Source organism: Phacochoerus africanus, chromosome 14 (assembly GCF_016906955.1).
Source record: "Phacochoerus africanus isolate WHEZ1 chromosome 14, ROS_Pafr_v1, whole genome shotgun sequence".
NCBI lineage: Eukaryota > Metazoa > Chordata > Mammalia > Artiodactyla > Suidae > Phacochoerus > Phacochoerus africanus.
Window position 1 is genome coordinate 60,727,264 of NC_062557.1, and position 104,341 is coordinate 60,831,604.

At 60.6% G+C, this 104,341-nt stretch overlaps 3 protein-coding genes across 12 annotated transcripts; 2 read left to right on the plus strand and 1 right to left on the minus strand.

Annotated features, from left to right (window-relative positions):
* Positions 1-527: 527 nt before the first annotated feature.
* NATD1 (N-acetyltransferase domain containing 1) lies at positions 528-10,715 on the minus strand. Its single transcript, XM_047757992.1, has 3 exons — positions 10,439-10,715; positions 3,988-4,106; positions 528-2,822 (listed from the first exon to the last, which is right to left on the minus strand). Exons 1-3 carry the CDS (start codon positions 10,542-10,544, stop codon positions 2,706-2,708), a joined length of 342 nt encoding a protein of 113 aa, XP_047613948.1. The 5' UTR covers positions 10,545-10,715; the 3' UTR covers positions 528-2,705.
* Positions 10,716-11,080: 365 nt separating this feature from the next.
* MAP2K3 (mitogen-activated protein kinase kinase 3) lies at positions 11,081-49,700 on the plus strand. 5 transcript variants are annotated; one of them, XM_047757986.1, is made up of 12 exons: positions 11,081-11,464; positions 38,847-38,913; positions 39,152-39,200; positions 40,120-40,233; positions 40,310-40,429; positions 41,338-41,454; positions 42,280-42,331; positions 43,402-43,529; positions 43,909-43,986; positions 46,373-46,512; positions 48,296-48,341; positions 48,686-49,639. In XM_047757986.1, exons 2-12 carry the CDS (start codon positions 38,885-38,887, stop codon positions 48,767-48,769), a joined length of 957 nt encoding a protein of 318 aa, XP_047613942.1. In that variant the 5' UTR covers positions 11,081-11,464; positions 38,847-38,884; the 3' UTR covers positions 48,770-49,639. The 5 variants fall into 5 exon arrangements, with proteins under 5 accessions (XP_047613942.1, XP_047613940.1, XP_047613944.1 ...); XM_047757984.1 differs by lacking the exon at positions 11,081-11,464 and adding an exon at positions 29,105-29,301; XM_047757985.1 differs by lacking the exon at positions 11,081-11,464 and adding an exon at positions 32,290-32,313.
* Positions 49,701-50,880: 1,180 nt separating this feature from the next.
* LOC125114611 (serine/threonine-protein kinase LMTK3-like) lies at positions 50,881-62,559 on the plus strand. 6 transcript variants are annotated; one of them, XR_007131862.1, is made up of 3 exons: positions 50,881-51,437; positions 60,812-62,068; positions 62,530-62,559. XR_007131862.1 is itself a non-coding variant. In XM_047757989.1 (2 exons), the coding sequence occupies exons 1-2, from the start codon at positions 50,920-50,922 to the stop codon at positions 60,936-60,938; spliced, it is 645 nt and encodes a 214-aa protein (XP_047613945.1). In that variant the 5' UTR covers positions 50,881-50,919; the 3' UTR covers positions 60,939-62,224. The 6 variants fall into 6 exon arrangements, 3 of the variants coding, with proteins under 3 accessions (XP_047613945.1, XP_047613946.1, XP_047613947.1); XR_007131861.1 differs by lacking the exon at positions 62,530-62,559 and having other exon boundaries at positions 60,812-61,128; positions 61,802-62,224; XM_047757989.1 differs by lacking the exon at positions 62,530-62,559 and having other exon boundaries at positions 60,812-62,224.
* Positions 62,560-104,341: the final 41,782 nt, after the last annotated feature.

The following is a 104,341-nucleotide window of genomic DNA, read 5'->3' on the forward strand; positions in this document are numbered from 1 at the left end:
GCCCCAGAGGCACCCCAGTCGGGAAGAATTGCAGCCTCAGCCCTGGGCTCCATCGTGTGTCCCCAGCGATGCCACCCTGGCCTGCATGCATGCTAGACGCCCCAAGAGAAGGCTTCTGAGGGCACAGCTAAGAGCAGCAGCAGGTGGAACGTGGCAACCTCTTCCTGGTGACCAGCAAGGGGGACCCAGTGCCAGGAGACGACGGTGGCCTCAGAGGGGCCTGTACCTGGGAGAAGGTGTGGCCTGGCCAGCAGGGGGGGAACAGGTGTGGGCCATCCCAACATCACCTGCGCCTCCCCCTCAGAGCCTGGCTCCCCCTGCTGCCAGTTAGGTGACAAGGACACGGGAATGCAGAGCTCCTGGCGGGGCAGGGTGGGGGGCGGCTGCCCCACCCGCCTCCCTCACACCTGCAGGCTCCCCACCTGCTGAGCTCTGGGCTCCTCATCAGTAAAAGCGGGGCCACCGGGCCGATTGCTGTGGGGGTGGGGAGCAACCCCACCCTTCCACAAGGAGTCCTGGAGCCAAAGTGGGTCACACCTTTTATTGAAATGTATGTCATGCAATCCGTCTGGAGACCGGCCGTGGCCCAGACGCCACCTGGAGCACGTCCTGAGTAGGAAAGGCACATGAGTTACCGCCCCTCCGAACAGGGCGAGAGAGAGGCCCACAGAGCCAGGCGTGGCAGGAGGGCCGTCCGCTGGGAGGGGCCTGGCGGGTCTCCCTGCCAGTGGCCACATGACCTGCCTCCTGAGCAAGGGTTCCCAAAAAGACATATCCCGGGACAGGCAGGGGGAGGCTGGGACCTCAGACAGTCAGGGTAGCACCGGGGACCGGCCAGCCGCAGTGGGATCGGGCGTGCTGGTGGGGTGGGCTGGGGGCTCCAGGGCCCGGGTCTGCGGCAGACCCTGGCCCGGCCTGGGAGAGGAGGCCGAGGGCTGTGGCGGAGCCGCCACTTTAACGCACCTGCAGCCACTGGGGACAAGCGGGCCCCGGGCCAAGGGCTGCAGGGGCCCTCGAGACGCCGCACACCCCTCGTTCCAGTACTGGGTTTGTGCATGTGCGGCCAGGTGTAGAGAGTCACTTGCTGTCAGAACACAGGTGCAGGCTGGGACACGGCGGGGTCCCCCTGGTACCACCTGGCCCTCTGCTCCTCAGTGTACTGCTTGCCCTGGGGTGCCCTGTACCACCACAGCAGGACTCCCTCCATGGGTTACTGCCTCCTGGCTTGGGTCACCTTGTCCCCAAGGCTGCAGAGGGACGAGCACCAGCTCGCTGAGCTAATGGAGACAAGTTTTCATGACAGTCTGTGCTTGAACTTGGGGGTGGGGGTGGACCTGTACCAGGAAGGGGACGCCCCCCAGCCGAGCCCACCTCCTGCCAAAGGGCTCCCCCAAGAGCCCTCTACAGTGGGATGGGGGGGGGCGGGGGGCTGGGAGGGGAGGAGGGGAGGACCGTGCCTCTGGGGCCGCCAGCCCTTCAGGCAGGGCAGACAGATGCTGCTGCCGCGTGGTGAGAACATGTCTGTGCGGGTGTCAGGGGCGCGGTGAGGGCCTGGGTGGAGCAGACCAGTGGGGGGCAAAGTCACGCATCAGGTGTGGCGGAGTCGCAGGGACGAGCAGCCCAGACAGCCAGAGGCCTGGAGGGGCCTCATCACGTTCACTCGTGTCTCAGCCCACAGGGGACCAGGCATGGATTCCGCCCTTGTGGGGACCAGGGACCAGGAGGTCAGTACCCTGAGCCCTAACCAACCCCCCCAAGGAAGCCCCCACAGAACAAAGGGCCATTCCCAGGAGGCTGCTGTAGCGGGGGGGCCGGGACTCCTGACAGGCCACGAGCTCGCAGCAAAGCAAAGGAAACCCCTCTGCACATCTGTGTCTGCCTCGGAGCGAGGCTGGTTCCCGGGGGGGCAGCTTCCTCCCGCCCGCTCTGGCTGCCAAGGGTCCTCTCTCAGAAAGCTCACCCCCAGGACGGCCGGGAGGCCAGTGAGGGGGTGGGGACGCCTGCGATGCCCAGGCTGGAAAGGGGGGCGGCCGCAGGTGGGGCCTGGTTCCTGCGGAGCTGACAAAAGGGGGTGTGAGGAGTTAGGACACCTCCTAGCTCAGCCTCCCCGCCAGAGCACAGCTCTGCACTTTGTGTCCTGCGTGTGTGTGCGCGTGTCCAGCCGTTCCCGGCCTCTCTCCACAGGGAGGGCTGTCCCCGGCTTCCCGCACCAGGCACAGTTGGAGAAGGGGCAGCACGGGGGTGGCCACACCTGGCATGATGCCCCCAGAAGTTGGCACATAAGGTTCCTTGTTGCTCCCTTGGTCAGGGGCATCCTCCTTGTCTGCACAAACGACCCTGACCGGGCATGTCGGCAGGACCCCAAATCAGCCGCCGTGCCCATCCATCCCAGAGTGGGGAACAGACCGGCCCGAGAGACGACCCCGTCTGCGTCCCAGTCCCGCCCGCAGGCCCTGGCTGGCCAGGGGGCCTTCTGAGGAGCAGGCCAGTGCCTGCAGGGCAGGAGCGACTGGGACCTCCCTTCCACCACGGCGGCTGGACCCCTGCCCGTCCTCAGCCAGCCGCCTCCGGGGGCCACAGAGCGTCCTTACAAAAATAACTCTGAGTCTGTCCCCCGCGGGGACCAGGATTCCTGAGAGCACGGGGAGGCCGGGAGGGGGCTGGCGGGAAGGTCTGGCGGGTGGGCTCCCGCCTGCGGGCCGGGGCTACGGCTGCAGGCGCTCCAGGTACTGCGGCAGGGGGTTCTCCTTGACGTACTTCTGGATGTACCAGCACGTGAGATGGGCCTTCAGGTCCTCCTCCACCACGAAGTCCAGAGCGGCCTGGCAGCCAGGCAGAGAGAAGAGCCGTCAGAGCCCCGGGGGCCCGGCCCCGCCCCCCGGCCTGCCCTGCACCTGTTCCCCCGGGGCTGCAAGGGAGCCAGGGCTGCCGTCCCACCCCCGTGACAGTCGGGAAGCGAGGCAGAGAACTCCGGTACATTGCGGGGAAGGAGGGAGAGGGTGGGATCGGCCCTGGGAGAAGGCCCGCCGCCAGGCCTGCCTCCCCACAAGCCGGGTGCCCGCCGAAACGCCCCTCCACTCGTCCGCCACGCGATGCTTCCTCCTGGAAGCATCCCCGTCGGCTGGGTCAGAGCGCCGGGGCGCCCATGGTCCCCAGCAGAGGTCACTCAGTTTTCACAATGGATCCTAAGGCCAGCAGTGGCGGGGGCAGGGGGCACCCACTGGTGCTTAATTAACATTTGCTGAACCAGTGGAGCACAGCCTGGGGGGGGCGGCGGGCCTGAGGAAACAGGACGCTGCCTGGCTGCGCGCAGACTCGGTGCCTGGCTGCCTGGCTGGTCTCTGGCCGTCCGGTCCTCCGGAGGCCTGTCTGTACTCGCTGCCCGCCCCCGCCCCCCGGGCTCCAACCTGAGACCCTTTAGTGACAGGATTCCAGTCTCTTCTCCCACTCTGCAGATAAACGGGGGGCCACAGGTAAGCATCGCCACGTCATGGGCAGACCCCTCCCACCCAGGTAGTAACGGTTGGGGTTCCTCCCCAGCAACACGGATGGCCCCACAAACCAGCTCACAGCCGCTCCTGGGAGATACGCGCCCCTGCAGGCGAGCGGGCAGTGGAGGCGGGAGAGCAGCAGGCAGAGGGGCCTGTGCTTTCGGGGGAACTTGAGGCCACTCTCCGCTCCAGGCTCCACCCCCGTGTTAAGCCCAAACCGTAACAGCTTGGGGCCAGCGGCGCTCTGGGGACGCAGGGGGCACCAGCCGATTCACCAGAGTGTCCACCGAGCACCAACGACCTGCCGGACGCTGGGCCCAGCCAGCCAGCTCCCGACACGCAGCAGGTGTTGGTGGCCCTGGAGGCCTCAGCCCAGGACCAGCCGCCAGCCTGAGAGGTGCTGGGAGTGGGCAACAGCTGCAGCCCGTGGAAAGAGGCCGGGCCGCCGGGGCGGGTCTCCTCCGTGGGGGGAGCAGCTCCCCTCCCACGCCCCTACCTTGGCGAGGTGCTTGGCGATGCCGCGGCCGCGGTAGGCGTCAGGGACCTCCGTGTGCTGCAGGTCCACGATCCGCTTGCCCACGTACTCGTAGAGCAGCACCGCCCGGTCGTGACAGCCTGCGGGTAGGGTGGGCAGGTGAGGCTGGACCCTAGCACGGAGCTGGATCTGCAATAACCCCTCTGTGCCTCGTTTCCTTGTCCACCGAGCATGGGCGCAACACGACACTTCTCAACAGAGTGTCCGGACCGTTAAAACGTCATTTCCATAACATGCTTAGAGCAGCCCCCTCGAACGCACGGGGCCCCAGGAGGGCTTTGCTGCGGTGGCCGGGCCCAGCGTCCCAGGCCCCCAGCCCCCGCATCCCCACCCGAGCACCCAAGCCCAGTGCTGTGTGTAGAGCAGGGCTCAGCAAGTCCCCAGCCGAGCCAGAGCCTGAAGGGACAAGCGAGCAGGCCGAGAGACCCCAGGGAAGGCCAGAGGGAGTGGCAGCCGCGTCCACACGAAAGCAACACAAGGCGCGGGGGGCGGGGCCGGCCAGCCTTCCCACCGTCTCGGGCCTGGGCCTCGCCAGCCCGGCCGGCTGCTCCAGCTCCTCCAAGCTTAGTGTCCAGCTCCCCACCGCCTGTGCACATCCGACCACGCGCACCCCTTCACCCATCCAGCCTCTGCCTGCCCATCTACCTGCCCAGCCTCCACCTGTTCTGCCCAGCAGATGCTCGCTGAGCCCCAGGCACTGTCTGTGGTGACAAACAAGGCAGGGCACGGGCCTGCCCTCATGGGACCAGTCAGAGGGCCAGGCAAGAAAAGCGAGGTACCGTGTGGCAGAGCACGGGTGTGTGTGCATGTGCGCATGCCAGGCGGAGAGGTGTGGGGGGGTGATGCCTGGGGGAACAGCCAGCGCAGAGGCTCTGAGGCAGGAGTGGGCGAGGGGAGGGCGGAGGAGGGGGGCTGGGAGGAGATGGGGGCGGCTCTTCGGGGGAGAGGGGCTGAGAGAGGGGAGAGGGGGGTCCTTGGCAGAGGCGGGACGGATGTAACTTCATGCTGTGAGGAGAACATGCTGGGGGCGGGAGCAGGCGGACCAGCGGCCGCGCTGGCCCAGGTAAGGACCCAGGGGCACTGCCGAGTGAGAAGAGCTCAGAGGCGGGTGATGTTCTGAAGGGGTAGCTGGCAGGACGGGCTGATGGCTCCGACGTGGTGCCGCGGGAGCTGATGAGGATGGCTCCGCGGGTTATCCCCTCAGGGAGGCGCGAGCGAATGAGGGGGAAAAACCAAGCTGGGTGGGGAGACGGCCATTTAGCCAAGGGAGTCGGGGAGACCCTCCCTGGGGAGAACTCCTGAGCTTAAGGAAGAGCAGGGGAGGGGTGGGCAGAGGGCACGGCCAGTGCAAAGGCCCTGAGGTCAACACACAATCCACTGGCCCTGAAAGAAAACACCCCATTAAGGCCAAGCATCTTTCTCTGACTTTCACGCTGTGTCTTTTCGCTCCTTCGTGCGCCCCAAGAGGACTGACAGGTGAGAGGTACCGAGGAGCGGTCCTGGGTGTCACAGGGGGTCAGACCCTGTTCCAGGGTCCAGCCTTCTGGCTTGCCCCAAAGCTCAGGAGTGAGGCTCCAATGCAAGGCCCCACTTCCAGATGGAGAACTGAGATCGGGGGAGCCAAGTCCACCATGAGGCTGGACCCCCGCTGCCTCTGCCCAGGCATCTCCCACTGCCTGGAAGGCCCTTCCCCTTCTCAGGCCCAACTGACGGGCCCCCAGCACCCCTCCTCGTGGCTGGACCTCTGCGCTGCCAGACGTGCCCGCCACCCTGACCAGGCCCACCCGTGGCTCCACTGCCGCCTGCCTGCCTGCCCAGGACCGGAGAGCAGAGATGGGGCCTGACCCAGGCACCGGGCACTGAGAAGCCGCCTGCCCGCTCTGGCCACTTTATTACCCAGAACCCTTCAGGGCCCTGCATTGGGTCGGGCAGGCTTTCCAGCGAAGAAAACGAAGGACGCTCTCTCGCTCCCTCGAGGAGGGAGACTGACAGGTCACAGCATTTTAAACAACACAGGATTCAAAGGTAATAAACTGGCAAACACAAGAGCAGGGAAGGGGGTGGGGAAGCAGGATGTCCAGGGAGGGGCAAGAGCCAAAGGGGTGTGGGGTTGGGGGGCGTCCAGGGGAGCCGCACGTGCAAAGGCCCCCGCACGTGCAAAGGCCCTGAGGCAGCGAGGCTGCGGCAGGGCGGGGCGGCAGGCAGGAGAGCGCAGACCTCAGCTCTGCACTCTGGCCGCCTGCAGAGAGGGGTGGGGGCCTAGAGCCCTTGTCCGCAGCCTGCTCCCTCTCCTCGGGGCCATGGCACCATTGCTGCTTCAGGATTCCTGGAACGGCTACTGGGCCACAGACCCCAGGCGGCCTGGGGGATTCTCGGCTTCGCCCACCCCGCCAGCTCCTGGTGGTCACATGCGTGGGGTGCCCACCCCGTCCCCACGCCCAACCCAAGGCAGACACCCAAGACATCTCTGCACCACAAACACCTGCCATCCGCTCTGCCAGACGCACCACGGGAGCTGGAGGCCGGCTGGTGGCTACTGTAGCCCGGCCCCTCCCCAGGCCTGGCCCTGTGCCCTCGGGGGACCAGGACCAGGACAGCTGCAGCCCAGCCCTGTCCACACACTAATCCTCCCAAGAACCTCAGGAACGGGGAGGCTCCTTCCAGCCCAGTCCATGGACGGGGAAGCTGAGGCTGAGAGAGGGCCATGCGGCCCAGCGTGTGGGGAGCTGGCTGGGGACGCGCGGGGCTCCTTAGGGGCCACTGGCTGAAAGCAGAACAGGAGGGCATTGGGGGCTGGGTATCAGCAGGTCAGCCCTCGTGCCGGGCGCCCCGCCGTCCTGTCAGCAGCATCTGGGCCCAGGGACGCCACTCTCGGCACCAGGGCAGAGCCCAGGCATGGCCTGGCTGGACCCCAGGCCCCTCTCTGGGCGGGGTCAGTACTTGCCGCTTTGGGGCCACAGGGGCAAAAGGCAGGCCAGTCCACTCTCCGCCAGGTGACCTCAGACCCCGCCTGTCCTAGGACAACTGTGCTTCCCTCCTGGGCCTGAGAATCGCATCAGATCACGGGCTGTGGCTGATGCCGAGAGGAGGGCGGCGACCTGGCTGATGAGGGGCTTCTTTCTGGTCACCTCCCTTGTGCCCCTCGCTGGCCCCAGCCCAGGATCAGAGGCCCCAGGAAGTGACCAGAAGTGGTCACTGAGAGGGGGGTCTTCCCTGGCCAGCGGGGGACAGCAGCGGGGGGTCCGGGTGGGAGATGAGGGGGCTGCACAGAGGTTGCTCCTGATGCCGTATCTGCTCTGCGGGCACCAGCCTGAGAGTAAGGCTGGCAGGTCAGAACGCCTGCTGAACAGGTGAGGGGACCCAGACAGGGGCCACGCCGGAACCCGGGTCTCCTGTGCCCTCTGGGAGCTGAGGCAGCCAAACGAGGGCACATGTGTGGGGGCAGGAGGCCCCCCCGCTGGCTTTGCTGGGCCTCCCCATCTGAGAGCCAGGTTTGGGGATGAGCCGCAGGCTGGTGGCTCAGAGCTGGGAAGCCTGAGAGGCAGACACGGGGGCTGCTTAGGAAAGCCCACCCACAGGCCCGGCTGGTCGGCTCCCCACACCAGGCACCCCTGCCGTCCCTGCCCAGGGACCTGCTCCAGTGCAGCCCAGGACGCTAAGGGCACGGGGTTCCCTGGGGGCTCATGCAGGGGTCTCCTGCCGCAGAACTGGGATCTGAGCACAGGAGGCCTGCAGACACTTTCAGGGCACAGGGGCGCTGGGGAAGACGTAGGAGACTCTGGGTTCTAGGACCCCCCAAAGGGCCCCTCTCCTCAGGGCAGGTGGGACACTCAGCCCTGGCTGAGACGGGGAAGGGAAGGCCTAGGAGGTGAGGGGCTGGCTCTGGCTCAGCGGCTTGGCTTCCCACCCGTGGAGTGGAGACACACAGGCCGGCGTTTCAGACCCTGGGTCTGGGGCCAGGCAGCCTGAGCACCAGCGCTCTGTCACCCTGCTCGCCAGCCAGACGTGCCCACACTTCCTGAGCACGGCCCAGGAGCCACAGGCCCAGGCTGGGGCGGCGGCTGCCTCCCTGCTGGGGTCCTGCCCAGGATGTGCCACCCTCCCCCCGCTCAGCAGCTTCCCAGGCGCCCACCTCGCCTGGGGTCTAAGCCAAGGCCTCACGATGCCTTCCAGGCCCCGCACCACCGTCCCCAAGACCTCTTGGTGTCGTCTCTCCTTTCCTTGCCTCCACTCCCAGTGGGCACCAGCCACCCAGGGCTTCGACTCGCTGCCCCTTCCTGCCCGGGACGGCGGCGCCCTCAGACTGGCTTCTGAACGGCAGCCCGCCCTGCCACGCCAGCCCTGGCCCGAGGGCGCCAGGACACTCTACACTCTATTTCTGGTCCACTGCCCCTCGAGACGGCCAGTCCCACGAGCTGCTGGCACCGAGAACCACCTCTGGCCCTGGGTAGGCACACAACAGGCCCTTGTGGAAGGAGTCCTAGTTCTTCCACCTCTAAGCTGAACAACCAGGACCGTCCGTCACGTTCCCTGCCTCAGTCTCCTCCTCTGCAAAGTGGGCAGAGCCCGTCCCCGACCCCACCCAGCAACGCCTGGGGCCTGCCTGGAACCCGAGGCCTTAACGCACACAGCTGCTCAAACCTCTTCACGCCCCAGAACCAGAGCCAGCTTGAGGCTCATCAGCCTTCCTCTGCCCGGGGATGGCGGGGCCGAGGCCTCCACCCGGAGCCCCAGGATGGCTCTGCCTCAGCTGGGCACTGAGAGCTGGCCTCCAGGGCCTGCCTGACCCAGGGCAGCCTGCTCCCCTTCTCCGCTGAGGTGGGGGCAGGGGAGGGGAGGCTCAGACGACCCGTCTCCTGCCCTCTGCCCCCCACAGACACACCCAGACCAGGTTGCACCGGGCTGCACCGCCCCACCTTGCAGGCTGGAGAGGAGCTGCTCCTGGGCTTGGCTGGGGAGCCCAGTCCACTTTATCGTTAGCCAGCTGGGCAGCAGGCTCTGGAAGGGGGCGAGTTTAGAAAGATGGCTGGGCACGTCCAGCTCTGACCACAGCCAGTTCTGGAGGGGCTTCCTCCGGCTGTACTCACGTGGAAAACAAAGAAGGAAAACCCCAAACATTCCCTTCTTCTTCTGTCTCGGGGGGTGTGCAAGGCCCGCTGAGCCCCCTGAGGGAATCACAGGCCCCTCTGGAGCCTCAGAAAAGAGGATCTGCACAAGGGTAGCCAGGGCCCTGAGTGTCATGACCAGCTGGGCCACCGTCAGCGCCAGGGGTGGAAGGACTTGCCGGCCCGTGGCCTGGCACTGGTGACACCGGGCAAGTCACTCCTTCCCTGTTGCCCCAGCCCGGGTTTACTCTGAATGTGGGCAGGGGGCGCCAACATCACACGGATGTTCTAACAGAGGTGTGCGGGGCCTGGCTCAGGGCACAGCTCAGCCCAAACAGGGGTCTGAGCAGCGGCTCTGCTCCAGGGCCCAGACCCCGTCCACAGGCAGGTGGGAAGAGCCCAGGTTCAGGAGTCAGACCAGCGGGGCCCCTGTCCCTGCTCTGCCTCAGTCCACAGGCTGACACCAGGAAGCCTCTCCCTTCTTTTCTCAGAAATGGGTACAGCGGCCTGTAAGAGCCCTTTCAGCTTGAACACTGCCACGCACAGGGGGCCTGGCTTGGAGGGAAAAAAAGTCGTTAAAGCAGACGGGGGTTCAGTCCTCCATTTTATCATTCTACTTTCCATCCCCAAACCTCTTGGGCAGAGGGCCTGTGAGCTAGTAGGGGATGGAAGCGTTCTTTACAGGAAACGGAGATTTTTGCTTTCTGGTTTAAAAAACAATGACCAGCCTGTGTTTACCTGCACTTACTCTGTGCCGCCAGGCACTGTTCTGAGCCTTCCTCCTACTGTGGCATCTCATCCTTAAAATCAGCCAGTAGTTGTGCCCTGGTGTTATTCCCACTGTAGACATGGAGACGCTGGGGCGCACAGAGATGAGGCAACTTGGCCAAAGTCTCAGAGCCGCTGGGGTCTGATGGCGACATCGCCCCCCCTGCCTCCCTCCAGGGCAGAAGCCCCGCTGTCCGCCTCGGGTGCGCCCAGCGGATTCTTTCAACCCCCTCGGTGCAGAAAAGCTAAGGTTCCCAGGGGCAGCCAGCAGCCACTTAACACCGGGGAAGGGGAAGGTCGCGGCCCACCCGCTCCCCGGGACCCAGGCAGCAGCCCGGAAAAGAGCCGGGCGGAGCAGGTGCGGGGTTCCCGGCGCCTGCCTCCGCCTCCCCAGAGCCCTGCCCGCCCCGGTTGCCCCGCGTGGGCGCGCCTCTCCCGGTAGCCCGCCCCCGCCAAGCCCAGGAGTGCGTCCCCGGCTTCGCAGCGCGCGCCGCGGTCGCGCGCGCAGACAAAAGGCGGGGCGGCGGGCCCCGCGTTACCGTTGAGCCTGACGGTGAACTGGCGGCGACGACGGTCGTGCTCCACGCGGATGGGGCAGCCCTGCTCCGGCGCGCCCGGCGGCACGGCGGCGGGCGACTGCGCCATGGGCGCTCGGACCCGGGCCGGGGGCGCGCGGCGGGCCGGGGAGCGCAGCGGGGCCGGGGGCCGGCTCTGCAGGAGGCGCGCGCGGACCCGCACCGGGAGGCCGACCGCAGGCGGCGGCTCAGAAACTGACACTCGGCGGCGGCGGCGGCGGCGGCGGCGGCAGCAACAAAAAGGGGGGAGCAGGAAATCAGCTGTGCGGTCACGTGCGGCGCGCGGCCAGTGGGCGCGCGGCCGCTCTGTTTTGATACATTCCGTTCGGCTCTTAAAGGCGCCGCGCGGCTCCCAGCCCCGCGCTCGGGCCCTTGGGCCTCTGGCGTCCGGGCCGCTTGAGACGGGGCCGCCGCCCCGCCACCCCCCAGCCCCGCGGCCGCTTCTCAAAAAGGTGTGAAGACCGACCGGGCGGTTCCAGCCGATCCCCTCGCAGCCACCGCTTATTAAGCGCTTGCTGTGTGCCTGGGCGCAGCCAAGCCCCGGAAGCTGCAGGAAGCGCTCCTTAGAGACTCGCCGAGAGCCTGGGAAGTAGGTGCGCCTGACTGCCTTTCACCGTGAGGACAGTAGCCCGGGGCAGTGAGAGACCCGCGAGGGTCACACCACGCTGCGTCGGGATTACTCCCCGGAACTATCGCTCGGGGTCCGGTGAAATGTCACCTCTCCGCCAGGGACGGAGCGAGGGAAGCGCCTTGAGCTCCCCGGATCCACTCGCAGAGGGGGAAATTGAGTCCCGAGAGCGCGAGGTTCTTGCGTGAGGTGGGAGCCCAGGATTCTTTTCTGAAAGGAGTTTTGGCCCCCTCTCCACTTGTCACCAAAAGCTGCCCCCGGAGTCGCATGACTCCAGGTGACTTTTTACTAGTCTGTTAATGCAGGTGCAAGCGTGACGTCACTGCCTGGTGACCACCGGACCACTGCCTACCTCCAGATAAGTAAGGCTGCGTTCTCCTTTCCCGTCAGTACCCCACCCCTTGAGCTAACCACTCTCCTTCTCTAATTTGCTGTTCCTGGAGCCTCGTGTGAAAAGCAGATAGAGGAGCTCCCTGGTGGCACAGGGGCTTGAGGATCGAGCGTTGTCACTGCAGCGGCTCAAGGTGCTGCTGTGGAGCTTCAGTCCCTGACTTGGGAACTTCTGTGTGCAGTGGGCGCCGCAGATAAATAAGTAAATACGTGCTCCAGCAGATGCAGCGTGTGCTTGCAGGGTCCAGTTTCTTTTGTTGAACGTCTTCTCTGTGAGATTAACTCACGCTGTTGGGAGACGTCGTTGGGAGTAGCTTTTCCATCACAGAATCGTATTCCATTGTGTGCATATACCACGATTTATTTACGTTTTGGGCAGAACCCGGGGCATGTGGAAGTTCCTGGGCCAGGGCTCAAACCCATGCCACAGCAGTGGCAATGCTGCATCCTTAACCTGCTTAGCAGCTTGGAAACGTCCTCCATAGTTTGTTTATCCGGCCGCTGTTGATGGGCATTTGGGTAGTTTCTGGATTTTGACTCTTAGGAGGAAAACTGTGGTCGACATTCGTGAACATGCGTCTGCGAGGCTGCCTTGTACCAGGCCGGGCAGCTGGCCACCAGGAACGGTGGCCGCATCTTTTGGTAGGTACATATCTTGAGTTTTATGAGGCGTTGCCAGACCTTTCTCCGAAGAGCTTGGTCCGTTTTCCACTCCGGCCAACAGTTTTGAGAGTTGTTCTTGGGGTCATCAGTGTTTTTGATTTTAGCTCCCCTGACGGTTATGAGGTGGTCGCGCTCTGGCTTTCACTTGCCTTTGCCTGAAGGCTGATGGCATTGAACCTTGTGTGTCCCCTCCTTGACTGTTTCGTTATCCAGTTTTGCGAAGTGCCTGTGTAAGTATTTTTTATTGCCGTTCTTCTTATTGTTTGGTTTTGAGTCCTTCATTTGGACATATTTCTGGAGAATATACTAGCCTAGCAGATTTTTTTTTTAAGAAACCAGTGTGTTTGGGAGTTCCCGTCGTGGCGCAGGGGTTAATGAATCCGACTAGGAACCAGGATGTTGCAGGTTCGATCCCTGGCCTTGCTCGGTGGGTTAAGGATCCGGCGCTGCCGTGAGCTGGGGTGTGGGTCGCAGACACGGCTCAGATCCCACGTGGCTGTGGCTGTGGCTGCGGTGTAGGCCGGCGGCTACAGCTCCGATTCCACTCCTAGCCTGGGAAACTCCATATGCCGTGGGAGCCGCCCTAGAAATGGCGAATAAATAAATTAAAACAAACAAACAAACAAACAAAAACCAGGTGTGTTTGGAAACCAAACAAGACCGAGGAGGGAGCCATCATACACAGGAGACAGGGCGGGCTCCTGGGCTCAGGAGGGGTCTTGCGGAGCTGAGTCAGGGCTGGCTGCAACCTTGAGCAAGATGTCACCTGGCGTGTGTGTCTCAGGTGACTTCTGTCTTTCCAAGGAACCTAAGTGGTGTGGGGAGCCAGAACAAGTTTCTGGAAATTCTCTTAACTGGCCGTGCTCTTTCCCACACTGGCCTCTGCAACGTGCCATTGCTGAAACACCCCCTCCCCTGAAAAGCCCTCGTGGAAGCTCCCAGCCAGCCTGGGTCCAGGGGAGACACCTGGAAGGGCCAAGTGCAGGCCAGGTCAGCATAAGAGCCCAGGATCCTCCCTGGTGAGGACTCCCCTCTTGCACTCCCACTTTTAAATGTCTGTTAGCTGGAGTTCCCGTCGTGGCGCAGTGGTTAACGAATCCGACTAGGAGCCATGAGGTTGTGGGTTCGATCCCTGGCCTCGCTCAGTGGGTTACGGATCTGGCGTTGCTGTGGCTGTGGCCTAGGCCGGTGGCTAAAGCTCCAATTAGACCCCTAGCCTGGGGACCTCCATGTGCCACGGGAGCAGCCCAAGAAAAGGCAAAAAGACTAAATAAATAAATAAATAAATGTCTGTTAGCTTGTGGGGTCTTTAACCCTTGCAGAAATCCCTTGTGGAACCAGGCAGGGGATCAGTCAAAGAATAAAGGAAACAATCAGTCTCCACAGCGTGGAAAGGACCTGCTCCATCCTTGGGCCCCAAAGCGCCCTGGTCCCAGAGGTGACCCCCAAGGCAGACAGCAAAGCTGTCTGGGGGATGGGCCCTGAGAGCCTGGTGGGGCCACAGGGAGACTGGGCCACGTGTCCATCGAGTATCATTTATTCAGCCGTTAATTCACTTAGCAATTATTTAGTAAGCACCTACTGTATGCCACTCACTATTTTAGGGGGCACGCAGTGAACAAACAGACCAAACTCCTTGCCCTTCGGGAGAAGCTATTCTAGGAAGGGCGAGACACTCGAGCAGGAGGTGAGTGAATGCGGGCGCTCAGGGAGGTCGGGGCCCAGAGATGCAGAGGGAGGGGTCCGTGCTTTAGGAGTCTCAGACCTCAGCTGACAGAGGGCAGCTCTTTTACTGAAAGACTTGAAGGAGGAGGTGAGGGAGTGAGTCAGCGGATGTCAGGAGCGCAGGCCGGAGCAAACGGCCAGTGCAAAGGCCCTGGGGTGGGTTTAGAGACCTGAGGTCACATGGGGTCTTCAGCTTTTATGCTGAGCAGGAGGGGCCGTGGGAGGGTTTGAGGAGATCAGGGATCTTAGGTTTTCTTCTTTGTTTTTTGAGATGAGAAATTTTCAAGTGTGTATGTAAGGAGAATTCTAAAATGAAGGCCAGCTTATCCTTCATGGCTGAGGTTTTCATTTCGTTTCTGTGCTTTTTTCCTTTTATTTTAAGAAATCCAGGCTCGGCTCAGTGGCCGCAAGTGCCCCACCCGACACCCCAGGGGAGGGGGACTGAGGCTGGGGGAGGGGAAGCGGCTCCCAGGGAGGGCCGGCGACAGCCTGGCTTCTCATAGCCCCAAGCCCTGCAGCCCTGGTTTCCTGTCTGTGAAAGGAGATAAGGGGTCTGGGTCTGGATTGAGTGTCTGAGCCGCCCTGGGCCTCCCTGTGTGGAAGGCGTGTGGGTGGCGGGTGGGGCGCCTGTGCTGTCACCAGCCCACGTCCAGCCCAGGGAGCCCCACCCCTCCCCCGTCTGCACCCCGGCGGGGGTGGGGGGAGGGCAACCTCTGTTTTCCTTCTAAGGCCTCAACTGTGCCCACTGAAGTTGTCAGAAGAATGTCAAGGAGGGGAGCCCCTCATACCCCGCCTCAGAGGTGACACCACTCGATGCCAGGCCCGCCCGCGCTCTGTCCTTCCTGCCCTCACTCTCGCTGGGCAGTGTTTATCGAGCACCTGCTCTGTTCTAGAAGAAGGCATCGAAACTCTTCACATGAGCTCTTTCCACACAGGAAGTGTTTTTCCCATCAAAAGTGAGGTCACATTGGGAGTTCCCCAGTGGTCGAATGGTCAGGATTCTGTGCTTTCACCACTGCGGCCTGGGGTCCATCCCCCGTCTGGGAAATGAGCTGCCACGTCAAACCAAAGAAGAAAAGAAGTGTAATCATATTCACTGTTTTGTAGGCTTCTTTTTCTTCTTCTTTTTTTTTGTCTTTTTAGGGCCTCACCTGTGGCATATGGAGGGTCCCAGGCTAGGGGTCGAATCAGAGCTGTAGCCGCCGGCCTCCACCACAGCCACAGCCACGCCAGATCCGAGCCGCATCTGGGACCTGTACCACAGCTCACGGTGGCGTCGGATCCTTAGCCCACTGAGCGAGGACAGAGGTTTGATTCGTTTCTGCTGCGCCACACGGGGACTCCTCTTCCCCTTTTTTAAGCCCAGAGCTAATCCTCTGACTCAGCAGTGAGCACTGAGCCCTGTTGATGCCAGCACGTGCCAGGCCCACCCTCTGCCCGGTCTGGGTTCATCCACTGAGTGGACACCAAGACGTCATTAGCAGATGGCAAGACCCTGGCTGCCCTTCCCTGTGACGTGGTCCTTCACTGTCCGCATAGGAGTCAGTTCTAAATGCAGCCTCTGAGAGTTCCCGCCCTGGCACAGCGGAAACGAATCCGACTAGGAACCACGAGGTTGCAAGTTCGATCCCTGGCCTCGCTCAGTGGGTTACGGATCTGGCGTTGCTGTGGCTGTGGCGTAGGCTGGCGGCTATAGCTCCGATGAGACCCCTTAGCCTGGGAACCTCCATATACCACAGGTTCGGCCCTAAAAAGCAAAAAAAAAAAAAAAAAAAAAAGAAGAAGAAGAAGAAGAAGAAGATGGGGCAGCAGAGGCCCAGACAGTGTTCTCTTTGGCTGCTGACTTCGCTTCCTTACAGCGAGCCGGTGTCGGGCTGGTGGCGCCAAGGCCCAGGCAGCACCTTCTGAGCCCTGGTCCCTCTTGTTCCCTGACCAGAGCTCCAGGTCCTGGAGGTGGAAACTGAGGCCCAGAGAGAAGTGAATCCACTGTGTTCTGGGAGCTCCCTTGTGGCCCAGTTGTTAGGACTCAGCTCTTTCACTGCTGAGCCTTGGTTCAGTCCCTGGTCTGGCAGCCGAAACGCCCACATCAAGCCGCTGCACACTGTGGCAAAAAAAAAAAAAAAAAAAAAGAATTGACTGAGTTCTTTCCAGATTGTAGTTACAGTGAATGAGGTGCTGTTAATACTTGTTTGGAGGAGTTTCCTTCGTGGCTTAGCCGTTAACAAACCCAACTAGGAACCATGAGGATTCAGAGTCCACCCCTGGGTTAAGGATCCAGCGTTGTCATGAGCTGCAGTGTAGGTCCCAGATGCAGCTCAGATCCCGTGTGGCTGTGGCTGTGGCACAGGCAAGTGGCTACACCTCCGATTCGACCCCTAGCCTGGGAACCTCCATATGCCGTGGATGCGGCCCTAAAAAGACAAAAAACATATCAAAACTTGCATTCCGTGTTTTCTGTGTGTACGTGTAGATTTCGTTTCTCTGGGGAGTAAGTAGATCAGCTGAGCTGGAGATTGGTTATATTTCGGTTTTTTGGGACCTGCGAGCCTGTTTGCGTGTTGGTCGGACCACTAAGCATTCCCACTGGCAACCTGCGAGGGCTCCAGCTTCTGCCCATCCTGGCCAGTGTCTGGAGCTGCCAGCCGTTTTCTCTCCGCCGTTCTGACGGGTGTGGGAGACGCTCTCCGATGTCTTGTCTGCATTTCCCTGTGACAGGTGCTGAGAGCATCTTTTCACGGGCTTGTTTGCCACCGGACAGCTTCCTTGGTGAGGTGTCTGTTCAAGTCTCTTACCCATTTTTTTTTTTTTTTGGTCTTTTTGCCATTTCTTGGGCCATTCCTGGGGCATGTGGAGGTTCCCAGGCTAGGGGTCTAATTGGAGCTGTAGCCACCGGCCTACGCCAGAGCCACAGCAACGCGGGATCCAAACCGTGCCTGCAACCTACACCACAGCTCACGGCAACGCGGGATCCTTAACCCACTGAGCAAGGGCAGGGATCGAACCTGCAACCTCCTGGTTCCTAGTCAGATTCATTAACCACTGAGCCACGACGGGAACGCCCCCATTTTTTTTACTAGGTTGTTTGTTTTCTTATGATAGAGTTGTAAGTATTCTTTGTATATTCTGAGTATAAGCCCTTTATCAGAGGCGTGTTTCGCAGACATCTCTCTCAGAGTTGTTTTGAGGATTCCACACTCGGGAAGTGGTAATCTTATCACTATTACTCTGTTTACTGCTGTTATTTATTACTCTCTTTTGTCCTGTGGCTAGAACACGACCTCATGCCTCTCAGCCCGGAACTCCCCACCGCACCTGCCAGGAGGGGCCTCGTGGCCCAAACCCCACCCCTTGGGTCATCTTTGCTGAAACTTTGCTGTGCTGTTTGTTGTTTACATGTTTACTTATCAGAGCCAACCAGCGAGCCCAGAGGAGGCCTCGCCCTCTGGCCCCGCCCCGCCAGGCCCCGCCCCTGCCCCCGCCCCGCTCCGCCCCGGGACACAGCCACCGCCCTCTGTCTCCCGGCCCACACGGGTGTGCAGCCGGGCCTGCAGGGACACGTCCCCTCCTTCAGCCTCATCACAGCCCCCAGGGCCCGAGCAGAGGCCCAAAGGAGGCCTTGTGTGCCGGCTCGTGCACACAAGACCTCCGGGGCATACAGGGATCCCGAGCGCCGGGTGCTGTGTGAATGGTCTTCCTGGCGGGAGTAGCTGTTGTCCCATTCTACAGATGAGGAAACTGAGGCTGAGAGAGACCGAGTGACAATACATTAGTGGCAGAGTAGGATTTGAACCCAGCAACGCTGTCCTTCAGCCTAAGTGATTGGCTGCTGGGCGAAGCTGCATGCAGGGCCTTTGCCCCTTCCGTGGGGCCTGCGGTGCTGGCTGCCTCCGCACTGGCCATCAGGATACCCATCAGAAGGTGGTCACGACACCCCCATGTCACGCGAAACGCCCTGCCTACCTCATCCCTTCAAGCTCCTTTAGACACCTGGCTCTGCAGCCTTATCCAGGGCTGCTCCCTCGCAGAGCGCAGGGCGATGCAGCAAGGTCCGGCTGCGCGGAGCAGCGCACACCCTTTTCCCATCCGGCCCCTCAGGACCCTTTCTCAGCTGCACTCAGTGTGGGAAACAGTGTTTGCACGAAGCCGTTGTCAGCACGCAGACTGGATCTCGAGACACGGGTCTCAAAGAGATGGGCAGGCCTCGTGCTGAGAACACAGGCTGCCCCGCCTGCAGAGGCGCGCAGGGCTGCTCCTGCGGAGGCCTCTGAGCTGGCCCAGGTCCTGCGCCTGCCCCTGCCCGGGCTGCAGCAGTGGGCTGGTCCCACTGCCAAGCCCCCTTGACCTCTGGCTGCACCGCTTGCATCCCACCCCTCACCCTGACTCTTCGAGGCCAATACCATTAAACCCCCACTTCACAGAGGAGGAAGCTGCGGCTCAGAGCAGTTGCGAAACACCTTAGCTGGTCTGCCGAGAAGCCAGGCCCCTGCGGCCCTGCGAGGGGGTGTTCTCCCAGCTGTCCCGAGGCCCCTCGGCTTTTAGTGCCTTTCTTCTGCCCTGGATGAGGCCCGGGCTCCAACCATGCACCAGGTCTGGGCCTGAGGACTCTGACCCAGTGTGATGAGAGGAGCCCAGAGGAGGGAGCCGTGATTCCGTGATTCCGCAGGGAGCAGCCCAGAGGGCTTCCTGGGGGAGGCGGCGCTGGCCCTCAGCCTAGAAAGATGAGGTGCTTGTCAAATCCTTCAGCCCAGCGTGTTCCCCCCCCCAAACTCACTATCTTCTCTTCCCACACCTCCTGCCCCGCCCAGTTTTATCTTGTGACCCGCACCCTCCCTGTAACCCTGGCCTCCTGCTTTGGCCTCTGCCCTCTTCCCACCAGCCACTGCAGCCTCTGGTCTTTCTCAGATCCCGCCCCCACCTTCCGTCGCCACTCCTGTCCCATCTGGACTTGCTCCAGCCTCCTCGCAGGGGGGACCTGCCTAGGAGTCACATCGACACACTGGGAAGTGTGGCAGGTGGCCCTGCGAACGGTCACTGCCCATGATCAATTGCAGAAGGGGTGTAGAGGTTTTAAAAAACAGCTGCAGACTTCCTGCTGTGGTGCAACAGGGTCAGGGGCGTCTTGGGAGCACCGGGATGCAGGTTCAGTCCCCAGCCCAGCACAGTGGGTTAAGGATATGGCATTGCCACAGCTGCGGCTTAGGTCGAAACTGCAGCTGGGATCTGACCCCTGGCCCGGGAACGTCACATGCCATGGGGCAGCAAAAAAAAAGGAGAAAAAAGGCTGTTATTCCTCTCATTGTGGGGCAGAGTCCACCTCTCTGCCCCCCCCCCCTTTTGAGCAGAGGATACTTAGTGACTCAAACCTGTCTCCTCACGGATGCTGGTCAGATTCCTTTCCGCTGTGCCACCCAGGGAACTCCATCTCTGCCCTTTAAAACTGGGCAGACTGTCTCAACGGAATGAGGCAGAAGTGACACCTTCAGAAAGGGCCATGTAACTTCCGCCTGGTTCTCAGGACACTGGCACTGGCCTGCCCACACGCCACCCGGAAACCTGGCCAGAGGGTAGGGGCCTCCTGCCTGCAGCGCCCGCGGGGCCCAGCCCGGGTGATGACCCAAAAGGGAAGGAATTGCAGGGCCTCCAGGTGAATCCAGCTCTACAGCATCGTAAAATAGCTGTGCTATGCCCCGAGTTCAGGGGTTTGCGATGGAGACAAGCAGAGGGCCCTTTGGGACTCCCTGTCTCTGACGTCTTTCATTTCTCGACACAGAGCTGCTGGGACCTGGAGAGGGCTGGAGGCTGTGGGGGCGGAGCTGGCTTGGAACCCCAGGGTCAAATCCTAGAGTCACGGTTTACCCCTCCCCCGTGAAACTAGGGGGATGGATTAGAATCGGTGGACATTGGGCCGTGACCCCCGGCTTCCCCCGAACTGCTACAGTCGTCCAGCCCCTAATACCACTGGAGGCGAGTCTTGAGTCATTAGATGCTGTGGTTCTCAGTTTGGGAAATCCAGGAAGGCTGCATGAAAGAGGCGGGGTTTAGTCATAAAGAACAGCCAGAGTTAAAAATAATGGTTGTTTGGAGTTCCTGTCGTGGCGCAGTGGTTAACGAATCCGACTAGGAACCGTGAGGTTGCGGGTTCGGTCCCTGGCCTTGCTCAGTGGGTGAAGGATCCGGCGTTGCCGTGAGCTGTGGTGTAGGTTGCAGACGCGGCTGGGATCCCGAGTGGCTATGGCCCTGGCGTAGGCCAGCGGCTGCAGCTCTGATTCGACCCCTAGCCTGGGAACCTCCATATGCCACAGGAAGCAGCCCAAGAAAAGGCAAAAAGACAAAAGTTGTTTTTTTACGTTAAAATATTAAATTAAAAAATTATGTTAATTGACTTTATTAACGTATTGAAACACTATATGTTTCATTTATATTAAAGACTCCATAATAGGAGTTCCTGGAGTTCCTGTTGTGGTGCAGCGGAAAGGAATCTGACTAGTAACCACAAAGACGCAGGTTCGATCCCTGGCCTTGCTTACTGGGTTAGGGATCTGGCGTTGCCTTGAGCTGTGGCGTAAGTTGCAGACAGGGCTCGGACCGGCGTTGCTGTGGCTGTGGTGTAGGCCAGCAGCTGCAGCTCCAATTTGATCCCTACCTTGGAACTTCCATGTGCCACAGGTGTGACCCTAAAAAGCAAAAAAAAGAGAGCGTCCCCGCTGTGGTGCAGTGGGATTGGCAGCATCTCCAGACCTGCGTCGTCGGGGCTCCGGAGATGCAGTTTCGGTCCCCCGCCCGCCACAGTGGGTCAAGGATCAGGCATTGCCACAGCTGCGGTGTAGCTCAGGACGGCGGTGCAAGTCTGATCCCTGGCCCCAGCAACTCCATATTCCACAGGGTTAGAAAAAAAGAAAAAAGGAAAAAAAGCCCCCCTCAGATTCTTGCAGAAATGTCTGACAGGAAGAGCACAAGGAAGGGGAACCCATCCCTGTGGTCTCCTGCCCAGACGTTACCTGGCTGACCTGCGGATATTTCCTCTTTCCCACCTCGCACCTCGAGCCAGGTTGCAGCTTCGGGCCCACTTTTCCCAGGGTCCAAGCAGGGCACACCCAACTGGCAAGAGGGGGGTGTTCCCACCACCAGCAGGGGCGGGGGGAGACCAGGCCCTGGCCTTGCGCAGAAGTCCCTGCAGAGGGACAGGCGGAGGTGGGGCTGAGCCCCAGCCGGCAGGAAAACCCCCAGACTCAGGGCCTGGTGGTCCCTGCTCAGGACAAAGGGAGCCGCTCCCCACCCCCACCCTCGCCTTCATGGGGCATCGCGGCCCCCGGCAGCCCTGGGCGGGGTGGGGGGAATTCTTCCTTCCACCCAAGGACGTTTCTGTTTCGGTCCCTCCAAGGTCAAGCCCTCCAACGCCCTTTCCCGTGAACAGGTCTTCAGGGAAGACCTGCCGGGCGGGGTCGGGGGGCAGAACGTTCGAAGGGCGGCAAGGACAGTCCCCAGGTGGGGCTCCGGGACTCGGGGCCGCGGCCGCGCCCTGGGCCCGGGCGGCCGGAAGGGAGACGCGGGTGGAGACAAGGCGGCATTTATAGCATTTCATTTATAGCATTTTCTGCCGCAAAGCGCTGTCGCACCCTCGCGGGGCACCCTCGGTGTGTGTGTGGGGGGGGGCAGCGGCCGCCCGGATTCCCTCCGGGGCGGTCCGGCGCTGGCCCCGCGCCCGCATGACCCGCGCCCCGTCGGGCTCCGGAGAAACCAGGCTGCGGGCAGAAAGTCGGCGCCGGCGCGGCCGCGGGGCCAGCACCGCAGGGGCTGCGGAGGGTGTCTGGGCTGCAGGGCTCTGGAGAGTGACTTGTGCCTTTGTTCGTGAGTCGAGAGCTTGAAAAACCTTCCCTTTGCAGGCCCTGGGCGGCCGACCTCCTGGCCTGAGGCGCCCCCCTCGAGATCGCGCGCTGTTCTCTAGACACGCTGGCCTTGGAATTGTTCCTTAAAGGTGGCCTTTATTTTATTGATTTATGTATTTATTTATTTTGCCTTCTAGGGCCGCACCCTCGGTCGGCATGTGGAGGTTCCCAGGCTAGGGGTCTAATCAGAGGTGTAGCCGCTGGCCTACAGCACAGCTCACAGCAACGCAGGATCCTTAACGCACTGAGCGAGGCCGGGGATCGAACCTCCATCCTCGTGGATCCTAGTCAGGTTTGGTAACTGCTGAGCCGTGAAGGGAACTCCTAAAGGTGACTTTTAATTGTTATGAAAGTGACACGCACATCAGAGTCCAAACGGCACCGAAGGGCCTCTGAGCAGGAGAACAGAAAACCAGCTGCCACCTGCTCACGGACAGACAGGAGCTGAACACCTGCTGGGTTCTGGGCTCCCCTCTCTGCGCTGGGGATGCAGTGGAGGCTCAGACAGAACCCCCACTGCTGATCTAGCGGGACTGCCTCCAACCCCCACAGCCCCCTCACTTCTCAGTCCCATACGTGTGTTGCTATTCCTCCCTTCTCGGTGCCAGACAGCAGCTGCTGGCTTCCTGCTACAGATGAGGGTTCCGTCTCCTACACACTTCGCCCCAGTGCCCACTCTTTCTGTCACACTTTTTGGATCCATCGGCTTTTGGTGTTTTGCTTTGCATGTTACAATTATGGACGTTGGGTTCCCAGCTGAGCTGTGCAGTACTTCGTCATTGCATTTGCTTTTCTTCTTCTTCTTTTTAGGGCCGCACCTGTGGCATATGAAAATTCCCAGACCAGGGGTCGAGCTGGAGCCACAGCTGCCGGCCTGCACCACAGCCACAGCAACCTGGGATCTGAGCCCCACCTGCGACCTACACCACAGCTCATGGCAACACCGGATCCTTAACCCACTGAGCAGGGCTTGAACCTGTGTCCTCATGGAAGCTAGTCAGATTCATTTCCACTGAGCCACGACGGAACTCTGGTTGTTCAGAGTATTGAATAGAGTTCCCTGTCGTGTGCAGCATGTTCCCGCTGACCGTCCATTCCATGAGCAGGGACGTGCAGATGCCTGTGCAAAGGCCCCTCCCCTGTCTGTCCCTTTAGTAACCAGAGATTTGTCTTTGACGTCTGTGAGCCTGTTTCAGTTGTGCAAGTAAGTTCGTTTGTATCATTTTGTAAGATTCCACATATAAGCGATATCGTATGATGTTTGTCTTTCTCTGTCCGACTTACTTCACTCAGCATGACAGCCTCTCGGTCCATCCACGTGGAACAGCTTCCAAGATTTGGGAGAGTCTCGTCTCTCCCATTGACTTTCCTGTTCTCTTTGTTCTTGGGAGTTTGGCTTTGACGTTTCCTTACGTTCCTTTGTTTTAGTGGAGCGTCGGGGGGGGAAGAGAGAAAACACCTCGGTTCCGTTCACGGCTAACGAGACACCCCCTCAGCTTCTCTCTGAGCACCTGCTGTGTGCCGTGGACTGTTTTGTTTCGCATGGCTTTTTTGGTCACCCAGGTTTGAGCTCAGAAGACACCTCCTCCACGAAGCCTCCTTGGCCACCCATCTCATGTAGCCACCCCAGTGCTCTGTGCCATGTTACCCCACTTTACGTTTGTTTTTAGCTCTTTCTATTACTCCTTGAAAATTTTTTCCGTATTTCTTTCGTCAAAATAACAATTCCGTGCCCCAGCAGGCTCGCGCCACGAAGGCAGGGACGCTGCCTGCTTTGCCCCCTCAGCACCTGCTGGGGCATCAGGTAAAACTAGATGCTCAGGAAGTATGGGGTGCATGGACGGAGGGCTGAATCTCAGCCTGGGATGTCCAAGAGGGAACTTCAGCCTCACTTAAGGAAGAAGCTGGCAGCGGTCCGTGTTTCCTGGGAGTGGAAGACGCTGCCAGTGAGAGGGTGAGACCCTCATCGGGGAGAGATGCAAGCCCTGGCCAGGGGATGGCCGAGAGGGGACACACACACTAAGGGGAATGGCTCTGACCCCCTCCGAGGCCGGGCTGAGGCCGGTGATGGGCTCAGGGTCACTCAGCTCCTTCCTGGGGAGGGAGGTCATCAAGGGGTCGGAAAGGGCCCTTTGCAGGCGGGCGCGGGGATGCGCCCTGGTCGTGGCCTCAGCCCAATCCCCAGGCAGTTCTACTTCTCCTCTGATGGTGGGCATGCCACTTGTCCCCGTATTGGCAGTGCTTCTGCCTGAGCCGTGGTGATAAGGCCATTTTCAGGTCCTGGGTTCTAGACGACAGGCTTGAGCCTTTAGATAACACCTGATACAGAGCAGGCTGTTCCTGATCTGGGCTAAAAGCCTGGCTTCATCCTTCCTGGCAGCGGGACCTGGGCCGCAGCTTCCTCGCCTGTGAGTAAAGTCTAATTAACCACACTGGCTTCACAGGGTCACATCAAGTTAGGGACCCTGTCCTGCCTCCCAGCCGTGAAGTGCTGTGCCTGGGGACCTGGGGGCAGACAGGCTCCTGGCCGGGGCTCCTGGGATGCCCAGAGCCCCTGGGCACCTGGAAGGTTCCTGGGGGCAGCCTCAGACTCCCCACGCAGCCCTGAAGGGCACTGGGCAGGACAGACTGGAAGCCTCAGTCAGGAGCAAAGCGCTTTGCATCTTCCCGCAAGCAGTGGAAGGAATCCAAGGGCACGTGCCTTGCTCAGAGGAGGCTGCTGCAGGCTTGTCGAATGGAGGCTTGGGCGGGAAAACAGTTCTGGCCACAGTCTGGGGTGACCCGCAGCCTTTGACCCCCTGGAGCCTGCGCTGCTCATCCGTTATGTACAGATAATAATAAGAATGTGTATGCACCGTGCTTGGCTGTGAGCCCTCCTACTTCCCCACCTGCCCGCTGTGCACCTGCCATGTGCTGGGGCCCTACGGTGACCAGAGCAGAGTCACTGTCCCCATGCAGCCTGCAGCACCACCTCCACTGCCTGATGCTGGGCCAGAAGGAGCTCACCCCCTGCCTTGGGGCAGCTTGGTTCTGCTGCAGATGCAAGTGGGGCTGTGGCCACTGGCACAGCTGGGGTCCCTGATGAGAGGGGTCGGGCAGGGCAGGGGTCCTGGGAGGCAGCCTCCCCTCCATGTTTCAGAGCTGGGCTTTGAAGGGGGTAGGAATGAGTCAGGTGGGGAAGGCAGGGAAGGGCATTTCCAGCTGAGGGAACCGCCTTTGCAAAGAAAGGCTCAGGGAGGAAAGCTGGGGTTGGGGAAAATGGCTGGGAAGCTATTCGCTTCGGGAGCCACAGCAGGGTGTGGAGCTTGGCCAGCCCTACCTGTTGGAAGGCCCCTGGCTTCACTGTGGAGGAACTGAGGGCAGAAAGAAAGCACAGAAGGGAAAGGGGAGTAGAGAAGTCACCGCAGCGCCCAGGGCGCTGCAGCGACCAGCTCTCGTCCAGCCGCCTGGCCAGAACTGGCCACCAGAGGGCACTGTGGACCCAGGCTGAGGAGGTCCTTGCGGTGCCGCGGCTGTGTGGGCACATGCGCCTAGCTGTACCTGCGGCCAGTGTCTGGAATGGGCCTGAGCTTGTGCCGCAGCTCCGCTCACGGGTACCTGCTTGTGCATCCCCGCTGTGATCACGCGTTGTGTGCATGTGTGTCTGGGGTGTGTGGACGGAGGTGTGAACTGGGCCCGTGGGAGAGTGTGAGTGAGCACGTACAGGGGTGCATATAGGTGAGAGCAGGGCCCTCAGCTCGCCTTCCCCAGCCGCAGTTACTCCCCTCCCAGCCGCCCATCTCAAGGCCTCTGCACCCGCTGTTCCTTCCTCCCGCAATGTTCTTCCCCGACAAACTCACCACTGCTCCCTCACCCCCTCGGGGCTGTGCCTACACGTCACCTTCTAGTAAGGCTTGTCCCGACCTCCCTCTTTTTTTTTTTTTTTTTTTTGCTTTTTAGTGCCGTACCCCCAGCATATGGAGGTTCCAGGCTAGGGGTCCAATCGGAGCTACAGCTGCCGGCCTCCACCACAGCCACAGCAAGGCCAGATCCGAGCCACATCTGCGATCTACACCACAGCTCAGGACAACGCCAGATCCTTAACCCACTGAGCGAGGCCAGGGATTGAACCCGCAGTCTCATTGTTCCTAATCGGATTCACTTCCGCTGCGCGGCGGTGGGAACCCCTCCTGCCCTCCCTCTGTAAGAGTACAGCCCCACTGCCTTCCCTGGTTTCTCCGTCGCACTTATCCTCTGGCTGGCTGTGATTTAACTTGGGCATTTTGCTCGTGTGGCTCACCCACCGGACAATCCGTCATCTCCCCGAGGGCAGGGTGTTGCGTCTGTCTCTTCGACGTGGAGTCCTCAGTGCCAGGCACGCAGTCAGTGCGCAATAAAGAGTTGTCGAAGGAATGAATGGCCGAGCTCCGGCCATCTTCCCCCGGCCCTCGGCACCCCAGGCCCCACCCACCTTGGCTCCCACCACACCCTGACGTGGCCACTCTCCTTTCTCTGTCTTCCAGAGGGTGTTTGGCATTCCAGGAGTCAGGGCAAGAGGCAGCCTGTTACAGTGACCCTGTCCAATGTCCCGCCTGGTTTCTGAGGGGTCATGGAAGCCCAGCCTCACTGGCTCCTTAGAGGCAGAGGGAGGCCAGCAGGTGTGACTGCCGCCAGCAAGGAAGAGGGGAAGGAGCTTTGGGTGGTGCCCCTGCCCCGCATCCGCGTGCCTCTGCCTCCCACCGGGCCCTCGCCCGTGGCCCCTCTCGCAGGTCCAGCCCTGTCCGGGGAGACTCTTGCCTTTCCGCCTGCTGAGCGCCTACGGGCCCTTAAAGGTCCAGTTTCAAAGTCACCTCTTCTGCGGAGCCTTCCTGACCTCACCCAGGTGGAGTCCGGCACCGGCCTGGGGCTTTTGCTCATGTGTCTATTTATAGCGCCCCACATGGAGTTTTGTGATTCTTGGGCTGTCGGGCTCCCTGACTAACCTCCTCCAACTGCAGGGCCTTGACTGAGTCGTAGGAGCAGCCCAGCACGGGACCGACCGGAGTTGCTTCCAGTGTCTGCGGCAGCGCTTCCGTCCTCCCTTTGTTCATACCGCAAGTATTTATTAGGCACCTACTATGTGCTGGGCCCTGAGCGGTGCATCAGGAATTCCGCAGGGGGAGTTCCCATCGTGGCTCAGGGGTTAACCAGCCCAGCTAGCATCCGTGAGGATGCGGGTTTGATCCCTGGCCTCGCTCAGTGGGTTAAGGATCCGGTATTGCCATGAGCCGTGGTGTAGGTTGCAGATGCAGCTGGGATCCTGAGTTGCTGTGGCTCTGGCGTAGGCGGGCAGCTACAGCTCCTGTTGAACTCCTAGCCTGGGAACCTCCATATGCTGCAGGAGCGGCCCTAAAAAGACCAAAAAAAAAAAAAAAAAGAAGAAAAGAAATCCACAGGGAGCCAGTTGGCAAGATTCCTGCCCAGGAGGGGCTGATGGTCTAGAGTGAGAGCCAGAGTAAAAGCAGGGTAAATAAGAAAGGCATTGGTGGCAGAGCTGCGTAGAGAATGAAAACTGATTTGGGGGTGGGGGTGGCCAGAAAGGTCTTTTGGGGGAGTTCCTTTAAGAGGAGGCCTGCAGGATGAAAGGGAGCCAGCCCCGGGAATTATGGTGGGAGGGTGGTGGAGAAAGAGGTTGTGGGCAGAGGGGACAGCAGCAGCCAGGCAGGATGGGTAGTGGCATGTGCAAGGGGCAGCAATGAGACCCTTGCATGTGGCACAGGCAGGCAGAGCGGTGGGGGGTACCATGGGAGGAGCAGAAGTCCCAGCGGCCACTGGGGGCCTGAACCAAGAAAACCAGCAGGAGCAGGCCTGTAGTCCCAGGAAGAAGGTAGCTGCTGCCAGTGCCTGTTTCGCAGACGGATAAGCAGCAGGTCCTGAGGCCACATGACCCATTTGGGACAGAGTGCTCTGGGCAGCTCCAGACACCCAGGAGTGGTGAGCGCTTCCTGTAGGAGGTGTCCACAGTGTGTTTACAAACATCTCTTGGGCACCTAGTGAGTTCCAGGCCTGAAGCCAGGCGCTTCCAAGGTGGCAGTCACAGACTAATTTCAGAAAGGCCTCGTTGTCCCCATGGGACAGGGCTGTAAGCAGCATGGGGCTGCTCAGGCCGTCTCTAAGCGGCAGTGTTGGCATTTGAACCCATAGCCTGCGGAGTCCATAGCTCATGCCTTTCTGCCCACTGCCGGGAAAGATGAGCCAGAGACACAGGAGGAAATAATGATAATTAGTAGGCCTCCCCTTATCTCATCTGACTGTGTGGGTGGGCCCCGAGGGTCACCTCTGTCTTAAAAGCGGGAAGGCTCCAAGCCTTTCTAGCAGGTGGTGGAATCTGCTTCCCTCACGTGAGATGCCTGGCAGGTCACACGCTCATACCTGCCTGAAGCCAGGGACTGACCCTGTGACCTTTGCCAGGCCGTCCATCCAAGTCCTGGTCCCAGTTTGCCAGCTTGGTCAGTGGCTCCTGAAATCCCAAGCTTCCACGTGGGAGCAGAAAGGGGACCGGCCCAACTGGACATTATACAGATGAGCAGACTGAGGCCTCGAGAGGAGGGAGGGACGGAATCAAGGGCGTGGGAGAGAGCCAGGACTAGACCTTGGCTGAAATGCTTTGAGATGCCATCTTACTCGCTAAGACTGCTTCCGCACGTGTAGAACGGGGCGGGCGGGCGGGGCGGGGGCAGGGGACACAGCCCTCAGAGCTACCGAAGTTTACTGACTTCTCCCCAGGTACCACCAAGCCGGTCTTTTTGTCCCCAGCCGTTGCTGAATAGGGAATAAACATGCGCACGCCGGGCATTCAGTCAACAAACACCTCTTGCGTGTCGGTGGAAGCCAGGGTCTCTTCCCACCAGCAGCGCCCGGAGGCGGGGACGCGAAAACAGGCTCGGGTGGCCTGACTTGCCCAGGTCAGCCCCGCTATGAAGTAGTCGAATCGGGATCTGACCCCAGCTTCACCCCCGGGGCGCACTTCGAGCCCACCGGCGGCACCCGCCTGCCTGCTTCCCAGGGCCTCCGCCAGGCCGCCGGGGACACCCGGTCGCCGCGCACACTGCGGGGCTCGAGTCCGGGTGGGCGGGGCTTGCGCCTGGTCGGCGGGGGTGCGGAGCCTGACTGGTTTCCAGGTGGCAGGCGGGCTTGACAGGCGGTGGGAGGAGCCACATCCCCGGCCAACGGAGGGCGAGGCTTGAGCTTGACGGGCAGCCCCGGGCCAGCGTTTGATAGGCAGGGGCCGGGCCCCGGAGACCGGAGGACCAATGGGGGTGCGGGGCGGGGCTTGCGTCGGCGCCGTCCGGCCGGGGCCCCAGTCGCGCTGCCCAGTCTGGCCCCGCCGCCGCCTGCCGCGGTCGCGTCCTCGCCGCCGCCCTGGCCGCCGCCCGGGCCGCCCGCCCGCAGCCATGAGCGCGTTCCGCTCGGGCCCAGCCCGTCGCCCCCTGGACTAATCCCGCTGCCGCCCCGACCCGCCTGCACCATGGAGTCGCCCGCCGCGAGTCCTCCCGCCGGCGTGCCCCCGCCCAAAGGTAGGAGCGCCTGGACTGCAGACCCGAGTCTTGCGCGGTCCTCCGGCCCGGCCCCGAACCTCTCGCTCTTCGGTCCCGCGCCCATCCTGGGACCTCGACTGGGTCCCATTTTAGGCTTTGGGGCTGCACCCAGGCCCAAACTCAGGCGGGGGTCTGGTCCTGATCACCCCGCTCCGGGTCAGGAACGTCCATCTGACCTCTCGGTTTGGGCCTTAACTGCACCCTGGACAGGAACTCTCCCAATCCGGGTCCCTCAGCTGGACCGAGGTGGGAGTCACTCTGAGCCCGCGCCCAGCCCGCTTCCACTTCTGGGTACCGGGGTTGCATCCAGGCTGGGATTTAACTGGCTCCCCGTCTGGGCCCCGGCGGTGCCCCCTGCTGGGGATCGCCCGTGTGGGTGCCCTGGCTAGGCTCCAGCTCAGAACTCCCCGTCTCCCCCCCAACCCCCAACGCGCTCCATCCTCCTAGGCTCCACATTGTGCACTCCCTGGCCTGCCTGCATCCCGCCCTGCAGCCCTGTCTCCCTGGGAACCTCCCTGAGCCTCCCACCCCGCTCTGCTGCACAGCCCCCTCTCATGGGCTCGCCTTGTCCCGAGTTGCAGCCTCCTCTGCACCAGGGAGCTCACCCTCTCCTGCGCATGTCTCCAGGGTTGATTGGTCCCAGGTCTGTCCCGCTGCCTGTGGGTCCTGGGCCACTGCCAGGCCGGGTGCTGGCTGTGCAGTGGGCTTGCTCTTGTCTTCTCCAAGTAGCTGGCCTTCCTGGAAATTTTTGTGAGGTGGCGGCTGCGGCGGCCGGATTTGTCATGCAGAGGGGGAGGACGAGACTTGGAGGGCGAAAGGGGGATTTTTTTGGCAGGGAGAGGAAAGGATGTTTTGGCCTGCCGGAGTCTCGGCGGGCTGGGCTGCGTGAGACGTTTCCAAACCGGACACAGCCCTCATGAATGGGCTGCCCCCCCAGCCTGCTGCCTCATCCCAGCAGCAGGAGCATCTCTGGGCCCCGGTGTCCTTATCACACCTGCTTCCGTGGACTGTGGACTCTGGGCATGAGCCGGTGAACCCTGAAGAGTTTTAGGCCAGTGTGGGTGATGAGGCGAAGGGCTCGCGTGGTCACAGTTTTTCTTGCTGGAAAGGCCTCAGCCATGTGGGATCAAGGCTTTGCCTCTGTTTGGGTTGTAGCTGCAGAGTGAGGGGGAGAAAGGTAACAGCTGGAGCTCAGCGGCCCGCATCAGGGGTTGTCCCTGCTTCTCTGTTTCTGGCTGTGTGTGTGGGGGGGGGCAGGCAGCTGGAGGGCTTGTGGGGTCCTGGTGAGGGTGTGGGTCCTTGCCTGCCCCTGCTCCTGGCGGCTGCGGTGGCTGTGGGCCGGAGCCCAGCCGGCCGGGTGGGCAGGGTAATTACGTCTTACATAAGTGGGAGGCCGGATCCCTGACCATTGCCCAACCGCTGTGAGTAACCCAGGAGGCACTCGAGGGGGAGATGGCTGGGGAGGGATGTGCCCTGTGCAGACCTCGTGGAGCTCAGGAACCGGGAAATCGGGCACTGCTCTTCCCCAGCTCCAGGTCGAGGCCTGGCCTGGCCAGGGCTGTGAGATCCGGCGCAGGTCCATGCATCACTCTGGGCCACAGGGTCTTTCAGGGGCAGAGAGAAGACGATGGAAGCCGTCTTTGTTTGTGACGGTCCTTCCAGGTGGGGAAGCCCTCATCGAAGTAAAAATTACAGGTTGCATAGTTACGAAGGGAGAGGGCTCGTGTGTGTGAAGGAATAAAGCACTTTTGGCAGACACGCATGCTGTGTGACCTGAGCTGAGGTGCCGCCCTCTCTGAGCCTCTGCAGAGAGGGGACCAGGCTGGATTTTAGTGTGGGAGTCCAGGTAACAGATGCTGTTGGGTGGGTTGCATGGAGGGTCGGGCCTCCCCAAGGCCCAGGGACCTCGTCAGCCTCTTTGGTGTCCGGGGCGAAATGTAGTGGGGAAGCCACCGTGCCCCTCACCCAGGCCCCGAGAGCTCCCACACACCCGCGTTCCCATGAGCCAGGTGCTGCGCCATCAGTTGTCCACAGTGCTCTTCGCAGTCAGGGAAGCTGAGGCTCAGAGGCTCTCAGTGCCTTGCCCGAGGTCACACAGCTTTGGCAGTGGACCTAGTGTGTCTCCGCAGTGCTCCTCTGGGGGCGTCCCATTTCTGTGCCGGATGCTTGGGCTGAGCTGGCGGGGGACCCCCCCCCCAATCACACCTCTGTCCAGAGGCATCTCCTCCAGCCCCACGCCTGACCTGGAGGGTGGACGGAGCAGAAGCGATGCTTCCCGCGTGCACAGCTCTGTACAGTTGGCATGTTTCGTGCTCCCTGCAGTCTGACCCATTTGACAGGTGACAAGACTGAGGTCAGCCAGGAGGAGCGGCTGGACGGAGCCCTCCCCACCCTGGGCACAGGCCACAGTGTTGTCCTCCTTGTCACCTTCTCAAGGAATTTGGACCAGGCAGGGTGTGGTCAGCACTTGGCCCTGGAGAGCGTCACCGCTGAGCTTCCTGCCCTGCCCTCCGTGCCACAGGCCTGGGGAGCTTCCTGGGAGAGGACGAGTCCCCAGGCCCCACAGCCCTGCAGTTTTCCCCGGCCTCCTCGCCCACATGCCCCCTTAGACCGGGGTCAGGGCAGGGGCACTTTGGGTTGGCACAGCCTGGGTCTGCTGCCTCTGGCCACGTTGTCCTTGGGGGGGCCCGCTGCACCGTGAGTACCACCCCCGGGCACTTGCTGGTGATTTCATGTGGCTGCTGGTGGGGACACGGAGGCTGCAGGAGCACCGTGTCCTGGCCCTTCCTGCCGTGCAGCTGCCCCCCCACCCATCCCATCCCCATCCCGGCTGTCGGAAAGATGGGAGGGTGGCACCTCGGGGACTTCCCCCGCCCCTGGCGTGACGCACAGGAAACTGTCTATCAGCCAGCGTGTGGCCGGGCCTGAAGGGAGCAAAGTTCTCCGTCGCTTGTGTGGGGAGAGGGCCGGGCAGCAGGAGGCTTCCGGCGGGTGAGTCAGCGGGCACTGGGCACTGACTCACCCGCCCGGCATGCCAGCCGGCTGGCTGCTGCTCACAGTGGCAGTGCCGGGCCACCAGTGGGTGGAGGGGCGGTGGGACCCTGCCTCACCGGTCAGCATCTGGCCCTGAGCTGGCCTGGGAGGTGTCCCCCCCCCCGCCCCCCCGGAACCTCGGACCAAGCTGGGACCCCTGCGTGGGCCCTCCTGGCCCTGTGCCCCTGCCCCCCCGCCCCGCCGGAACTTCCTCTGTTGGGCAAAGGCCCTGCTTCCTCTTGCTGTCGGAGCAGAGGCAGGAACGGGGCGGCGGCTGCTGACAGCCCTTGGCCCAGGGGCCCCTCGGCTCAGAGGTGCTGCCCAGGGCTCCAGGAGGCCAAGGCGCAGAGGTGGTGTGGGGCCACCTGAGCTCCCAGCATCAGGGGTGCAGAGTGACTGCAGCCAGGTCCCGGCTCAGCCCCTTTTGCCCTGATGTTGGACGGTGGCATCTGGTGTGCCTCCTGCCCGCCGGAAATGCTTTCGGGCCGCTGGCGCTGCCCAGCGCTCCTGTGCGAGGCCTCGGCTTCTTCACCTGTGGGGTGGGAATGGGGACCCTGTGTGGGGACCTCACGGGCGGCCCTGAGGTGCTCGGTGTCAGGTGCCGGGGGCGGCAAGACGGCCCTCGCTCGGCCTGTGCAGAGGCTCGGTGAGACAGGAAGCGGGGGCAGAGCCCGGGCTCCGGGGTGTCGGCCCGTTCGAATTCTGACCACCTTCCCAGCTTCCCACCTTCCTCTCGCGCCCTCTGTGACCTCAGCCTCCCTTCTGCCCAGTGGGAGCAGGTCGTGCTTGTCGGAGGACTGTCGCCTGCGGTTATTTTCTTGCTGTTACGTTCATAGCGGTTGTTGGTTCGCTGGCGGAGGAACGAGCAGGGCTGGGGCCTCTGAGAGTGGACGTGACGGACTTGCCGCTGTGACCCGAGGACTCCGGCTGCGAGGCCTGTGATGCCAGCCCCAGCACCGCAGCTCTTTGCCCACGGGTCCCCGGGCTGGAGCTGGGAGCTCCCGTTACCTCTTGGGCCTTCCTGGGGAGGGCCTGGGGGGACAGAGGGGACTGCGTGGCTGCCACTCTCTGCAAGTCTGCCTCCCCCCACAGTGTGGGGGTGTGTGGGACCGGGAGGAGGGTGGGAGCCGCCTAGGCCAGCCCCTCGGATGGCGGACCTTTGTCAGTGCCAGGTGTGGGATCCAGGGGTGGGCAAGGAATGCCCTGACTCGGGACGCGGCCAGCTCCGAGGCCAGCTGTGTCGTGGACAGCGGGGCTGAGCTGCGGGGAGCAGCGGGATGCAGGGCCTTGGCGGCCAGGGGAGCGTTGTCAGTGTCCCAGGAGGTCACTGTTGGGTCCCAGAGGAAGATGGCCACCCAGAGAGCCTCATCCTGGCTGGGCGGGTGACAAGGCAGCCCCCAAGGCTGGGGCCCAGGCCCCCTGGGGCCACCCGTGCCTCCCCTTGGCTGGGCCTCTTGGAGGTGCCCACGTGAGTTGGGCCTGCTCGCCCAGCTGCTTCTCTAGCTGGTTCCCCAGCAGCGGCGGTGGAACCCCCCAAAGCCTCAGGCAGAGGCTGTAAAGGGGAGGAGGCCTGGGAGGACCCGCTGCCGCTCCCAGACACCATGCTTGGGCCACCTCTGATCCAGGGAGGGCCACCAGCCTCACCCTGAAGGGCTCCCCCTCCTCCCCAGGCATGGGAATGGGTCCCTGTCACCTCCCCCCTGCGCTGAGGACCCCTCTCCAGGGCTGACCTGGCCTCTCTGGGGAGGCCGTGTCCGACCGGCCCTCTTTCTGGCCCTGGGCGGCTCTGCGCCTGCTGGGCGGACACCCTGCCCCCCAGCCAGGGGCTGCCGTTCCCTTGTCATCTGTTAACTGCATGTGTGTCACCGACTCCAGAAGGACGTAGAGAGCATACCTCTCCGCTTTAAAGAATAAAGTGATTTTTTGTTTCTTTTTGCCTTTTCTAGGGCCACTCCCGAGGCATATGGAGGTTCCCAAGCCAGGGGTCTCCTTGGAGCCGTAGCCATGGGCCTACGCCAGAGCCACAGCAACACCAGATCCAAGCCGTGTCTGCAACCTACACCACAGCTCATGGCCACGCCGGATCCTCAACCCACTGAGCGAGGCCAGGGATTGAACCTGCAACCTCATGGTTCCTAGTCGGATTCGTTAACCACTGCGCCACGAAGGGAACTCCATCATTTCTTTATTATTGTTTTAAATCAAGCTCTAACGTATGTGTGGTGTGTTTACGTTCACTGTCCTGCAGAATCCCCGGGCGGCGTCCGCACTGTCCACGGGGCAGCACTGGTATGTGGTGGAGGGCAGGGACTAGAGCCGTTTGGCTGGGTTCAGGCTTGTCTCCTCCCGCCAGGAGCCGCGTGGCCTGGGGCACACTAGAACCTCACCTGAGGATTCAGTGTGTTAACATGTGGATGCACTCACTGTGGGACTGCTCAGGGCTGGTGTGCACGAGAGTCTGCGGCTGGTGCTTTCAGTGAATCTTCAGTTCCCCGGCCCAGATTGTGCAGTGCTCGGCCTGCGCAGCTGTGCTCACAGCCCTGTTTCCCTCCTGTGTGTCACTGTGCAGCTTCGCAGGTTTGTCTTATGGATGCATGAGCCAGTGGGTATGACGTGACAAGTGGAGGCCCGTGGATGTCGTGGGGGTGTTTGGGTGCAGTCAGAACGGAACAGGGGAGCTGAGGGACCTTGCTCTGCACCAGGTGAGCGGGCGCTTCCTCTGTGCTGGCAGCCAGCAGCAGCTGAGGCCTGGATGGGAGGCCTGCCCACTCCGGGAGCTTGGCCTTGTCTTTTTTTTTTTGCTTTTTTAGGGCCTCACCCGCAGCATATGGAGGTTCCCAGGCTAGGGGTCGAATCGGAGCTACCGCTGCCGGCCTCCACCACAGCCACAGCAACGAGGATCTGAGCCGTCTGTGACCTGCACTACGGCTCACGGCCACAACACCGGCTCCTTAACCCACGGCGCGAGGCCAGGGATCAATCCCACAACCTCCTGGTTCCTAGTCGGATTCGCTTCCGCTGCGCCATGACGGGAACTCCAGCTTGGCCTTGTCTTAGCAACCCCTCACCCGTCCTCCTCCTCTTCTGTAGGTCACGGCCTTTGCACTCACTGCCCAGAACATCAAGGGAGGAAAGTAAGGCTCAGAGAGGGCTTGTGGTTTATCCACGGTCACACAGCAGTGCAGCCCCTGATGCCAAAGCCTGCCCTTCCCCAGGGTGGCCTGGGGACACTGTCGTGGCTGCTGCTGAGGTCTGAGGAGCCAGCATCCCAGAGGTTCCAACGAGCCGTTTTTCGCTTCTCTTTGGGGCCCTCTACGAAGAGACCAGCGTCCGCTGGCAAATCTGGAGGCTGGAGCCCCCGGAATGCAGAGAGGGCATCGCCCGCCATCCTGCCAGGGGTCCCCCCAGACCCTGGGTGTCTGTGCCTCCTGGGGTTGCCGAAGGGGTCAGAGGAGATGTGATTCCACTCAGACGGGCCCAGATAGCGCCAGCCCTTGATCTTTCTGCCTTGTCCCTTAGGGATGAGTTCGTGGGGGTGGCTTCCGGCCGGCGCGGCCTTCGTGCGGGCAGTGCTCACAGGCCACACAGCCCCGAGGGGCGGCCTTCCTGCGCCTGCCCCTCTGCCTGGACCACTGTGGCTGCAGAGCTTTGCAGGCCGCGGCCCCTGGCAGCTCAGATCTCACCTCCGAGAGGCCCCCGGGCCCTGCTTCCCTTTCCTCAGAGCACTTGGCGGGCGGAGATCCATGCAGACATGCACTCCTGGGTTTGTCAGTGTGCGGGGCCTGTGGTCTGACTCGCCGCAGCCCTGGCACGTCGCGCCTGGCGGTGGTTGGTTCTGGCCTCTCCTCACCAGGCGCCGGTAGCGGCCCACGTTGGGACCAGCCGTGTCTTCAGGCTTTGCCGCAGGGCCTTGGTGGGAGGTGATGGGGCCGGGGCCCTGTCTGCTCCTTGCTGAGGGGCGATGCTGAGAACTGGGCAGGCGGGACCCACCCCACGTGCTCTGCAGACAAGAAGGGCCCCAGGAGGTGGAGGGAGGGGTGCCGAGGGCCTTGGTGGCCGGGCCCTGGCCCGGTGGCCACCATGCTGCTGGGAGGACCGGTCCATCCTGTCGCTCCCCTGTGGGCTGGGTACTGAGGGCGCCTGTGGCAGGTGCCAGGCCTGGCGCTTGGAGGCTCTCAGGAAGTGGGCAGCCCTTCCCCTCCTTGGGGCCCGGGGAGGCTTGGTGGGCCTCTGGGAGGGGGACCCCCAAGGGGACGTCTCAGACACGTGCGGCCCGAGTGCCTGTCCCTGCTGTTCCTGCCTCACAACTCTGAGGCTCAGGGGTCTCTCGGTGTCCTCAGCTGGGGACCCAGAGGCCAGGCACGGTGAGATAAAGACGCGGAGCAGCGGGTGTCGGGTGTGGGCCTTGGTGCGGCAGAGCCGAGCAGGTAGGCCTCCTGCTCCCCTGGGGCCTGCCCGTCCCCTTCTCGGGACTCAGTTTGCCCACCTGTGCAGTGGGAGTGGTTGGCCTCGTCCATCTCCCGCAGGATAGAGCTGACCTGCTGCGGGCAAGGCCGGGAGGGGGCGTGGGCGTCCTCAGGCGATGACACAGGCCCAGGTGGTCCAGGATGTCTTCAGGAGAAATGGAAATGACCAGAAGCCCCCAGAATAGCCCAGAGGAGGAGTGGGAATAGTGAATTGGGAGAAGGTATTGCTTTTGCCTGGGAGGCCACGGGCGAGACGGACCGTGACGTGCTGAGCCCTGAGGGAGCGAGGCCTGGCAGGGGCCCGGTGCAGGGGGTCCGCCCCGCACGCACCCCGAGAGCGGGGCAGCCCGGCCGCTCCTGGCCCCAGGGCCCTCCCTCAGGCTTCACCTCTGCCGCCACCACTCACGGTGCCCTCGGCCCGGCAGCCCCCTGACCTGTGGAAGCACTTCTTCCTGGGCCGTAGGCCGGGTCTTATCTTGGGGCACGTTTCCAGGTGGCGCAGCCTCATCTTCCTCGCACCAGGCCCGCTAAGGCAGGGCCCCGAACCTCGCTGGACGGCCCTGATAACCGTGCGAGGTCGTCTGTTCGCCTCACGTCACACTTGAGGCCATGATGCCCAGAGAGGTTAGGTCACTTGCCTGAGGGCACACAGCCTGGAGGTGGCAGAGGGGCAGTTGGAGCCCAGGCTGTCTGGCCCCAGAGTCAGTCTTGGGTCTGAGATGTAACTACAGAGCAGAAGGGCAGGAGAGAAGTGGCCTCAGGAACCGCCCGCCCTGGCGTTTCCTCCCGGTGTGTAGAATGGGCTGGCTTCTCCTGAGGGCCGCAGAGGCAGGAACCTCGCAGGCGTGGAGTGGCTGCGGCCTCCAGGGCGCGCGGGCCCAGCCAGAGCCAGCCTGGGGCAGCCAGCTTAGGGGCCTGGCCTGCCTGTGCCTCTGCTGGTCCTGCCCGTCCCTGGGGCCTGGGCGTCCTCCCCTGGCAGGTGGTGGCCTGTGGCCCAAGGCCACATGTTGCAGGTGCTGGTGGCCCCTGCTGGCTGGAGCCGGTGTGGGGGCTCCTCACAGACGAGCCCCAGAGGGGCCCTGAGGTGCAGCGGGCAGGGGGAGAGGAGGCCGAGGGGCCCGGGTCTGCCCTGCTTGGCCCCTGCGGGCCTGGCGGGCTTCTCCGGGAAGGTGGGACCCCAGGCACCCCAACCCCGCCCAGTCTAGCTGGGGGGGGGGCGGGGGGGGCTCTGGGCTCTGGCACCTCAGTCTCCTGCCTCACCACGGGGAGGGCTGGCCCAGGGCACCGGCCTGCGTGGTGGCTCTGGAGGCGCACTCCAGAGGGGGTGTTCGGCCTGGCCCTTCCCCGCCTGGCCTTCCCGCCCCAGGCCTGTTTTCTGATTGAGCCGAGGGAGCACCTCACACCGGCGGCTCCACCCGCAGGCACCTGCTGTCTGAGGAGCGCGGGAGCGCATGGAGGTGTCGGTCCCGCGGAGGCCGAGGCGGGAGGAGCCGGGGCCTCGCCCTGGGGCTTGCAGAGGCGTCTTCCTGCGTCTCCTCTCATCCTCTGCCCTCCACGCCCCTGTCTCTGCGTCCAGGTCCCCCCTTTACACGAGGACACCGCCGCCCTGATGGCCTTCTTCTCCAGGGAGCACGGCTGTGTGTCTCCAGAGACGGTCGTGGTCACCGGGGTCAGGACGCCACCTCCCGGGGGCCACGCTCAGGCCTTGTGGAAACTTGGGGGCGCCGGCCGGCTTTGTGGGGGCGGGCGGGGCTGCTGTGGGCGCTGGGGCAGGCCGTGATGGAGCTGTCTTGCCTTGGGTGGCTGTGGGGGCACTGCCCCGGGCCATCTTCCAGGAAAACCGGCAGCGCTCGGGCCCTCCAGCCTGGGCTGGGCGCTTGGAGGCCCCAGAGCCCCATCCCAGCACAGACCGCACTGACCTCGCCGTCTGTGTGCGCCCTGGCCCCGGGGGCAGGCCGCGTCCTCTCCGCCCCGGGAACGTTCACTGACCAGTGGCTGACCCCACGCTCACCTTCTCCCTTTTAGGAAAATCCAGGAGGAAGAAGGACTTACGGATCTCCTGCATGTCCAAGCCGCCGGCGCCCAGCCCCACGTGAGTGTCCCTGGCTCCTCCCCTGCGCCGCCTGGAGAGCTTCCTGGCGGCCGGCAGGGCTGTGGCCTCTCAGGCCACCTGGGGCCTCCTCGCCCGAGGGGCGGACGGAGGGCGAGGCCCTGGCCGCGTGTGTGACACGGCCATTGCGCCGTGACTGAGCCGAGGGGCTTGCTGGGCCCGCGCCCGGGCTGGCCCCCTCTCGGGGGGTGCGGCTCACGGGCTCTGCTCTTCCCTGCAGGCCCCCCCGGAACCTGGACTCCCGGACCTTCATCACCATCGGCGACAGGGTGGGTGGGCCCCGCCCGCGGCGCCCTTGCTGCTGCCAGCTGACGCCTCGGGCCCCGGGAAGCGGCTGTGGGGGTGGACAGCACCCTCTCCCTGCTGTTGGCTGTGTGGCCCGTCTGGAGCAGGGGGCGGAGGTGGCAACCCCGGGGCTGCCATGGAGTCCCTGACCTCAGCGTGGGTGGTGTGGCCACCACGGTTGTGGCCCTTGGGGCCAGCGTCTGGGGTCGCGCATCTCAGTTGCACCCAAGAACCTCCTGATGGCTTGGGGACCGTGTGTCGCCCCAGGACACGCCGAGGGTCTCTGGGCAGAGGCCTCACTCTGGAGCTTCTCCTCGACCAACACCCCCTCCCGCCTGGGTTCTGAGTCCCCCCACTTGTCGCTGTCTGTGTCCTGTTGGTTCACCTGCTCGCTGCCTTGCGCCTGCCTCTGGCAACAGGGCAAGAGACGGTGGGCGGCCCGAGCCACGCTGCTCCCTGGGAGGCGGGGCCTGTCTCTTGCCTCCTTTGTGTCCCCAGTGAGTGTCTCACCAGGGACTCGGGGCAGTAGATGCTGAGTAAAAGCTGGCTGGATGCGTGGTCCAGTCTGGCTGCTGCAGCGGCGGGGGGCCAAGGGATGGGGCGGCTCGAGGGCCCCGCGCCTCCTGGGAGCATTTCCCGGGCAGCCCGCTTACCCCTCCCAGCAGCCCTTGCTCGTTGGTACTGTGCCTGTTCTGTGGAAGGCGAGGGGAGGCTCAGAGGGCGTGCAGGACTGGCCCCGGGGCACCCAGCAGGATGCACTTGCTGCAGGATTGGAGCACAGATCAGGCGGGCTGGTGGCCTTCTCTTTCTGCTGCCCCAGCACCTCTGCTGGACGGTGTGTGGGGGGTGAGGGCTGGCACCTGTCTTGGCCCCCGTGGACCCTCTCTTTTTTCTGTCCCCAAGAACTTTGAGGTTGAGGCCGATGACCTGGTGACCATCTCGGAGCTGGGCCGAGGAGCCTACGGGGTGGTGGAGAAGGTGCGCCACGCCCAGAGTGGCACCATCATGGCCGTGAAGGTGAGCAGCCCCCGCCCCCCCCTCCCCTGGGCCCCCCCCCCGCACCAGCCGCCTGACGGCTGCCCTCGCCCCACAGCGCATCCGGGCCACCGTGAACTCGCAGGAGCAGAAGCGCCTGCTCATGGACTTGGACGTCAACATGCGCACAGTGGACTGTTTTTACACCGTCACCTTCTACGGGGCCCTGTTCAGAGAGGTGGGCTCTGTGGGGGGGGGGGCGGGGCTGGGAAGGGCAGGTTTGGGGGGGGGTTCTCCCGGCCGGATGGCATGCAGGGCCGGCGGCGGGGGCTGGGGACAGAGACCAGGAACCCACACTGGGCTCCTAGAGTCCAGGGGTGGAGGAAGGGCTCCCCTGCCTGGCCTTGCGCCCTTTGCTCCGGTGGGGTCCCCAGGCTTGCTTGGGTGCCCTGGACCCAGGGCTGGGTCCCCGATTGGCTGAGCACCCGTGTCAGGCCCAGGTCCCATGCTAGGTTGGAGCTGGCGGGGGCCCAGGGCGGGCAGGTGCCCCAGGCAGCCGGCCGCCTCCGAAGGCCGTCCCGAGGGGCGAGGCGTGGGGCAGTGCGTTGCAGGTGGAGGAGGGAGCCATCTGCCACCATGTCTCTGTGTCCCCGGTGCCTCAGCAGGGACTCGGTGCAGTAGATGCTGAATAAAGTCTGGCTGGATGCGAGGTCCAGTCTGGCCTCTGGGGTGAGCCCTGGGCGGGGGGCCCGGGGCTGAGGCAGGAAGGGTCGGCCAGGCGGGGTCGCAGAGCGGAGCTGGCACAGGAGGGTCGCAGAGCCCCTGCTGGAGGGACTCAGTCACGTGTGTGTTTTAGTCACTTTTCCCTGGAACCTGCCGTGTAATTAGGGAGGCAGGAGAGGCCAGATGGGGAGACCAGAGGGGATGGCAGGGGAAGGCTGCCCTGTGGACCCAGCAGTGTGTGGGGGCGGCCGGGGGGGGGTGGGTTGGGGAGGCAGCATAGGGGAACTGGGAGGTCAGCCAACCCCAGTGTAGGGGAGCTGGGAGGTCAGCGAAGCCCTGAGGGCTGAGGGCCACGGGTCTGTCGGGGAGGCGCTGGCTCCGGGCGCGGGCCGGCGTGGCTGACCCCCGGGTGTCCGCCTGCAGGGAGACGTGTGGATCTGCATGGAGCTCATGGACACGTCCCTGGACAAGTTTTACCGGAAGGTGCTGGAGAAAAACATGACGATTCCAGAGGACATTCTGGGGGAAATTGCTGTGTCTGTAAGTGGCTCAGGCCTGAGGGGGTTGGGGGTTCTAGGGCCCAGAAGCCCAGGCCTGCTTCAGCGGCCACAGCCTGTCCTGATGTGGTGTCGTGGGCAGAGCTGGGCTCCTTCTGTGGCCCCCAGTTGTCCCCTGGCCAGGCTCTCTAGGCCCCTCTGGGCAGCTCGCGAGCCTCCCAGGTCCCAGACGAGGACTTAATGTTGACAACTTCTTGGTCCTAAAAACACTCAGAGGCGGCTCACGGGGCACAGGCTAGGCTGGGGGAAGTTTGGCGTCCTTATGTTTGCCTTCTGAGCGTGCACGTCCCTAGAGCAGGGAGCGAGCCTGGGCCTGAGCGAGAAAGGGCATGGAGTCAGGGTACCAGTGGGTCTCGACCCTGACGGCACCTGCTGACACGTCCGGGTACCCCCGCCTGGGTGCTGAATCAGAATCTTTGGCCCAATTCCTGTAGGGAACGGCTGCCAGTGTGCAGTCCACTGACTCTGCTGGGGGGGCACGGGGGGAGGTGGCAGAGAGGCTGCAGAGCCTGATGGGCTGGGGACAGCATTCTGGGCGTCACAGGTGTGGGCTCTGCGGGGGTCTTGGGCCACTCAGCAAAGCCGAAGGCTGCTGCCTCTGCACTGCGCTTACCAGGATGCCCGCCACAGCAGGTGTGGGCGGGGTTGGGGGGCGGGCGGGAGCTGGGGTGAGGAGGGGCTGGGCTGGGTCCCTGGGGGTGGGCGGCAGGGGGCCGTGGGAGGGAGTCTCCCAGCTCTGCCGTCACCGTCACCGACAAGCGGGAGTAACCGCCTCTCTCCTCCGCCTCCTTCCCCTTCTCAATGGCAGATCGTGAGGGCCCTGGAGCACCTGCACAGCAAGCTGTCCGTGATCCACCGAGGTCGGTGCCCCGGGCCCACTGCTGGGGGCGGGGGGGGGGGGCAGGCTCTTCACACACGCAGCCCACCCTGCCTGGGCCAGGCGGGCAGCCCCCATTCTCAGGAGGAGCAGAGGGGCGATTGGCTGCCACATGCTGCCTGGGCAGCCGAGCTCCCTGGGCAGCCGAGTGGGCCCAGGGTCCAGGCTGCTGTCTGCGCCTCCAGGCCATTTTCCGCGGCCCCAGTGCTCAGAGCAAGGCTGGGGCGGCCGACCTGTCTTATTTTGATGCATCTTCCTGCGTGAGGTGTGCAGAAGGGTGGGTCCCGGCAAGTTCTCAGCCCCTCCTGCTCAGCGGGGTCCCCAGCCCCCACACCCCGAGGCGACACTCCTCTGAGCTGGCCACGGTGGTTGGTTTGCTTGTTCTCAGCCTTGTGCTCAGCCGGAGGCTTCTGAGACTCACCCCGGCCATGTGTGTCGTGTGTCCTCTGCAAGCCGAGTGGCCTGCTGGTCCACGCGGAGTCAGTTAGGCTGAGCCCCCTTTAACCACTTGGTGGCCCTGAGGTCACCACCTTGGCAGGTTGTCACAGACCTCTGGTCCTTTTTCTGTGCCTCTGTGTCTGCACACACGTCTCCATAGGAGGCAGGAGGTGTGTGTGTCCTGTGTACGCGCCTGCGGGCGGCTCCTTGCTGCGTCCCCCAGCTCCGTGTCCACCTCGGGTCCTGGGGCTCGGGTTCTTTCTTGCGCAGACCCGCCTCCTGTGTCTCAGCTGCTGCTGAAGCTGCTGACCCCTTGGCGGGGACGCTGGAGGGTCCCTGGGCGCTCGTGCTCTCAATGCCGTGTCCCCCTCCAGCCTGGTGGACCCCAGAGCTAGGGGTCATGCTGGGCTGTGAGGCCAAGCCCCGGCCACGAGGCTGCACAGCCTTGTCCCGGGCAAAGCCTCAGAGCCCTGACGTCCTTGCCCACTCGTGGCCGGAGGCCAGGGCTCCTGGCTCTGTGGCCATCGGCTCTGTGACCTGGGTGGGGCAGCCCCCTGTCCTGCTCCCCGGGCAGTAGGGGCTGTGTAGCCAAGAGGCCGGGTCGCGTCCCCGCAGATGTGAAGCCCTCCAACGTCCTCATCAACAAGGAGGGCCACGTGAAGATGTGTGACTTCGGGATCAGCGGCTACTTGGTGGACTCCGTGGCCAAGACCATGGACGCCGGCTGCAAGCCCTACATGGCGGTGAGTGGCTCCCGGGCCCTCCCAGGCCGTGGTCCTCTGTCCGTCAGGGGCCCTGAATTTCCCGCCAGAGGAGGGACCTGCTGCGCAGCCCGGCCCCCGGGCAGCAGCCTTCTCCTCCCGTTTGTGATTGGCCCCGTGGGGGTGGGGCAGCGCCCCTCACGCCCTCCCCGTGTCCTGCGGGAGGGCCCCCGAGGCAGGGGAGCTGCGTGGCAAGACTGGGGCCTCCACCTGGAGCCCCGGTCCCCGCCAGCATCTCGGCCTTCTCGTCCGCCTCACGGGAGGTGGGGCGGTGAGCACCGGCCCCCTCGGTTTGGGTGGGGGAGGCAGGACCCTGCGCCGACATGGGGTGGGTGTTCACACCTCCGTGGTCCCCCTCCAGCCCGAGAGGATCAATCCAGAGCTGAACCAGAAAGGCTACAACGTCAAGTCTGATGTCTGGAGTCTGGGCATCACCATGGTATGCGGCTGCGGCGCCCTCGCGGGCCGGGGGTCAGGGTGGGGCCGGTCACGTAATTTCCCCTTGGAAAAGAATGTTGGCTTCCCAACCCGAGAAGAAAACGTCGTCAAAAGCTATGGTGTCTTGGAGTTCCCCGGTAGGGCAGCAGGTTAAAGACCTGGCACGGTCACTGCGGTGACGCAGGCTCAGTCCCTGGCCTGGGAGCTTCCACATGCTGCGGGCCTGGCCGGAAAAGACCCCAAAGGCCATGGTGCCTGTAGGGCTGTCTGCAGGTGCTGTGCCCTCGCCGAGGTGAGACGCAGGGTTAGCTGGCTCCTCACGTCCACCTGACCTGCCTGCTGGACGTCCCCCAGCGCTCCAGGTCTTGTCCAGAAATTGCAGCCAACCCCAGTTCAGTGAGCTCCTAGACACAAACGATTTCAAAAGCTAAATGGCACAAACCTTAAAAAATGTTCCCACAAGAAGCACGTTGCCCGTGGGACCAGGGCACTCTCCCAGGGGCGCGGGAGGGTGGGTGGGGTGCATCCGAGGTCCAGGCTGGGCTGGTCCTGGGCCTCTTGCTCCTTCTGGGATCGCCCCGCAGAACCCCCAGCGCTGCCCGAGCCAGGGCTCGGGGGAGGTCTGACTGGGCCAAGGTGGGTTATGTATTTAGGGTGCCGCCCGGGCCTGGGTGGAGAATGGGCTGGGGACATGACGGACGACACTGGGATTTGAGTCCCCCCCCCCCCAGTGCTGGAGGCCATGCAGGAGACATGGGTGTTGGCACTGGGGCCCCAGCGCTTTTTCAGGGGTGCTGCCAGTGTGGCCCTCATGGGCACAGGGAGACCTGGCCATCCCTGGCACTGGGCGTCCGTCCTGCTTCCTGGCAGGTGCTATTGCAGACAGCACCGTTCCCTGCCCAGAAGCTGTCATTTTTGTGCCTGGCAAAAAATGACCAGGAAAGGGATTTCTAGGTCCCGGGTCAGGACATGTTCTCTGTTTTCCTGCTTACAAGCTCTGGTGGTCACAGGTCCTCCCTGCCCCTGCAGACTCCTCGCTTCTGTGTGTCAGAATCAGTGGGAACGAGGAGCAAAGCAGCTGACCTCGCCCCGGGAAGGGCCAGGGTCACCCAGACCCTCCGCACGGCGCCGTCCCCATCCCCGTCCTCGTCCGTGGGGCGCTTTCCTGCCTTGGCTGGAAAGGGGCCTCCGGCCTAAGGACGAGTTGCTTTCTTAGCACAATGGTGGCCTGGCTGCCGTGTCACCAACGCACAGTGTGCGCCGGAGCCGAGTCTCTCCTGCTCTTTTCCGCGATCAGCGGGCAGGGCGAGGGGTCTGGGCCAACAGGCTGTTTTCTCATCTGGGTGGCCAAGACGAGAACCTGGAGTTTGTTGTAAACTAGCCGGTCTTTGCCACAGGAGACTCCTGCCAAGCGCGAGCAAGGTGCAGAGTAGCCGGTGCTGCCCGCAGGGAGGTCCGGGTCTTGCAGGGGAGATGGGACTGGTGGCCTGTGTGCGGGGAGTCAGGCAGAAACAGTGACGGGGCAGAGCAGGAAGGCGGGCGGCGGGGACTCTGCGGAGGAGGAGGGCCGTGGACCTCATTCCCTGATGGGGCTGGTGGCTTGTTGCAGGGTGTGGGAGGCCGTCGGAAGTGGACCTCAGGGTCTGACGTTTCTCCCGTGGGCCTGTGAGAACCCCTGCATTTCCCATGTGCTCTCCCCCCCTTTTTTTTCCGGGCCACACCTGCAGCATATGGAGGTTCCCAGGCTAGGGGGTGAATTGGAGCTGCAGCTGCTGGCCTCCAGCACAGCCACAGCAACATGGGATCTGAGCCAAGTCTGCGACCTACACCACAGCTCACAGCAACGCCGGATCCTTCACCCACTGAGCGAGGCCAGGCATTGAACCTGCGTCCTCATGGAGGCTGGTCAGGTTCGTTAACCACTGAGCCGCGACGGGAACTCCTCGTTTGCCCTTGCAGGGGTAACAGCCCAGATCAGTGCAGCAGATGCTTAAGACATTGTGGAGGCATCTTGGCGGGTGGCCTGGGGCAAACGGGGATGCTGGTTGCCCAGGCTCCTTTGCCGACTGCCACCTTGTGGGAAGGTGCCCCCACCGTTTCTCCAAAGGAGCTGGAACCTAGGTTTCCATGTAAAATCTTCTGAATCCAGATTGAACACACAGCGTAGCCAAGCCAGTCCCAACTCGGGGTGAGAGCTTAGTCTGCTGGCTGGGTCAGAGGAATAGCTGCTGGGGTCCCCTGCCTTTCTCGCTTTGGCCTGACGGCCCGTGTCCGCCCTTCGCCTGCCTCACAGGCCAGCTCTGGGCGCTGGGCCAGGATCCGCGGATGGGCTCCGGGGGTGCAGAGCTGCGGCTGCACCGGACCCACTGCGGCTGTCTCCCCTGCAGATCGAGATGGCCATCCTGCGGTTTCCTTATGAGTCGTGGGGCACCCCGTTCCAGCAGCTGAAGCAGGTGGTGGAGGAGCCGTCCCCTCAGCTCCCAGCTGACCGCTTCTCCCCCGAGTTTGTGGACTTCACCGCACAGTGGTGAGTCTCAGCCCCGCCCGGACCTCTGGGCCTCCCCAAGCCCCGTCAGTACCCCTCCCTCTTCTGGCAGATCCCAGCTCCTCCCTGTAGGCAAATAATGCCCAGACAACATCAAAATATACAAGGCAGACATAATTGGAGCACAAGGAAATTTGACGAAAATGCTCCTGAGGATAGGTTTTATTTATGTTTATTTTGTTGCTTTTTAGGGCCGCACCCATGGCATATGGAGGTTCTCGGGCTAGGGGTCTAATCAGAGCTACAGCTGCCGGCCTGCACCACAGCCACAGCAACAGCAGATCCGAGCTGCGTCTGTGACCCACACCACAGCTCACGGCAACACCGGATCCTTAACCCCCTGAGCGAGGCCAGGGATCCAACCCAGAACCTCATGGTTCCCAGTCGGATTCATTACCACTGCGTCACAATGCGAACTCCTGCTGGGGGTAGATTTTTTTTTTTGGTCTTTTTGCCACTTCTTGGGCCGCTCCTGCGGCATATGGAGATTCCCAGGCTAGGGGTCGAATCGGAGCTGTAGCTGTCGGCCTACGCCAGAGCCACAGCAACGCGGGATCCAAGCCGTGTCTGCAACCTACACCACAGCTCATGGCAATGCCGGATCCTTAACCCACTGAGCAAGGGCAGGGATCGAACCCGCAACCTCATGGTTCCTAGTTGGATTCGTTAACCACTGCGCCGCGACGGGAACTCCTGGGGGTAGATTTTAATACAGTCCTAGAAACAGGAGGATGAAGAAGATCCAAAAAGGAAACGAGAAACTTGGGCGTTCCTGCTGTGGCACAGCGTTAAGGATCCAACACTGTCTCTGTAGTGGCTTGGGTTGCTGCTGAGGTGTAGGTTTGATCCCCGGCCCGGCCCAGCCCAGTGGGTTAAGGATCCAGCATTGCTGCAGCTCTGGTGTAGGTCACAGCTGTGGCTGGGGATTCAGTCACTGGCTTGGAAACTTCCATATGCTGTAGTGCGGCCAAAAAAGAAGGAAAAAAAAAACAACAACAACAACCAAAAGCTTAGAGAGGATTTAAATGCATAACAAATTTGTTTTTGTTGATGTTTAGAACTTTGTACCAAATTAAAGAATGCCCACAGGATCCTTATAAAATTAATTTCCTTGAGGTTACAAAAGAAATAAGGGAAAAGGCAGAAGGCAAAGTCATATAAGCCATGGTCTCTGACTGTAATTAGATAAAACAGGAAGTCCATAACTGAAAAGAAATGGAAATTAAAAGTAAATTCTTCTTGGGTTATGAGAGAGACTTAAAAAATAAAATTATAGACTAGTCAGAAGTGAAGACAATGAGAACGTAACACATCAACATCTGTGTGTTATGGCCAAAGAGATACTCAGAGGAAAATTCACAGCCTTTATTTCTTTAATTGGAAAATAAGAAACAAGTGAGCCTGGCTGACGGAGCCATTCTCTTCCAGAGCCCATAGGAGGGCACTTCCCCTCTTGAGTAGGACCACCACGTAAATGATCATTAATGGTGCCATTTGGTGTGGGCTCATTGGCAATTCCTTAGATCACCATAGAGGCAAGAAAGCGAACACCCCAAGAAGCGAAGGAGCTTGGTCCAAATCTCTGTAATTTGCATCTTGGGATACCCCCAGAACAGTCCGGCCCCTTCTTCCTTGAGCCCCAGAGGCACATGTGTCCCCTTGCTGCGCAGGCAGAGGTGAGCCCCGCCTGGCCTGGCTGGCCTGGCTGGGCTGGACTCGCTTCTTCCCTGCTAGCCTGGCCCCACGCTGTCCTGCTCTCTCCTAGCCTGAGAAAGAACCCCGCAGAACGCATGAGCTACCTGGAGCTGATGGTGAGTGTGGGCCGGGCTCTGGGAGGGGCTGCAGCCTGGGCCCTGCCTTCATTCTTTCGGGAACTTCGTCACTCCCTCACTCGCAGGTACCCCGGCCCTGCGGAGGGGAGCAGAGGGCGGGCAGGTGAAACCCGTCACGCGCGGGCGTTCGGGAGGGCTTTACAGGGGAACCGGGCCTAGAAGGATGACTGAGGATTTTCCCACTGATGGAGAAGGCGTTCCAGGTGGAAGGCTGGCGCGGGCAGAGGCCTGGCACAAGTGGGAAGGGACTCGGGGCGTTCAGGGGGGTGACCAGGGCCCCCCGCCCTGCCCCCTCCAAGGTGACGGCCTCTGTCTCCCGCCAGGAACACCCTTTCTTCGCCTCGCACAAAACCAGGGAGACCGACATCGCTGCCTTTGTGAGGGAGATCCTGGGAGAGGACTCGTAGGGGCGGGGCCTTGGGCACCCCCGCCCCCGGCCCCGCAGCGCCCCCCAGCCTTCTGCTGGGGCAGTGCTTGCCCACACCCGTAAGCTACTGCCACCCTGGCCTTGGGCGCCCGAGAGGAGTCGAGGGGGCTGCTCCTGCCCGACATGCAGCAGGCCGCCGTCGGTCCCAAGTGCCAAAGAACCAGACCTCGGGGCCCCCCAGTGCCTCTGCCCCTGCTGCTCCCAGGACCCCGAGACCCTGGACTTGGAGGGGCTGCCGCCCTCACGGAGAAGGCAGCGGGGCCTTGCGCAGGCTGCTGCCTGGGCCCAGCCCTGGACTCCATCCGAGTTGTATATTTTTTTAACTCTCGACTGAATGGACTTTGCACACCTGGCCCAGGTGGGCCACACCTCTGTTCCAGCATCGGTGGGGGGACGTCATAGGGGGATGAGCCACGTGAATCCCCTGGAGTCCCCCGACAAGGCAGATGCCAAGCCGCCGAGGCCTTCACCCCAGCCCTGGCAGACAGGCCCTCGAAGGCCACCGGGGCCTCCCAGCCCCGCCTGCTGCCTCTAGGGTGTTGTTTCACTTTTATTTTTTTAATTTATCCTGTTGATTTTTTTTTTTTCTTTGCTTTGTGGGTTTGGCTGGTTTTTCTTGCATGGTTTGGAGCCGATCACTTTTCTGTCACCTGCTAGGGGACCAGCAGGCTAAGACCCGCCCTCTCGCTCAGGCTGGGGTCTAAGGTGATGGGCCCAAGGTCTCTGCTCAGAGAGGTGCTAGGGGAGCCACCCAGCTCACTCTCCTTGGGGACCGGCTCGGTAGGGGCTGTGGACTTGCTTTTGGTATTGTTTAAAAAAAAAAAGAAAATATATTTTTTTGAAGAAAGGACTGCTGGTCCTGGGTCCTGTCCCTCATGGGTTAGGGCAGTTACCTGATTGCTGTTTTAATTTAAAAAAAAAAAAAAAAAGTGGGACAAAAGATTGTGTGAGACTGTGTGTCATAGCGGCGAGCCCCCCTCCTGCTCGGCGGTGGCTGGTGGCCCTGGAAGGGCCCCTTGCCCGGGGACAGGGACAGGGCAGCGTGGTCAGGGGACAGGGCCACTGAGCTGCCGGGCCCTGCGTTTCCACCGGGGAGGACCTCAGGCTCCCCCAGGGGCCATGACGCAGCAGGCCCTTGCTAAGCACTGGGCAGAGCAGTGACATGGGCCCCGCCCCCCGGGGGTGCCATCTGTCCCACAGCATTGAAGAGTGCACTGGCAGGTGCTGCGCCTGCGCCTGGGCTGTCCCCAGTTCCCAGATAAGACAGGCCCAGAGAGATGAAGTAACCTGCCCGAAGCCACAGAGCTTCTGAGATGGAGAAGCGGGCTTGGGGACAGGGAGTGGCCCTTACAGGGAGTGGGGCAGCTGGAAGAAGGGAGCCTTGCCAGGGTCTGGTCTGGCTCTGTGATCCCGGAGCCTGGCCTGGGGCAGAAACCCTCCTTTGTCGGATGAAAGCATATACATTGGCTCATATAAGCAGGACTGTGTCTGGCCTCAGGCACAGTGGGATCCAGGAGCCAGGGTCCTCTCCTGTGGAACTTGAGTCCGGCGCAGCTGTTTCACAGTCCCCCGGGGGGGGGGGGGGGGCGGGGGCGGGGGTCGCACCAGGACTAGGTGGCTCCCTGCCGCTTAGCAGAGGTGCTGGGGCTCCCGCTGAAGCCCGAGGGCTGGCTCTTAGGGGCCAGGAAGGCTCACGGGCTTGTGCTCAAGCCCCTCTCAGGCCGCTAGGATCAAACCCGGAGTCAGCCCGCCTACCTGCCAGGATCTGAAGCAGGGCCTGCCTAGGCCGAGGGAAACAGGTGCCATCCCCGAGACACGTGCCCACCCTCACTTCGGCGGGAGGCAGCCTGATTCTCGACCCCAAGGCACAGCGCGGAAAAGTTCAAGGCGCTTTGGCGCCCTTCCCCCCATCCCCGTGAGGGCTGTTCTCACCTCAGGGCCTTTGCAGTGACTGTGTCTTCCGCCTGGAGAGTCCCTCTCCGTCCCCCTGTCACTTCCTCGGGGAGGCTGCCACCCGGTCCCCTCGGTGTTCTCTCTGCTTGATCTGGCTCGGGCTGACTCGCCACCATTGTGTCCCCAGTGTCCACACCCAGGGCGGGCTCATCCTGTGTTGAATGAAAACAGGGATGAATGAATATGCGAACGAAGGGGAGTAAGGCGGGGTCGCCCCGTGTGCGCGCGTGGCTGGGTCGCACGCGGCCTTGCCCGCGCGCGCACGTTCCGCCCTCCCGCGCGCGCACGGCCCTCCGCGCCCGCGGGAGCAGCGCCCCCGAGTGCAGGGCGCGGCCCGGGTCGCTCCTCCGCGGCCACCAGGAGGCGGCAGAGCCCGGACGCCGGCCCGGCGCCCGCCCGCCCACCGCCCCACCCTCCCTCGGTCCCGGCGGCGGGGCGGGCTCCCTGGATGGGTCCGGCGCCTGCGCCCGCGGGACCCCCGAGGGACCCCCGCGGCCCCGCTCTGCGCCCCGCCCCGAGCGCGCCCAGTCGCCCCGGCCGATGGAGGGTGACCACGGCAGGCCTGACTCACGTTCTCCTGGGCGCACGGCCCTTTCCAGCTGGCCGGTCGTCGACAGTTTACAGAGAGCGCTCCACAGTTTCCAAAGGACGTCGCCGATTCCAAAGCGCGGAGCTGCTCACCCAAAGTTTGCAAGGTAATCGACCGTTTGCCAGGCCCTCCCCTGGCTTCCAGAGCGCTTTACAGCTCCGCGGGAGCTCCCAGGTTGCCGAGCACGGGCCCTACGAGAACTTTCGAGGTCGTAGAACTCCACCAGCAGGTTGTTGGCTTCCTCTTTAGGGGACCTTCAGCTTTTACAGAGGGTGTGGCGGCATGCAGGTGGGAGACGTGCGGCGGTGAAAGGGCCCCCTCATCCCTGTGGATGGGAGGTGGAGTCATGGGCACAGGCTGGGAGGTGGAGTCATGGGCACAGGGAGGCCACAGGGCGCCACCTTCCTCCAGGGGGCAGGGTCCTGCGGGGGGTGCTGTTCCAGACCTGGGGCTAATGAGCCTCTGGCCTGACAGAAGCGGTGGGGGGAGGGTGGGGGTGGTGGTGCGTGGACTTTCAGAGCCTCCTGGGCCAGCATTAAAAATACAGCAGCCAGGGAGTTCCCGTCGTGGCTCAGCGGTTAATGAACCCAGCTGACATCCATGAGGACGTGGGTTCGATCCCTGGCCTCGCTCAGTAGGTTGGGGATCTGGCGTTGCTAGTGAGCTGTGGCATAGGTCGCAGATGAGGCTCGGATCCCTCTTCACTGTGGCTCTGGTGTAGGCCAGCGGCTACAGCTCCGATTGGACCCCTCACCTGGGAACCTCCATATGCCGCGGGTGCGACCCTAAAAAGATGCAAAGACCAAAAAAAATATACAATCGTCAGGCCTGGTTGGGAGCAGCTGGTGGCCTTGGAGGGAGGATTTGGCCAAGTTCCTTCTGGAGGCAGGGAGGGCAGCTTCCTTGTTGGCTTGGCCTCTCCTGTCCTCAGACCCTGCTGTGGCTCCCACCTGCCCTAGTCCGAGCCCCCATGGCCCACACCAGCCAGCACTCCACCCCCCGCCCAGCACCCTCTCCCTGGATTCAGCCACAGGTCTCAGCCCTGCCTCAGGCCCTTGGCACCAGCCGTCTTCCCGGGCCAGGACCCTTCCCCCAGGACATCCTCCTGGCTGGCTTGGGGCGTCCCTGCCCCTCTCCTCAGAAATGCCACCTCCTCACAGGAGGCCTCCCCGACCACCCTGTCCCTCTGTCCCCTTGCCCTGCTGTATCTCTTCACATAAGTTTATTTACACTCTTGTTCTCCGACCAGCTGGCCCTTTTCCACTGGACGGCGAGTGCTTCCACGGCTGAGATGGGTCTGTCTTGCTCACAGCCGGGCACGGATGAGGGTCAGGCAATGACAGAGGAAACAGGGCAGGTGCAGGGAAGGCGCCGTCAGGCCCCAAGACCAATCCCAGAAGCAGTGGGGCCCAGAGAGCTGGGCCCTTCCAGAACTGTGCTAAAACTTGGGCTGGAGGTGGCCGTGGGGCTGCAGTTCTATTTGGGGTGGTGCTATCGGTCCTGGGAAGGCTCCCTAGGACCAAGGCAGTGCCTCGGCTGTACTAACTGGGCACTCTGTGCCTCGGAGAAGCAAGGCGATGAGCTCGTGGCCACAGAGCTGCAGAGAGGGCCTGCCTCGCTCTTTGAGGCAGGGTTGCCTGCCTCGTCGGCACAGCGGTCCCAGGACCCGCGATTAAAGTTTAGCCTGTAGGACAGCTCTGGCTCAGGGAAAGGGGAGGAGGCCAGCGAGCGGCTCCCACCACTGTGGTACCTCCGCCTGTGTCCCTGAATACTTTGTGGCCGGGACAGTGGCTGAGAAAGCGGGGCAGGTGTCACCTCCTCCCTGGGGGAAGGCCTTAACAGCATCTGGCCAAGCCTCTCTGGGAGGCAGGGATCCCTCCCCAGGCACACCCCTACTGGAGGCCGAGCCCTCGGCTTGCACACCTCCCTGACGGGGAGCTCATTCTCATCCAGACGTGCTTCTTGGAGGGATCCGAGATTCTTGTCCTGGTTCTACTCCCCGAGGCTTGTGACGTCAGAGCCTCGTGTGTAAACTCTGGCACGCTCTAAATGTGCATCTCTTTGCCTCTTGAATCCTTTGGGAACCCAGGTGGGAGGATCTATATATATGTCAGCCGTGCTATGTTTATCGTAGCTCGTTTATTCTCAGGCCCAAGATGGGCGGGTTCTCCTGGAGGTCACAGGGCGCAGTGAGGCTCCAGCCTTGCCCAAGGCCCACCAGACACTGAGGCAGAGCCGGGGGGAGCCGCGTACCCCAGGGGGCCCGCCCCAGCCCCAACCCTGAGCGAGCCACCCACCCAGCTGGGTTTAGCTGTATCCACCCCCTCCAGCCTTGCAGAAGCCGTGGGCTGCTCTATTTCTGTCCTGGGCTGGGCTGGTGGCGGGACTTGGGTGGGGAGGGCTTGGGAGACAGTGGCAGCTGCCACCTCTGGTTGGGAACGCACAACCTAAGAAGTTCTTCGTTTCCTGGCTCCCAAACCCTCCATGGCTCCCGGCTGCCCATGAGATCTGAAGAAGGGAAATCCAGCACCACCTTTCTAGAGCAAAGCCTGCTCTGGATTATTCTCTGCAGGGCTGGGCACATGGAAGGTGTTACCTGAGCACCTGCTGCATCTGGAGCTGGAGCCAGACCTGGACAAACCTGGCCTGTCTGAGCCTTGACATCCATCAGAGCATAAACTAACTTATGAACGCTTTCAAGCAGCGTTTTCCCCCTTTTCCCCGTTATTCCCTAAGGAGAAACAGTGAATTAAATTCATTAAATCATTCAAATTAACTAAACTTAATTATAATTAAGTAACTCAATGTAATTAATTAAATTACTTAATTTCTCCCTAGTGAGAGATACACGACCAAAGAGCCAGATTTTGCCACAAATACTTGTAACACCTATTTTTTTAATCCCCCGAGAACCAACTCTTGCCTCCCCCGAAAATACCTGGCTAGGAGGATTTTATTCTGTGCTCAGTGTGGTCAAAAGGGGACACACGGGGGTGGGACCCTTGCTGGACTCCGGTCGTGGGGGCTCCAGCCTCAGGAGACTCCATGTAAGTGGGGAGAGTGGCAGCAGAGTGATTCGGAAGCATGTAGCCGAGGAGTGGAGGGCACAGCCGGGAGCAGCCTGTGCAAAGGCCCTGAGGCCAGAGGGGATTCGGTGCCGCAGAAGGGAATCGGGGGATGGAGGCAGATGGCGAGAGGCCCTGCAAGCCATGGCATAGATTCTGCACTTGATTTTCAGGGCATAAGGGAAGCTGCTGCAGAGTGTTAGGCTGCGGACGGATGCAGTTGGATCGAATGAGGAACAGGGGTAACAAGAGCTCACCTTTCTGAAATGTCCTTGCCTCTCTCTGCCTTCCGAGCCCCGCCCCGGGTCCCGCCCCCCAGAGTTTGACAGTCACCCGAGCAGTGCGATTGTGAAGATGCCCCTGCATTTCTCAGACTCAGTTTCCTCTTTTGCAGACTGAGGGGATTCGTGTCCGTCTTACAGGATGGCAGGTAGTTTCCAAGAAATGCCACCGAGTGCAATGCCAGTCGTGGTCCTGGCACACCGTAGGTGCCCAGTTAATAGACCTGTCCCTCTGGTTCCCAGGCCACCCCTTGGGTGGGTTGTGAGATTCAGGGCCGTACTTCTCATCTCCAGATTCATCTCCTCACAGCTGCCTTTGAAGCACACCTCAGTTCCCCGTGGTTCCCCTGGGCGCACGTCTGTGCTGAAATGGGCCTGCCTTTTAAGCCTTGGTCTTAAGGTCTGTCCTGGGGCAGTAAGATTTCACAGGCTGCTGTGGCGGGGGCGCGGGGGACAGACTTGCCCATCCAGTGAGCCGGAGCCCCCAGCTGGAGCAAGGGCAGAGCCTGGCTGGCGTCCGACCCTTAGCAAGTCACCACTTCTTTCCGGGCTCAGCTTTGGTGCTTGCGCAGTGGGTCGGAGAGGCTGCCCCCGCAGCCTGTGTCCTGTGGAGTCTCAATGGGGAAAGCCTCGACGGGGAGGGCAGGGCTCTGGGGGCCAGGATCACTCATGCAGTCACCCCCTTCCATTCCTTGCTCATTTTGGTCTTTTTGCCAGGAATTCCCTTCAGAATTTGTGGTTTCAAGCAACACAAAGTGTCCACCACAAGTAAAGGGGCATTTCTTGGTTCAGCCTTAGGGTTTACGGAGTGGACGAGAGAACATTTGGGGGCTAAGGGAGCTGCAGGAGCCTGGGCATCCAGTCCACTATGGTCAGGACTCCTTTGTGGTCCTTACCCCAGATATTAAGCTTTAAAGTCCCAGGCAGGGCAGTTCCCGTCGTGGCGCAGTGGTTAACAGATCCGACTAGGAACCATGAGGTTGCGGGTTTGATCCCTGGCCTTGCTCGGTGGGTTAAGGATCCGGCGTTGCTGTGGCTGTGGTGTAGGCCAGTAGCTACAGCTCCCACTGGACTCCTAGCCTGGGAACCTCCATATGCTGTAGGAAGCAGCCTTAGAAAAGGCAAAAAGACCAAAAAAAAAAAAAAAAAAAAAAGTCCCAGGCAGAAGCAGTGGCTAACTTACCAGACCAGAGTCTGGTCCTTTCAGCTTCTGCAGTGGGAGATAGGACCCTGCCCACCTGGGACTCTACCCAGAAGGATCACTCCCAACTAAGACGGGGTTAGGATGCTGGACAGCCAGCCCAGCCCAAAACACAGTCACTCCACCCCTTTTTGCTAGTGAACTCCTACTCATCCCTCAAAACTCAGTTCCACAGGTATCAGTCACCCCCCTCGCGTGGTTCCCACAGCCCTCTGCTTCCCTCTGTCTAGCTCCAGTCGCACCAGGTGGCCACGTCCACGTCCGAGTCTGCTTCCTACACCGGACCTGCTCCCTTGATCCTGAGGTTGATCAGCATGTTTTGAGCACCTGTTCGGTGCCAGGCACCATTCCACGCCCTCCGCATGAGTCACCGCATTGGATTTTGACAACACCTCTAGAAGGTGGCTTCTGTCACCATTCTCATTTCACAAATGGAGAGACCAAGGCACAGAGAAGTTAGGCAGTTGTCCAAAGTCACACAGCTGGTGAGGGGCGGACCAGAGATCTAAACCCCAGAAGCCTGGCTCTAAGGCTGATGAGGGAGGCTGACTCCATCCCCGTGGGGTCTGGCTTCTGTGCTGCTCTTCCACTTTCAGGCATTTGAAGACAGTGACCTTCCTTTGGAAGTGGGTTAATCACATGAGTAGACACAATGCCATCGTCCAGGGAGTCCCCTTGTGGCTTAGCGGGTTAAGGGTCTGGTGTTGTCAACGCTGCTGCTCGGATTTGATTCCTGGCCCGGGAACTTGTCAAACAAATGCCAATGTCTAAATGAAAAGCCCTGCGTCATTCGCATTTGAAGTTGTTCAAATAAAGAGAGTAGACAGGTCCCAAACACTGGCATTGCTATTTTCAGAAGTGAGCAGGGGAAAGCGCTGGAAGGAGTAGAAGGATGTTATGTCTCAGGCCAGTGGGGCCAAAGGCAGTTCCTCCTTTTGGAGAAAGGACCAGCCTCACGAGCGCTGCGAGCAGGCTCGCCCCGCGGCCCCGCCTGTCGCCCCGCCCCCGCCCAAGGCCCCGCCCCTTCAGCCCCGCCCCCGCCCCGCCCCGCCCCGGCGCCTCCGCCCCGCGCGTCCCAAGCTTTCCTGGGCCCGCGCTGCGTCCAGCTTCCCAGCTGCGTCGAGCTCCCGGCGCCCAGGGGGGGGAACCGCCTTGAGAACAGGTCATGTCTCGCTTCCGTGTGGGCTTCTACGAGGATTTCCTTGCAACGAAACCCTCTCGGTGTCTGCTACCGGGAGCACCTCCGGGAAACAGAGTGGGGAACGGAGGCGCTGACAGAGGTCAGGTTTTCAGTCTGTGAGGTGCTCGGTGGGTGACGCGAGCAGTGATTACAGGGGTCCCCCCTTTCCGCTGCCCCCTCCGCATCAGCTCTGCTGGCTCTGCGCAGAGTCTGGGGTCTGTTTCCCCCAGGTTCCCGCAGGCTTTTCTGTAACACTGCTCCTCCCCGACCCACCCACCTCAGTCCCTCCCCCGTAGCTGTGTGGCCTTGGGCAAGTCACTGTGCCTCTCTGATTCTCTCTGTGCTGGGCTTATTGCCCTCTCAGCGCAAACGCCAGCTTGGCTTCCTTGGCAACCGGATCCCAAGTGGCCGGGCATCTGCCAGCACTCTTGGCTAAAGGTCCCAAGGAAGCAGCCTCGGGGTTGGCGCTCCACTCGTCTTGGGGGCTTCCTCCTGTGCGGAGCCCTGGTGGCGCCTTGCCAGAGCCTGCAGCCCTGCTTACGGAATCGCCTACCTGATCCTCCCCACCAGCTTGGCTGCTGGCCACTCCCATCTCAGACCTGCCTCAGAGACTCGTCCTCCGGCCCTGGAGCTGCACAGCACAGCCAGGGTGCCTGGAAGCTGACCTCTGCATCCCTGGGCAGCCCCAGCCTGTGCACCGCAGCTGGAGAACCCAGCTCCTTGCCTTAAGGGGCACAAACTCAGGTGTGTTCCACACTCCAGAGCTCCTGGGGGTCGGGCCTGGGCCGGGACAGAAACCGCTGCTGGTCTGCTTCTGCTCTCCCAAAGCTCTTGCATCTGAATCCTCGCCTCAGACTCTGCTTCTGGGAGAATCTGGCCAGACAGCTTGCTGGCACTGGGTGCCGTGGGTGCATTTTAATCAAGTTAGTCTATTGGTTAGGATCTAGGTCTGGTGGCTTGTTAAAAACACTGACAAAACCAAGCTCATGATGGTTTGAGGCACAGAGCCAACCTCCTCCCTCCTGTAACAGTGTAAGGGGCAGTTTCCTGGAGCCAGGCCCAGGTCCCTTCCACCCTGGGTGTTTGCGGCCATGGTCCACAGGACCCGTGGCGGTCCCAGCATCGAGCCCGCGCTCCGGGCGACGGGGTGGAGAAAGAGGTGGGGAGGTGGCACATCCCCTCTCTGGAGGGCACGTGCATCCCTGGCTCCCATCCTGGGGGCCATGTTTCAGTCACGCAGTCACCATGCCACAGGGGAGGCTGGGATGTGAAGTCTTCCTGGGCAGACAGGCACGGAACCCAGGGGTCCCGTGGCCTGGGGAGGCCTAGAAATGGGGAAATCTGTTCAGTCCCGCCCCAAACAGGAGGACAAAATACTACTCTACAGCTGGAACCGAATTCTGCCTTCAGACACAGTGGTCCCTGTTTAGGCAGATATGCTCAGGATGCCGTGGCAGTGGCAGTGGAGGGGCTCCTGGCCGGCAGGGCCAGGGTGGTGCAGGGGAGCCAGGACGCGGGGAGCTTTCCTGGCGTGTGCAGTGCAGCAGCCGCGGGGAGGGAGAGGCACGCAGTGGCCAGGAGGCGTGGCCCTCGCTGGGAAGGCCACCCTTGTCCATTCTTCTGTGGAAGAGTGACCTGCTGTGGCCTGGGTGGCGGCGGCGCGGGGTGGGGGGGAGAGTTGCCGAGCAAGGATGGGGTGTTGGTGTCTGAGGGGCTCTCCAGCAGGCGGAGGGCAACAGATGCAGAGACGAAGCTGAGCTGGGGATGAGAGACGCAGGACCCTGGGCGCATGGGCTCCGTCAGCCTCCTGGGGGTTTCTGGAGGGTTCTCCCGAGGAGTCAGGGTCAGGGCATTTGAAGGTACTCACAGGGTGTCCCATGAAGCCGATAAGGGTGCCATTCATTTTCCACATGTTTGCACAGCTGGACTCCTGCCTGAGGTACAGACAGGCAGCCTTGGTTCACTCAGCGTTAGGGCGGGGGTGTCCTGTCCCGGAAGCTCCGTTTTGGTGGTTGCCCAGCAGTCCATCGCCACGATGCCCATTCGTCCCCAAGAGCCCCTGTTGCCGGAGGTGGCCTCCAACTGCAGGCTTTGGCCCAGTACTGGACCCCCCCTTGAGCAGGCAGCTCGGCTGGCCTTGCAGGTGGAGATACAGTTGCAGGCATGGTTCCCAGAGCGCAGTGGGGTGGAGGGAAGGTGTGGTGTGTGCAGCCCAGGACTTCCTGGCCAGGTTGTGCCCAGCTACCCGCTGCCTGTGCAGCCTGGGGAGCAGGCAGCACTCGGATTCACTCTTTCATTCCCAGGCGTTTAAACCGCAGTGTGTTCCTTGTAGACATTTTAGAAGATACTGAGTAATTTCAAGAGAAAATTCAGGGAGTTCCCGTTGTGGTGCAGTGATTAATGGATCCGACTAGGAACCGTGAGGTTACGGGTTCAATCCCTGGCCTTGCTCAGTGGGTTAAGGACCCAGCGTTGCCGTGAGCTGTGGTGTAGGTGGCAGACGCGGCTCGGATCCTGCACTGCTGTGGCTCTGGTGCAGGCCGGCATCTACAGCTCCGATTCAACCCCTATCCTGGGAACCTCCACATGCTGCGAGAGCAGCCCTAGAAACGGCAAAAAGACCAAATTAAAAAAAAAAAAAGAAAAGAAAATTCGGGAGTTCCTTTTGTGGCTCAGTGGTAACAAACCTGATGAGTAACCGTGGTGTAGGTCCCGTGTGGCTCAGGTCCCCCTCCATATGCTGTACATGCAGCCCCCCCCCCCCGCCCAAAGACAAGCAAGAGAAAATACAAAAAGAAAAGAAAACTCATCTATAATCCCATATGCCAGCAGTACTTACGGCAAACATTTTTTACAATTCATGTTCATTGTGATACGATTGTCACATCACATTGTGTGGGTTGATTTCCGTCCTGCCAGCCTTTTTATACATAATTTTTTTTTGCCTTTTTAGGGCCTCACCCAAGGCACATGGAAGTTCCCAGGCTAGGGGTCCAATTGCAGCTGCAGCTCCCGGCCTGCACCACAGCCACAGCAACCCTGGGTCCTTCACCCACTGAGCGAGGCCAGGGATCAAACCCGCGTCCTCATAGATCCTCGTCAAGTTCGTTTCTGCTGAGCCACGACAGGAACTCCCAAAAGGAACTTTCTACTCACAATGGCTTCTCTCGAGCACTGATTTTTGAGTGGCGAGAGCTGGACCTGATTCGGAAGCCCAGGACGTGGCTAACCCGTCTGTGGTTGCAGACTGGCGATCCCCCGATTCCGCCATCCCGGCTTCGTTTGCCAGCTGACGTTTCTAAGGAGGCGAGTTGCTTTCTCGTGTGTGGCTTCCGGGAGGGGTGGGGGGGCGCAATTTGTATGGGAAAGCAGGGCATATTCTGGCTCGTCCCTCGAACGTTTTTCTAAGTTAAGGTGGACGTCCAGTGGCCATCAAGTAGGGATTAAAAAGCAGTTATGGAAGTTCCCGTTGTGGCACAGCAGAAACGAATCCGACTGGGAACCGTGAGGATGCGGGTTCGATCCCTGGCCTCACTCAGTGGCTTAAGGACCCAGCATTGCCATGAGCTGTGGTGTCGGTTGCAGACGTGGCTTGGATCCCGTGTTGCTGTGGCTGTGGTGTAGGTGGGTCGACAACTACAGCTCCGATTCGACCCCTAGCCTGGGAACCTCCATGTGCCGAGGGTGTGGCCCTAAAAAAAAAAAGCAATTACAACGGCGTGGATTCAAAGGTGTTTTATGTTTGTGTTTCAGCCGATTGTGGTCACCACCCCGCGTGGAACCATTCGAAAGTGGTTTATCCTTGGCGGCACTTAGGAAACACAGCTACGACTCCTTCAACGCACATCTCAGTGACAAGTATAGTTTTGTCCCCTCTTGACTCTGGGCAGCGTGTGGCAGGCGGGTCACTCAGGGCCTGTGGAGCTGGATCGCGATGCGGCAGAGCCTGTGTCGGCCGAGTCCCCGCTGACCCAGCCTCCAGGGCAGCCCGTCCTGCATCCGGGGCAGCGTGACCTCCGTCAACGCCGGGTGGCCCTGCCTGGACTCCTGACCACGGGGTCCCTTACACAGTGAGTGACGGTGCCGGCGGCCTCGGGGTGGCCTGGGGCGGTGGCTCTCAGAACCCTCCCCGCTCCGCACCCAGCACGAGGGCGGGGCCCACGGGGCACAGCCGCTTTGCCACCTCACGTTTCCCTGGATGGTGTGTCCTGGCCGCCACTCTGGAGATTTACAGCCCAGTGCTGGAGTTTCCTTTCTTAGGCAGCCTGAAAATCTATGTTCTATTAATAGGTGAGTTATGACCATAGGATCAATACGTTTTTGCCTTAGTTCTGTCGTCCTGTTTTACACCTGCCCGTGCGAGTTGTTTCAACAGTGTGTCTTGCTTGCACTGTGGTTTGTGTTTTCTCTCCCTCTCGATGTCTCTTTGGGGCTTGAGAAAAGTCCCTGTTTTTCTTCCAGCTGCTGGTTTTACATTAATGTCTGTCCATGGTCCGTTCGGGCCCCCCCCCCGCCCCCGCTTTTCGTCTGTCTTCCCTGTAAGGAGCAACCCTGGGACCTGCTCTAGTGCTCGTCCCGCAGTCTCTGATTCGCGTCACTCTCCTTTGGGTCTCAGACATCAACTGCAAGGCTGTCGCTGAGCTCATCCTGATCTTTGGATGCTCCCCCCACTTTCCCTCCACCGTTGTATCTGGTGGGACCATCCTTTGGCCTTAACCGCACAAGTTCCCCTGTGTTCCGCAGGTTTCAAACTCCTGCCAGACCCTCGGGTCATGCTTCTCTGGCTGTCGTGGTGGTTTGAGGCTCGTTGCCGGGTCAACTGCTCAGGACGTCACCTGTCGGGGTGACGGCCCCCCAGCTCCTGCTTGTGGACAACAGTTAGTTTGGGACCTTCACACGAGCGAGTCAGTTCGGCTGGACCTGCCGTCGCCCCGCCACCGCGGCCTGAGTGTCTGATGCGCCTTCTGTGGCTTCCGGCGGCGAGTGCTCACGATCAACCCGATTTTCCTGGTAAGTGGCTTCGTCTTTTTTCTGCCTGAATTCCAAAGGCAGCCATGGAATACGTCTCCCTGGTGAATGTTCTGGATCCGTTTTTCTAGACGCCCAATGTTGTCTCAAGTCTTTATACATTTCAGGAAAGCTTTTTATTTTTTTTTTTATTTTTTGCTTTTTAGGGCCACCCCTGTGGCATATGGAGGCTCCCAGGCTAAGTGTCAAATTGGAGCTGTGGCTGGATCCTTAACCCAGAGAGCGAGGCCAGGGATCGTACCCACAACCTCATGGTGGCTAGTTGGATTCACTTCCGCTGTGCCACGACGGGAACTCCTTTGTGTGTGTGTTTGTGTGTGAATTACAGTGTTTAGAGCTCAGCGTTGGGTCGCTGCCCTTTCCCCTGCCCTCTGCTAGTCGTGTTCTCTTGAACCCTATTTATCTCTTCCTTTTTTTGTTGTTTAAAATTTTCCTCCATTTAGGAGTTCCCGTTGCAGCTCAGTGGGTTAAGAACTCAGCTAGTATCCATGAGGATGTGGGTTCGATCCGGCCTCGCTCAGTAGGTTAAGGATCCAGCGTTGCTGTGGCTGTGGTGTAGCTCGAAGATGTGGCTCCAATTTGACCCCTAGACTGGGAACCTCCATATGCTGCAGGTGTGGCCCTAAAAAGACCAAAAAAAAAAAAAAAAGAATGGAAAAGAGTCAGGGCTGAATCACACAGGGGCTTCCTGGCTTCTGCCGGTCAGAGATGGGATTCGAAAGGCTTTGGGCTGGAAACCCAGCAACACGCTCCCTGGATTAAGTGTCTCAGGTTAGACTGAGGGTGTGGCCTTCCCAGCGCTGTTCGCGATGGATTCCGCCAGTGAGTGGAGACTCAGCCAGTCCGCAAAGGCCCAGACGCGGTAAAGCCAAAGCATGTAGGTGAGTTGTTTCCCGGGTGCAGTAACTGGCGCAGAAACCTGACCGAGGCTGCCGGGTTGCCCAAGGGAGCGCCGTGCAGCGGGCGCCTGTGACTGGCCCCGAGCCCTCACTGGGGATGAGAAGCCTTGGGGCCTTCGCGCTTCCTGGAGTCAGGGGGCGACACTCCAGATACGGCCAGGATGGGAAAGGACATGGGAAGAAAGAAGAAGGCTCCAGAAGGCAGAGGGAGGCCCCGAGGACCCCGGACCTGGAGAGAGTTCAGGGCCTCATTCAAGAAGCTTCTTGCGGAGTTCCCGTCATGGCACAGTGGAAATGAATCCGACCAGGAACTATGAGGTTGAGGGTTCGAGCCCTCACCTTGCTCGGTGGGTGAAGGATCTGGCGTTGCCATGAGCTGTGGTGTGGGCCGCAGACGCGGCTCGGATCCTGCGTTGCTGCGGCTGTGGCGTAGGCCGGCAGCTGTAGCTCCAATTGGACCCCTAGCCTGGGAACCTCCATATGCTGTGCGGGTGCAGCCCTAAAAAGCAAAACAAAAGAGAAGCTTCTTTTTCTGAAGGCTGCACAAAGTGGGCCTGGTAGCTTTGCGTTTGGAAGTGTCTTGAGCGCCCCAGTGGGAGCGTCTCGTGTGTCCATGGAGGCGGGTAGGCCAGGGCTCTGGACGGAGGAGCCGCCCAGACAGTGGCCACTGCACGCCTCCCGGAGACCCCGCGGGCCGAGCCGGAGCCCGGGCCCGGCTTCCCTGCTAGGTGTTTGCAGGACCGCAGAGGGCACGAGTGTCCCCTCGGGGCCCGGGTTTCCGACGCTTGCTGCTAGGTTGGGCCCCGGGACCTGCATTCACGTCCAGCTGATGCAGAAGAGACCTGGGCGCCCGTCCTCGTCCCTGAAACGACTTTGGAGGCTGCGCTGAGGCGGCGGAGCCTCGGGATGGGAGCCGTGCGGGGCGGCCGTGCAGCCCGTCCTGGACCAGGACGTGACTTTGAGCAGCTCGGTTTGGTCACCGCTGCGTGTCAGCCTGTCCTGACCCACACAGGTGTGTACTAGTTGTTGTGGTTTTTTTTGCACAGTCGAGGCCCTACCAACCGTGTTATTTTTCAATGTTAACAATCAGCTTTATTGAGGCATATTTTATAGATAATAAATCTGCAATTTTTTTCTTTTCTTTCTTTTTTTTTGTCTTTTGTCTTTTGAGGGCCGCACCTGTGGCATGTGGAGGTTCTCAGGCTAGGGATCTCATCGGAGCTGTTGCTGCCGGCCTACACCACAGCCACAGCCATGCGGGATCCGAGCTGGGTCTGTGGCCTACGCCACAGCTCATGGTAACGCCGGATCCTTAACCCACTGAGTGAGGCCAGGGATTGAAAATAAATAAATAAATAAATAAAATAAAAGAATTGCTGGGTTATGTGGCACGTGAATTTTGACACTCGAAGAGACTGCCAACCTGTATTCCAAAGTGACTGTGCAATTTTGTGTCCCCATCAGCCATCTCTCAGTCTAGAACCTTTTTTTTTCTTTTTTCTTTTTGTCCTTTTAGGGCCACACCCGAGGCATATGGAGGTTCCCAGGCTAGGGGTGGAGTTGGAGCTACAGCTGCCTGCCTACACCACAGCCACAGCAATGCCAGATCCAAGCTGCATCTGTGACCTACATTGCCGCTCGTGGCAACGCCAGATTCTTGACCACTGAGCGGGGCCAGGGATTGAACCTGTGTCCTCTCGGACACTATGTTGGGTTCTGAACCCTCTGAACCACAGCTGGAACTCCTGCTTACAGCATTTTTTTTTTTTTAATCCGGAGTCGTTTTAAACTGTTTTGGCATCTAGTCTGTCAGTGGATTCAGCTGTGACTTCCGTCTTTGCTGTTATGTTTGGAAATCCTTCCTCATCTAACGATTATAAAAATAGTCACCTAGATCTCTTTATTTTCTTAAAGAACTTCAGTCTTTACATTTAGCACTTTATATATTTATTTTTAACTGAGAAATCATTTAACAAAGAGTCTAGGACGCGCGTGGCAGGTTAGCAAATAATAGTAATAAAAGTGCCCAAAATAACCCAGAGGAAAAGAAGCCACAGAGGAGGCTCGGCATTCGCTTTATTTCATTTATGTGGCGTTAAACCTGAACAGACCTGTTCTATATATCCTCTAAGATCACGCCCGGCAAAGCTGTCAAGGACAGTGAGGACACGGCCAACACCGCATCCCAGGGGTGGCTTCTCGGGGCGGAGGAAATCAGGCAGGGACGCTCAGGGCCGCAAAGGGACGGTGACGCTCCATTTCGTCAGAGGCTCGGGGGCCCACGGGGCTCGTCCTGCGATGCTGGCTTAAGTCGGACACGGTCCTTTTGTATGCGCAGCTGTAAGTGTATGTGCCACCTGCCCTTTCAGAGTTCTCTCTCAGTGGTGGTGAAATACACACGATCTGAGCCATGTTTCCGTGCACATTTCATGCCTACCTTGACCATTTTTAAGTTGCTTTCATTACTGGTAAGCAATTCACAGCGTCGTGCAGCCACGCCCGCCCCGTCAGGGGTGCAGAGCCAGGACCCCGTCCCCCCCTCCCCCTCCCCCCAGGCCAGGCGGCTGCCCTTCTGCTTTCTCTGAATTTGACTCCTCTACGTGCTTCGTGAGAGTAGAATCATACGGTATTGTGTTTTTGCAACGGGCTTAACTCCACTTAGTGTTTGTTCTCAAGATTCACCCGTGCTGTAGCCTGTGTAGGAATTGCTTCCATTTTTTTTTTTTTTCGCTTTTTAGGGCTGCACCTGCGGCATGTGGAGGCTCCCAGGCTAGAGGTCAAATCGGAGCTACAGCTGCCGGCCACAGCCACAGCCACAGCCACACCAGATCCTCAACCTGCGGAGGGAGGCCAGGGACGGAACCCGCGGCCTCATGGTTCCTAGTCGGATTCGTTTCTGCTGCGCCACGACGGGAAGTCCGTCCACATAGACTTTTCAAGACATGAATAAAGATGTCAGCTCTCTGCTTCTGCGTCTGCCTCGCTCACTTGCTAGGACGTGTTGGGGATCAGGCGAGGGAGAGACAGAAGCCCTCCTTGGATGCTCTGCTTCTGAGAACTGGCAGAAACTCACTCTCGCGTGCCCGAGCTTTAGTGCAGCTTTTCGCCACGTGTAGGGCGTGGCAGAGATGCCGAAATACAGCCTGCATTCTTTTGCTCATCAGGGAACATCGACTGAGTCCCTGCTGGGGGCCAGGCGCTTTTGCAGGGCCTGGGGGTACATTGCCGTGAGCATGGTATGGAGCCTGTCCTCGATCCGCCAGTGGCCGGTGCCATGTGCTGGGGTCAGGGACCAGCTGGGGTTACAGGAGGAAGTGGGGGATGTTAGGAGAAGGTGGCCCTTCTGTTACCTGGGCCCTAAAACATGGTCGGGGTTTGGAGAGAGAAGAGGAAACAAGTCCCTCAGAGGCCTGGATTGAATGCACATGTTCCTCGCATATCAGGGAGAGCAGAAATCCCCAGCTATGGTGGCTTGAATAATAAACACACTGAACCGGAGTTCCCTTAGCGGCTCAGCAGGTAACCAACCCGACCAGGATCCATGAGGATACGGGTTCGATCCCTGGCCTTGCTCAGTGGCTTAAGGATCCGGGTATTGCCATGAGCTGCGGTGTAGGTCGCAGACGGGGCTCGGATCCTGCGTTGCTGCGGCTGTGGTTGTGGCCAGAAGCTGTAGCTTTGATTGGACCCCTAGCCTGGGAACCTCCATGTGCTTCAGATGTGGCCCTAAAAAGCAAAAAATAAAAAAATAAATAAAAATAAAACCTAACCAAACAAAAAAACCCCACACTGAATTATCTCATGTAAAGAAAAGTTCAGGAGTTCACGTCTTGGTACAGCAGAAACAAATCCGACCAGGAACCATGAGGTTGCAGGTTCAATCCCTGGCCTCCCTCAGTGGGTTAAGAATCCAGTGTTGCCGTGAGCTGTGGTGTAGGTCACAGACGCGGCTCAGATCCCAAGTTGCTGTGGCTGTGGTGGAGGCCGGCAGCTGTAGCTCCGATTAGACCCCTAGCCTGGGAACCTCCATGTGCCTCGGGTGAGGCCCTAAAAAGCAAAAAGAAAGAAAGACGGAAAAGTTCAGAGGCAGCTAGACCCACAGCTTAGTGGAGTCCCAATCTCCCTCCATCCTTCTGTCTTGCCCCCTGCAGTGTGTTGGCTTTGTTCTTGGGCTTATTGCCTTAGAGCTGCAAGAAGGCTGCCTCAGCGCCAGCCTTCACACCCTTTCGCTTCAGCCTGCGAAGGCTGGAGGCAAGGGGGGACCAGTGTGTTCCATGTCTGCCCCTCCCATGTCTGCCCCTTTGTACCAGGAGGGTCATCTTTCTCAGGCTTCCCCGATGTCGCCCTGTTCGGTGGAGGTCACGTGACAACCGCAGACCAACCACCGGCAGTGGGGAGTGGGATTCTGTGGCTGCTTAGACCACTCGGGGCGCATCCTCTGGAGCTGAGATCTTTCCGTGATGACGGAGCTGGTCTGGGTCTGTGCTGCCCAGCGTGGTAGCCACCAGCCACTCAGTCTGTGAGCACTTGAGCCGTGTGGAGCTAGTGAGACTGGGGAACTGCATCTTTACTAAATTTAGCTTTAATTAACTTAAATTTAAATAGCTGCTTGTGGCTGGAGGCTGCGGAACGGAGAGCACAGCTTGGATGGGGTCTGGGTTCAGTATCCAGAGCGAGGGCAGACGCTGCTGAGCGCGTTAGCAAAGGGTCTGCCCGGGATGGTGCCCAAACCTGGGCAGGATCAGGGGTGCGTGACGGGGGGGGGGGGCTGGGAGGAGGCGACCCCACACCGAGGCCTTGGAACGCCGTGTCTCCAAGGACTCGGATTTCCAGCCTCCGCTGTGTTTCGAGCGGGGTCTGGAGACGGAGGCGCTGACGCAGCAGCGCGGTCCGCGTGCCCTTTGTCCTCTGCTGAGCCGCCCTCAGCCCCCATCGCCCCACAGGCTGCGAGGGGCCCCGTGGGAGCGGCCACCCCTGCGCCTGGAATGATGCTGGGTTGGGGGGGCGGTGCCTGGCCAGGCTGGGCTCCCCCCGAGCCTGCAGTTCTCTGCTGAGGCCTCTGGAGACAGAGCTGGGAGCGGCCACAGGGCCCAGCCCATAAGTCAGGGAAAGTCAATAGAAACGCGGTTTGCGTGTATTTTTAGCCGTGCGCTGTGAGCAGAGAGGGCGGCCTGGGTCTGTGCCGTGGGGAGGGTGGGTGGCCAGGGGTGGGCAGGGGTGTCTGCCTGGCCAGGACTCCGGAGAGGTGGGGGCTATGAGCGCAGAGGTGGTGACATGGCCAAGGTCACACTGTGGTGGACTCCAGTGCCCTGTGGTCTGGGGGCGCCCGGGGAGCACCTGGGCTCTGGCGGGAGGACGGAGCTCTGGTCCCAGCTCCACCTCTGGCCGCAGTGGGACCTTGGGCTGCTTCGCCTCCCGGTACCTCAGTGTCCTCATGTGCACAGTGGGGCCACAGCTCTGCCTCGTGGGGGAACATGATCCCAGCTGTGGCCTAAGACAGGTGCTGCAAACCGCCAGCCTCCGTGCAGCCGGGTCTGTTCTGGGCATCTGCCGGACCCTCCACAGCGGCTGCGCGAGCCCTGCAGGCGAGGCTGGCTCCAGGGCCCTTCTCAGCCGCGCTGTTCTCATTCCTGGCTCCAGGCTCCTCGGGCCCGCGGCTCCCACCCTCTGCCGAGGCCCAGTCCTACCTCCTCATCCTGCTTCTGCTCCGTGGAGACCTCTACGCCTGCGGCGGTGTCAGGAGGTTCTGAGTCTGGCTGCTCATTCATTGGTTCACGCGCTCATTTATGCCTCCACCGGCCCTGCGCTGAACCAGGTGGCCAATTTGGAGGCAAGTGCAGCCCTGCATCTGATCCCTCGCTGAGCACTGTCTGTGTGGCTGGTCCCCGGCTGCCCTGGAACCCAGTTTAAACTGCCCCGGCCCAGCCACTCCCAGCTCTGGCCCTGGGTAGGAGTCATGGGCTCGGGCCGAGGGGTCAAGGCTTGTTAAAACACAAACTCCAGGAGTTCCCGTTATGGCACAGTGGAAACGAACCCAACTAGGAACCATGAGGTTGCGGGTTCGATCCCTGCCCTTGCTCAGTGGGTTAAGGATCCGGCGTTGCCGCGAGCTGTGGTGTAGGTTGCAGACGTGGCTCGGATCCCGCATTGCTGTGGCTGTGGCGTAGGCCGGCGGCTATACCTCTGATTAGACCCCTAGTCTGGGAACCTCCATGTGCTGCGGGAGCAGCCCTAAAAAGACAAAAGGCCAAAAAAAAAAAAAAAAAAAGCCACTCCATAGATCTTCCACAGAGAGATTTGCAGCCTGGGGTGGGGCCCACAGTCCCTAAGTCTTATACGCCCCCAGCCCCCTGGGCCTCACCCAGCGACTCAGAACAGCAACCGGGGTGAATCGGTGTGAAGGGAGGGACACGGTGCCTGGGAAGTGGGTTTTCCTGGAGGCGTGCAGTCCGAGACGGTGCCTGAGTTGAATTTCTTCCGACTTGCTTTAACTCAGGTCACGGCACATCCACACGCGCTCAAGTCTCTGCTGGACCCGCCGTGTGGGGCTGGAGGGTGGGGTGTGCGGAGCATGGTTCCTGCCTTCCAGAGGGTCCCACGCTGGCAGGAGAGAGAGTGCCGAACCGACTGTTTCCGCTCAGGGCCTGGGGTGGGGGTGGCACAGAGGGATGGGTCCTGCCTTGAATCAGGAGGCGGTGAGCAGGGCCCAGAAGGAGATGAATGCGGCCGGGCGTTGAGGATTGCATATGAGCTGGCCACTGTCTAGCAAGGAAAGAGGAAGGGGGCACCGGGCAGAGGGAACAGCAGTGGCAAAGGTGTGGCAGGTGCAGAGAGCGCCAAGCAGCCCATGGTAGTTGGGGCTGCAGGTGCACGGAAGGCGGGGCCCGCCAGCAGGAAACGAGGTGGGCTCCGAGCTCCGCCGCCTCCCCTTGGCCGCCACGCAGGCCACGGCCAGCCCTGGATGTTGGAGAAGACCCTCCTCGAGGCCCCAGACTGAGTGGGGAGGAGGCTGACCCAGGTCCTGCCGCTCTGTCTGCTGGGGCCCGTCGATGGTGAAGTGCCAGCCGCAGAGCATCGGGAGCGGTGAGAAGCCCCCCTAGGTGTGAGCTTTATCTGCAACAGCACACCTGCCTGGAGGAACGGCCTTCCACCCGCACGCACCCCACTTCCTGTGGCTGCAGCCCCTGACCTCCTCGGGATGGGCCAGGGGGCAGGAGGGCCCTTTGCAGGCGGAGGTGCGGCCTGGGGTTTTGGCCCCTTGAAACCTCAGATCTGTGAGGTGGGGTCACCCTGTGGCTCAGGCAGCTACCGTGTCACAACAAACATCCCTGAACGGCAGGGCTTTTCCTCGCTCACCACCTTCGGGTTGGTGATTCGGTGATTTGGGGATGGGTTCGGCTGTTTTCCACGGGGCTTGCGCCCTGCCGGCAAACTCTGCTGGGATGGTTGGGCCTCACTTCCCAGCAGCCTCCACTCTTTGGCAGGCCAGCCGATGCAGAGGCGGAAACCTGCAAGCCCTTCAGAGGCCAAGTCTTGTCCAGGCCTCACCTCTGCCTGCCCTGTGAGTGCTGCAAAGCCCGTGATTCAAAGTCGTGGGAGACAGACTCCATCTCTTGACGGAGGATGCTGCGAAGAATTTGTGGCCCTATTTTCAATTTACGTGAGGTGAAAAGCTATCGTGCATTCAATCAACAAACGTGTTCTGAGCTCCCGGCCCTTATGCCGAGTGTTGCTGGGGCTACAGAGGGAAGTCAGACGCTGTTTCTGCTCTCCAGAAGCCTCTGGTTTGATGGGAGAGGCAGACACAGTAGATGGGGGGGCCAGCCGAGGTGCTGGAAGCCGAGGGAAGGTTGACCCAACACAGAAATGGGGTCCCAGGGGTAGGATGTGGAGAATCAACTCTAATGGGCTTTAGACACTAATTTTGCGATTAGTCACCACAGGTGCTGGTATGAGCGTGGCTCTGCGTTACTAGCTGAGGCCCAGGCAGCTGAAGTCACTTAGTCTGAGGTGGGCCTGGCTTTGTGCTCCCGTCCTGGGCCAATCGGCTTCGAGCCCCGTGATTCCGTGGCTGAGCCGTCGACCTTGCGTGCGGGCGCCTGGGGAGCGGGAGTCTCTGGACGCAGGCAGGGAGGTGGATCCCGGGGCCCCAGTCCCCCTTGCTCTGGCTTTGCTGCTGGACGAGCCCCCCCAGCCCCTGCCCCAACTTCCTGCTGTGCTTGCTGGCAGCCGCGCTGGGAGGGCGAAAAGGGACAGGTCCCTGAGAGCTGAAGGCCCCGGACGGCTGCGCGACAACACCCCTTGCTGGGCACCCTTAGGCCTACTCTGCGGACGAGGAGAGACACAGGCGGAGTGGGCGCCCAGGATGAGGTCCTGCTGGTGCCCCAGAGCCGCGGGCTCGGAGGGACCCTTTACTGTCATCAGCCGGGCTCGTGCGAAGCGCAGGTGCTGTGCTAAGGGCGTCACACGCTGTGCCGCACTTGGGCCTGGGACTGAAGCCATTGCCCGCCGGTCCACAGAGGAGAGAGGAGGCGGGACTCGGCTGCCCGGCCAGGCTGGGGGCTGGGATGGGACCCCTGGATCTCGTGCTCTCACCTGACACCCATCGCTGCTGAGGAAGCAGAGGCCCCCAGGAAGAAGGCAGCTCTCGCGCTGGTCCCCCTGTGGCTGAGGAGGAGCCGGGATGCGCTGTGGCGCCTTGGTCGAGGACGAGGAGGAGGCAAGTGCCGTCCTTCCCCGGGACTGTTCCCCCAGCAGACGGCGTGGCATCTGCCTCGGGATGAGGAGCCGAGTGGGGACAGGTGAGTGAGGGCCTCCGGGCCTCCAGGGGCGCGGGGTCGCGGTGAGGCGGACGCGGTGCAGGGCGTGTCAGCTCCCACGGAGACCCGTCACGGTGGGTGGCACCTGTCTCGGTTTATAAACCCACTCACCTGAGTGCGGGGTCACGAGATGGCCCGGGGCCACTGAACGGGGGCGTGGGAGGGAGCGCGGGCCGGCCGGGACTGTGCTGTGTCACACTTCGGGGTGACATCCTAGGGGCGACGCGGCTGCCCAGCAGGGACCGTGTATGGCGCGGGGCCCGACATGTTGACGGAGGTGATATTATAGGCACACGAGTCAGGTTGTGCAAGCTCCATCTCAGTGCCCTGCACACCCCGGCGCGGCCCCTCCCCGGGGCGCCTTCCATGGCTGATGAGCAGCAGCTCTGGGTCGTCTCTGCGGGCTGGGTCCATTCATGATGACACGTTTATTACCGGGGACACTGGCACAGAGAGCTTTTGCGTCTTGCCCAAGGCCTCCCAGCCGTGAAACCCCAAAGCCCTACTCCCTGGGCTGCACCCCCCGCCCCCGCCGACCGGCCCCCTCGCTGGGTCTATTCATCCCTCTCTATAGGGTAGCTTAGGCACTGGATGCCGTCACCTCAGGCCCAGGCCAGCAGGTGTGACCTCTCATGGAGGTGACCTCCCCAGGCCTCAGTGTACCTGTCTGAGAAATGGCCTCAAAGCCCCGTGGGGGTGGGGGGAGGGGGTCACTGCGTGCCCGCCAGCCGCCCTGCTGTGTCCTCCTGGCACTGGTGTTGGAAGCCTGGCCCCGTCCCGCCCTCTGGCCCCTTTGTCTCCAGACCCGAGGGGGGTTAGGGGCCTGTCTGGCCTCCCCCGCCCCCACCCGCCGCAGGCCCTTCCTTTCCCTTTGAACTGTCCGTCTTGCTGGGGAGGAAGCTATTCCCAGCCGAGATGATGCAAAATTTATAAAGCGTGGTTGGTAGGGCTGCATCCGCCCGGCTCAGGCCACACTGCTGCCCTCTCTGGGTGGCTCCTCCTGCGTGTGCACAGGTGTGAGTGCGCGGGTGCGTTCGTGGGTCGGCCCCTCCCCTGCCCCCTCCCTCCAGGGCTCCTGTGTCTCCACTCTTGGGGGGACCTGGGCTCAGCACAACCAGGCTGCCTGGGGTGGAGCAGCGTGGCCTGTGGCCGCTTCCACGTTTGAGCCAGATGCCCGCCTCTCCAGCTGAAGAAGGGCTGTTGCAAGGCTTAGATGTACCCCCACGCCTGTGGAGGCCGCCCCCCGGGTCAGGACCCATTTGCGCCTGGCTACACCCTGCAAAGCAGCTGCCATATCTATCCACGTTTATAGACCGGGAGACGGAGGCAGGGAGGCTGACTGAGGCAGCGAGGGCCTCAAGGGTGGAGGCCCGGGCAGCAGGGGGCCTGGGATTTGAACCCTGCCTGGTGCTACCTCCTGCTGCTGACCCAGTGCAACCCCCCAGCCCTGTCAGGTTGATGTTTGACCTTCCCCCGAGGCCCCCAGAACAGAAAGTGGGTGAGACTAGCATCTCTGTATATGGCTAGTGTCCGGGCCCTTCCCCGCAAGGCCCAGGGAGGAGACGCCAGCTGCCCAGGGACACAACAGGATGGCCCCTGCGGCTTCGTGGGGTGGCCACGGCCCCAGACTCAGCCAGGCTCAGAGGCTGTGGCCCTTGCTGGTGGCGGCTGCAGGTTTTCACAGGAAGCAGGGCGAGGGTGGCAGCTGTGGCAGCCGGCCTGCCCCAGACGCGCCCCCGGACCCTCCCGGGTCCTCACTGTGGCTCTGGAGCTGGCACTTGCTCCTCCCTCCGGGGTGGAGAGACGGGCCCAGAGAGGGCAGGGGCATGCCCTAAGACACACAGCTCACACTGGAGGCCTTCGCATCGGGGTCACCTGCTGTTTCTGCCGTGGCCCTGCTGGGGACCTGGTGGCTGCCCCCTTCTTACTGAGGTAAAAGTTAGGTGACATCAAGTTACCCCTTGAAGGAGCACAGTTCCGTGGCGTTGAGCACGTGCTGTGTGCCGCCAGCTGCCCCCTCTCCAGCTCCCAAGCATCTTCACCCCCAGGAGGAGCGCCCTGCACCCCTAGCTGGCACCCCTCCGCCCAGCCCCCCACCCTCCAGGCTGCCGTTGGTCCAGACGCTCGTGGGTGTCAGTGGGATCCGTGTCTTTGTCCTTTGCATCTGGGTATTTTGCTCAGTGACCCCAGGTTTACGCAGGCTGCAGCCGGGCCAGAGCTCCCTTCTCTGCGGTGCCGCGCGCTCCACGGTGTGGACAGCCCGCCTTTGTGAATCCGTTCATCCACCCAGGTCCCGGGGCCACTGGCCCTGGCTCCGCACTGTCACGGCCTGTCACGGGGACTCGGCCCCGGAGGCCAAAAGCCGCGAGACACTCACAGCCCATCTTCTCGGGCATCGACTTTCCTCGAAAATCTGGGCCAGGATGTGACGCTTCCCGCGAACGGGCTCGGTGGCTTCTGCAGCAGGAACGCCAGCCTCACGTGAATTTTTCATCCTCCTCAGAGGCGTCCAAGAAGTGTCCCGGCTTGGATGGGCCAGGACGCACGGGGGTCCCCACCCTGGCCGCTCAGAACCCAGGGTGCAAGTGACTCCCCTGGGCAGGCTCCTGGGGGGTGCTTGTAGGGGGGCCTTTGCTGTCCCCTCCTTTTCCAAAAGGAGGGGGGACTTCCCCCCTCCCTGAGACCCCAAGGGCCGGCGAAGGAGCTCGGGCCCCTCCTAGCCGCTCCAGCCTGATTGGGACCGTGTGGGGGGGTGACTTTCCTCTCCCAGAGGCCTGGGCTCCACTCAGTTTGTAGCCACCCCCCCCCCCCCCGTAAACATCACCCTGACTAGGGAGTCTGTCTGGCCTGGCGCCCCTGAGACCCCCGGGGGTCCGTACCACCCCCTCATGTGCAGGTGGCGATGCTGAGGCCTCCGTGGGCACCTTAGAATCTTGGGGAGGGTTGCTGGCCCCCTTGGTAGCCTTGGAGCTCGTGTTCCTGGGACGGGGGCGGGGGGTGGGGGCAGACGTGATGAAGTCCCGGGCGGAGACGGGCGCTGGGGGGCAGATAACACTGGGAAACGGGAGGGCAAAGGCCTCTCAGAAGAAGGCCCTTAAGTGGCCACCTGGACACAGTGTGCCATCTGGAGGGGGAGCTTTCCAGGCAGGGCCGCAGGTGCAAAGGCCCTGAGGTGGGCTCACTGGGGGGACTGCCCAGGAACAGACAGAGCGTGCAGCTTGGTCCAGCCTGTAGGCACATTCAGCCCAGTCTTCAGAGAGATCTCATTAGGGTTTTTTATTTATTTACCTTTTTTTTTTGGGTCTTTTTAGGGCCACACCCACGGCATATGGCAGGCCTACACCACAGCCACAGCCACGCAGGATCTAAACTGCATCTGCGACCTACACCACAGCTCACGGCAGTGCTGGATCCTTAACCCACTGAGCGAGGCCAGGGATTGAACCCCCAACCTCATGGATCCTAGTTGGGTTTGTTAACCACTGCGCCACGAAGGAAACTCCTTGAGTACAAATCTTTTATCAGATGTGTATTTTGCCAATATTTTTCTTTCACTTTGTGGCTTGTCTTTTGGCTTCTGAATAAGATCATTTATAGAGTTTAAACGCTTACATTTGTAAAGTCTGCGTGCAGAGTTGTATTTATTTATTTTTTTTGTGGATAAGCTTTTGAAGTTTTGTGTTAAAATTCCCCACCAAGCCCAAGGTTCCTCAGATTTCCTTCTATGTATTCATCTACAGTTTCTTATTATAGTTGGTTTACAACTGTGCGTCCGTTTCTCCTGTATGCCATAGTGAGCCCGTCAAATACATATACATTCTTTTTCTCCTGCTATTTTCTGTGATGTTCTGTCCCAAGAGATTGGACGTGATTCCCTGTGCTGCGCAGTGGGCCCTCATGGCTTATCCATTCTAAACGTAGTAGTTTGCATCCACTGACCTCAAACTCCTGCCCATCCCACTTTCTCCACCCTTGCCCTTGGCAACCACAAGTCTATTTTCCATGTCTGTGAGCCTGTTTCTGCTCTGCAGATGGGTTCGTTGGTGCCGTAGCTTACATCCCACATGTAAGTGATATCATACGGTATTTGCCTTTCTCTTTCTGACCTAGTTCACTTTGTATGAGAGTCTCTAATTGCATCCATGTTGCTGTAAATGGCATCGTTTTATTCTTTTTTATGACTGAGTAGTATTCCATTGTGTATATGTACCACATCTTCTTAATCCATTCATTGTTGATGGACATTTAGGTTGCTTCCATATCTTGGCTGTTGTGAATAGTGCTGCACCGAACATAGGGGTGCATGTGTGTTTTACAGTGAAAGTTTTGTCCAGATGTATGCCCGGAAGTGGGATTGCTTGATTATATGGTAGTTCTATGTTTAGTTTTCGGAGGTACCTCCATACTGTTTTTTGTAGTGGTTGTACCAGTTTACATTCCCACCAACCGTGCAGGAGGGTTCCCTTTCCTCCACACCCTCTCCAGCAGCTGTTATTTGGATATTTGTTAATGATGGCCATTCTGACTTGTGTGAAGTGGTATCTCATTGTAGTTTTGATGTTCATTTCTCTAATAATTAGTGATGCTGCGTATTTTTTCATGTGCCTGCTGGCATCCATATGTCTTCTTTGGAGAGATGTCTATTTAGGTCTTTTGCCCGTTTTTCAATTGGGTTGTTAGTTTTTTGCCTTTTTGCCTTTTCTAGGGCTGCTTCCCCTGGCATGTGGAGGTTCCCAGGTTAGGGGTCTAATTGGAGCTGTAGCTGCTGGCCTACGCCAGAGCCACAGCAACGTGAGATCCGAGCCGCGTCTGTGACCACGACCACAGCTCACGGCAATGCCGGATCCTTAACCTCCTGAGCAAGGCCAGGGATCGAACCTGCAGCCTCATGGTTCCTAGTCGGATTCGTTAACCATTGCGCCACGACGGGAACTCCGGTTGTTTGTATTTTGTTGCTGAGTCTTTTGAGTTGTTCGTACATTTTGGAGGTTAAGCCCTTCCTTGTTGATGACATTGTTTGCAGCTGTTTTCTCCCACCCATGGGTTGTCTTTTTTGTTGTTTTTGTTATGGTTTCCCTTGCTGTGCCAAAGCTTATAAGTTTGATTAGGTCCCATTTGTTTATTTTTGTTTTTATTTCTATTGCCTTGGGAGACTGACCTAAGAAGATACTTGTATGGTTAACTTCAGAGAATGTTTTGCCTATGTTCTCTTCTACTCTTATGTTTAAGCGTTTTTGTTTGTTTTTGTCTTTGGTCTTTTTAGGGCCACACTGGTGGCATATGGAGGTTCCCAGGCTAGGGGTCCAATCAGAGTTGTAGCTGCTGGCCTGTGCAAAAGCCACAGCAACACAGGATCCGAGCTGTGTCTGTGACCTACACCACGGCTCATGGCACCACGGATCCTTAACCCCCTCATCAAACCCCCATCCTCGTGGATGCTAGTCGATTTGTTAACCACTGAGCCATGACAGGAACTCCCTATGTTTAAGTATTTCAGCCAGTTTGAGTTTATTTTTGTTCTTGATATGTTCTAATTTCACTTCATGCAGCTGTCCAATTTTCCCAGCACCACTTTCTGAAGAGACTGTCTTTCTCCCATTTTATAGTCTTGCCTCCTTTGTTGAAGAAGAATTGACCATAGGTATCTGGGTTTATTTCTGAGCACTCTCGTCTCTTCCATTGATCTATATTTTTGTTTCTGCACCAATACCATACTGTTTTGATTACTGTAGCTTTGTAATATTGTCTGAAGTCTGGGAGGTTATGCCTCCTGCATGGTTTTTGTTCCTCAGGATTCCTTTGGCAAGTCTGTGTCTTTTATGGTTTCTGTATAAATTTTTGGATTGTTTGTTGTAGTTCTGTGAAAAATGTCATGGGTAATTTGATAGGGATCACTTTAAATCTGTAGATTGCTTTTGGTAGTATGGCTATTTTAACAATATTAATGCTTCCAATCCAGGAACATGGGATCTTTCCATTTCTTTGAATCCTCTCTAATTTCCTTTATTAATGTTTTATAGTTCTCAGCTTATAAGTCTTTCTCATCTCCTTGGTCAGGTTTATTCTTATGGTGTTTAAATTTTTGGAGTGATTTTAAAAGGTATTTTTTTTTGACATTCCTTTTCCAGTATTTCATTATTAATGTACAGAAATGCAGCTCTTTTCTTTTTTCTTTCTTTCTCTCTTTCTTTCTTTCTCTCTTTCTTTCTCTCTTTCTTTCTCTCTTTCTCTCTCTCTCTCTTTCTCTATCTCTTTCTCTCTTTCTCTTTTTCTTTCTTTGCTTTTTAGGGCTGCATCCATGGCATATGGAGGTTCCCAGGCTCGGGGTCTAATTGGAGCTACAGCTGCCAGCCACAGCCACAGCAAAGCCAAATCCAAGCCATATCTGCGACCTACACCACAGCTCACGGCAATGCCAGATCCTTAACCCACTGAGCGAGGCTAGGGATGGAACCTGCAACCTCATGGTTCCTAGAAGGATTCATTTCCGCTGAGTCACAGTGGGAACTCCTCTTTTTAAATTTTATTTTATTCTGTTTTTGTTTTTTTTGTCTTTTAGGGCTGCACTTGTGGCATATGGAGGTTCCCAGGCTAGGGATCCAGTCAGAATCATAGCTGCTGGCCTATGCCAGAGCCACAGCAATGTGGGGTCTGAGCCATATCTACAACCTATACCACAGCTCATGGCAATCCTAAATCCTTAACCCACTGAGCAGGGCCAGGGATTGAGCCCACATCCTCATGGATGCTAGTCAAGTTTGCTAACCACTGAGCCATGATAGGAACTCTAAAATGCAACTGATTTCTGATTGTTAATTTTCTATCCTGCTTCTTTGGTCAATTAATTTATAAGGTTGAGTAGTTTTTGTTGGAGTCCTAGGGTTTTCTAACTATAGTATCATGTCATTTGCATATACTGACACTTTAGCCTTTTCTCTTCCTATTTGGATACCTTTTATTTCTTTTTCTTGTCTGATTGCTTTGGCTAGGACTTCCAATACTATGTTGAATAGAAGGGGTGAGAATGGGCATCCTTGTCTTGTTCCAGACTTTAGCAGGAAAGCTTTCAGTTTTTCTCTGTTAAGTATTATATTGGCTGTGGAGTTGTCATAAATAGCTTTTATTATGTTGAGATATGTTCCCTCTATACCCACTTTAGTAAGAGTTTTTGTCATGAATGGATATCGAATTTTGTCAAATGCTTTTCCTGCATCTATTGAGATAATCACGTGATTTTTGCCTTTACATTTGTTTACATGGTATATTATATTGATTGATTCATATGTGTTGAACCTTCCTTGTGAACTTGGGATGAATCCCACTTGGCCATGGTGTCTGATCTTTTTTATGTGTTGGATTTTGTTTGCTAGAGTTTTGTTGAGAATTTTTGCATCTATATTCGTCAAAGATATTGGCCTGTAATTTTCCTTTCTTTCTTTTTTTTTCTTTTCTTTCCTTCCTTCCTCCTTCCCTTCTTTCTTTCCTTTTGCTGCCACCCCAGTGGCATGTGGAAGTTCCCGGGCTAAGGGTCAAATCGGAGTTGTAGCTGCCAGCCTATGCTGCAACTTGTAGCAACACCAGGTCCTTAACCCCCTGAGTGAGGCCAGGGATTGAACCTGCATCCTCATGGATACTAGTCTGGTTCATAACTCACTGAGCCACATTGGGAACTCCTCTTTCCTTTCTGATTTCCTCATTGACCCATTGGGTTTTTTTTTTTTTTTTGATAGGCAAAAAATAGATTTATTAGGATAGGATGCTTGTGAGAGATGCAAGCAGACAGGCACAGAAGCTCTGCTGGTGGGCTACAGTGTTATCATCCAAGGGGAGTGGGGGTCAGAAAAGCCTGCCTCTTCTTTTCTCCCCTTTGGTTTTTTAGACTCAACCATGTTGTTGAGTCTCTTTGTAGTTATTTCTTCTCATTTCTCTTCCTACTGTTGATTTCTAGTTTCATGCCGTTGTGGACAGAGAAGATGCTTGAAATAATTTCTATAGCCGTAAGTTTGTTGAGTTTTTTGTGTTAGTATGTGGTCAATCCTAGAGAATATTGAAAAGAAATTCTATTTTTTGGGGATGTAATGTCCTAAAAATATGATACATCTAAATGTTCCATTGTGTTTAGGTTCTCTGTTGCCATATTGGTTTTCTGTCTAGAAGATCTGTTCGCTGATGTGAGTGGGATGTTTAAGTCTCTTTCTATTATTGTATTTCCATCAATTTCTGCATTTATGTCTATTAGTATTTGTGGTATGTATTTGGGTGATTCTATATTGGGGCATATGTATTGATGAGTGTAAAATACTCTTCCTATAGTTATCCTCTTATCATTATATAGTATCCTTCTTTATCTTTCTTTTTGGCCTTTGTTTTAAAGTCTGAAATGAGTATTGTATCCCCCCCTTTGCTGTCATTTTCATTTGCATGAAATATCTTTTTCTGTCCCTTCACTTTCAATCCCTGTGTGTCCTTTGCCCTAAAGTGGATCTCCTGTAGGCAGCATAGTGTAGGCTCTTGGTTTTGTTGTTATCTTTTTTTTTTTTCTTTTCCCCACATCCATGGCATGCAGAGGTTCCTGGCCCAGGGATGGAGCCTGAGCTATAAGTGACACTGCCAAATCCTTAACCACTAGGCCACCAGGGAACTCCCTCAGCCTGTATCTTTGAGCTCTGTTGTGGGTCAGGCCCCTGGGGATCAGGCTGTGCTGAAAGTCCCGACCGCTCCTACCCATGGCTGCCACAAAGCCTCCTCCCTGGCACCCCTTGCCCTCAGGCTACTGGTGGGTTTGACAGCGGTGGACCTTGCAGGGTAGGAAGGGGGGGTTCTGCCTTTCCTTCTCTGTGTCTTCGGGGCCTCTCCAGCTTGAGCTGCACCTCTTGTGTGGCTCTAGCTCCCACCTTGTGGCCCTGCCTGGGATCTGATCACCCCATCTCTCCCCTCTATGCCCCCAGCCCGGGGTGGGCAGTGTCCTGCCCATGCTCACTGCTGTTTTTCACCTTCTGCGAGACTTCCCTTCTCGGAGTCTTCCTCACTCATGGGACCGGTTCCCTGGACACAATTCTCTCGGCCTGAGAGGCCCGGGGGGCTTCTGTGTCCTGGTTGCGTCCTTCCTGCTTCCCCTGGCCGATGTCTTGGCGGCACACGCTGCAATGGTCTGCCTCCGAGGCTCCGTCCTCCCCAGAACTATGAGCAGCCTGCTCCTTTTCTGGGTGACCTGTCTTCCCACAGAGTCCTACCCGCGTATGAACCCTTTCCACCTTACGGTTCCCCTGTGAGCTGGATCCACAAGCCCTTGCTCCGTTTGCATATGAGGCAGGGGAGGAGGAACCATTTGCCAGCAGCCACATCTATTCCTGCAGCAGTGGGATCTGGACCCTGGCACCTGGGCAGCCGTTGCGGGGTAGGTGAGAGTGAGGGCTGTGCGTGGCTTGGGGCCCAGCTTCCAGGCCTGGAGGCGTCTGTCCTGAGGGTGACCTTGCCTCAGTCCCAGCGGGGCAGAGAGGGGCCTGAGGCGCCCATGATGCCAGGCTCACCCGATGGTCCTGGCTCTAGGGTGACGCCACCCTAGAGAGGAGGGAACCCAGCTTTGTGGAGGACACACACTCTCTCAAGGCCACGGAGTGAGGCGGGCAGGGCTGTAGACCCCAGCCGCCAGACCTCCGGTGATGTCACCCCCCTTGGTACCACCTCCCGTGGCTTCCGGAGTGGGTGGGGCCCGGGCAGGTGCAGCAGGCCAACTCAAGGGCGTCGCGAGGTGCCAGCTCCAGGCCCTGCCGCCAGCGTGGCCCTCCCTGAGGTCCCTCAGTGCCACCTCACTTGTGCAGGGTGCATCCTGCAGCCCCAGCAGACGTTCCGGCATCCGGGACTGGGCACAGCCTACGTGGCAGCTTGGGAGGCTGCAGGGGGTGGGCAAGAGGACTAGCCCAGCCCCTGAGCCTGCCTTGACCTCTTTCTCCCGCCCCCTCGGGAGCAGGTGTGCGGGCTCTGGGCCCTGGACCAGGGACTCCTCCTCCCTCTTGCTCCCAGAGACCCAGAGCCTTGCACACGCAAGGCCTCACTCCCCAAGCTCAGCCTGTTTTAGGGCCAGGTGTGCTGTGGCCTCAGCTCTCATCCCAGGCCTTGTAGCTGAGACCAGCCCTCCTGGCAGCGACTTCTCACCCCAGCAGCTCCAGGAATCTCAAAGGCCTGGCTTGTGAGCTTATGGGGTCCTGTTACATGCTCTGAGAGAGGCTGCCCTTGGAGTTCCCAGTGTGGCTCAGCAGGTTAAGGACCTGACACTGTTTCTGTGTGAGGATGTGAGTTCGATCCCTGACCTTGCTCAGTGGGTTAAGGATCTGGCATGGCTGTCAGCTGTGGCATAGGTCACAGATGCAGCTCAGATCGAGTGTTGCTGTGGCTGTGGTGTAGGTCGTAGCTGCAGCTCCATTTTGCCCCCTGGCCCGAGAACGTCCATGTGCTGAGGGTATGGCCATGAAAGAAAAAGAAAAGGCTGCCCAGAGAGGCTGAGACACCTCCTTTGGGGCACACAGCACCTTCCCCGGCTGTGCTCTTGCCTGCAGACCCTTCCCACACCTCACTCCTCTCCGCTTCTCCTCTTTTCCGAGAAACTCAGAACGTGGGGGCCAAATGGAGCCCAAGCGCTCAAGTTGTGCCCATTCTGCCTGGGCTCACACAGAAGGATGCCCGGGTGGACCCCAGACAGCCGGACTCCACTGCCGCTGGCGGGCCAAGTCCTCAGAGGGCACGGGCAGGACCCTGCCTCTGGAAGGCAGGGCTGCCCTATAGTGTGTGGGGGTGACTAGCCGTTCAGAGGTCCTGGAAGCCCCTCCCCTGTCCTCCCCGCCCGTTTCTTCACGTGGGTGTGAGACCAGGTGTGGTGGGAGTACATTTCTGTCAGCCCGTTCGGTCGTGGCAGGGGGTCCCCTGTCTCTGAGCCCAGAAAGGGGGACGCTAATGAGAGCTGAGCGGCTGGCATCAGGATGGCAGCCTGGAGGTGGGCCAGTAGTGGGGCCTGTGCCCAGCTCTGGGGGGACAGTTTTGGCTCCTGCAGGAGCCAGCAGGAAGGACGTGGCCACGGGGCACGCAGGGGCCAGCACGCAGCCGCGGCTGACGGCCCCCACCAAGCAGGGCAGTGCTGGGGCAGCTCAGGCTGGAGTCCCGGCTCGGCACACACAGAGCTCACATCGTGGCTCCGCAGTGAATGAACCCGACTAGAATCCACGAGGATATGGGTTCGATCCCTGGCCCCGCTCAGTGGGTTAAGGATCTGGTGTTGCCGTGAGCTTCAGTGTAGGTTGCAGACGCAGCTCGGATCTGGTGTTGCTGTAGCTCTGGCGTGGGCCGGCAGCTACAGCTTTGATTGAACCCCTAGCCTGGGAACCTCCATGTGCTGCAGGTGCAGTCCTAAAAAAAATAAGACAAAAAAAAAAAAAAAGAGTTCCCGTCGTGGCGCAGTGGTTAACGAATCCGACTAGGAACCATGAGGTTGCGGGTTCGGTCCCTGCCCTTGCTCAGTGGGTTAACGATCCGGCGTTGCCGTGAGCTGTGGTGTAGGTCGAAGACGCGGCTCGGATCCCGCGTTGCTGTGGCTCTGGTGTAGGCCAGTGGCTGCAGCTCCGATTGGACCCCTAGCCTGGGAACCTCCATATGCCGCGGGAGCGGCCCAAAGAAATAGCAAAAAGACAAAAAAAAAAAAAAAGAAAAAAAGCCATGTACGCAGAGACACCATGACGGCGAAAGTTGCCGCAACCTGGGCCCAGGGCCACGCGTGCCTTCCCTGGGGTGCTTCCCACCTTCTCCACATTGGAGCCCATCTTTCCCTGCTCCTCGTGGGACCTGCCGCTGCTTCCCTGCTCACAGGCTGTGGGCGCTCCACCTGCGCCATCAGGTCCTTCCGTGTGCGTGGCTGTCGAGGCTATCACAGGGCCTGCTGCACACACGCCAAAGTCCCCTTCTGCTGGACTCTGGGCCCTTTCCACCTCGTAGCATTAAAACGATGCCGCTGCGGAGCCCTGAGGTTCCAGCCTCACGCATAGTAGTTATTCCCAGAGGGCTGGTGTGCTGGTGTAAAAAAGTTTCTTTTTCTTTCTTTCTTTCTTTTTTTTTTTTTTTGCTTTTTAGAGCCACACCTGCTGCATATGGATGTTCCCAGGCTAGGGTTCGACTCAGAGCTACAGCGGCCGGCCTCCACCACAGCCACAGCAACACCAGATCCGAGCCACGTCTGGCACCTACACCACAGCTCACAGCAATACAGGATCCTTAACCCACTGAGCGAGGTCAGGGATTGAACCTGTTGTCCTCATGGATTCTAGTCAGGCTTGTTAACCACTGAGCCATGATGGGAACTCTTTGCTGGGGTCTTTAAAAATCTGACGGTGGGAGTTCCCGTTGTGGCTCAGTGGATTAAGAACCCAACTAGTGTCCACGAGGAGGTGGGTTCCACCTCTGGCTTCCCTCACCGTGTTAAGCTGCTGTGGCTGTGGTGGAGGCCGGCAGCTGCAGCTCCGATTTGACCTCTAGCCTGGGAACCTCGACATGCTGCGGGTGTGGCCCTAGAAAGAGAAAAAAAGATCTAATGGTGAAAACGGTGCCTGCAGGAGAGTTGAATTTGGGTCACACTCTTTAGAGCTGGCAGGGTGGAGGGAACGACCCCTGGACTGGGGGTGGGATGGCATTTTAAGGGCCCCTGGTCGAGGGCAGGCTGGCCTTCCTGAAAGACTGATGTCCTTGCGAGGTGGGTGAGTTGTTGCCCAGGTGGAAAGGGGCACTCAGGCAGGGCGGCCACTGCCAAGGCAGGGAGGTGTGGCAGTGAGCGTGGGTTTGGGCGCAGGAGGGGACAAGGACGGGCCTGCAGGAGCCCCAGTGTGTCCTCTGGGCCCTGGGGAGCCCGGTCAGGAGAGGGAGAAGGGAGGACCCGGGGGAGGCAGCTTAGCCAACGCTCCCTCCCGGAGCAGAGGGCACTTCATGTTTTATTCACGGCCTCGCAGAGCCATCAGTCACCCGCGCCTGCCGCCCGGCCCGGCACCGCCTCCATCATCCTGCCATCTCGGGCTATTTTAGGCTTGGCCTCCCTGCGGTCCAGGCCCCTCTCCCCGCCCGGGGCGGGGTGCTCATCCCGGCTTGGGTGACGGGCCGGAAGCCTCGGGCCTGTCCCCGCTGGGCATTCGGGCAAACTGAGGTCAGGAGGGGAGGACCCAGCTCCCACAGGCAAGGCCCGGGCTCTCGCCTCCCACCGGACGTCCGGAGGTGGATGGGGCTGGTTATTCCCACTTGACAGAGGGAAGCTGGGGGGTCGCCCCCAGACCACACCGGGCCTCAGAACCCAGGCGACGCTGGAGCTGGTCCCCACTGGCCGCCTTTCCCAGCTCTGCACCCCCCCCCAAGCTGCGTCTGGGGGAGCCCGCTCTGTGCCTTCTCCCCACATCCCCCCAGACGTGTCCTTCCTTCTCTCCACACCCACCCCCAAAGTCTCCTCTGTGCCAGCCCGGCGTCGGCCACCAAGGCCATGGAGAGGGGGCTCCGGGGCAGTGCTGGCACCCAGACTGTCCCATCTGCTCACTGCAGTCGGTGAAGCACGGGGTCCCCCTCGGAGGAGTGAGCAGCCCCGAATCCCAGAACCTCCGGGTCCTGGCGGAGCTTCCTCAGAGGACCCACCAGCCCAGGCTCAGAGAGGCCACAGAGCGCAGCACTGCCGGGCGGGGGAGGGACAGGGCCGAGGGAGGAGGCATGAGTGATTTGTGATGGTTCTGTCCCCGTGGTGTTTGGGCTGCGTGACTCGCGAACCCAGCACAGAGCACCCAGCCCTCCGAGCCTGGGGTTGAGGAGCCCGAGGGAGGAGGAGACAAATGGGCACACTCGCTGCCGCCTCCTTGCCCGCCGCAGTGATGGGACGAGTGTGCAGGGCCGCGGGGGCCCGTGGAGCTGGCTGCCCCCAGCCCCCAGGGTGGCCGGACACGCGCTCCAGACCACGTGTGGGCCCGTCACACCCCCACCCCGCCGTGAGGGTGGGGCTCGCCTGGCGTGGCCTTCGACGGAGGGCCCTGGCATCCCTGGGCCCGAGAGCTGTGCCTCGTCTGGCTGCCGCAGGAGGCCAGGGAGGCTGGAGCCGAATGGACAACAGGTGAGGGGATGGCAGCGAGGGTCTTGTCCCCACCGGTACCCTGGTGCCCCCGTGAGCCCAGGCAGAGGCCGGCGGGGTCCCCCCTGCGCTGACCCTGAGTGTGCCAGGCCCGGGCATCAGCCCAGCGCCGTGTTCCGATTCGTCTGGGCCCAGGCACGCCGAGCCGTCCCACTCTTCACGGACGTGCTGGCCTTTCAGGGCATCTCTCCGGGCGTGTCGCCTTTAGGAGGGCAGGGCCAGTGCGGGGTTGCGCACCCTCAGAGCCCGCAGCTGCGCCCAGCACGCAGCAGGTGAGCGACAAATGGTGTCGACAGAGTGACTTGGGCACACGAGCGACGGGCAGTCCCCTCTCACTGACTCCTGGTGCCCCCACACCCATTCCCCTCCAGCCTTGTGACTCCCTGCAAGGGGCCAGGGACAGTGGTGACCGAACAGCAGCCCTGCCCTCGTGGGGCTGACGTTCAGGTTAGGGATTGAAAACATCAGCAAGAGTGCCTGCTGTGGTGCAACGGGATCGGTGGCGCCTGCGAAGGGCTAGGATGCAGGTTCGATCCCTGGCCTGGGCAGTGTGTTAAGGATGCAGCCAAAGAAAGAAAAAATACACACATACATACATAGGTACATAGATGCATATGTTCAGAGAGTCCCTGGCAAAATGGGATAAACTGGTCACCTTCCTTTTCCTTCAAAAAAAAAAAAAAAAAAGTATCAGGAGGAGGCAGTAGTTCCTTGAAAAGACAAATGCAGGGGAGTTCCTGTTGTGGTGCAGCAGAAATGAACCCGACTAGTATCCAAGGGGATGCAGGTTCGATCCCTGGCCTCACTCAGTGGGTTAAGGATCCAGCGTTGCCGTGAGCTTTGGGGCAGGTCACAGACGTGGCTTGGATCCCACGTTGCTGTGGCTGTGGTGTAGGCCGGCGGCTATAGCTCCGATTCATCTCCCAGCCTGGGAACCTCTATATGGCGAGGGTGAAGCCCTAAAAAGACAAAAAAAAAAAAAAAAGAAAAGAAAAAAGGGGGAGAGAGGGGCCATGCACTGGGTGGGAGGGGCTGGAAGTTGAAACCAAGCCGTCTGCGCAGGCCTCCCTGAGAAGGTGACAGTGGAGCAAAGACTTCACAGGTGCGGGGGGAAGAACGTCCCTGGCAGAGGGTCCAGCAAGCGACAAGCCCCCAAGGTGTAGTTTCACCTCAGCAAGTGACAATGGCTCACTTCCCACCCTCTCAGTAAACCCTGCAGTTCCACCTGCTGAATCCCAGATCCAGCCACTCCACCCAGACACCGTCACTGCTTGATTGGGCTTGTCCAGCAGCTGCCTTGTGGCCTCCGGCTGCCACACGTGTCCACCCAACCTCTGGCAGCCGGGCCTTGGGACACGGCCAAGGTCTGGGGACTGTCGGGGTAACGGGCTATTTCCTGTCGCCCCGGCTCCATCCATGCTGAGAGCTGATGGGGCTCAGGGCTTGTGTCCAGGTCCAGGCTGTTTCAAACACAAGACCAAGAATCCGAGGGAGCCCAGGCAAGGCGCTGAGCCAGCCCTGAAGGACTTCCTGGAGGAGGAGCGTGTAGGTGGTGCAGGTTCAGCAGCAGAAACAACCTGAGCCTAGGCCTGGAGGAGGGGTCAGGGAGTCCCGAAGGCTGAGCCAGGCCGAGGGAGGGTGAGAGAAACGGGGCCCCCCACGGACCTTCAGGCTTTCCTCTGGGGCCAGAAGCACCACAGGCACTTTTGCCTTCATAAGCCCCTTCCTCTATGAAAAATAATTAAAATTATGTTCTATGACCGAATTGGTATAAAGATGAATATCACCCCCCATCCACCCACCCAGCCAGCCACTTACTCACCTAACCACCCACGCACCTCTCCATTCACCCATCAATCCATCCACAGGCCTGTCCACGCACCTACCTGTCTGTCCGTCCATCCACCCACCCACCCACCTAGCCATCCTCTTGATCCACACGGCCACCCCATCCAACTGGCCATCTTCCTCTTATTTTCATTTTTTTGGTCTTTTTGCATTTCTTGGGCCGCTCCTGCAGCATGTGGAGGTTCCCAGGCTAGGGGTCAAATTGAAGCTGCAGCTGCCGGCCAACGCCAGAGCCACGGCCATGCGGGATCCGAGCCGCATCTGCAACCCACACCACAGCTCCCGGCAATGCTGGGTCCTTGACCTCCTGAGCAAGCCAGGGATCGAACCCGCAACCTCAGGGTTCCAGTCGGATTTGTTAACCACTGCGCCACGACGGGAAGTCCCCGTCTTTCTCTTATATACTCACCTTTCTATTCACTCATCCACCTGTGTGATGAATATTAATCTGTTCACCCTTCATCCATCTGTCCATCCGTCTACCCATCCACCCACTCGTCACCCATCAATCCATCCACTAACCTGTCCACACACCTACCAGTCCATCCACCCAACCACCCCCTCACCTATCCCTTCGCCCATGTGTCCACCCGCTCACCTACCCACCCGTCTTGATCCACGCGGCCACCCCATCCAACGGGCCAGCTCTGTCCCACATGCACTCACCTATCTGTTCACTCATCCAACTGCCCACGTGTCCATCTGTTTTATTTCTCCATCCTTTTCTGCCTCGGTCTCTGCATTCATCTCTTGTCTGGAGAGATTTTTCTAGCATCTGACTCCAGCACAGATTCCTTCACCTCCTACTGCTGACAGATCCAACCCAAACTCAGACTTATCTGGGCTCCAAGGCCCTGCCAAATTATCTCTTCTCTCCTCTCACCATTCCTGCCGTGGATCCTAGAAGTTCTGTGGGCCCTGGGCACTGCCCCCACGGTGCCCAGTGGGTGAGCTGTCCCCAGACCATCCTCCGCTGGCCTGGACTGGCAGCTGCTCCTGGGCCCGTGGCCGGGCTCCTGCAGCCAGGAGAGGAGGCGGGGATGACCCGGACAGGTTCTTGTGGCCTCAGTGCTCCTGCTGTCACGAGGGGAACGAGGCCGGCCTCCTCCCCCACGTTCCGAGCTGGTTCTAGGCTCTGAGCTGCCTGAGAACAGCGTGGGGGGTGCTCGTCTGGGCCTCAATGCCACCCCCACCACCACCACTTATCCACTTTACAGCCCTGAGGACCTTGGGCCAGGAGGGGAGGGCCTGCTTCTGGAGGGGGCATTTCAGACCCCATTAAGACTGTTAACAGCCCCCCGGGGAGCCAGGGGCCACCAGGTCACTGCTGCTTGGCCATTAGCAACCCATTAGCCCTCATGCAGCCTCAGGCCCTCACTTCCTGGCAGCTCCCGGGCCCCTCACACCAGCCCGTGGGCCTCGGAGGCCCCGCCTCTGGTCCAGGCCTGGCCCGCTGTGCGGGAGTTCTGAGGACAGAGGCTGGGAGAGCCTGCCAGGTGTGAGCCGGGGGTTGGAGCCCCGGGCAGGTGGTGAGGGCAGGGCAGGAGGTGTGTGTCGTGGGCCCGGCTGCTCAGCACTGAGTCCCTTCTGTCCCTTTGTGTGCTGTCCTCTGCCTTCTCCCTTTATCCAGGGATGCCACTGCCAGGTCAGACAGTCAACCGATGACTGCCCATCACGCCCTGAGTGCGAGGATGCGACTTGGACTCTCGTAATCACAGAATCCATTCATTCGCCCGCGAGTTTTCATTAAGCGCCCGCTGTGTGCCAGGCCCTGAGCGCAGCAGTGAGAGACAGATATCCTGGCGGTGGGGAGGTTGGAAAATGAACTTGCGAAGGAAAAAATGGGACAAGGCTTGAAAGGAAAGTGTCAGGAGACAAAACATGGTGTCTCGTGAGAAAAGGGCGGGGTGGCCTCTGTGGTCTGAGGATGTGGGGGGCTCTAGACATGAGAAGGAGCCTGGTGAGTGGAGAGCTGGGGAGGGAGGCTTGGGCAGCAGGAACAGCACGTGCAAAGGTCCTGAGGTGGGGCAGCAGGCAGGGGTGCAGTGGGGGCAGAGGGAGCGGGGAGGGGGCTGAAGAGGGGCAGTGAACGGCCCTGAGTCCGGCTGCTGCTTGTTGCGCTGAGCCCCCGGTCACCCGGCGCCCCCTCAGGCTGCGGGGCTGGAAAGGGGTCAGAGGGGAGGCGTGGGAAGTGGCTCCTGCCTGTGTCCTGGTGACCCCGGGGGCTCTAGCCGCTGAGGGAGTGGGGGTGGGGATGGACTCAGAGGCTCCGGGACCCTCTCGAATCTTAGCCGTGGACTCTCCCAGGTAGAACTGGGATGAGAAGCCTCACAGCGAATTGACCTGGGACCTGGCAGGAGGCTCGGGGACCTGGTCTTGCTCCTTGTGGCCTCAGCCCCGGCCCACCCCAACCTCTGCCCAAAACAGCCTGTCCCCTGCCTTGTCCTTGGCCGTGTGGGCTGGGCCCCTGAGGCTTCCTGGCCCTTCTCCTGCCCCAGGGGGTTGGAGGGCGCAAGGGGCCTGCTGTGTTGCGGGCACAAGCCCCGTGCCGCCCCGGCTGCGAGCATGGCCACGTTACCCTGCTCCTTTGCGCCTCCTGAGGTCCTGGTGAGACGCCAGCCGTCGCCCTGCAGATTTCCTGGAGGGAGGCCCCGAGGCTCAGAGAGGGTCCGATGGGCCTGGGTCGGGAGCAAAGTTGGTCTCCCAGGGGGAGCAGCATAAAGTGGTGTCTCAACTGGGGCCCTCGAGGGGAAAAGCTGTTACAAGTGCTCAGTTATTTCATAAGGAGCCGCCAGCGCCACCAACACCGCCAAGCTGATGCGTGCGCCTGCGTGCACATGGGTGGGGTGCACGTGCCAGGGTGCGAGGGAGGGTCGCGAGGCCCCCAAGGTCCTCCTGCCCCAATTCCCTCCCCCGAGGGCATCGCGGGAGCGTGTCAGGCATCGCGGGGGACACTTTGGGGAAGGTCCCCGCAGCTGACAGTCCCTCCCCTGGCCCTTGGCGGGTGCTGAGGACGTGGATGGATGGAAGGAAGGGGGAGCGCCTGAGAAAGACAGACCCGCCTCGGTCCCGGGGTCCCCGCAGCTCTCCGCCGCCCCATCCGCCTCCCGAGAAGGTCCCAGGCCCAGCTTCGCTGGCCCAGGGGGTCCTTGCAGTGTCCCCCTGTGACCTCCCTCAGGCCTTCCCTGTCCCTGCTCTGAGCCACTCTGTCCCACCCGGCCTGGCGCTTCCTGCTGCCGGCACCGCGGCTTCCTTTGTTCACAGCTGGAGAACGCGCCTCCATCAACCACCCTGTGTGTCACCTGCTGGCAGGCTGTCCCCCGGTGTCCCTGGTGTAGTCAGCGCCTGCCAGGGCCTTGGTCATCACGTCTGTTCAGCTGGGGTGGGGTTGGACTGAACGTGGGAAATGCGAAATGCCAGAGCCAGGAGGGGCGGGAGCCGGGCAGGGTTTCCTCAGGAGCTGAGGGGGATCAGCCCCCCAGGGGCTCTGCCTCCAGCACAGCCTGACCCTTGGCAGGTGCCCAGCAGGAAGAAGGCCAAGCTGGACGTTGTGGTTTCCTTTTTATACTTAACATTTTACATTTCAAACGAGTTTTTAAAAACATGATTTTGCCTTTGCTAACATGCCTGGGGGCAGAACGGAGCCTGGGCTGCCTGGACCTGATGGAGAGCTTTGCTGGGGCCTGGTCTGGGGCCTCCACCGCCCACCTGTGGACGGGACACCCTGTCGGTGCCCCTGGTCCTGGGCCTGGAGGAGGCCTCCCGGGAGGGCCGGGCTCCCGCTGCACAGGCTCAGGGTCAGGACATAGCTGGACAGGGCGGGGAGCAGCCCTCCACCTCCGAGGCAGGCGTGGGGGGCTCCTTGGAGACCTTCCCCACACCCCACCCTGGTCCAGGGTCAGAGCCTGGGTGCAGCTGCTGGGGCAGCAGGAAAGGACCCAGTCCCCCGAGGCCAAAAGCCAAGGGGTGCAGCTCGAGGCTGCCAGGGACCACAGCGGGCGGCCCTGGGTGGGGCCTTGTTCCCTTTTATAGCCGGTCAATGGGGATGGAGCCGGCCGGAGGGGGGCAGGGCAAGCCTCACTCACTCACTCCTTCCTTACTGCCTGTCCTCCCTCGGGTCCTTCTTTATTCCAATAAATGTTTTCCTGGCTCCTACTGTGTGCTGGACAGCTTGCTAGGCGCTGGGGACACACCTTTGGCCCTCCGGTGTGTGGGGGGGGATGGGGAGAGGCAGACTCTCCAGCACCTTCCAGGAAACAGGGTTGAAAATCACGTGACAGCCCCCAGCCTGCGGGGTGGGGGCGGGGGGGTCTTGGGGGAGGAGCCAAGGGCCTGGGCCTTCAGGCTCTTATTTGCTCCAGAGGCCTCTCCTGTGTCCCCTTTGAAGCCTGCATCAGCTCAGGTCACTACTCTGCTGGAAACTTCCCCAGAGCTCCCCATTCCTTGGAGACAGAGGCCAGGGCATCCTAAGGCCTTAAGGCTCCCAGTATCGCTCCCCACCCCCCGCCTCTCCCCCCTTGCTCCGTCTGCTCAGCCCCGAGGGCTTCTGGGGCCCACCTGACTCGTCCAGCTCGGGGCCTTTGCACGTGCTGTTTTTGCTGCCTGGGCTGCCCTTTCTTTTCGTTTTTTTTTGTTTGTTTTTTTGTTTGTTTGTTTGTTTGTTTTAGGGCCGAACCCACAGCATTTGGAGGTTCCCAGGCTAGGGGTCAAACCGGAGCCACAGCTGCCAGCCTACACCACAGCTTCAGCAATGCGGGATCCAAGCCTCGTCTTCGACCTATACCACAGCTCACAGCAACACCAGATCCTTAACCCACTGCGTGAGGCCAAGGATCGAACCCGTGTTCTCATGGATACCAGTGGGATTCGTTTCCGCTGTGCCGCCACGGGAGCTCCTTGCCTGCCCTTCCTTCAGTGGCTCTCATGGCTCCTCCCTCACCCCATTCAGATCTCTTGCGGCCAAACCTTTTGTGGCCCAGCCTGAAATGAGCCCCCGCCACACCCCTGCTTTATTTTTCTTGCCACACTCCCGACCATCCGAGTCCTCACTCAGCTCGTTTTATTCCGTCGCCGGCACTAGAGCTTCCCCGCTCAGGAGCAGGGCTTCTGTTGGTTTTGTAACTTTCCTGTCCCCGGCAGGTGACACAGTGCCTGACGCAGTGGGTGCCCAGCAGATGTGACCTGACTGAATGGATGGCTGATTGGTTGATTGATCACCCGCGGGGCACCCGTCTGGGCTTGGCTGGGAGGAGCGTGAAGGGCTGGGGGTGGGTGGCTGCCAGCTCCCCCCCTGCCCTCTTCCCGCACGGCAGCCCCAGCCAAGTTGAAGTTTGGGCCCGATTATGTCACCAGCAGTGGCAGAGAAAGAGTTGGTACTAGGAAGGGCGAGGCCAGAGATTAGAAACATCTCTGGAGGTGAGAGATGAATGAAGAAGCCGATGCAGAAGGATGAAGGCAGCCGGGGACAGGCAGGTGAAAGAGTGGGCAGACGGTAGGTGAAGGGACAGGTAAATGGATCAGAAGGCTGGTGGGTGGATGGAGGGATGGACAGACGAGCGGATGGATGGGTCAGGCGATGGGGGTGGGCAGGTGGAGAAAGACGGCGGTGGTGAGAGGAGCCGCTCTCACCCAGAGTGACATCTGTGTGCCTGCCTGCGGGTCGCACACTCCGTCTCAGTTCCCTTTACAACCTCGTGAGGGAGGTGTTTAGGTCCCCAACTTGCAGGTGAAAAAACCTGAGTCTCAGATGTGAACTGACTCACTCGGCCCTCATAGCTGAGGGAGTTGAGGCCAGGTGGGTACCCAGGTCAGCCTCCAGGGCTGTCCTGCTCTTTAGGTTGGGGTCACCTCATTTCTGGGGGCAGGCAGCCCTTCTGGGCATCTCCGAGGCTCCCACCTGCTGGCCCCTGCGGGAGGAACCTGTGGACACCGGCTGGCTCCAGTCTGATGTTTACAGCTTTGCTTGGCTCCGTCAAAGTGAGACGGCGAGAGCCATTCACCCACAGCCCTCCGCATGCTGGCACCCAGGAAGGGATGAGGGTGGGAGGGTGGTGGCATGATGCCGGCAGACAAGGGAGCTCGTGCCTTCTGGCCCCATGGCTCCCAGGGCCTATGCTCAACTCTGCACCTCAGCGCCCGAAGGGTGCAGCAGGCACCCTCCTGCCCAGCGTGTTCACGGGACACTGGGAACGTACTACGAGTGGGACATGGGGTGCTTGGTGCGCAGTAGGCGCTGTGCCAGGTTCTTCCATGTCCTTGAGGGAACCCTGACCACGTTGCCCCTGAGCCTCCGTTTCCTTCTCTTTGCAGCAGGGAAGGGCTGTCTACCTTGCAGCTTTGTCAGGAAGATTCTGTTCTTTTGTTGTTTTCTAGGGCTGCACCTGCGGCACGTGGAGGTTCTCAGACGAGGGGTCGAATCGGAGCTGGAGCTGCCGGCCTGCACCACAGCCACAGCCACGCGGGATCCGAGCCACGTCTGCGACCTACACCACCGCTCACGGCCACGCCGGATCCTTAACGCGTGGAGCGCGGCCGGGGATCCATCCCGCATCCTCACGGTTCCTCGTCGGGTTCGTTAACCACTGAGCCACGACGGGAACTCCGAGGGTGCCGTTTTCAGGAAGCATCTAGAAAGGCGTGTCCCTGAGCAGAAGTGCATGGACAGAGACCTGGGGCTGGGGAAAAGGTGAGCCACTGGGAGGCGTGGGGAAGGGCGTGGAGTAGAGGAAGCGCCAGGTGCACAGGCCCCGGGGTGGGCGGGAGCCGGCGTGTGCTCAGAGAGGGAGGGACCCAAGGTCCGAGGGGCAGTGGGGGTCTTGAGGTTGTGGCCGAGTTGGGGAGGTTCAAGCACAGGGTTTTTGCAGGCCCCTGCGCCCGCCTCTCCCCAGCAGAGCAGCCCTCCCCTGGGCCCTAGAGGCTCAGCTGTGCCCTCCTTCTACCACCCCCTTCTCCCGCCCCTGGTCAGGGCTCGGGCAAGGGCTGGCATTAGGAGCCATGGGCACGTGGGTCAGGCGGAGACGGACCCCAGGAGACTGCGGATGGGCAGGTGGGCACTGGCCAGCAAGCCCGGTCCCCGTAACCCGGTCCCTAAAGGAACCCTATCTCTCCCGTTTGGAAACAGAATGTGGTCCAGGATTTTCCCGAGACGGAAACCGCAGAGGAGGGCAGGACACAGCCAGGCGTAACCTGAACGGGTTCCTAAAGCAAAATGGCAAAATCCTTCCCCTGCCTTCCTCTGCCTCCTCCGATGGTGCTGGGGGGGGCGGTGTCCAACCCTTAGAGCCCCTGGGAATGGAAGGGGCCCCGCCCAGGATGGGGGCCGGGTGGGGGCCAGTGCCTGTCTCCCCCAGCGTGAGCTATGTGCTGACACAAAGCCCCGAATTCCTCATCTTGCTTCCCTCACTGCACCCATTTTGTGCTAAGCCCTGGCTTGACTGAAGGGCCAGGAGGGATCCCAGGACAATAGGCCCCAGCTCGGGGCCCTGACCTCATGGCCATGTGTGGACGGGCGATCTCTGCACACCCCACCCCGCCACACACACACACACACACACACACACACACACGCACCCCCACACGCGGCCAGAGCCCCCTGCTCAGGCAGCTGAACCCTGCTGCTCAAGGACAAAAGCGTCCTGGCTGCTTGCACACCTCTCGGGATGTGACACTCGCTGCCTCCCCTGGCAGCCGCTGGGATGCTGGGGAAGTTGTTTCTTCTGCAGAGAGAACTGAGCAGAAAGGGGCTGAGCTTTGGCCTCCAGGAGGCTTTGATTCCGGCCCCACCCCACCCTGGTCCCCCCGCCAGCCCTTTGCTCTTCTCGCTGCTCCTTGCGGCCCTTCAGACGGTCACGCTGGAACTTGAGGCACCGAGGACTAGGGAGGACTTGAACCCCGAAGCTTCTTTCCCAGGAAGGGAGCAGTGCAGCTGTGACAAGCATCTGCTCTGGGGCCAGCCACTTCGTGGCCGTGACTTTGACTTTATCGTCTCTGTGCCTTGGTTTCCCGCAACTGCAAAACGGCCAGGATGCACCAGGATGGAGGTGCCTAGGGATTTGGTGCACTGGACCCAGGGAGGGGCTGAAACACCCAAGAGGCAGGGACCCGGTGCTCAGCTGAGCTCCCTGCTTTGGGAATCCCAGGAGGGGCTGCTCTCTCCATGGACCCCCCCCCCCATTCCAGAGCCCCTTGTTGTGAACGACTCCTTCGTCCACCCAGCTCCTGATGGGGACGGGGCTACCCCACCCGGACTCTTTGTCATTCGAGCTGCCTCATCTTCTGAGTACCAGTCTTGGGTGTGGAGAGGCTGGCTTTTCAGGGGCTTCTGGAGCCTCAGCCATGATTCTGGGGAGGGCAGAGACCTGGAGAAGAGGGCTCCTTGCCGACTTGGGAATGGTGAGGCCGTGATGCATGCATGAGGCTTCTTAGCATGCATGAGCCACAAACCCCTGCCTGGCCCCCAGCCCAGGCCTCAGACACCCTTTCCTTGGTCTGACCCCCCCCCCCCAAAGGTCGTAGAGACACTGGAAGTTGTGCAGATGGATGCGCAAAGCCAAGATGGGGGAAGGGCAAGCTCGGGGCTCCGAGGACCGAGGCTGCGGGCCCAGGACTGAAGTCTCTGCTGGAATGAGGTCAGCGGGTTCGATCCCCTCTTGACGCCATCCCTCTGGGGGCTTCCGGCCCTTTCCTGTGCCCGACACCGCCTCAGGATCTAGGTCTTTTTTTTTTTCTTTTTCTTTTTTGTAGGGCCACACGTTCGGCATATGGAAGTTCCCAGGCCGGGGGCTGAATCGGAGCCACAGCGGAAGCCACAGCCACAGCAACGCTGGATCCGGGCTGAGTCTGCGACCTACGCTACAGCTCATGACAACACTAATCCTTGGCCCACTGAGCAAGCCCAGGGATGGAACCTGCATCCTCATGGTTACTGTGTTGGGCTCTTAACCTGCTGAGCCACAACGGGAACTCCCAGGATCTTAAATGCATCAAATTACACCCGGGAACCCAAAGGAGCCAGTTAGCACAATGGCCAAAAAGCGCATTGCTGATGTGGTCAAAGGTGTGTTTTTTTATGAAGGCGTCGATGTTAGGTTTGAGTGGCTGGTTTCGTCCCAGCCATAATCTGGGGCCAGAGATGAGTGTAAATGACACTTGGAGAGGTCTGTGAGCCCAAGGATGGGATACAAACACGTCTGTCTTTCCTTGCTGGTGGAAGTGCCCGCACGACCGCCCTGGCAGGGTCTGCTGCCTCAACGCACAGTCGAAGGAAATGCTACATCTCACTGGTAGGAGAGTGATAGTCTCCCCGTGCAAACACAGGGACCCCGCGTTCTACCCCTGACACTTTGACTGCTCTTGCCATGCCCCCCCGCCCCCCGGCCAGGAAGAGCAGCCGCACCAATCATGCCACATTCACTGACGGACGAGAACAAGTGGCCGTTGCCGCCCTTGCATCGGTGCACGGAGACCTTGCACGGCTCCAGACAGCGGGTCACTATTTTCCCTACGTCTGATCCTGAGCACAGCCCGGCAAGGCAGGACCTCGTACAGTGGCCGCTGTGCAGAGGAATCAGCTGAGGCACAGAGAGGTCAAGTAGCTTGCCCAAGGTCGCACAGCTTGTGAGCGATGATGTCAGGACTTGAAGCCAAGCTTGTCTGACCCAGAACCTGCGGCCATTATTATTGAATCCTCTGTTCACAGGGGGACGTCCCCTGGGGCTGGGCTCCGTGGATTTACCGTTGATCCTGGGTTCATCATCCCCAACCCTAGGCAGGCTAATGGATTCTAAATGCACTCGATACTGATTGCCCCGAGCTGCGGGTGGGCCGGCCTGGTGGGAGAGTGTCCTTCAGCTTTGAACGTGGGCCGGCACGGAACCCTGGGCCGAGGGAACCGAGCACGCAGAGGTGTGTCAGGACCCTGGAGGCAGCCGGGGACCATGCCTGTCCCTCCTCCAGCAAGCCCTCCTGGCCCGTGGCGCGAGGGCGTGCTCTCCCCAGAGGGAGATTCAGGTCCTCACAAGTGTGTATTAATCACACAGACAGGACGGGGTCGGAGAGCCCCCTGAGGAGTCTGGGGGCCTTAGGAGCCCGCCGTGGAAGGAGAGGGGCTTCCAGGCCCCCCCCTCCCCACCCCCGGGCATCAGGGATTGTCCCTCTTTCTCAGCTTTGGGCTGTTTGCAAAGAGAATCAATGGGAACACGGTTTAAGGGCACAGCAGACTCACAGCAGAGCTCACCCCCTCTTGCTCCCCTTACCTCCGAATTCTCCTCCTGGGAGCCAGCTTCTGGTGTCTTTCCAGAAGCTTCTACCTAACACCCTAGGTGTGTGTGTGCGCTTGTGTGTGTGTGTGTGCACACGTCCTGCCTAGATAAAAATCTCAGTCATCATATCCAACCCTCTGCTCGGTGTTTTTTCACCATCTCTTTTTTTTGGCTACACCCGTGGCATGTGGAAGTTCCCCGGCCAGGGACCGAGTCTTTGCCACAGCAGCAACCCAAGCCACAGCGGCGACAAGGCCAGATCCTTAACCCACCGTGAGACCGGGAGCCCCTTTTTCACTCTGCCTGAAAGAATTTTTCCCAATAGATTCAATCAACAAATATTTCCTGAGCACCTACTAGGTGCTGTCTTGTAGCCAACGGGCCAGCCGCATCCTCACTCCCCACAGCTGGATGCTGCCTCTCCGTGTGCCCGGGGAGCAGGGCAGGCTGTTGCTAGCACGGTGAGACCCTTGGAGGCTCGCCAGGGTCCCTGTGCGCCAGCACATGAGTAGGACGAATTCACAGCATAAAGGAGGGTGCTGTCTTTTTAATTGTATTTTTTTGTGTTTATGGCCACACCCATGCCACATGGAAGTTTCTAGGCCAGGGACTGAATCTGAGCCACAGCTGTGACCTACACCACAGCAGTGGCAATGCCAGATGCTTTAACCTCCTGCTCCCAGCTGGGGATTGAACCTGCACATTTGCAGCCACCTGAACCGCTGCAGTCAGGTTCTTAACCCCCTGCACCACAGCGGGAACTCCAGGTGTGTCTTCTTACCTTGGCCAGCTGTTACCAGACTGCTGCGGAAATGTCAGGGCTTAGGCTGCGGGCAGGGGAGTGGGCTGTGTTTGGGGAGGGGAGGGGAGGAGCCCCCAGGTCGAGGGAGAGCCAGGCTTGGAGAGGGACAGTGACCCTGGAGAGCCGTGGTGGGGAAACCCGGGAGGGCGTGGGTGCCCAGAGGAGGCAAGGAACCTGGCCTGGGAGGCTGGGATGCCAGGGAGGCTGCGGGAGGAGCCCCGGGGGCATCCTGAGTGCCAGCCTGGGGAAAGCAGCACCTGCTGTTCACGTGGCCACCCAATGACCCGGGGACCTCGCAGGTGTTGGGACCAGTATGGGGAGCACTGTGCCCACTCTACACAGGGGAAACGGAGGCTTGGAGGGGGATGGCAGGAGCCGAGACCCCAGAAATCCAGTCTCCTCTCTTCCCCGCTGCCCGCCACCAACCCTGCTGTGGATGTTCCTTAAATAGAAGCTTCCACCCAGACTGATTCCTGGGAATGGACTCCGGACACCAGCCTTGTCCTGCCTTGTCACTTTCTTGCCTTTACAAGATTGCTTGCTTAGAAAATGCTGAAGCAATAAATGCTTTCTGCACGAAGTTAAAAAAAACCCGTCCTGAAACCCACCTGTTGCATGTGTGCAAATGACTCTCATTCCTCAGCGTGGAGGCTGAGCCTCTGCTCAGGTGGCTGGTGAGGTGCTGTGGGGTGGGGACCCGCCAGGTGGGCCTGAATCCAGAGCACTCAGCAGGTGTAGACAGCGGCCTCCGCCCAGACGTGAAGGAGGCACAGCGTCTCCAAACCTCCAGATTTTTTGCTTTGCTGATGCAAATATATCTGTAAGTTTTTCTTAACATAAATAGGATCATGCAAAAGGCCCTGTTCTGTCTCTGGATTCTCTGGGGAGGTGGGGCGAGTGGGCGGGGCGGGGTATCTCGGCCAAATCCAAGTCCTTCTCCATCATCAGGCCTTACAGATCTACAGGCCCAATTCGGAGCGGAGGAGCCCGAGGCCGAGGCCGAGGCCTGCGGCCCTGCCCCTCGTGAGGAGGGGGGAGGCCCACCCGCGGAGGGATGCCCGCCCGCCCTTGGGGCCCACAGCGGAGGAGGACGGATGGGCCCAGGGTGGAGGGGCTGGTAATTGGCCGGATTATCCCAGCGGGGAGGCCTCCTTGGGGGAAGCTATTTTTAACTCTGAGCGCTGAAGCCACCTCCCTCTCTCCCTCTCTTGGCCTTTCTTCCCTTCCTCCTGGGGCCTGCGGCCGCACTGCCCCTCTGGAGGAGGGCGGCAGGTCGCAGCAGGTCACAGGGCAGGGTGGCAGGTGGCCCTGCCAGAGAGGAGGCGAGAGGGGCTCAGAAAGTGTGGGGGCACTTGGAGGGCCTGCCAGTGCCCCACCCGGCGGCACCCCTTGGAGGGTGTGGAGATCCTGCCTCAAACTGCTCCAGCTGCAGAAGGGAGTTTTCCCATCGCAAACTCAGAGTTCAGGTGGATCGAAGGGCCCCGAAGGTCTGGAGTCTTGTTTCTTGCACCCTCAGCCCTGCTCTCCTCTGGGCGGGGGTCTTACCCTATTTGGGGCAGAGAGGTACCCGCCGCCCCTGGGAAGAGTTTCCCAGCTGACCCAGCCCAAGTCTTAGGGCGGGTTCTGGCTAGTTGGCTTCGGTCACATGTCCAGCCCCAGCCAATCACAGTGAAAAGCCCACAGCCAGGCCTGGGTCCCCTGCGTTCTGGGGGTTCTGGGCCGGCTGTGGCCCCAGCCCCGCCCACCCTGGGAAGCAGGTGGTAGAGGGTGTCGGATGGGGGTGGGTGAGCTTCCCAGGAGAGGGGCCTCAAGAGGGGGAGGATGCGGGCCACAGATGCCTCCAGAGTGGCACAACCAGGACAGAACCCAGCCGGCGCTCTGGAGGTACTGGGCTCGGCGGTTCAGCCCAGGGCCTCCAGACAGCTGTGGCTCAGGGCAGCCGGGAGGAAGGAGATCAATGCCTGCTTCCTGACGGATCGGGTGGGACTCACTCTCCTGTTTCCAGGGCTGGCCTCCGTTTCTGCAGTTCCACTCTCCTCAGACGGATGCTGCCGGGTCAGCCCGGGGCCTGCAGGTGCCTGTGCACAACGGGAGCGCGTGGCCCAGAGCTCGCAGGCACTGGCTGTCCTGACCCCTCCCTGCTGTCAGTTCCCCTGACGAAAGACCTCAGCCCATACACCTGCCGTGTCCTCCCCAGGCAATCCCTCTCCGCCTGTTTGGGGGCCCTGGGCCGTGAGTGTGCTGGGCAGACATGCCATGCTGCCCTCGTGCCGAATGACATTCCTTCGAGAAGATCCGCAGTAAACTGAGATGCCTCAGAGAGTGGCCAGCTGGGAAGAACGTAAAATGAGGGCCGGGAGACTGGGCAGGCCTCTCGAGAGGTGCCCTGCGCTGCCCTGGAGGACGGACAGGCTGCGGAGGGAGCCCAGCAGCAGAACCAGGCTGGCGGCCCATGTGGCCTGGCCGGCCGAGCAGGGCTTCCAGGACAGGGAGGGGAACCCCGGGACTGTGGCTCTGGGATGCCATGAGCCCCTTTTATGTTGGAGGGGCTCCTGCTGAGGAAGGAGAAACCTGGGCGGGCTCCTGGGAGGAGGCAGCCCTCGGGGTGGGAGGAGACTGCGGAGCGTCCAGGCAGCAGCCTGCGGGGGCACGGGGAAGAGGGACCCGTGAGGCACCGCCCGGTTTTTGCATCTCAATCGATGGTTAATTTAGGCTGGTGTTGTTATATTAAGATACAAGTATTACGAGAGTCCCCTGCCTGCTCAGAGCAGCAACGCCGGCCTGCAAGGGGCCCCCTGCCCGCCCCACCCCCGATCCGCACGGCCTTGTGTCTCTGGACCTCACTTTCCTCAGATGAAGGAGCGGTTCCTAAGGGGCCTGAGAATGCCCAGGTCAGCCGCTGTCTCTTGAAGTCAGTGCGCCTGGGCCCCGCCCTGGGGGAGGAGGAGGTCTCTGAGCCAGGGAAAGCTGGGCGCACTCAGGGCCCTGGGAGGGGCATCGGAGCCAGAGCCGCTGTGTCTGGGACAGCAGCTCCCCGCGTCTCGCTGGCTTCTCGTGCGGCCCTGGGCGTGGAGTTCTTTACAGAGAAGGAAGTGGGATCTCACAGGGCACATGTCCGGCAGGAAGACCTGGGGCAGCTGCCTGGAGAGAGTGCCACTCTGCGCAGCCCTGCCCCGGGACGCGGGCGTGCCTCCCCCAGGGCAACTGGCGCCTCGTGTAGCCCAGCCAAGGGCTGTGTGTCCAGGGCCTGTAGCCACTGCTGGTGGGGAGCACATAGGGTTAGGAACTGAGTTCCCACCCAGCAGGCAGGTCAAGAAAGAGGGAAGCAGAGCCTAAGGGGCAGCAGCCCTAGGAGCTGGGCTGCAACATCTGTGGGACCATCTATGCCGGGTGACCTTGGGCGAGAGACTTGCTGTCTCTGTGAATGGGTCTGATGATGGCTCCAGGGGAGGCCGGGGCCCCAGGGAGAGGAGGCTTGGCTTACACTTACACTGGCCCTCTTGGTGAGCAGCTGGGTGGGGGCTCAGTGTGTGTGTGTTGGGGGGTGGATTCTGGGGCTGAGGATGCTCTGGACACACCCTCTTGTCCCAAGAACTGCCAGATCCCAGACACAGACGAGCCCCAAGGTGCCAAGACCCTTTGCCGGAACCACCTCCCAGCCAAGGGCACCCGGGCTCCTCTGGGGACCCTCGGTGGAGCCCTCCAGGCCGGGAGGGCGGGGAGTTGGCAACGGCACCCCCAGGGGGTCACTGAGGAAGGCGTGCTTTTGGTCCCCCGGAGGTCGGTCTTCTAGGAGGGAGAAAACCAGGCCTCTGGGTACTGGTCAGGGGCACAGTGGGGGCGTGGGGCAGCCTGGGCCCTCCTGGCATGCTCCCTCTCCCCACCGCAGCCCCCAGCCGCCATCAGGGCAAGGGGACAGACCCGGCTCCGAGGCCAGGCTCCGCCTCCAGCAGCTCTGCGACAGACGGGTGCTCCTGAGCTTGTAAAGTAGGGCCGGGCGTTGACAGGGACATGTCGCAGCGCGTGCTGCTCCGTCAGTCCCGGACGTTCTCCCAGCCCAGAGCGTGCCGAGGACTCTGGGTGTGTGCACCCCTCCTCTCAGCCCTCACAGTGGCTGCACAAGCACTTGATGATGGGAAAGTGGGGCTCGGAGAGCTGAGGGGATCGGCCTCCATGGCTGGACGGAGGAGGAGCTGGTGTGGCTCCCACCCGGGACAGCCTGGGGTGAGCTTCCGGGGCGGCCCAGGCCAGGTGAATCTACCAGCTGCCTGGGGCCAGGAGCCCAGGGCCAGGAGCCCAGGGCCGGTGCGGCCTGCAGACCGCTGTCTGAGCTGCCAGCCATCTGGGCGGCGGCCAGAAAGCCATCCTCCTTGGTTAGAATCCTGCAGCCCATCTTCCTGCTGTGCAGACACATAATTATATTTCACATTAAAGGGGAAGCTGCAGGCTGAGGGGGCCAAGGAGCCCTTTGAGGCTTGTGCTCTGGGCACAACCCTGCCTCCTTGGCCCAGTTCCGGGGCCCTGGAGCTGAGCAAGGGGTCAGACTGGTGGTAAAATGGGGTCTCCCTCGGCCAAGGCCCAGCCGGGCAGGTCTGTCTGCGGGGATGAAAGGCCTGGGCCCTGTGGAAGGCTGAGAGATCTGAGGCCCAGACAATAGGCCCCAGGAGGCTTGGAGGGCAGGGCGCGCGGGGACAGGCAGAGGCAGGGGTGGCAGGAGAAGAGGGTCACGCGGGGGTCAGGTCTGCAGAGGAAGGGGGCAGGAGGAGCAGCACAGAGAGAAAGCAGGAGATGGAAAGTCAAGCAGAGAGCAAGATGAGAGCAAGAGAGATGCTCTTACAGAGGGAAAACGCGTGTGGCCGAGGGTGCGCGCCTGGTGTGCAACAGGAAGGGGTCCGTGGGAATGCACAAGCTGGGATCCGTGTGCACACGTGCGCTTGTGGAGCTCCTGCCCTGCACGTGCCCGTGTGAGTGGGTATGCACCTGTGCATCTGCAACCATCATGCGTGTCACCGCACCCTTTTTGCATGTGTGGATCCAGCCGCCTGAGCTTGTGTACTTGCTCGTGCGCACACGTGTGTGCAAGATTTCCTTGCCCGTGTGTGCGCTCGCCGTGCACCTGTGCGCGCGCGCGCGTCTCTGGGAGGACATGCCTGTCTGTGTGTGTGCACGCGCGCGCGCTCCAGCGCGCGCTCCGGCGGCTGGCGGTGTGTCTGTGTGTGGAGGGGGCCGGGGCTGGGGGACGCAGGGCCGGGCCTGGGCCGGGTGGGCGGGGGCAGCGGCGGCGCGGCGCGGCGCGGGGCGGGCGTGCTCTCGGCGGAGAGTTAGAGTTGTTGCCGAGCTCGGTTCTGGTGACGGCGGGGCGCGGAGCTGGGTGCGCGCCGAGCCTCAGCCTCCCGCCGCCTCCTCGCCCTCCATTCCGCTTCCCCCCGCCTTCCCCGGCCTCGCTGCTGCCACCGCCTCCCCGGGAACGCTCGCCCAGGGCGAGGGGCTG

Bases quoted from the DNA above. Each gene is read 5' to 3' on its own strand.
- NATD1 (XM_047757992.1), bottom strand. From the start codon at position 10,544: ATGGCGCAGTCGCCCGCCGCCGTGCCGCCGGGCGCGCCGGAGCAGGGC. The intron at 4,107-10,438 runs GTAACGCGGGGC...CCCTACCCGCAG, and splicing joins GTTCACCGTCAGGCTCAACG to GCTGTCACGACCGGGCGGTG. The intron at 2,823-3,987 runs GTAGGGGCGTGG...CCTGGCTGCCAG, and splicing joins TCGCCAAGCACCTCGCCAAG to GCCGCTCTGGACTTCGTGGT.
- MAP2K3 (XM_047757984.1), top strand. From the start codon at position 29,253: ATGGAGTCGCCCGCCGCGAGTCCTCCCGCCGGCGTGCCCCCGCCCAAA. The intron at 41,455-42,279 runs GTAAGTGGCTCA...TCTCAATGGCAG, and splicing joins TGGGGGAAATTGCTGTGTCT to ATCGTGAGGGCCCTGGAGCA. The intron at 46,513-48,295 runs GTGAGTCTCAGC...GCTCTCTCCTAG, and splicing joins GTGGACTTCACCGCACAGTG to CCTGAGAAAGAACCCCGCAG.
- LOC125114611 (XM_047757989.1), top strand. From the start codon at position 50,920: ATGAATATGCGAACGAAGGGGAGTAAGGCGGGGTCGCCCCGTGTGCGC. The intron at 51,438-60,811 runs GTAATCGACCGT...TTTGTGTTTCAG, and splicing joins GCTCACCCAAAGTTTGCAAG to CCGATTGTGGTCACCACCCC.